Raw genomic sequence first — 136755 nt, 5'->3', positions numbered from 1 at the left:
TCTTCACTTTTATTTTCTTGTTATACTTAAAAGCACTATGGGATCCAGTTTCATAATTATATAAGTAGTTTTAATTTACATGTCTATTACTTTTATAGTTTTTTTTTTTTCATTTGGCTAATTACAGTTATATTTTCTCTTTTTAGTTTATTTAAGTAATCATTTTAATTTAGGAATGAATGTATCATAATCAGAAATTTTAAGCTTTTAAATTTGCAAAGAAAGCCCCTCTTTTTGGTGTTGGATTTGTAATGATATTTCGAGGACTAAAACTATTCTAAGCAAGAATTAAAGACTATTGCGTTTCCTGCACAACAGGGCATGCATATTATACCATTGCAGAGGATCCATTCCCATTTTTTTTTTTGTAATTTTAGGGTTTATTTTTTGAAAGTCTTGATCAAAATATTTCTACATATAAGAGGTCATATTATAATTCATCCCTGTATATTTGATTATATGCAATGAAAAAAGAGAGTTGCTTTTACTTATAAATCAAACCATGGTGTGTGGTTCGAGCTAATCCAAATAATTGAGATAATCAAACAGAAGATGCAAGATAATGATGTAGCAACACTATTTCATGAGTTATTTTTGTGGTTGAAGCAAAAAACAGCTTTCTACAGTCTACACCATGAACCCTGACATGTTTCAGTTGATGTAGTTATTATCATTTCAGCTATTTTAGTTTTCCTATTTTAAAACTCACAATCAGTAATTTCTTGATCTGCTTGAATTTCTTCTGATAATTAAAGGCAAGAACACGTAATTTAATATTACTATATAATTAAATAGGGTGGTTTAATAAATTAATATAGCCCTAATTATCTGCTGCAATTAGCTAGGGTTTTGAACTTCCATATTACTCTATAGTCAAATTTTTTGCAAACACCAATAACATTAATTGTCCTCCAACAAGCAATCAAGAAACAGAAACATGAAGGTGTGTGAGGTAGAGAGGTTAATGCATGATGCCAAAAGTCTCAGGTTCGAGTCCTCCGTGGCGTGGCCTATAAATTTAATTCATTCACCCATCCAAAAAGAGAAACAGAAACATGACAGTATAAAAAATTTACTCTACAGTTTGATGTTGTTATGTCCATATGCTAATAAATGGGGTAAGTGTAAAATATTACTATCATTTTATGCATCTAACTTTGAATTCTTTCACAATCTAACCTTAACTCATGCAAAGTTACAAGTTAATACTATCAATATTGCTAACAATCAGATTTTCGGCTGCTGGCATTTTCGATCAGCACTCCTTATAAGTACGTGTTCACGAACATTTATATCCCGCCTCAGGCATTCAGCTTCTTGAAATCGAATGATAAGATACAGTTGTAAATATTAGTAACCTGCAGTGATGTATGTATAAAATGGTAGTAGAAGGTGAGTTTATTTATAGAATACTGAAGGTTAAGATGAAGTAACCATTGCATTTGAGTTTTAAATTCTGCATTTTCATTATAAATATATTTGATGTGTGCAAGTGTAATAAACCTAAAATGGTTAAGTAGCTGTAAATAGTTATTCTTTTTTCTAGTCCCATTTTATGGATTTGTGACTTCCCATATTGGTTGAAACTTGAGAGAGATTAATTATTGAGACATGCAATGATTTATGCTGTATTTGTTTTTTAAAATAAGGCAAAAGCACATATGCTGGCTCTGGTTCATGTGCCGTATAACATGAAAGTTAATTTTCTTTTAAATTATGAATTATAGGTCTTGTTGCAAATCAAATACACATTTTGATTTAATTTTCAGTAAATTCTTTTATTCTAACCGTTTTTGCACTGAGTTTGGAGATGAAATTTAATTAGATATCTATCCACGTTGAAACTCCAAATTGATTGAAATATTTTGGAAACTCGTTGGTGATGCAGTTTTAGTAAAGGCTGCTGAAAACTTAGTGTTGGAATGATTTGAAATTTGTACAAGGTTTGCGACACAAGACGAATGATTTGAAATTTGTACAAGGCTTGCGACACAAGACGGGGAATCAAAATTATTGCTATACCATGATGTACTATGAGATTTGGCAATCAGGATATCTAATCTTTTTGTACAATGAAATTTGGCAATCAAATTATTGATATGTCATGATGTAAAATCAGGATTTTATAGTTTAAATAGCGAGTATTTTTATTGTTTTAATTTCCGGCTTGATTTCTAATTTCAGTAAATTCATTATATTCTCTTTTTAATTCCCTAGGATTTCCAAACCATTTATAAATAGCGAGTTTCATTGCTTTCTATGTTGGAATATTAAAATACAAACTTGATTTTGTAAATATCTAGATATTATGTAGAATTATCTAGAATTGGAAATGAAAATATCTAGATATTTTGGTAGAATTAACTAGAGAAAGAATTTTCTAGAATATAGATATTATTTAAAAATATCTAGATTTGTATAGAGAAAAATCGAGATATTTAGAATATAAATCGGATGTCGACAACTAAATTGACAACACCGGAGGCCAAACATGACAATGAGCTTTAAAAACCCTCAATAGATGGATTTACTACACAGTGTTGAGACATTATTGAAACATTTAAAAATTAGGTCTAATTTGCAGGTCATGCATATATATATATAAGTATTGAATATATAGTTTGTGTTGGAAGAACAAGAAACCTTGAAACCATATGCCAACAGATATACAAGAATTTTGATCCGAATATGATTTTTTTTTTTGAAAATTTACAAATTTCGTATTGGTTGTTTTTGAACTTATGGAGGAGGATGAATCAAGAAATTACTATGCCAAGATTAATTTGTATGCATATATGTGTTTTATCAGTTAATTTATGGATGATGATAATCATGTTGATGAAGTTCTAAAACTTATGATCCGTCTGTGCATAAACATGAATGTCATATCCAACAATGGAAAGTTTCTTTCCAATTATTAACACTATCCCATCTACCTTTTCTTTTTCTGTCTTACTTTACCCACTTTTTCTCATTCTCTATCTTACTTTACTGATCTATCATTAAATCGTTGACGTCCACCTATGAGACTATTTTTTTGGGACAGAGGGACTTATATTAACCGCCTTAGCTGGGTATAAAAATTTAGTAGTCTAGACATGTTGGCACATAGTGTCTCCGACCAATCATAATTGCAGTGAGAAGTGGTTTCAATTGTGAATAGTTTTACATACCACATGACAATATCTCCTTACCATGTTACTTAATATTGTAACTTAGGTTTACACTTGAATAATGAATGGTTTCATCTCGTCCGGACAAGTTATGGAAAGTTTCGATGGTATCAGAATATGGGCGAGGGCAACGAGCCCACACAGAAGATGACCACATTGTTGGGGGAGTGCTTGCTCCTTCTCTACACCTTGCTTGTTGTTTGCCTTAGCCTCGTCGACTCTTACTTGATGTTCCTGGTTGCTAGCTACGTGTGGTTTTACTGATTAGATTTTGTTTGTTTCTCTCTGGCGTAGACACTTATTGTTGCCTTCTTTTTTTGGGTTAGCTTTGCGATTGAGGTGATATTGTTTTTGCTTTACTTATTCTTGTTGTGGTTGGTCTTTGTTATTTTGCACTCTACCTCACCACTAACGATTTGAAATTTTTAGACAAAAGAGAACTAAAACCCTAGTTGTAGGTTTTTCATGATCAATTTGGCTAATCATTAATTATCGTCCAACCGTATATATCAATCACTTTTCAAGGACCACGAAGGCGACAGTATAGGTTGGCTTAATTGGTCAAATTAAGGCCAAAACGAGAGTCATACGAAAATGGATTGCTTGACTTTGATAGTAGATAGTATTTTTTAATTGGTAAGAGTAATAAAATCGAAGTCATTTTCGAGCTCCGTCCAAAAGTAACCTGAATTTCTACTAGTAAAGTCGTAAACATACCTAACTTATGTACACTTGAGGCGCCGCACGCCCACCCTTATACTTGCAAAATTCTTCTTCATTTGTTGTATATTTGGCCGGCACTACTCTAATTCACTAACACATTAACACATTAACCAATATTATCAAGTAATTGAGAATTGAGATGCATCAGAATTTGCCGCATGAAACATATTTTTAGATTAATTAATTATAAAAGGGCAGAATGGTAATTTCATGGTACATTTTATTTAATAAATACTTTTTTTAATTTAATTTTTTTAATTTAATTTTTTTGTCATCTACATATACAATTCATGTCAACTACATATACAATTCATGTCAACTACACACATATAATGTCAACTATGTGTACAATCCATGTAAACTACACACATATAATGTCAACTACATATACAATTCATGTCAACTATACACATATAATGTCAACTATAAGTTGACATTTGATGTGCAGGCTATTGACGATAATACCCCCGAGTTGACATATTCTACTTGCAGTTGACATTTCAAAAATGTTGTGGATGAGTGGCTGAAAATGCATCTCAATTCTCAATTAAACTAAAAAATCTCAACCTAACATAACCCTATATATATATATATATATATGGATGTATTCATTTCCTTTTTGTATCTTTTGTTCTTTGTTCTTTTTTAATCTCAGCCCCACATTTTATCATCCGACGGTTAGATTGGTGCCACGTGTCATTTAATAATGCAGATTTTCAGTTGAATAATGCACCATTATAGTGTAATAATGCAGATCATCTAGACCGTTGATGAATGAGATCTAACGGCCCATATTAAGAAGAATAAATGATCTAAGGGATGAATAGGAGAATAACGCTCCCATATATATATATATATATAATGCATTTTTGCATTCCCTTCGTCCTATAACAATATGCACTCTTTTCTTTTTAGTTCGTCTCAAAAGAATATGCAATTTTTAATTTTAGAAATTATCCTCCCTCTAATGAGGTGGGACCCATTTCCACTAACAATACTTTAAGGCCATGTTTGGTTGCCAGGATTCTGTCTGGGAAAGTAATCTGATTCCTTAAATTTTAAATTCCTGTGTTTGTTTCGATTTTTAATCAAACTGGGAAAGTAATCAGAATCCTGAGAACAAGGAAAGTTAGTACAACTTTCCAAGATTCTGAATCCTAACTTTTCTTAGGTATTCTTTTTCCCAATTTTAGGATTCTTACATATTTAATGCAATATATTATTATTATTATTATTATTATTATTATTATTATTATTATTATTATTATTATTATTAATTACAGTATTTTAAAAATAATTTAAAATTATAAATCATACCTAATTTCAATATAATAAATAACTATAATTAAAACTATCATAATTATAACCATGTTATTATAATATTTATATATAATTGTTATTATCATAAAAATAATAATTAATAATTTATTAAGTAATTAAAATATAATTATATAATATAAATTACTATATAATAGTAATAAATACTAATTACTATTTTATAAATTAATAATTAATTAATAAAATCGTAGTAAAATTTTATATTATAAAATTTATTTAATTATAATATCTGTAAGTATAATAATAATAACAATAATAATAATAATATAATATTTATTATTATAATACTCCATGTAACGATAATTATAATTGTATTATATATTGTGATGGATGATCCATATTTAAACTATACATCGTAATAATAAATATAATAATATAATAATTATTATTATTTGTAATTAATAGTTTATTAAAAATTTATTATTATTGTTCTTTATAAATAAAATATAATAAGTATATTTACAGTTTGATGTTTCAATCAAATATAAAATTAAAATCTTGATATTTTTCAAACACGGGAAAATAAAGTTATTGGGAATCATATTCCCGGGATTCATTTTCCCAGGTATCATTTTCCCTGCCAACTTACTTTCCCGCTAACCAAACATGGCCTAACTACTTTTTCTTTCAATCTCTTCCTTATTTTACCAACTGTGCATTAAAATTCGTGTTCAACCCAAAGTGCATACTTTTAATAGGACGGAGGGAGTAACTTTTACATTTTTTGCAATTGACCCATAGTAAATTTCGACACTAATGTGACGCAAAACCAAACTATTTCTGATAAATCAGTGTAGTAATCAACGCTGAAAATAGAATGATACTCCATTTTCCCAAAATACCATCGTTTTGGTCAAGAAAAGTTATTTTATTTTCATATTATATTTAATTTTATCATATTATTTTTATATTAACATAATGGATGATTGCAAAATTAAAAATTATACTCAATGTTTTAAAAATCGGACCGGTGAGCGAACCGACAAGGCTATCAGTTCACGATTCAACTGGACCGACCGGTTAGACCACTGGTCGAACCGGAATACTATAATAAATAGTTAAATATATATAATTAGTAATAGCATATTATATATAAAGTATAAAATATAATTAATCATAAATTAAAAAAAACCATGAATAAAACATTAAATGAATGATTAATACTAAAAAAAGATAAGCATAATTTAAATTTAGTAGATGATAAATATAATTAAATTATATATATATAAATGTTTAAATTTATTATATATAAAATTTAATTTTTATATAATATGATAAATATAATTAAACTTATATTTTATAAAGATAATAAAATCATATGCAACTATATATATATATATATATATATATATATATATATATATATATATAGGGTTTTAATCTATGCAAAACTGGATTTAAATACAGAAACGCAGAACAATATCATAATTAGGGCACTTTTAGGTCATAATTAGGTAATTTGTAGGTCATGCTAACAAAGCATGACCTAAAACGATCTTAGTATGACATTAAATCCAAATATTATAATATGACCTAAAATTGCTTAATTATGACCTTCCGTGTTTTTGGTTAATTATTGACCATTAGATCATCTAATCCTAGGGCTGAGATTTGGTCTGCATTTCTGGATTTAAACACATACTTATTTTGATCATCTCCCTATATATATATATATATATGGTTTTAATCTACCAAAAGAAGCCCTTATGTAAAGAAATACATACCAAATATGGACCGTGAGATCTGGAAATGAATGGCCACGATCTGGTGTTGTGAATGATTTTGTTGGGTCATAATAGGAGGGTGTTGTGTCATGAAAGGGTAATTTAGGTATAGAAAATATTAACAACTGCCTTCCGTTATTTACGAGCGGATTAATTGGGATCATTACTCCACACGTTATTAACATATTAAAAACTAATTATTAGTACAAACGAAGAATATTCTCGTGTTTTGAACATATTTAAAAACAAAAACGAGATTCTATGCAAGTTTTTAACATATTAAAAAAGTTAGAACGATTGAATCATGCAAAAACAATTGTTATGAACATTAATTATGCTTTTGGGTCATACTAAACAATTTTATATGTCATATCATTGCGTGGTTATATTGGGTCATATTTAGGCAACATTAGAGTCATCATATAAAACTAGTGTTTTATACGCCAAGATATTAATTTATTCACTTGGGTCATACTAGATGAATATATGGGTCATGCAAAGTTAATGTTAAACTGAGTCATAATAAACCACAATTCAAGACATGACATAAAACTATTGACAAACAGAATGCCAAATAAAATTAAGAATGAACTCAGTCATTTCTAACAACGTAACATTGCAAATAAAATGGTCTCCAAAAAAAGATTTAAACCGACGTATTACTTAAAAAAACAAAATACATTGTATCAAACATCAGAATTTCTTCTGGACCGCTGCTTTTCTTTCTCTTTGAATTTGTCGCAATTCCTTGAATCGTGGTGACCACACTCCTGACATTTCTTACATTGATGCAAAGGCTTGCTCTTAAGCTTCAAAGCCTTCTCCACTCTTGATGGGAGTCTACTACCACATCCCTTCGTGCTGACGACTTCAGGAGGTTGTACATCTACTTCCTGGGGTGCCTCAACACCATAAAATTCCTCCATTAGTTTCTTCTTCTGGGCTGTATAATGATAATAGGTCATAATAGGATGAAATCGCGGCATACAACTCATACCACTATCTTATTTGAAAATGGGTCATACTATACAAAAATCGAAACATAGCAGACAAATCGGTCATACTTAGTGCATATAAACGGTCATACAATAACATGTCATATTAGCAATACAAATAAGTCATACTTGCATCATTAATGATACTGATACAGAATCAAGAATAAAAATAATTGATGATAAAGTTATGTCATACTAAGTACGGACTGAGGTCATACGTAATCATGTAAAAAAAATGAGAATTCAGATACTTAAATTCTAGGTTAAATAAAATATGCCCGCAGAAATGAAAAATGAGAAGAAAAACTGAAGTACATTGTATTAATTTACAGTATATTGGATCGAGCAACAAGAAACAAAAAAAGTAACAAATCGATGCAAAACGTAATGTTAATCGAAAGTAGATAGTTTTCGAGAATGTATAATGCAAACTCAAAGGTGGGCTGTAAAGAATTCTATACCGCCCCAATCAAATTGTTAAAGGATATTAGCAAATCTTTAAATGTGGAAGATCGTCAGAATTTTCAATTAATATAGGAAGGAGATGAAATTATGGATTGTTAAATCACATAGGTAACGATAAGTTAGTGGAAAAATGAATATGCAAAATTATAGTAATGTCCATAACCAACGAAATCATGGATTGACATAATTAACCTTTTAATAATATTAGTGATTAAATTAATAATATCTGATAAATTAATCTATCCGTTAGATAATCTAATCTTAAGATGAGATTGGCTAATCCTATGGACAAAAAACGGTCTGTATTTCTTGGTTTAAGCCAATACTTGTTTTGATCAAATACCTATATATATATAGAGTAGTGATCTAGGGCAAGAGCCCCTTAAACCTATAACTAGAGAACAAATTATAGCCACAAGATCAAGAAAATCAAGGGCTAGTATTAATACATGTAATTTTCTAATTTAAGGTCAAATTAGTTCCCTCAATCACAAATTTACTCCACAATAACAAGGTGGGGTATAATGGTCATTGCATAGCCAAAATTCTGCTTCGTGAACTGCTTCAAATCCTCTGCATAGCCAAAATTATGCTTCGTGAACTGCTTTGAATCCTCTTAGGGTTGACTGCTTCTCTATCACCAAAACTGGCCTGCGATTTCAAAATCGGAATCAGAATCGGGCGCGACAGAGTCGTTTTGAAGGGATAAAGAGATCTCCCGCCGCCTGTGTTGATCGGAGATTGCAGCGCGTTTGAAGGGGCGGCGGCATAGTGGTTGCAGAAAGTTTTACATAAGAAAATTATGTTGATCCTCTCCCTCTGCACATTTGATTATGCATTCTGTTGAAATCAGTCGATGATAGCTCGAGAAGCAACATAGTGGTAGTGTTTGTATGGTTAAAACAAGTTGGTTGATTAGTTTGTTATGAGAGCTGGAGCTGATCCCATGTGATGAGTTTTGATATTTTATTCACACAGAGAAGACGACCTACTTATTTTGTGGAAGAACTCGAAATGAAGAATAAATTTGGAGCTGATGTTAGTAACCAAGGAGGATAGTTGGTTAATTGTTGTTGTTATAAAAATGTTTAGTCACTACTTAATCTATTGAATTTAATATCTTTCTAGAAAGTGTGCTATTTTTTCAATCTTAATTTAATTCTACGTTTATCTTTAATTACTCTAATGATGTGATTTTTTGATATAGTGCTGTATTTTATTAACAACAGTGAAGTAAAATCATGCTAAGAGTGATGTGTTTTGTAAACAAGAGTGAAGTAAAATCATGCTAAGAGTGATGTGTTTTGTGAACAAGAGTTAAGTAAAATCAGAATAAGAGTGATGTGTTTTGTGAACAAGAGTGAAGTAAAATCACAGTAAGAGTGATGTGTTTTGTGAATAAGAGTGAAGTAAAATCACAGTAAGAGTGATGTGTTTTGTGAACAAGAGTGAAGTAAAATCAGAGTAAGAGTAATGTGTTTTGTAAACATGAGTGAAGTAAAATCAGAGTAAGAGTGATTTGTTTTGTGAACAAGAGTGAAGTAAAATCAGAATAAGAGTGATGTGTTTTGTGAACAAGAGTGAAGTAAAATCAGAATAAGAGTGATGTGTTTTGTGAACAAGAGTGAAGTAAAATCAGAATAAGAGTGATGTGTTTTGTGAACAAGAGTGAAGTAAAATCACAGTAAGAGTGATGTGTTTTGTGAACAAGAGTGAAGTAAAATCATAGTAAGAGTAATGTGTTTTGTGAACAAGAGTGAAGTAAAATCACAGTAAGAGTGATGTGTTTTGTGAACAAGAGTGAAGTAAAATCAGAGTAAGAGTGATGTGTTTTGTGAACAAGAGTGAAGTAAAATCAGAGTAAGAGTGATGGGTTGTCAAAGCAAACCTCAATTCCAATTCAATCCAACAAATATTCTCCCAATTCAACAATCAATCCATGGCGGACTCCTCCACCGGAGCTCCCCCGCTGCCGGAGCTCTCCAATTTCACGGCGCTGCTGCTCCGCCACATGAGCAAGCGCCGCACCTGGGCCTGCCTCTTCGTCTCCGTCTATTTTCAAATTCAAAAGTGAATCCACCACATGTTTCCTTCTTCCTACGCATTACATCCAACAGCATCTGAGCATCAGAACCATCGATGTTTGCTTTCATGTCACGAGCACACTTTTCAACATCCAATATCATCCAATACAATAACAAATTGCATGTGATAATCCTCCAATAACTTATTCAATTTTGAGAAATTACTGAGAGATAATTCAAATTGCAGTTAATCATCCGCCTGTAATTGTTTGAATTTTAAGAAATTTTAGAGTGCGTGTGTGTGTGAGAGAGAGAGAGAGAGAGTTACGGAGAGATTCCGAGCACGGAGGCCTTGACGGCGGCGAAGAGATGATCTTACTCCAACCTCCGTCGCTGATTCCAATAATGTGCAACCCAAAATACAAGAATAGATGATATCTAATTTCAAATATGGAACAATGTATTTCCCAAAATACCCCATATGAATATTTAATTTAGTCATTAGATTAAGATAATGAGTGGCTGAGATTTGTTCTCTAGTTATACACTTAACATTAGTTATACTTTGATCATCTCCCTATATATATATATATATATATATATATGTATATATATATATATATGTATATATACTAGTAGTGGTCTAGGGAAACCACTATTTAAATGCATACGCATAACTAGAGAACACGAATTTAGTTAATAAGGGCGATTTAGTTCACTATAAGAGTGATTTAGTTCACTACACGAAAGAGTGAACCAAAATGTCATTACAGTGAACTAAATCCTTGACGGAGTAAATACTTCACTATAAAGGTATTTTGGTTCACTCCTTGTTTTTAAATTCATATTGTGAACTAAAACGCCCATATAGTGAACTAGATCGTTTTGATCTAATGACTGAGATTTATTCTCTTGTTATGCATTTAATATTAGTTATACTTTGATCATCTCTCCATGCATACATTCAAGATTTATATAATAAGAAATATTAAAATTTAGCTAATTTTATATATATATATATTTATATATATATATATATATATATATATATATATGCAAATTGTTAATATAATTGAATCGCCATGTAGGATAACTTTGTGCCGAAAATCTATTGGGTCGGGTCGGGTCAGATGTGAAATTTACACAGTACGGTAAAATTTATGACTTTTCATGTAACATTTAAAGGTCACGGGAAAAATCAAACTATTTTGAAGTTTTACGACTTTAAATGCCATATGCCCTAATTTTTGTTATTATAAAACTGACCAAAAGTTTAGGAAATTTTGTAATTTAAAGAAAATTATATATCCTCGATAGAATAAAAATGTGTTTTTTAATAATACGAAAGAATTTGTGTTGCAAGGCATACTTCTTATAGTACTACTATCATTCATCTTACATATATGATAATAATAAATAAAAAAGAGTCCGCAGGGGCGTAGCGCAGTTGGCAACGGAGGGGCAGATCTTGCTGCAATGAGTCTGGGTTCGAATCCCACTGCTGTCGTGTAGTTGCTTCCATCTCTCAGGAACCCAATCCCACTGCTGTCGTGTAGTTGCTTCCATCTCTCAGGCACAAGTGTGTGGCCTTGGGAGATGAGCTTCTGGCAGCCAGTGGGTTAAGGCCTCCCCCTTAACGGGCTACTGCGTACCCTGATTGAACCCCTCACATGATGTCGGGCCGGAGTGTGGGGGCTGCCAAGGCGACGGAATGCTTTTTTTTGCTGCAATAAATAAAAAAGAATCCGGGACCATTAATTGCAATCATATACGCACTTCCGAATATTCAAAATCTATTTAATGTTACCATCAACTTAAATGATCACTTGAGTAGACCATATGAAATTTTACTTTTACAATATTCTAAATACTGCAATCCAGATGGTGAAAGATTATATATGGACGGTGGGATGCACAAATATTCATATACGTGTTCCATCGCTTCTTTATTTGGTTGGGTCTCAGGAATTAATCCAACAAAATATAGAATTGACTTATAGCCAAATCAGGAACTTATTACAAAAAAGAACTTAAGTATTATTTTTATTAAATAAAAACTGTTAATATAAAATCAAGACAATCAACTTAGAAATTCATTCAACAGTAAAACACAAATTACTCCATTTCGGTTGTTCAATAAAAACTGTTAATATAAAACCAAGACAATCAACTTAGAAATTTATTCAACAGTAAAAAGCAAATTACTCCGTTTCGTTTTTGAGCAACAGATACGTTTTAATTTGAGACGAGTTTTAAGATACTATTTGACTTTATAAAGGATATGAGAGATAAGTGAAAAAGTTAATGAAATGTGAAAGTAATGAGTTAATTGAGTGTGAAGTTCATTTATCAAATATATAAAAAAAGTAAATGTATTTTATATTGTCAAACGTCTAAAATAACAAAATGTGTCTTTCATTCGCGGACAGTGGGGATAATAAACAATGTACATTAAGGGCCCGCTCAATTTGCAAGATTATATCTAATAATTGAATATGTATCATGTTTTGTTAATAAGATTGAATATCACAACTTAATACAACTTAATACCATGTGATATGAATTATAGAAACCTTCTCCAATTAAAATAATCTCATCCTAGATAAATAATAATATAATAATAAGTCATACCAACATTAGATCACCTTTGAAAATTACAATAATGAAAAAGCAATACATTTAATTTAAGTATTCAAAAATTTTGAAATGGCACAAATAGTCAATGCACAACATGCGAAAGACATGCACCATGGAATAGCAGTTGCAAGAATTTTGACTAAATTTCTTTTAAATACGTGATTTTAGCCTTTTCCTTTCAATAAAAAAATGGGCTCTAGCTTCCTATTTTATTTTCTATTACAAGTCAAATTTACCAAATAAGCTTTCTCGTTATTGTTCAGATTAATGAGACAAGAACTAGTTAGTTACTTATAACCTAGTCAAACATGTACAAAATTACCACAGTGAAATATTAAAAAAAAAATAGGCACAATTTACTTCCGCGGAGGCTCGTCGGTCAACGGTGGGCAGCGCAACCGTGGTGACTTGTTCCTTCCATCACTGACAAAACAAAGATTCTATTTTTCGTACGATGATGCCATAAAAGGGACACCGTGGATTCTTATCATTGGATACTTGATGGTGTGGCGAATTTTTGATGGTGATGAATGCAGGAAAATGCAGATCACGACACAGAGATTTACGTGGTTCGATTTACTGAGGTAAATCTACGTCCACGGGAAGAAAAGAGGGCAGAGTTGTATTGCTTGATCTGTTTTCTACAGCTTACAATACAGACTTGCTATTAGATCTTTTATCTCTAGAGAGCTTTTTTGAACTTAACCCTTTTCTATCTGATCTAAGTTCTATTTATACATTGAACCAAGATCGTGGCATGCAGCACCATTTACTAGGCAGTGGATGTCGTGGAGATCGTGGCGATCTTGCATGGGTCCACTATCCTGCATGAGTTAATGACTGCTTGACACCACTAAATAGATCGTGGGTGTAGTGGAGGTGGAAATCCTGCATGAGTCCACTATCTCCTAGTTCGGTCGAATACTGAGACCGAACTGCTGAATTATTGCCGAGCAGCTTTTGCCGATCTGAGAGTAGAGCTTGATGCCGACCTGAGAGCAGAGTTTGATTGGTTGGCTTTTACCGAGCTGTAGGCTGGGGCCGAACTCTTTGGTTGTGCCGAACTGAACTCTTTAGTCATGCCGGACTGATACTCTTTAGTCATGCCGAACTGATACTCTTTCTTGGGCTTTAGGCTGATGGGCTTTACTGCTGTTGGGCTTGTTTAGTACGTACTCCATCACTACCCCCCCCGAAAAGCGAAGTGAATCACTTCGGCATTCTGGATAAAGGTACGGGGTAAGTTGATGTTTGTCCTCGGTCTGATGAAGTGAACTCTTCTTTGACCGGACTTGGTTTGTGTCCTAATTTGGCGAGTTTTATCGCTCGGATCGGACTTTCCGTTGTCCTAATTTGGGGATCGGACTTTCCCTTGTCCTAATTCGGCGAGTTTTATCGCGTGGATCGGACTTTCCCTTGTCCTAATTCAGGCAAGTTTTATCGCGTGAATCGGACTTTTGTTGCAGTTCGTTTCAGACGAAGTGCTTGATTTTTAAGCCGAATTGTGGTCTTGTATCCTCTTTAGAAGCTTGGACTTCACAATCGTTGGCTTATTGCAGTTCGTTTCAGACGAAGTGCTTGTTTCTTAAGCGGAATTGTGGTCTTGTATCCTCTTTAGAAGCTTTGACTCACAATCGTTGGCTTATTGCAGCTCGTTTTAGACGAACTGCTTGTTTAAGCTGAATTGTGGTCTTGTATCCTCTTTAGAAGCTTTGACTCACAATTGTTGGCTTGTATATGTTCTAAGAAGGGGATCAGCCTTCGAAGAACAAGATACCTCAGTAACATTTGTAAGAGACGACACGCACAGAGAGACAAAACACACAGACAAAACGCACAGAGACAAACAAAGACCAAGCAAACCAAAGAAAGCACAAAGACCAAGCAAACCAAAGAAAGCACATTGACCGAACAGGACTCAAGACTGACTGACCGGACTGTCTCTTACAAATGGAACTTCTTGAGGTTGGAAATGTGCCATGTTCGGGGTACCTGTTCTCCTGACATGTGAGCCAATTTGTAAGACCCTTTGCCGAGGACTTCTGACACCCGATACGGACCTTCCCATGTGGGTTCGAGCTTGCCCAGCTTTTCTGCTCGGCTTACTTCGTTGTTTCTCAAGACGAGATCTCCCACTTGAAATTGCAGCTTCTTCACCCTTTGGTTGTAATACCGGGCTACTTGCTCCTTGTACTTGGCTGCTTTTATGCATGCCAATTCTCTTCTTTCTTCGGCAAGATCTAGCTCGGCTCTCAGTCCGTCGTCATTCATTTCTGCTGAGAAATTTAGAGTTCGGGGACTGGGTATGCCGATCTCCACCGGAATCACGGCTTCAGTGCCGTACACAAGACTGTACGGAGTTTCACCGTTGGAGGTTGTGGGTGTAGTTCGGTAGGACCATAGGACTTGAGGGAGATTTTCTACCCATTGTCCTTTGGCTTGTTCTAACCGAGCTTTTAACCCTTTCACCAGGATACGATTTGTTACCTCCGTTTGTCCGTTTGCTTGTGGATGAGAGACCGAAGTGAACCGCTGTTGAATATTCAGCTCTTGGCACCAATTCTTGAACGTCTTGTCGGTGAACTGAGTCCCGTTATCCGAGATGAGGATGTGGGGTATGCCAAATCGGCACACTATGTTCTTCCAGACGAAATCCAATGCCTTCGAGCTCGTTATCGTAGCTAATGGTTCAGCTTCCACCCACTTCGTAAAGTAGTCCACGGCAACGATTAGGAATTTTATTTGCCGAGGAGCTTGTGGTAGTGGTCCTACTATGTCTATACCCCATTGCATAAAAGGCCAAGGGCTTTGCATAGTGGATAGATCGGTCTGCGGCATCCTTGGGACATTTGCATGAATTTGGCACTTCGGGCATGTCTTGACGAGCTGCACTGCTTCTTGTACCAAGGTTGGCCAATAATATCCCCATCTCAGAACTTTTTTAGCTAAAGCTCTGGCTCCGATGTGGCTACCGCACGATCCTTCATGAACTTCTCTGAGGATGTAGTCCGTCTCTTCTGGTCCTACGCACCGCAATAACGGCTGGAGGTAAGACTTTCTAAAGAGGACTCCTTCATGAAGTTCGTACCGAAGTGCTCGGCACGTGATCTTCCGAGCTTCTCTCTTATCCTCGGGCAATTGTCCTTGATCCAGATACTGCAAGATCGGCGTCATCCAGTTCGGCGAGCTGGATACTGAATGTACCTCGGCTTCATCAATGCTTCGATGCATTAATTCTTCCGCCTTTGAGCTCGGATCTGAGGCCAACTTACTTAAGGTATCTGCTCGGCTATTTTCCGCTCTGGGAATGCGGATTATCCGAAAATAGGAGAAACTTCGGCTGATGCTTTGCGCTTTGTCCAAGTACTTCTTCATTCTCTCGTCACGAGCTTCACTTGTACCCAACATGTGATTCACTATGACTTGTGAATCACAATGGACTTTGAGAGATTTGACGAGCAGACTTTGCGCTAACTGGAGTCCGGCAAGGAGGGCTTCGTATTCGGCTTCGTTATTAGTGGTTGGGAATGAGAACCGAAGTGAATAGGTTACCTCGTGTCCATCGGGAGCGATAAGCAGAATACCAGCTCCACTTCCCGTTTTATTCGAAGCTCCATCTACGAATCCGCTCCAGCAGTCCGGCGGCTCTTCTTCGGATTCCAAGGGCTGTGCTAGTTCGGCATTGGCAGAATTTTTCTGTTCGGCAATGACAGGGATTGCTTGATCGAACTTGGCCTCTGCAAGAAAATCTGCCAAGGCTTGTCCCTTGATGGCTTTCCGAGGTAGGTACTCGATTGAGTGTTCTCCCAGCTCTATGGCCCATTTGGCGATTCTGCCTGATGCTTCTGGCTTGGTCAAAACTTGCCGAAGAGGCAGATCGGTTAAGACGCATACCTTGTGAGCATAGAAGTATGGCCGCAGTCTCCTTGCTGCATTTACTAACGCCAGAGCAATTTTTTCCAGAGGTTGATACCTTGTTTCTGGACCTCTTAATGCTCGGCTTGTAAAGTAGATGGGAAACTGCTTTAGGCCCTCTTCTCGTACAAGCACCGCGCTAATGGTTTGATCGGATGCCGCTAAGTATAAGAAAATCACTTCGGCATCTGTTGGAGCAGAGAGAATTGGAAGCTCGGCTAAATAACTTCTGAGCTCGTCAAAAGCCTTTTTCTGCTCGGCTCCCCACTCAAACTTTGGTGCCTTTTTTAACACTTTGAAGAACGGCAGTTGCTTTTCGGCTGCTTGGGAAAGGAATCTATTTAATGCGGCTAGACATCCAGTTAGTCTTTGCACATCGTGTATGGACTTCGGCATCGCCATGTTCTGAATAACTTGAACTTTTGAGGGATTTGCCTTGAGTCCGTCCTTTGAAACCCAACAACCCAGAAATTTTCCCGAATCTACCAAAAAGGTACATTTTTGGGGGTTGAGTTTGAGGTTGGCTTTTCGGAGTACGTCGAGAGTGGATTTGAGGTTGTCTTCGTACTCCGAAGTGCTTTTGCTTTTGACAACTATGTCGTCGACATACACTTCAACCTGTTTTCCGATTAGGTGCCGAAAAAGCTTGTCTACCATCCTTTGATAAGTGGCTCCGGCATTCTTTAAACCGAATGGCATCTTTTTATAAGCGAAAATGCCGAAATCGGTAATGAAAGCTGTTTTCGGAGCGTCACTCTCATCCATCAACACTTGGTGATATCCTTTGTATAAATCAAGAAAACAGAAAATTTCGAAGCCGATCAAAGCTTCTACTTTTTTATCTATATTCGGAAGGGGATAGCAATCTTTAGGACAGTGCTTGTTTAGATCGGTAAAATCTATGCACATCCGCCATCCTCCTTCTTTTTTCTTGATCATCACAGGATTGGCCACCCAAGAAGGATATTTCACCTCGAATAGTACATCCGCTTTTAGTAATTGGCGGACTTCGTCATGGATGACTTGGCTTCTTTCTGCCGCAAAGAGTCTTTGCTTCTGTTTTACTGGCCGGATTGCAGGATCAATATTTAACCGATGAGTGATTACCTCGGGGGGCACTCCGGTCATGTCCAACGGGGACCATGCAAAGACATCTTTGTACTCCTTGAGGAGCTGAATGGTCTTTTCCCGGAGTAGAGGCGTTCCTGCGAAGCCGATCTTGACCGTTCTGGATGGATCATCTTCGTATAACTGAACGGTCATTGAGTTCGGCTCTGAAGTGACTTCGGTCATCTCGCTTGCCTCTGACTCCGGTTGCTGTGATTGCTATGCTTGATGGTGCCGAACTGATTGCTCGGCACTTTTAAGCGCAATCTGCAGACATTCTTTTGCTCTCTTTTGATCACCTCGGATGACCGCTATCCCACCTTTAGTGGGGATCTTGATGGTGAGGTGATAAGTAGAGCAAACGGCCCGAACTGTGTTGAGCCAGTCTCTCCCCAGGATGATGTTGTACGGGGACCGAGCTTTCACCACAAAGAACTCGATCATCGTATTGGAGCTTGTAGGCGCTTTTCCCACCGTGATCGGAAGGCTGATAATACCTTCAGGGCGGGTGTCCTCCTGGGCGAAACTTTTCAGAGGAAGTGGAGCCGGACTGAGCCGAGCTGGATCCACTTCCATTTTATCGAAACATTCTTTAAAAAGAATGCTGACTGACGCTCCTGTATCCACAAATACTCTGTGGATCAGTTTGTTTGCCACTCCGGCTTGAATGACAATAGCGTCTTGGTGAGGAGAGATGGCTGGGACGGGATCGGCATTTGAAAATGTAATCACTTCGTCTTTCTTCAGCCTTTTATGTGTTGGCTCCTCTTGATTGGAACCTCTGCGTTCTGCTTTTAGGGACGACTTAGTCTTCCCGGCAGGGAGAGCATCAATAGTCTGGATTACTCCATCATATTGCGGCTCGTCGTCGTCTTCGGGATCCTCATGCCTTTTCGGATCCTGAGGATTGCAGTTCGCACCTCTCTGCCTTTTGTTCTTTTTCGGCTGCTTGCTTTGGTATTCTTTTAACGTTCCTGTTTTCACAAGAACATCAATACCTGCAGCCAAATTTCGGCACTCCTCGGTATCGTGACCGTGGGCTTGATGGAAGGAGCAATATTGATCCTGAGGTCGCCGCGCGGCTGATTTCGTCATCCGCTTTGGTTTTTCGAACATATCGGAATGTAGTTCGAAAATTTCCGCTCTTGACTTGTTTAATGGTACGAACTGAGCGGGCGGCTTCTCAGGATTGAGACGTGGCCCCAATCTGCCTTGTACCGGTGCCCTTTGAATTCTTTCAAAAGGAGTTCGGCGAGGAAGCACCTGGCCGCTTTGATCGGGCTTCTTTTTCTCTTCTCGGGATGAGCTGTCTAAAGACCGTTTTCGACGGTCTGCCTCATCCGCACGGGAAAACTGGTCCGCAATGTCCCACATTTCTTGAGCTGTTTGCGGACCGCACTCCACGAGCTTTCTGTAGAGAGCTCCGGGCAGGATTCCATTTTGGAATGCCGAAATGACAAGTAGATCGTTGAGATCATCTACTTGTAGGCATTCCTTGTGGAATCTCGTCATGAAGTCGCTGATCTTTTCGTCGCGACCTTGACGTATAGAAAGCAGCTGAGCCGAAGTGATCCGGGCTTCCGCTTTCTGAAAGAACCTCCTGTGGAAAGCATCCATTAGATCTCGGTAAGATCTAATGCTGCCTTGGGGGAGGCTATCGAACCACCTTCTCGCGTTCCCGATAAGCAGCTCGGGGAACAGCTTGCACATATGGACCTCATTGAGACCCTGGTTCGCCATATTATACTGATAGCGTCCCAAGAAGTCATGAGGATCCACTAGCCCGTCATAAGTCATTGACGGTGTCCGGTAGTTCCGCGGCAAAGGAGTTCGGGTGATATCGTCCGAGAACGGAGTCTTTAATGCTCCGTACATGGCGAACCCGATATTTCTTCGGTACGGAGGAGATGGAGTTCTCCTGTGGTTCCGGTACCGAGGAGGAACAGGAACATGTCGGGGTTGAGGATTCTTTCTCCTGGAAGACACGTCACTACTGCGGTAGTGACTTTCATGTCTGGATGAGGAGGGAGAATCCGCCGTTGTCTTCTCCGGCTGTTGGCTCTTCTGCAGGAAGGTTAAGAACTCCTCCTGCTTCTCGGCCAAGAACAGCTTGACAGCTTCATTTAAATCGGGCTGCTGGGAAGACTCGGTGCGATGACTCCTGGAGTGGCTTGTTCCTTCTTCGTGAGAACCGGAGGTAGATGTCTCCCGAGGCCGTTTTTCAGACCTGCGAGCTGGACTAGCTTCCTCACGGTTATCACGAACGGTATTATGGGTGTTATGTGATCTGGTATGCATTTTTTTGGGGTGGAAAAAGGGTCAAAAATTCGCTTTATCACAAATTTGGTTCTCTGTTTCCCACAGACGGCGCCAGTGATGGTGTGGCGAATTTTTGATGGTGATGAATGCAGGAAAATGCAGATCACGACACAGAGATTTACGTGGTTCGATTTACTGAGGTAAATCTACGTCCACGGGAAGAAAAGAGGGCAGAGTTGTATTGCTTGATCTGTTTTCTACAGCTTACAATACAGACTTGCTATTAGATCTTTTATCTCTAGAGAGCTTTTTTGAACTTAACCCTTTTCTATCTGATCTAAGTTCTATTTATACATTGAACCAAGATCGTGGCATGCAGCACCATTTACTAGGCAGTGGATGTCGTGGAGATCGTGGCGATCTTGCATGGGTCCACTATCCTGCATGAGTTAATGACTGCTTGACACCACTAAATAGATCGTGGGTGTAGTGGAGGTGGAAATCCTGCATGAGTCCACTATCTCCTAGTTCGGTCGAATACTGAGACCGAACTGCTGAATTATTGCCGAGCAGCTTTTGCCGATCTGAGAGTAGAGCTTGATGCCGACCTGAGAGCAGAGTTTGATTGGTTGGCTTTTACCGAGCTGTAGGCTGGGGCCGAACTCTTTGGTTGTGCCGAACTGAACTCTTTAGTCATGCCGGACTGATACTCTTTAGTCATGCCGAACTGATACTCTTTCTTGGGCTTTAGGCTGATGGGCTTTACTGCTGTTGGGCTTGTTTAGTACGTACTCCATCAATACTCATACAAAGTTAGGCCTAAAACAGCAAAAGTTGACATTTTCTTGTTGAAACCAATCAACCAATTGACAGAGACAACTAATATTATTTTAATAATTTTAATTAATTGAGCAAAACACAAGTTGGTTAGATAGGATAACAAAAATAACAACGTAGATTTTAACTAATTATATACATGTCTCAGTATTTTTTTACATTTTTTTTTTCAATGAAGTAGGATAACTATGCAGCACTTGGTGTTTATATGCGTTTGCTTAATACAAGAGTTGGGACACCATTGAATTCTGCGAATCTGGGCCGTGATTGTTCACGCTCGGGATGATGTTTGCAGGAGATATCAATTTTACAAACTCCTTCAGCTCCATGAAGCTGCTGTGTTCACTGTATGGTACCTCGTATCTGAACAAGTACAAAATCATCGTAACATAAGTTGAAACGCGCTTTTTATTGAGATGTTTTGTCTAACTGAATGGATTTGTAGGAAATTCTGACCTTATCATGGTGCCCTTCTGCCACCTCCTCCCAGTCGACTTTTTTCCTTTTCCGAACGACCAACCAGTAGGCGAAAATGCAACTATCAGACTAAATCGACCCTACAAGATTCAAGAAAATAATCATAACTGCAAGAATAAGCATGTGTTAAAACAGGCTGAGTATTTATGAGATCCATTTTGACTACCATGTAATGTTTAGCCATATGGTCTAGTCTCTTGAAACTAGCAATACTCCACATGGGAACGACGTGAACATGGCTCTCCTGTTCATTAGTGGTAAACCATTGCATATCTTCCTGTTTGAATCCAAGACATTCCAAGATTCGTAGTTTTGCAGCAGTGACATAGACTTTCTTGTGCAGTGCTTTAGCAACCTCTAGAAACACCCTTTCTTTTCCTGTCTCAAACCAAAGTATGGCACAATTTGGAGATTTGGATGAGCTGAGATCATAGGTTACAAATGGACAAAATAACTGTTCACTGAATTCGTATTATTGTAGACAGACACCTACCAATGGTATAGCTGCCAATCAGAAACAAGGTCTTTGGGTTGAAAGCTTCAGCTCGGATGGCATCAATGACAAACTGGATTATGGCCTCCTGTTTCGGAAAGTCATACTACAGCAGTGGGCAAGAAGCAATCATCAATTTAATAGGATAAAGAAGTAGCAAATGCTAGGACAATATAGGTACAATCCCCACATATCATTTTGCAAAAGAGTAGGTGGGTGGATCTATGTGCCACACAGAAAATTCATAGAGCTAAGGATCAATTTCTGAAACATATGGTATGTTTGACATATCGATACTTTTTAGATGATACTCGTCTTCGACAAGTACCAGAAGAGTTCAAGTAAATGTGATGCCACATTGACTCTTTACATATAATAAGGAACAAAAATAGTTCTTAGCTTTCAGAATCTATTACCTTGGGATTGCAGTAGGTTGTGTCAAGGATGAGAGTGTGGACTGGACAAGCTTGCAAATCGAACAGCTCTGTCATTTCCTCACAGAATCGAAAATCACCAGTGTGTAATACAGGCTGTAATATGAATAGAACCTAACTTAGAGAAACGCCAAAGCACTAAAACTAGAAAAGATGTTTTTCAATAGTTTTTGTACACACCTTACCATTAGGTGGTTCAAATAATATTATGATCGCACCAGGGCAGTGATTAGCATCAAAGCAAGTTACATTCGTGCCTGCAATATTTATCTTTTCGCGTATAGGCAAAACTTGAATATTAGCCCATGGAATTCCAAGTTTCAGATTGACTAGCTTTGCTGTAATTAGGGAGCAATATATCACTCCATGACTGAAGGACTTCGTAAGTCCTTGATAATCTGTAGATAGAAGGCAACATAATGTCTTAAGTAACTCCCCTTCTTCCAAATAATTACAAGTTTCAATAAAGTGGATGGGGTAAGGTTGTTTGAGTCCTTCAACTTTTTCAACAGACAAACATTCAATCATCTAAGCCTTGTCCATTTTATCAACCTTGCTTGCTTCAAGTTAAAGGTAATTCTGGCAGTTTATAGTACTAAATGCATCAGCATGAGTACTATGTTTCTCACCTATATGTATTTTTCGCATCTCTCCTTATTCATAGAACTTACAATTGGACATTTCTATTGTGCAGAAATTGACAAGCTAAATCAAGTCGAACAATGTCATATCCTACTAACATTTCTTTAACTTTACCCACTAGGACTTACGATCTAAATGGAAGTGAGTGAGAAAATAATGAGAACAATCCCTTCTTAGATACTTAAAGCCATCCTGCAAAATATATGAAACTTAGCATTAGGATGAATTTATAATATGAACTAAAAAGTAATATCTCACCTACACTATCAACTCACACTAACTATCAATAAAAGAAATGCAGAATAAATATGTCGAAAGCAAAACTTACCACACGAAATTGTGTACCAGGAATGCTACACCACGAAGGAACATCTTTCTGTTTCCCATTTCTTACATGATCTTTCTTTTCCGTTCTCCTATTGCTAGTATTTGCCTTACTTCTCGCAACACTATTATGTCCATTAGTACCAGTTTCAGCTCTTTTAACAGGGCGAGGACCCGAAAAAAAATCTGTTATTAACTTGTTCATCCCTAGTTTAGTTTCATCTGGTACACTTCTTGAGGGATTTGACTTTGGTTCCACCATCCTGGTCAACTCACTCCTTAGCTCGCTGAGAGCATGAAGAATTTTTTTCCTTGGACCAAGTGTTGTAATGCCAATGTTACACAGATCCTACAATAAGACAATTGATTCTTTAGTGTATAAATGATGAAGAAAGGATCTGTATAAGTACCAACTTTAAGCCTAAGCATCTAATGCATGGGGGATGGCATCAGCCCATGTTGCAAAAAGATGACTTGTCTATCAAAAACTAAAATTCCTAAGCATGCTTACACTACACAGAATTACATGTTCATATAGTACTATAATTTATCTATTCTTGCATATCGGAAGGCACATCCGCAGGTTCAAATATATACTACTTAAGAAACAAGGTTGTAAAATCATAAGTCATCAGATTGAGAATCAATTTCACTGATAAGTCAAATTGTCTCCAAAATATTAATGCAGCACTACATCACAGATTCACACATGAGTTTGAAGCTGAGGAGTTAAATTTCTGAAATCCCTTCGATGTTTTCGTTTGGCAGTTTGTTTCATGTTTTAGCAGGAACATTTATACTAACACTGATTGCACGATTCCGAACTATATTCCACCTTTTTCATAATGTTACAATTTTTGTGCAATAGCCATAATACAGTTTTACAATTTAGTATCATTGCATTATATAATTTGATCCATATAATGCCAAAGAAACAATTGTCCTACAGCAAATTTCTAGAGAATTCAGTTACAAAGGCCCTACCACAAAGCATAAAAAATGCCAGCAGCTACAATCAAGATTCAAGAAACAGTACAAACCTCTTCTTCCAGTGTTTGGAGTGCATCCCAGTCAATCTCTTGTCTTACAAAATTTTCTTCATATTTTCCAAGGCCCAAGTTGCGTAGCCACTCTACAACTGGAGAAACATCCACATCAGTTGTCACAGGTTTTAGAGGAGAACCATCGAATACTTGGCCAGGACACTGATAAGCTCCTGCATCATCATTACCAGCAGCCACCTGATACACATTATGTTAATCTCAGATAAAAACTACATCTATGGCAGTTATCAATTGAGGAACAGATCCAAATATGAACCCAACTTAGAACCCAATGAATCCAAAACATCTTTTTCCTGCAAAATGTTACAATGACAAGGCACCTAGTGACCTAATGACATATTAAACTCTATTTTGTGTAAGAATCCCTTTGATTTAGTGATTAGGCCTAAAGCCAAGCTTTCTACTCTTAGACCATCCAATTATAGTGGCAGCTTCAACCTCCACTACGAATTCTAAGAATTGCAAATGCAAGTTGATCTCTCTCTGACACATCTACAACATCATAAACTAAGTTTTCAGAGTCACAATAAATCACATTTTAGATTGGCACAGCCACACATTAGGATCAAATAAACCTAAATATAACACATCAAAACTGCATACTAAAACAGAACACAAATATAACAAAAGCTACACAAAATCAAAGAAAACAAGCAAAATTTCTCACATCAGCAGGGGCCTCTAAATTATCCAGGCACTCATTAGTGTGAGTCTGCCTCCCATCATCGCTCAACTCCGATAAATCAGCCCCACAGAGAGGGCATGAAATCACAACATCACATTTCAAATCATCGCCAGCATCATCGCTATCCGACTCATCCACATCAGCACACAGCTTGAGCAGCACATCGAGCCGCGAGCTTCCTTCCGAAGAGTCTTCGCGGCAGTTTCCTTCATCATCTTCTCTGATTGGCTCTGAATTTCTCGACTCATCTAGATTATCAGCGCGAGTGCAATCGCTAACCCTTTTATCATTCAACAAATCAAGTGTCGGTTCGATTGAGTCCAACCCACAACCCAAATCCGGATCTGCTTCAGCAAAGATACAATTTTCCTTTTCGAGATTCGCCGGTTTCCGTCTTTTCGGGGGTTTCGATGGGCGATGAGCAGTCAAATTGCTTGGTTTAAGCGGCAGGATTGGCCTAATTCTGGGAGCGGCGGAGGGAGAGGGGGAAGGGTAGTCTTGGAAATCGTCATCATCCAATGCGATATTGAGAAATTTTGAAGAGGATGGGGAAATGGTGTTGAATTTTGATTTGGAAGGGGGCGCCATTGATTATAGGTGTTCGAGCTCGAGGAAGGACTGCAGATTGTTTGTAGAACTCTTATTTTCAAATTTAAGTAGGAGATAAATGGAGGGAAATTGTTTAATTTTATAATTTAAAGTATTTTCTTGATATTCCCCACGCCTTTTCAGATTAACAGCGACATTATATACCAAATATTTATATTGATTGTGGGGGATAAACGGCCACGTTATGGTTTGAAGGTGCGTTTGGATACCATGGAATTAAAGGTTTGCAATTGGAATTACAGCCTCCAATTTCAAATCCGTTGTTCGTTAACCCAAAAATATTTGGATTTGGAATTGAATTGCAATTCCAAATTTTCCAATTTTACAATTTAAATTCCATATCAAAAGTAGAAAATTATAATTCCAAAATCCAAATAGTCATAAAATTTCACTATATATCCACAAAACGCACTTCACACACTACACACGCTACATGCACTTCACACATTTCACATTCTACACGCAATGTGAAGTGTGAAGTGTGTGTAATGTGTGTACAATGTGTATAGTGCATATAGTGTGTTTATTTTGTGTGTAATGTGTGAAATGTGTGTAGTGTGTGAAATATGTAAAGTGTGTATAGTGTGTGTATATTTACCAAACATGTCAATTCAAATTTCATGTCAATTATTCATTTTACGGATTTGAAATTGAATTATAATTCAATTCCTTCCAATTCAATTCTATAGAATTCCAATTCCAATTCCGGACCATGAGTCTTTAAAAATGTAATTTTTTATTCTGATAATCAAAAGACTAGTTTAATTTTGTGTTTTAATTTCATGATTCAATTCGTTAATCCAATCGATCGCATTGTCAGTTCGAAGATCCAGGTTAAATATCCAGCCATCAAAATTTCCATTTCAATTTAGTAGCAATGCAAATTTGATTGGTTCGATGATCAGCAATTGACTGATAATTCAGTTTACACATTTTTATTCCAGCGGTTTCCGGCTGATACGACGTCGCTTATACATCGTCTGAGGTACTCAGCGCCAGGAAATGGGCGGCGAAGAGAAGTGGTGCGTGGTGACCGGTGGCAGGGGATTTGCGGCGCGACATCTGGTGGTGATGCTCATCAGATACGGCATGTATTCGGTTCGCATTGCGGATTTGGAGCCCTCCATCGAGCTCGACGACGACGAGGAGAATGGGGTTCTCGGTGAAGCTATGAAGTCTGGCCGTGCGGACTACGTGTCTGCAGATCTTCGCCACAAAGCACAAGCGTTTAAGGGTTGGTTATTCCGGCATCAGCTTGTTAATTTAGAGTTTATATTGTGTAGTAGTTTATGTTTTTGTTGGAGTGGACTAGTGTAGTTTATCAGACTTCACATGATTTAGCTGAGTTGAAAAATATGCAACACTGGAGCTTGCTTCACTTGTTTATCTAGCTTATGATCATTATGGATGTTGTTGGATTGTCTTATGAACCGTTCGAGAACTAGAGCTGGTTGACAATTTCTATCTCCTTGTAATTGGTTGACACACCACGAGTCAAACTTCTCCTAATGGATGGCTTTCCTTTTCAGTTCCACGGCTGACCACCATCCGTTTACTTGGTTCACAATGGAATTCTTATCCTGCATTATATACTCCCGAATTTTTTTTATCAATGATGCATAGTGCACATCCAGCAGCATTCAGCTTTGGAAATAGAATGTGCTTGCTAAGAATCTGTGATGATGCAATTTTTTTTATAACTGGTGCATTTCTTCATTAACATAGGAAGTGATTCATTGACATTTGACACTGTTTACTTGTTGAGAAGTTGTTCGTAATGGGTAGTTGTGGTCATGCCCTTGTCCTACATCTTTTGGAAGACTTGTATTGCTGATTGTGTGAAACCATAGATGCCTGGAATTTGTGATGCACATCTAAGAATCTGTTATCATGTAGTGATTCATTTATATCCCTTGCACACTTCTTCGTTGACATACTGTGCTCAGTTTATTTATTTATTTTTAAGTTGAGTGTATAGTGTTGTTTGGAATAATTCCAGTCAGCTTCATCCCTATTGCAGCTTGCATAGGAGTTGTGGTTGTATTCCATATGGCTGCTCCAGATTCATCCATTAATAACCATCGGCTACATTATTCTGTCAACGTACAAGGTTAGTTTTCTGGGCATTGTGTACATTAGCAAAGTAAGTGTTTTTTGGGTATTCCTTGTATGCATCTAATTCTTCACTACAGCTGCCGCTTGTACTCTTTTACTTTTTCTGTATATGTGTCTGACAGGAACCCAGAACATTATTGATGCATGTTCTAAGCTGAAAATTAAAAGGCTTATATATACAAGTTCCCCAAGTGTTGTCTTTGATGGAGTCCATGGAATATCTAATGGAAATGAATCATTACCCTATCCTGCTAAGGTAATGGAAGAGTTATGCATTTTCGAAATGGTTTTCTATCTGTATGATATTTCTGAGCTAGACGCGATATTTGTATTATTGCTTACAAAATTTCTATATTTAAATAATTTGAATGCATCCTTTTTTATTTGAAGTATGAAGTATCTATTCCGTCCACTTTTTTCTTATTCTTTCTTCTCTCCCCCTCTCTGTCTGATTAGTCTTTTATACCTTATTCAAACCAATCTTGTGAATGCCGAAGTTTGACATTGCTTAGCTACTTCATGGGTCACACTCATCTAAACCGTATCTAAATCTCGAAATATTGTATTAATTTTCAGCACTATGATTCATACTCTGCCACAAAAGCTGAAGGAGAATCCCTAGTTATCAATTCAAATGGTTCAAATGGACTTCTAACATGCTCCATTCGACCTAGCAGTATTTTTGGCCCTGGTGATAGGTTGTTTGTTCCATCATTAGTCTCTGCAGTAAGGTCTGGGAAATTAAAGGTAACTGCAAGTATTGGCTTTTTCTATCCATATGTCGATTCTTTCTCCTCCATGATTAGATACCAGAAACTTTATTATGCATGAGACTAATAAAAGGAACCCTGTGGCTCATTTCTGTGCATTGGGTTTACACTTTGTAGTAATTGTGTTATACTGCCCGCTCTGCTTGAGCATTGGCACTGAGAAGTTTGTGGTCATGAATTCATTTTAACTCTTATATAAATTTTGTTATGGATTGCCTTTCTTTTATTCGTTTTTCAGTATTCCTCAGATCCTGAAACTTGATCTGATATTACATTGGTGTGCAATGACATTTAGTTCACAATGAATTATCAAAATCTCAAAATCAAAATCTACTAACTTCTTTGATGTGTGGAGTGTACAGTTCATCATTGGAGATGGTAAGAACATGTATGACTTTACCTATGTTGAGAATGTTGCACATGCTCACATTTGTGCCGAGCGAGCTTTGGCATCTGGAGGGGCAACAGCAGATAAAGCATCTGGACAGGTAGATTTTATTTTCATTTGTCATTTTATTGCAGGTCCCAGCTGACCAGAATATTTTAAGCCCTTAGTTCTAGTTCAAATGCTTAAGTTTGTTAAACCACTAAATTATTTTACTTACTGAGTCTGCTTACATGCATGCTTGAGGATGGTTATTCAGTCTCAAAGAAAGTAGGTGTTTATATAGACCAATTAATTGGTTTGTGGTGTTCAAAGTTTGCTATGATGTTATCATCTTCTACTTGGTATTAATTCAATATAGACTACAAAACCCGTGCTGCAATCTGCATCCTAGTTTTCTTGCCTCAAGTAAAAGCACGTATATAAATTTGGTTTAAATGTTTTCATGCAACATTATAAATAACTTCCCGGAGTTTGTCATATTTATGTTCTGATCCCACTGCAGCACAATGCATTTTCTTACACATTGGACCAAATTTCCTCCACTGTCTTTATATGCATTGGATACTGTAGTTTGTTAAATGTATAACAGTTCTGCTTGGGGGTATATATTTCAAATGCATAAGATTTTTGAGATTTTACTTTAGTGCTAGCTCATTTGATTTAACAACAAGATTTGCACATAAGGTTGTTTTATTGACTGAGGATGAAAACCATGGTGACATAGTTTTTAATTGCAAGGTCGTGCTTGCAGGCATATTTCATTACCAATGGGGAACCACTTCAATTTTGGGAGTTCGTCTCTATCATTCTGGAAGGTCTTGGCTATGAAAGGTACTTTTGTATCAAATATCGAGTCCTCCAAGCAGTTATCAAATATCTATCAGGGTGCAACCTGAACCTCGTGCTTACAGAATTTCTGAATATTTCCTACAATGGTCTATTATTACCAGTCAAACCAACAAATATTTTTGAGCAAGCTCTTTTGTTGTGGACTTTGCGCTTTTGCTATAGTCAGATATGTGTTTGGAGGCTAGCCGTAATCATGTTGACTTTATCATTGAAATTTGCTTTTTTATAAATATTTTTTTGCTCTGTTGTTTATTTAGAATTTTCTGTGCATGGTTCTACAACAAACCCTTCCCTGGGCTACTGCTTATTTATATGTTCTGCGAAGCAATACATGGTACCTTAATTTCTGATGTTGTCCATACAGGCCAAGAACCAAAGTTCCTGCCTTCCTTGTGCTGCCAATTGCACATATGGCGGAGCTAATATATAAAATAATTGCACCTTTTGGAATGAAGGTACCACAGTTGATACCTTCAAGAGTTCGACTTCTGTCTGTCAGCAGAACCTTTGATTGTTCTAAAGCAAATGACCTTCTTGGCTACACCCCTATTGTGCCTCTACAGGTCTGTTAGGCATCGACATTTGATGAGTTTACTCACTTTCTTTTGCCATAGAATAGTTTAATATAAGGGGTGGGTAGATAGCGTACATTTCAATCAGATTTTTTTTGTTAATTCATCGTAGAGTTTTCTTCAGCTAGATTAAATTTTGTGAAATGAATGCCAAAGGTGTTTGTATGCTAGTTTTTTCCTTTGGGAATTGTCAACCATCTCTATCCAGTAGAAAAGAAATGGACACCCACCTGACATGGGGACCACTTATAGTCCGTGATTTGTGTAAAATTTGTCATGCATTAGGATATTAACTAAATGAAAAAGTAATTATCTGAGTTGTACTCATATGAAGTCATCTCAGATTATGCGGCCCCATGGGATGCTAAATTGCATATTTGTTAATTTTTTCTGATGATCCTAAGTTGATATTTTCTCTGCAGGAGGGAATTAGAAGAACTATTGACTCATACCAACATTGGAGAGCTGGTGTTGAAATTGAAAGAAAGGGGCCTTCTAAAGCTGAATTACTTCTTGGCACTGGGAAAGGTGCCAATCTTTTGCTTTGTACTGAACTTCGTGTAATAGATCACCGACTATTGTTGAATCAGATTCATATACGACGAACCAGCCTTATCTTGCATAATATATTAACTTTGTGAGCATTTTTCGAATCAGGATGTGACAGTTATGTCTCCATGGATTTTTTTAGATTTAAGGAGCATAAGGCTAGAATGATAATTTGAATCACTTAAAAGGATAAAGGTGGACAAATTTTGTGGAGTTACCTGAGGGGAAAACAGTTTAATCTACTTGAGTATATTATAGTGAAACTGTCTGATTTCGATTAATATGTTAGCTCTAGGTTTTACTTGTGGAGTGGAGTGTCACTTTTCTGCTTCTTTTCTGTGGTTTTATTTTGAGTCCGGTAGTGCCGGTTCCTGCTCATGGCAATCCTCTTCTTTGTTATCATGTACTCTAAAAATTTCCTAAATTTATTTTGCACTTTCTGCATATTTTATCATGGTTCCTTTTGTTGGATTTTTTCATTTTTTTTTGTCATGTGGTCCAAATATAAAATGTCATTTGTATGTTTGCTTTTGATATTGCTATTCCTTATTGATTCATCTTGTGAGGTGCTAACCCGATAGTATATAACACGATCAACAACCTGATCAGAGTATTTGATATGGAACTAATACGCATTTCATAAACCTGATCTTGGTGACTTTTGCAGTTGCTGAAGCACTACTTTGGAGGGACATAAAGCTGACACTCACTGTACTGGCGTTCTTGGCTGCATTTTACTATAATTTTATAGCAACTGGTTTGACCTTCATAACATCACTTTCCAAGCTTCTATTGATGGGATCAGTCTTCCTCTTTGTCCATGGAAATCTACCCGAAAAAATGTAGACATATGCTTACTTTCTTTTTCGCTTATGCTTGTTAATTATCTTGCTAAACTTCATCGACTGTAGAGTAACTAGAAATATCTGAATCGCGAACTGTTGCTGTGGTTATGCGGATGTTTCATAAACTTTGGGTGGAGCGGGTTGCATATCAGCAGTGTTCTAAATTCTCACTTTTCATTATATTTGCTGCAGATTAGGATGTAAACTAGAAAAGATTTCCGGATCAAAATTTCATCTCTCTGCAGCTGCTTCCCACCATTTTGCTTTATCTGTGGTTTCGATATGGAATTCTACTGCTCGGGAATTCAAATCACTTTGTAAGGGAAACGACAATAGACTCTTCCTCAAGGTAAATTTCACTTTTTTGCTACAACTCATTATTTCATTTCCAAGGCACGAAAATTTAACTTGAAGCCATGACGCCGGCTTCACTTGTTATGGATCTATAATCCTGCATTTGAATGATTTGTGAGCTGACAGTTTTAAGATTTTTTTTTTGGCTCGTGAAACAGGTTGTTCTTTCATTATTGCTTCTCAGTATCCTAGGAGCAATTTCAGCACATAATGTTTTTGCTATAGGTATGTCCTGATTTCATGCGCTGATCTAATTATCGATTTACTTATCAGTTACCACGGTTCATCAGCTCATGTCACCTCTCGTTTGCTGCAGGACTGCCCGTCCTCTTTTTTTGTTTTGCTCTGTACGACAAAAAGGAGAAACAGATCGACAAAATAGGCCTAACAGCAATTGCATTTGCATACAAACTGAAGTCCCGCGCTAGGGCAAAGATTAACTTGAGGAAAAAGCAATAACTGGTTAAAGGCTTCCACGTTTCACGTTGTTGTGTTTTTTTGGCATGCGCTAGAGCAGCACAGGCTCTTTAGTGTGAGATTTTGCAAGTAGTATCGTTTTTGGCGATGCCATTCCGGTGGCCGTTTGCACGTGACGTGACTACTCCAGTCCAATGCAGCTGGATATATTCTTTTATGGCGTAGAATGTATGGTTTTGTGGTGTTAGTCTCATTGTTTGGATGGTAGTAGTGATTGAGTTGTTTAACCTGCCTTCTATTTTCTTTTTTATGCACAAGCAAGGAATACCCACCTCTCAAAATGCCTTTTTTGCTGTATATATACGTATTGTGTGGGCATTTTTATACATGTCTTATGTCTATATGTCTAAATCAATGTTTAACCCAATTTGCACTTTCATTTACACCAAAAATCTCCCAAATTTTATTTGAAAATGTGAGCCTTAGTTCTCTTTCTTGTATGCATTATAATCACCATACAACACTGGTTACAAAACACTAGACCAAAAGTTAGTGCATTTGAATAAAAGTGCAACACTCAATCTTTGATGTAGATAGAAATGCAAACACGAAATTGCAATACCAATAAAGGTTCACAAATTCAATCATTATAAATGAAAATATGGGGACCAATTCAAGATGTGAAAGTGTACCGACCTAGATTGAATTTTCCTTGGAAAATCAATTCCTTTTCTTTTTAATAGTACCCTTTCGTATCAATAAATATGAATCGTTTACTTTTTGACATGAGATTTTAAGAGATAGTAAAGTAAGAGAGAGAGAAAAGTAGAGGTAATGTTATTTTTATTTTAAAAAATATTTCATTTTTAATGGGACGACCCAAAAAGGAAAACGTTATTGAGACGGTTAATGGACCAACAATAGTAAAATCACGTAGCCAAGAGTTCGTTGAGGATTTAAGCAAACAGTTGAAATCAAAGGCAAAACGCCAATGGAGGCGCTCTGCAAATTTTTACAGGGAGAGAGAGAGAGAGGAATATAAAGTGGTTTTTACGGATCACGCCAATTCCCACTTTTTTGAACCTTCTGAAAAAGCTAAAGGAAGTAAAAGGAAAAGAGAAGTGGAGCTGAGCACATAATCACAATTTCATGTAAGTTTCTGCTTTAGATTCTTCTCCACTCTTTATTTCACTTCATATCATTCCATGCATATGTGAAAGTAAATGTTTCTCGTTTTCTATTCCCTCGTGCTTTGCCTTTCTCTCTTTTAATTGAAAAAAGATTGATTTTTGAAAGGATTTTTAAGCATCGCGTGCTCTCTCTGTGTGAAAATTATATGCATTGACCCTCTTTTTTGTATAAAACTTTGAATTTTCCCTCCTTTTAATGCACTAAGCTGAATTTGTGATTGAGCTTCATATGAAAAGAAAAATTGTGATTATAGAGGTGAATTGCATAGGTTGATTGAATGATTTAGAAAAAAATGGGTGGTGGAATTGGGGGAGGGAGGGTGGAGGTGATTGATGCTAAGGGGTGTTCAAGGATGTTCATGGATATTTCTTCCTCATTCAGAGGAATCCCCACATTTTGTTTGGAGCCTCCGTCTCCAGCTACCGCTGCTGTGTCTGAAACTCCGGTTAAAACTGTGAAAAGGAAAGGTCCTTTCTCCGGCCTTGTCATTTGCGTGCCGGGGCTCTCTAAGGGTATGCATACTGCTAAAAAATGTGTTGAATGCTGCATTTCATATGTTCATAATTGTGTCAGTATTGTGATTGTTGGTGCTTAGTTTTGTAGCATGTAATGTCTATGATGGTACATTTTATGTTTGCTCTTCTAGAAGTTTAGCTTTCTATAAAAGAAGAAGCAAGTGGCTAGCTCAATCCCTTTAGTTGAAAGTGATGGTTAGTTAATCAAGCTTAGTTTTGTTGTGGTTAGATGGCTATGTTTGCTGTGATGAATCATACTGATTCGTTATTCGGTGTTAATTGTTGTAAAACATTTATAATTACTCATGGATCTACAGAGTCCTCCCATTGTGAAGAATTACTTATGTTTTGTTAACAATTCACTACAGATTTGATCATCTCATTTATTGTTTTGATGTGTAGAAACACGGAAGCAGGTGAAGGAAGCAACGGAGGGATTGGGAGGTCAATATAGTCCTCATCTCCATCCTCACTGCACCCACTTGGTGGTTCAGATATCCTTTCTCAGTGCACGTTTTAGTATTTAAGCTCAGTAACGCTGTTATATCATCCGATTCATCTTCAATTGTAGTATTTGACTATTAATGAGATAGAAACAAGAGATTGATTTTTGTGAATCTCACATCAAACTACCTAAAATGTTACACTTAAAACATTTATTACAGCTTTCATGGACGTAAGTTTGAGAACGCTATGCAACACGGAACTCCCAAGGGCTTACTCCTGGTAACAATTGGGTGGTTTGTGGATAGTGTCAAGAGGAATGGTAATGTTTCCATTGATTTGTTTGATCAGCTACAATGGGAGATAACCACTGGTTTCATTTCAGTTAGGCTGAATGAAACACTGTACAGTGTTAATAGCATCGAAGATAATGGTTTAGCAATTAAAGACTTGAAACGGCTTGATCAGAACTCTGGTGCTGAAAATTCGTGTCTGCCTTCTGATTTGCTGAAGCATACTAAACAACCCGACTACTGTGGAGCTCCTGGCTCCCAGTTTCCAGAGAGGGAGAGAAAAAGACACTCTACTTCATCATCCTTTTCCGGTCAAACCTTTTACGTTGATGTTGATGTACCAGCAGAGCTTCACAGTAAGGTAGGCTCACATTTGGTTGAGTATATTGTCTCTGTTTCTTCTCCTTGTTTTAAGCTATTTTAGTAGAAAACTGTATCAAATGTATATTTGTAGGTTTCTGAGGCTCTCTGTGCTGAAGGTGCTATCTTACTAGATCAATGGTTTGTTGGCTGCAATGCTACTTATGTAGTATGCGAAGGACCTTCTGTGCAAAAATATATGCGACATTCGACCAATGCTGTAACAGTAAGTTCTCTATGTCTGTTTGTCACACAGAAATTGTGCGAATTCACTCGATTCTATCCAGTGAAATTTGATAGTATATCGCAGCACTCACGATGCCATCTTTTTCTCCCCCTCAGCCGCTATGGGTTCTAAAGTCTGCAAAAGAAAAATGTCTTCACAGACTCGTCCATTTATCGGCCGATCTAGCCAGGTATACTGGAGCTAGAGTTGATAACTCCAGGCATGGTGTTTCCCATGAGGTATTGAGCATTCTAAATGCCTCTACTTTATCTCTATTTTATGGAATACAATGTTCAAATTGTTTACTTTGAATATATGTTCGATCCTTCTGCATTGAGTCTTCACTTGGAATCTTTTCAGGGTGCGAGTATGGTGACTTGTTCTGCCGATAAAATCAGCTATGAAGAGAGGCGAATGAAGGTGAACCTAGCCAAAGATGGCGTAAGAAAGCGTCGCAACAATCAAATGCAGGTTGACATTCGTTCCTTAAATTCATATTGTTGTGATAGAAAAAGGATATGTTAATCTGGTGAGGACTTGCTGCTGGTATGATGATTGCAGACATGTCAAACTCCAATACGCCCGATAACACCAGCCAGTCTTTTGGATTCGATTAGCTGGTTGATATCTGAGCCAACCTCAACTGCTTCCATTAATACGGAGTCCTCAAATGTCGAGAATGGTGTTGAAGACCAGCCACCCGTGTTCTTTGATGCAAAAAAGGAGAGAAAAAAATCCGAGGCTTCGTTTGTGAACTTGTCTCGACCCCTCACAGAAAGGTTAGCTAAGACTCCTCTCTACTCCTCATATATGAACCTTGAAACTATGCATTACTACAACGAAGAATGTTTTCTTACACATGTCAATTGCAGCATGAAGTCCGAGTTAATACTAAAAGGACGTTTCCTCACGATCATGTTCCCTGTCGACCGGTTCTCTGAGATGGGCCCTTGTGCAAGAACATTCTTCAGCAACAAAGGGTTTACATGTATGCAGGTGTTGGATTATATCTATGCATTTTACCAGGTATGTTTTTCTGTTGGTACCTTATGATTCAGTAGTGTGGCAAAATGCAATGATTTGACTATGTATCACTTGATCCTTAGGAGAATATGTCTAGTGAGGAAATAGAACTTGCCATCTACACAGGCTCGAGACACGCTGACCGGCTCAGGTCCATCTACTCGAGCAAGGAAACTGCAAAGCGCGGCTATGTAGAATTTAGACGGATTGATTTTCTTGGCAGTCGGAGAAGTTTTGAAATGTTGAAACGCGTAAAAGGCGACAATAACAGTAACCTCTACGAGTTATTGATCCGAGCATGAGCTCCGTGTTCTTGGCATTCGTCTCCTCTGCTGAGGGATCCAACTAGTTTCTGCTAAAGTATTAACCAGTTTGAAACAAGGGACATACATATGTTGTGCATATGATTTAGAAGATACAACAATGCCACCCTTGTTGTATTTCACATTGTCAATATAGACATGTATTAATTTGATTACTGGCCTTAAATTTACTGTCAAATTTCTATTTTGAGAATGGTTATATGGCAGCTTGAGAGTTTGTTAATAGAGATTGATTTATAAATTTCTATATTACGTTTTATTTGTGTTTAATTTTGAAAATTTTGTAGTTTTTTTATGTGTAGATATTTTAAGACTACAATATTACAAATTCGTCATTAATTTCACTTGTTTCTTCTTCATAAACTTTTAATTTGTACTCCTACTCTATTCATTTAATTTTGTTTCTTCTTCATAACCTTATTACTTCATTCATATAAAAAAAATATCAAAATCTTAGTCCGTAACAAAATCTTTTATATTGTCAGTCTCACATTTCGTCCAACATTCAAGTTCTAATAGGAGTATTAATTTTTATTGACTTATCTCCCTATGAAAGATTTATAAATTAGACAAAATATCAAAAATAATTATGGAAAATAAAATAAGAATATTATAATTAGAGATAATATGTCAAAAAATCATTTTCCAAATAACTATTAACAGCTCATTTATAGATGAAATAATTCACATCTCTTAAAAACAAACTAATCTACCATTGTATATCTACACTAATAATTATTTTCGCCATTTAATGATCCAAGAAACCTTTTCACCAAATCATATTTAATAATTAATACTATAAATATCATTCAAGCCAAAGAAAATTATGACTCCTATATATTAATGTAAACGCATGATTAAAATATAAAGTATCACTTCATAAATGTTCGTAAATTAATATAAATACGTGAAAATAAGTACAATATGTAATAAAATTTGTATAGTATGTTTAACAGATTATTGAGAAAGTTAAATCTGTAACTACATCAACTAGTGTAACGCAAAATAGACTCCAAGCCAAAAAAATAATACAAAAAGTTTTAAAAAGTAACGAAATAGTGCAAAATTCTTTCCATCAATATTTCACTAAAGTTCGAAGACGTGTGAGGATATTTTTAAAATATGGGAATTGCAAATATGCAAGTGACAAAGTATAACTTTGTTACTATCTCAAAAATATAATGTGAAATCTGATTGTTCTTAATGTATGAAATTTCTAAACTCATATTTCAAGTATGTAGATGCAATTTTCATTTGACAATAGTATTAAATGTCATTTCAAAAAGAATAATTAAACATAATTAATAATATAAATTGCTATATAAATAATTTATTGTAATACTTTTTTTTATTTTGCAATGTTTTTTGTAGCGTTTAAATTTAATATATTGTTTATTTAATAAAACTTTATATTAATATAAGACATACATAACAAAATATTCACCCAAAACATCACTAACTTATACCGAAATGGGACCATAGAGCGCGGAATTTGCCATGCAGTCTGATCCCGATGTGTTGTTGGGTGAAGAGGGGGAGCAAGGCCGTTTCCTAGACAATAGTGGAGGTGGGAAACTGGGTGCGAGATGCGGTTCGGCCCTAGCAGCGGCTGCATTGGTGGGCACCAATGTTTTAAAAATCAGACCGGACCGGTCGGTTCGACCGGTTCAACCGCGAACCGGTAGGCAGTCCGGTCCGGTTCACCCCTAGAAACCGCCAACATGTTAAACCGCCGTGGACGGCGAAATCGGCCGGTCAAACCGGTTTAACCGTGAACCGAAAACCGGTTTTTTACTTTACAAAATAAATTTTCAAAATTTGTTGTTGGCAAGATTTGAACCCATGACCTCTTCTCTACATACCAACACTTTACCACTCCACCATATGACCATTTTGAAATAATATGAACATTAATATTTACCGCGGCTTTAATATTTACTGATTTTATTTTATCCTCTATAAATACAACACCAAGTATATTCCAAACAATCTCAATTCATCTTCATTTCTAAATTTAGAAATGTAGAGTATATTATTTAATTTCAGGAAGTTTAATTTATCATTAATAGATTAATTTAAAAATTTTAAATTATGTAATTTGTCGATATTTAATTCATGTAATTTTTTTATTTACTTATAATATGTAAATAATGAAAATTAAAATATATATGGAATTTGTGAAATTAAAAAATGTTAAAACAAAAATTAAATTGTAATATGATTTGAGATATAAGTTGAAGCTGAAGATGTTGTGATAAAATTTAGGATTTAAATGGAACGCCTAACTAAATAATTGAATCGTAGTAGTACGAAATAAGAATTGATATGAGACTGAATTGCAGCCGTTTTTATAGATAGGAATATTTCCACGTTATATCGAAATGCATAGGAATTAGGATGTAGTAGTACCCATTGCATCGCTATGATCGCTTTATATTAAATTAATTAGTGTATGTTATTGAATACACCCTTATTCGAGTACATAGCCGAATCAGTCATCAATGATTTTTATTTTTATTTTCTAATTTGGGTTAGAAAGTAAGCGCAACATGAGACGTGAAACAACATATGTATCTCCAAATCAAGACCTGACCTACCCCACTTAAAAAACAGAAGAAAACTATTGAAATACAAATATGTTTTTTTAGAAGCTGGAAATCATATGTACAAATAAATTGAAGCTTTGGAAGCCATTCACAATTAATCAAGTTTAATTTCATTAGGTTCTACTCCCTCCGTCCGTCATTAGGAGTCGCATTCCTTGATGGCACGAGTTTTAAGAAATGTTAAGAAGAGTGTGTGGAAAGAAGTTAGTGGAATAGAGGTCTCACTTGTATATATTAGTTTTAAATGAAATGTGAGTGGGGTGAGTTAGTGGAAGGTGAGACCCTGTTTCCATTTATGGTAAAAGTGAACCGGGACTCCTATTCGCGGACGGACTAAAATAGAAAAACATGACTCCTATTCGCGGACGGATAAAGTATTACATAACAAAATTTGGGGAACGGAGGGAGTAATATTTTTACCAAATGGGATCGAACAAGCTTTTACCAAATGTTAATAGAGACATTTCTTTTTGGCACGAAGTTTAATAATAGTGTGTTAAATAGATGATGGAAAAAGTAAGAGAGAAATAAAGTAAAAGAGATGAAGAGAGAATAAAGTAAAAGTGATAATTATTTTTTGCTAAAAATAAAAATGACTCAATAAACTTGGAATTTTTCAAAATAAAAAAATGACTCTATTAACATAGAACGGAAGGTGTAAGATTTTAGAGATTTTAACATGCTTCAGCATGCGTGGGCAATTGGACTTCCACATGCTAGGTAGACTATATATAGCTAGAGATTTTAAGAGCATCCATAACCGTGCTCTTGCCAGCGGCACGGTTGTGGGCCCCGGGCGGTACTATTCATGCCTGCTCTCTGGCAAGAGCACAACACCCACAACTGTGCTCTTCCGCAAGGACGAGCACAATTAATATAAAATTCAATTAAACAATAACATTTCCATAATATTAAATCCATTTAAAAACCATAATAAATATTACAAATTACAAATAAAATTAAAAAATACATAATTAAAATCCTAAAAATTAAAAATTACATAATTAAACTCCTTAAAATTAAAAATTACATAATTAAAATCCTAAAAATTAAAAATTACATAATTAAACTCCTAATAAGACTACGCATCCGGCGGGATCAACCCCAATTGTTTTTGGAGACCTTTTATCATGGTCTCGTGTGTTTCAAGTTGCGTGGGGGTCATAGATGACATATCGGCCATATTGAGTTGGCTTAAGAGCATCCACAACGAGTTGTTCGGGGTTGGAGGTGGCACATAGGGAGCGGGAGCGGCTTCGGGAGTGGCTTCGGGAGTCGAGCCGCGACGACGGTTGGCCGCCGCCTTCTTCCTTCCTTGGGGGCGGCGTTGGGAACCGCTCGGTCCGGCGTCGGGGCTACCCAAGTTAGCTCCGGCGAGTTGGCTAGCCACTTCTTCCGAGCCGGAGTCGGATAGGGCTACCGACCGTGAGCGTTTGGAGGAGCCGCTAGAGGAGGATGTTATGCCTCCCTTATACTTCGGGTGCGTCCAGGGGCGGAGGGAGGGTGGGGCTAGGGGTGCCCATGGTCCCCCCACTAATTCTTAAAAAACTTAGGGGTATTTTAGTAATTTCACAATAATTATAATTTATAATAAATATAATATTAGAGATAGATTTCAGCAAAATATATAGCGTATTCATTCTGCCGTTCCAATCCAAGTCTGAATTTAGCGTATTCATTCTGCCGTTCCAAGTCTGAAATCTGGTAAACTAGAACTAGGTATATTCAAAACTCAAATATAATTCAATTAATTTTTCTACATAGGTTGTTTTTTTGTTTGGCTGCAATAATAATTCAAAGGGGGAGAAAGAAGATAGCTTATGTAATTCAATGGCTACAGACTACGGTGGTTCTGTAGTTGGAATTTTATAACTCCAATTCTTTATTTGATGTGGGTTGAAGGGTGTGTGAGAGTAGTCTAGCGAGCTATGCGCTTGCAAAATTCGATCTAACCAATTGCTAGGTCGAGACACCACGCTTCTCCGAATTAACTGAATCACAGGGTCCAGTAACTCGAGGGATCGAATGGCGCTCCGGTCGTTGGGCACTCACGACTCTCCTTCAACAATTAAATTTCCTCAACCCGAATACTATGGATTAGTATAGGGAAGTGGAGTCGATCCCACAGAGATGGATTCGTAGGCTAATATTGAGAGAATTTGGACAAAATGGCTGCTGCCACGCAAAAGGGGTTGAGATTTTAACTACTACTAGACCTAGGCACAAAACGTAAATACTAGACCGAAGAACAAAGGACTCTTAAACCAAGTAACAGGCAGAAAAGTTTAAACAATTCCTAGACCGAGTACATAACTACCGACAACCACTAGATAAAGGAAATAAATAGTGGGGACCAAGAAATCCAAGCCTGACAACGTACGGTAAAGCTGCAGCTAACAATCTTCATGCACTTTTCTAACTAATTCAGATTCGCAAATGGAGAAAACAGAGGAAATGCCCAGATTCAAACATAATAAACAGATTTGGTCGACGGAAACTTACAATAACTCGAAGATACGACAGATCTACGTAAACTAGGCGAAATGAAATGTAAATACGTAAACTAGGCATGGAAATCAAGTACTCCTTCTCAGATTACGTCGGACGCTTAATCCACTCCGGATCCAAGCCATCCGAACCCAACAAACAGCAAAACCAACGCCATAACTCCGATTTTCACAGATCTACTCCAATCTCAATCAATCATGAACAATCTGCAAACAAATCACAAACTCCAGCAAAACCCAACCTCCGATTCATCCAAAAAGCAGAACCATTCTTCAGATCCAAACAACAAGTATCGGCAATAAATCAGAACCAACTGCAAAAATAACTAACTCCGACAATCCTAACTCGAAATCAATCGAACTCAACCAGCAAACCAGAAATGAACGCAATAGACATAAGCGAAAGTAAAATCTGGAATAAAACCGGAAATATTGGTTGTCAAAAGAAAACCGAGCTTCGAACAACGAAGCTCGGCGGAATCAGTGTAAATAGCAACGGAAATGTAAATTGTTTCTTCGCCCTTGAACTAGGACGGTGTTACAACCCTCGAATCATTGTCGGAAAGCTAAACGTGAACCACCAGCCAAGTGCTAACTGGAATCTCTCGCGAATTCAGAGTCAAGTGTGTGGAAAGGTGAATCGAGCAAGGAGCTGTTAGTGAGGCCTCCAGCCGAGAAGGTCCCTCCAGCCTGCATGCTTCTCCCTTTTATAGATGCGGACATAGCCTTCTAGAGTTTTCGTAGAAATCCCTATTCTACCCTTCAACTCCGAGGCTTCCTCCGTCTAGCAATTTTCTTCCAATTGTTCACCCTTTCGCCAGTTTCCTAGGACCATGCAAGCGTTCTCTTCTTTTCCTGGATCTGGCGAAAAACTTCACATACCTGACTTAATTCAATGCGTTAGACCCAGCAATTTCATGAAATGAACCCCTAGACCGATGCATGAAATTAACCTTATCATGGGTGTTAATAGTTTTGCATACAGAAAATATCAAATATTTTGAACTTAATCAGTGTTGACTATTTTTGTAGGTATATGGATCGTTATTTCAAGAAACTTTCTTCCGTTGATTCTTCATCAGTTGAACCTTCACTTCTTCAACCTCAAGAATTATCGAATGAAGATAAAAGTAAGGTTGATTTAGAGAATCTTCCAAGTGATCCAGGAGAACGACCTGTATAATGAGTTATCCACCAAATTTAATAGAACAAGTTCGCAGAGCTTACTTACTTAAAGGTCCGTGTCAACCACGTAATCATGATTTTCTTCCTACAGTAGATGTTCTTCTATTGTTGATGTTCTTGAGTATGTTGGGGAGAATGGTCATGACGATTCAATAAGGGTTGAAGCTGATGATGTGCTAGAAACTATAAATAGTTTTGAGTTTGTCTTTGTGTTACATCTTATGAAGCAAATCTTGGGAATCACACATGAACTTTATTTTCGATGTGCGCATAGATGAAAAGTTTTCACAAATATCAGGAATCAGTGGTCTTGCTCAAAAGATGGTTTCTACAAGGAAACATGAAGTTTTTCCAATGGTTTATTCATTAGTTAAGTTGTCATTGATCTTACCAGTTGCCACTGCATCAGTAGAAAGAGCCTTTTCAGCAATGAAGATCATCAAGACTTCTCTACGTAATAGCATTGGAGACCAACTATTGAATGATTGCTTAGTTCCTTACATCGAAAAGGATGTGTTTGTTAAAGTTACCAATGAAACTATTATGCAGCGGTTTCAGAAGATGAAGAATAGAAGACAAATGTTATGATGTGATTGCATTTGACTTTTACATTTTGAACCTTATAATTTAATTTATGTAATTTTTTTTGAAGTTTAATTTTGGACTCCCCATTATGAAATCTCTGGCTCCGCCACTGGGTGCGTCCGCGTCTCTTGCCAAACGTTAAGATATTTGAACGACTTACCGTTCATGGATTGGTAGGTGCTCAGCGCGGCGGTGATGATGTCGACCTCGCTTCGGCCGCTCCCGGCATTCCGGGACTCCTGGATGAAATAGCCGTTGAACTTGCCAATTTCTTCGTTGGCTCGGCCGATGCAGTTGCGCACCATACTCTCGTTGCGCTCGATCGTTCCGGGCGGCCGGTTTGCATTGTACCGGCTAGAGACGCGCCACCAAAAGTGATCACCGGATTGGTTCGTTCCAACCACCGCATCTTCGGAGATTTCCAAGTACGCCTTGAACAATCTTTCCATCTCCGCCGGTGAGTACGGTGTGCGGACACCGGCGCGAGATGGAGGAATCGGCATTTGGGAAGGGGCGCGAGGCCTAGGCTCCGGTGTCCACCCGTAGCGCCCTTCGGAGGCACCTTGGTCGTCGATTGGGTATGGACGTTAGCCACCCGGAACGGCCGAATCTTGGGTTTGAGGAGGGGCCGAATATTCCATTTCCGGACTAGGAAACGGTTGTGAACCGAACCATTCGGAGTTCCAACCGTGGGAGCACGAAGGGTTATCGTCTTGGCCGGACATAGTGATGTTGTAGGGTATGAGAGAATGAAGATGAAAATGGATATGAGAGAATGGAGATGAGAATGGATATTGGAGAATGATGATGGGAGTTGTGAATTTTTTGGGTGAAATTGGGGGTATTTATAGATGAAAGTGTGTATTTTTGGGGTAAAAAAAATGAAAAAAAAATTAAAAAGGTGTAAAAAACGGTTATAAACGGATATATTTTTTTGGGGAAGTGAAATTTTTTTTTTATTTTTTATCGGTTTTTTTAATAAAAAACCGATTTTTTAAAAAAAATAATAAAAAAATATTTAAATGCAACGGTCAAGCCGTTGATGAATGAGAGCGCGCCACGTGTGCGTCCGCTGGCACGGACGTGCTCGATACATCGAGCAGCGCCGTGCCAGCGACGCGAGCGCAGCGGCGGCGGATGGCGTCCGTGCCAGCGGCGCGGACGGCGGTGGCGACGGACGCCACCGCTGCGCATGCTCTAACATGCTTCAGCATGCGTGGGAAATTGGACTTCCACATGCTAGGTAGACTATATATAGCTAGGTAGATACTGCATATATTGATTTTATTGAGTTGCCAAGAATATCGAATAGCATAGACTAGACATTTTGACTAAAATCTTGTCTAAAGTTACACACTTGTTACTTTTGTGGTCGATTGAGAGTCTCCATAGTGGGAGAGCCGCGGTCCGTAGCTCGGGTGCGCGGCCCCCACTGTAGAGAGCCACGAACGGTGGCTGAGGGCCGGGAGCCTAGAGGGAGCTGCGGCCGCGGTCTTCACGCGGCTGAGCCGTTTGTTCCGCGGCCCACCACTGCAGCGGGCCGCGTTGCGTGGCCCAGCCACCGAATTTTTTTATTTTTTTTTGCTTCTTTTTTTATAAATACACACCATTTTTCCTCCATTTTTCTACCCCAATTCAAACCCCACTCTTTTCAATCTATTTTAATTCAACTTCTGAAATATAGATTCCGACGATGAACGGTACCAAGAAGCGGTAGATCTGGAGTTCCAAAACCTGGTTGCAGCGTGCAACATGAAGCTGACAAATTTTTAAACTAGAAAAATTTCATTGTATAATTTTCCCATTTTAATACTCTCTCTGTCCCATTAGAAATAAAACATTTTTCTTTTTGGTCTGTCCCATAAAAATGAAACGTTTCTAAAAATGGAAACAATACTCTCTCTACTTTTTCTTCTATCTTACTTTACACTCTCTTCATTAACTCACAAAACAACACTACATAAAATCCCGTGCCGAAAAGCAAATGTTGCATATTTAATGGGACGGAGGGAGTATAATACAACGAAGTTCTTGTTAAACTTTTTTTTGGTTAGGTTGTGAATTTTTTTTTATTTACAATCCAAATTATTTTATTTTAATTAAAATTATAAATATCATAAATTATAGTCTAATAAAATTTATTTTAGTTAAATTAAAAAATATCATTAAAAAAAAGTAAACAAATTAATTTTTATTTTAGAGAGGGCCACATTTCGTGGGCCTTGTTATTTTTGGATTTTACCATTGTGAAGGGCCATAGAGAGCCACATTTGATGGACGGGAAAATTTTGGTGGCCCACCATTGCGTGGACACTCTTATACTTAAAACCGGATTGGGCCACCATTGCGTGGACACTCTGATACTTAAAACCGGATTGAAAATACTTTCCTGTCCCATCTCACATCTAATAGAGCTCTATAGCCCATCACATTTCCATCCATAGCCATTTTCTTTTCTGACCAACATTTTGATTTTGATTTGATGGTAAAGATTTTCAATTCAAGAAACATGAAAACCCTAATTTCAAGAAACCTATTAACCCTATCTACAAAACTGAATAAAATGCTTAGTTTCATCACTTGAATCGCAAGGTCGTAGAGAGATCAATAGATAACAAGCTCCAACAAAGAGAATAAATGAATAATAACAATATCAAAATATTTACTCTTTTTGTCTCTTTCTTTTTAATTTATCACAGATTTCAACAGTTGGGTTGGCTTTATCAATTGACCACAATAATTCCTTAAACGGCTGTCTTTTGCTGAGATTTTCGAAAGCTTCTTGTCCTTTATTCCTACAAAGGGAAAACTCCATTACATCTTATCAATATCTCCTCTTCTTCTTCTAACAAGAGAGAGAAAGAGATGGGAAATTTAAAAAGTGATCTTTGCAGATGGGAAGAGGTAATAAGATTGAGATCAAGAGGATTGAAAACTCAAGCAACAGGCAGGTGACCTATTCCAAAAGAAGAAATGGGATCATGAAAAAAGCAAAGGAAATCAGCGTTTTGTGCGATGCTCATGTTTCTGTCATCATCTTCGCCAACTCCGGCAAGATGCACGAATTCTGCACCCCTTCTACCACGTATGTGTGTGTGTGTGTGTTTGTTTAGTTTCTTGATTTTTCATTACCTAATTCCAATGTTTTCTTTTTAAAGACTGGTTGACATGTTAGATCAGTACCACAAACTGTCCGGAAAGAGGCTCTGGGATGCAAAACATGAGGTATTCATTATGTGTGTGTGTGTGTGTGTGTGTGAAAAATCACAAAATTCAGCCCTAGAATTCAAGAATTTGCCAAAACAACATGGGTTTTTGCTGAAAGTTTGTAATATGTGTCAAAGATTGAATTTTGTGAAAGATTTTTATATAGTTTGAAGGTTTCCCTCTATGGATCTATCCTTGGCCCTTGCTCCTTCTCCTATAGCTACCATTTTAGCACTTTCCCATGTCAAGAACTCCAAAAACTGTGACATCTGTAAGCAGATCTGCTAAAAAATATCATTCTCTTTCTTTTTATTTGCAAAAAATATATGAATACTACTGCAGTTTCTTAGCACAAGAAAGGGAAATAAACTTATGTATTTGTGTACCCTTAAATAGATCCAGTTGTAGGGCTCCCCTTTTTGTACCTGATGACCTCCTTCTTGGCCTGTTGGTTCTAATCAAGATTTCATTGGTTTTTTGATTGATTAAATCATTAGCTTAATCTTCATACTTCATTGTAGGTTTATTTCTTTAATACTCCATATATCTTACAATAATTTCAACAAAAAAACAGCACTTGGACAATGAAATCAACCGAATCAAGAAAGAGAATGACAGCATGCAGATTCAGTTGAGGTTGTAAGAATTTGGGGGGGGGGGGGGGTCATTTCCTCCATTTTTCTCTCTTGACATTTACCATCTTCTCATTTATGTTTGTTAATATTTTGATTTTTTTAGGCACCTAAAAGGAGAAGATATATCTAATTTGAGTTACAAGGAGCTCATGGTGTTGGAGGAAGCCCTCGAAAACCGAATTACAACTCTCAAATCCAAACAGGTCCTTAATGATTATATGAGTGTAATTGTATTGAATATCATCTAAAATTCTAAATGATTATGAATCTAAATCTCCTCATTTTGTTTCTCATTTACCTTATTCTTTTTTTGTGGTGACAGATGGAGTTCGTGCGGATTATGAGGAAACATGTATAAAAATAATTGCTATTGGATGATTTTTCTTTCTACACGCACACATGTTATGCAATTGCTATTCAATCTACTAATGTTGGACTATTAAAAATAATTCCAGAATGAAATGGAGGAGGAGAATCAGAACCTTCTATTCAAGCTGGTAAGCTTATTACACTGAACATTTTTCATTCTATAACATATTTGAAATTGGCATTTAATTAATTGAGAAAATGTTCGATTATGTGATTGTCGACAGTGGCAGATGCATCTGGATCCGATGGACGATAACGTGATGGAGGCGCAGGGCGTGTACGATCATCAAGTTGCGGACTATGAAGCACAGCAGCAGATGCCATTCGCCTTCCGCATGCAGCCTAATCTGCAGGGCGTTTCTAAGGGCTTCCTACTTACCTACAAATTTACAAATAACTGCACAACTTTGGATTTAGTTGGTGTTAATTTGTGGAAGACTGTAATGTAATGTGTTATTTGTGGCCTAACTCAACAATTTTCTACTAGTATGTTATTGTAACTTGGAAGATGACTTAGTCATACTAGTAATGTGCTTTAGGATGTGTTTGCATAACTATATATCATCATCACTGTTTGTGTTTTTTCACTCCATCTACAATTTCAATATACAAGGGCCTTCATTTATTCATTTTATAGTGGCGTCATATTTTACAAAATTAATAATTATTCATTTTTAGTCCGTCCAATAAAAAGAGAATCTTTCTAAATTTTTAATTTTAGAAAGTGAACCTCATCATCTACTAATATTACATCTATTATTTTTTTTCTCTCTCTTAGTTTACCCATTATTTTTCTCTTTTATCTCTCTGACTTACCAATTTACTTCAAGTAACACACTATTATCCTACAAAAACATACACAAAATAGATATGGTTTATAGTTTGGGGGCCAAAAATGGTTTAGTGGAAACACTGAACTTCAAAGTTTTTTTGAATTTTAACCATGAGATATAATCTTGTCAACTGAATAATTTTTTTATAGATTACAATTATTTAAAACAATTTTTTAGAAAATTAAAAAGTACTAAAAAATCACTAAGGCGCTGCTCATAGGTCAATATAGGTTAGCATCCATGACCTTTTTCATGAGCAAACTGGCCTTCTCCCAGGCCCGGCCCGAACCTCCCACTGAAATCTCCGCCAGCGCCGACGAAAACTCCGGCAGTTCAGCAGCGGCCCTGAAGCACTTTTCGCTGTCGTCAAACAACCTGAGAAGAATCTCAGCCGCCCCTTCTTTACTAAGAAAGCAGCCGCTCTTCAAAATCCCCAGCATTCGGGCCACGATCCTATCGGTCCTCTTCAGCTCGCTCAGCCCTTCTTCAAAACGGGCCAGAAGCCCGAGAATTGCTAGAGCAGTTCCGGCTAGATCCTCCCCGTCTCCGCTCTCCGCCAGCTTCATCAGAGCCGGCACCGCCCCCTCCCGGACCGCGAGCGTGCAATTTCCGTGAAACTGCACCAGTTCCGCCAGAGAGCTAAGGAGGTGGTGGGTGGCCGGCCCGCACGGCCCGCATATCGCCTTCACTAGAACCTGTATCAGCCCGCAACCACCAAGTCTATCATTCTTGCATTGTTACTATATACACTATAATAAGAACACGTACAAGTTTGAAGAGTAAAATTGTAAAACACAGATTAGAGAAAACCCAAAAAAAAGACTAATTTAAAATATGAGTCAAATTCCAATTTGTGTGATCACATGTTTTTAAAATTTGAAAAACAAATCATGAAGATTGAGATGGCATGCACCTGTTTAATAGATGTGGATAAAAAGTCATTTCAAACTTAATTAGACTTTGTCGTTTTGTCTAACAACGCCTTATTCATGTGTTTTACATAGTCCGCATATCAACATGTAATTCACCGAAAAAGACAAGGCTGGAATAATTGGAAAAATCTCAAACTTTATCATTGACTCCGTATTTTTCTAATTTTGAAAAGTGTGAGACCGACAAAAATTTAACCATTGACAATTTTGGCTAAAAATATTCCTCTATTAAATATCTCGTGTGATTTTGAATGTCCTCACAACCCGAGTTATCAACTAGACCAGACTAACTCAGCCCACTACGACCTAGGCTCATCCCTTCGATGAAACAAAGCAAGCCTAGACTGAACTTAATTATTAGTTACTCCAATTAAGATCTTTTTCAAACTCCGATAAGAAACCTTGTCTAGGACCAACTCAACCCGGAACTACATATAGCCAAGCCAATTCTAACATAATTTTAAATTATTAAATTAACACAGTCTATTCACATTTTATCATGAAATTAATATATAAAAATCTGATTTACATTTCATAACTATCCAAATACAATCAAAACACCATGCAATAGTATTATTAATACAAACCTGAACGGTGCCGGCAACGCCGAATTTGGCTTTATTCTTGTTTAACATGGCAAGGCTACATAGGTACGCGGCGGCGAGTTTGGCGGACTCCGGCGTGTCGATGAGAGAAGTGAGGTGGAAAATGGTGTCCTTCTGAGCTAAAGAGTGCTTCAAGTTGGGATTAAGCGAGAGGTTGAAGAGCACCGAGAGCGCCAGTGTTTGGACATTTTGAGGCGAGGCGGCGGATTTCGAGAGGCCGATAAGCGAAGCAACGGCGCCGTTGATCTGAGCCACCAGGTTCCGATTTTGAGGGCTGATGTTGGTGATGGTGGCCAGGGTTTGCAGCGCCTGGCACCGATCCTCGTCGTCGGCGCCGGAGGATTGAGCTTCTCTCAGGCACTCCACGATGGTTTCGCGAACTCGGCTTGCCATCGCTAAATTTGATTAATTAGCTAATGTCATTGTTTTAATTTGTTGTGATTAATGTAATGAGATGACAAGAGTTTCGATTAATTCGATGGTTATGATGAGACGACAGGTTGCATTGGATTTTCGGCCGGATCGATCATGTACATGCATTGATTTTTCATGTTAGTACTACTATTGATTTATTTAAAGAAGTTGGTGAATTTCGAATTCTTGACAAGAAAATTTAATTTTAATAGCATCCGCAATGGCGGACTTCCGCGCGGATGTCAGACCGGCGTGCGCGACGTCCGCGCGGGACGTTCGCCATTGTGCAACTGTTCAACGGATACGGACACCGCATGTCTGCTCCTTTTTGCTGACGTCAATCGCGACGTCCGCCATTGGCGTTGACTTCCACGGACGTCGGCGCAGAATTCCCGCATTAGATTCTTTTTTTAAAAAATTATATAAATAGGTCTCGTTGCACTTCATTTCAATCGCACCACTTGTTTTAACAAGTTTCTCTCTCTCTAACACACTTTTCTTTCGAATAACAATGGAGGAGTGAGAAGACGGGTTTTTTATATTTATGTAATTTTTTTATGTATTTTTTTTAATTAAGTATGTTTTTTTTAAATAAAGTGTTCTCATTTTCTCCATATTTGTGTCGAAATTTTACTTCCGTAAATTGTTAAATTGGTGAATTTGTGAATTTTTTTAATATGGGAAGTCCATTGGGATATCCTTGGGGATATCCGCCACCGTGCAGTGGGATGTCCGTATGCATGGGCGGACACACATATGATTAGGGAGGGGCTTAAGCCCTTCCCCAATTATTATTTTTTAAATTTTAGTTATATAATATTATGATTTTATTGGTATTTTGTGTAAAATGAAGTGTAAAAGCCCCTATCAAAAAAATAAAATATAGGAAAATTATTATCTCATACAAAATTTAGAATATATAGCCCCTATTATAATAATTTTCTGCGTCTGCCCCTATCCGTATGACGTGGCATCTGCAGTGGGAAGTCCGTATAACGTGGCATGAGGTGTTTTTTGGATGTCCGCAGGGACATCCGCAACATTACGGATGCCCTAAAGGGAGCAAACAAATACTCCCTCCGTCCCGCACTACTCGCACCAGTGGCGGATCCAGGAACTAAATATCGTGGGGTCGAACGAAATAATAATAGTACTGTTTAAAATAATTATCTAAATTATTATTTTTATAAATATATTTTTTAATTTATATAATTATTCTGAGTACCGATAGTATGCAAACAACATGTATAATTTATTTGGGATATTGGCTCCTAATATTATAAAAAAATTCAAAAATTTATTTTTCCCACCAATTTTGAACTTGACATATTATAATATCACAAATTTAAATAGTTGTCGAATTTTTCTCACCGGCGACAAAATCTAATTACTCCTACATTAAAATGAGATGAATAACCAATCTGGCATCTAGAGATTTTGTAATCACACACCATTATTATTTTTAAGTGGTAATCATATCTTATGTGATGTAATAACAAATGAAATGTAGCCGGGTTTTTTAGTTGGTGGAAAAAATTCAACAACTATTTAAATTTGTGATATTATATGCCAAGTTTAATATTTGTAGAAAAAACAAATTTTTGGGAAATTTCAAAATACTTAGGTACCAATATCCCAATATTTAAGTTTTACAAATGTAAAAAAATTTGAATATGAATATGAATATTAATATTGAAAATTTTAATTATAAAATCAAAATTAGAAGAAATTAAGAAGTATTTATTTTATATTTATTGAAGTATGTGTTTAAGTTAAATAAAATGATATATTGATATATAAAAAATAAATTTAACCTTAAATGAAATTATTAGATGAGACATATTTTCTAAAGAACTAATACAAATAAAGAAAGAAAAATTCAAAGCCTATTTTACAATCAAATACACATAATTCAAGATATTTAATCTAGTAGTAGGAGTATTAATTTTAATCAAATACACGTAATTCTATATGCTATAGTATTCAATTATAGCTTGCTAGGAGTAAATAATAATACAGGGAATAGAAATCAATAATGAGCAGAAAGACTTTTTGTATTCACCATCTTCAACTTGTCTCCTCAACCACTGCGCAAAACCCATTTCCGTTTCACTTTCTCAAACCTCTCCATCTCTTCATTCTCGGCAACCGCCTCCCACTGCCTCACTTCTTTTCTCTATGCTAGTCTCCTCATAATCTCACTGCGTTGGGTCGGAGGCTGATGAAAGGAGCTTTCCAGCGGAACTCCGAGGCCGATGGTGGGGTCGGCCGACCCCGCCCGACCCCACCTGGATCCGCCGATGACTCGCACGTTTCCTTTTCGGCACGGAGATTAAGGAATGAGTGTATAGCAAAGTCAAATATTACGGCTGTAGGTGAAAATTTTTACTAAAAATGGAAAGAGTGCAAATAACTTGGGACGCCAAAAAAGGAAATAAGTGCAAGTAGTCCGGGACGGAGGGAGTATATTCGATGAAGGGTGAGAGAGGACTTTGGGGAGCAAACAAATATATTCGATGAAGGGTGAGAGAGGAATTTGGTGGCTCAATTTTCTCAAAACATGATTTTTATGTGATAAATTTTTTTATTAATCCAATTTAATGGAGTAGTTGAAAAAAAATTTAAAGTAATAGGAGTAATATACTAATCGACTACTATTTTTTACTTGGCACACAAATGACGGTTCTTTGGTGATATTTGACCGTGGCTGCCAAACTTTTTTGATAAAATTGAATTTCAAAAAATCACATAAAAATAAAATTTGTACTGTAATGACTAATGAGGGAAAATTGCACCATACATACAAAATGTTTTACCAATATTTCAATTTAGTACAAAATGTTTTAAGTTAGCATAAATCATACAAAATGTTTAATTAGAGTTTCAAGTTTATACATTCCATTGCATTTTGTTTAACACCGTTAGTTTTATCATTTATGCTCCAACTCTTTGGTAAATTGGAAAAAGAAATTAGGGATTTACAACACTTGATTACTTTGAAGAAGACATTAAGGGGGTCCACTATAAGGCGGACACGCCCAATAGCCCCGCCCCAATTTTTGTCCATAGCCCCAATTTTATTGTCCATAGCCCCAAAATTTTGTGTCCGCCACTATGGTGGACACCTCCAATAGCCCCAAATTTTATAATCAACTTTCATTTTATAATATTTCAAGTAATTATGAACAAATTTATCGGGCTCTTAGTGGATTAGAAGAAGCCGACTATACGAATTAAAAATAAAAATAAAAATAAAAATAAAATACAAATTAAAATTAAAATTAGAATTAGAATTAGAATTACACACTAAATTAAAATTAAAATCACACTCTACATTGAATCTAGTACAAATCACTACCAAGTTTACACAACGCCACTACCTCCCCTAAGTGCCCACACTTCTTCAATCAAATCTAATTTTAAAGGAACATAATCTATTTTAAGTCACTTGAATTTTTTATTCGATGCACCAAAATTTGCTATGACTTTAGTATTTGGTATTGGAATGTCCGAAAATCGTGCAAGTAATCTTTTTTTTTCTATTATTTTTCTGATATTCATTAATTTTATTCCCTTAGATGGTGTTCGGTTTGCAAGATAAAATAATATCAAGATACAATTTAGGATTGAGTTGTGAGATTATTTTAGTCATAGGGGGTTAGCTATGACTAATTATCCCATAATTATCCACCTAGGATTGAGTTGTGGGGTTGAATCTCATGAACCAAACACATAACAAATTTAATCTCGGATACAATCTTGCAAGCCGAGCACTCACTTATGATATTATTTTCTTAATTAATAATATTATAATTAGGGGTGAGTAGGTATGGTATACGGTGAAATTTGTATAGATGTTGTGTTTGAATGGTGTGAAAATAATGAATGGAGTGGGGTGTATTTATAGGTGAATTGAAGTGTAAAAAAAAATTAAAATTCACATGCAACCGCCGCGGCTATAATGTCCCCCACTATAGGCGCGGCTATAGCCCCCCCCGCCGCGTCCTCGCCCCGCACCCGGCGATTTCTCGTCCGCCGCCCCTCCCCCCACCCGCCGCGTCCACCCCCGCGGCGGACACCCTTCCCACTATAAGCCGCCCCGCTTCCTCCCCAAACGCGGCTATAGCCGCGTCCACATTATAGTGGACGATCTAAGAACGCCTATCACTCTGAAGAAGAAGAGACCGATACCAGTGAGCCATTCTAGAAGATCATCCCTTCGTCCATATGAAAAGCTAATCTAATTGACCAAAAAATCTACTACAAAATTTGTTTTTTACTTAGAAATTTTGGTGGGCTTAATCACTCTTCAAGAGACCTTGTAATTCATGGACAACATTGATAACTTGGTACCAAGAATTTTCATTCACTCAATGAATGAGATGATTTTTTCAGTTATTATTGCAGAAGCCGTGGCTTGAGTGTGTCTCTCAGTAGTAAAACAATAAAATATGTTGAAGTACATGGAAACAAAGTGGCGCGTGCATACCACTTCCATCTTCTTTGGGAATTAGAATTTACAGAGTTTCTCCTTCACAGAGATTTGGTGCAGCAAAAATTTTCTCTTTGGGGTTAATTCATATCAGGATCTCTTTCTCTTTGGAAGTAGAATCAACAACACATAGTCCCATGAAATTTCTAATTCGCGTTCCATCTTCACGCCTGCGCCTCTCTGCGATTCCTTCAAAATCATTATCATCCACATCTCTCACCACACCACTTCCCAACTGGGTCCAATCGAGCTCAATTTCAGAACCCCAAACCACAAGCAAAATTCAAACTTTTCCAAAATTCAGCGACAAAAATGCCGTTGACGCCCTCTTGTCTCACAAGAATGACCCTCAGAGAGGAGAAAAACGCGTTTATAGGCGATTTTGCCTTTAAAATAACGCAAATGTACCCATTTTGTTATCAATTCCATTTATGGGAAAAACGCCGATGAAGTTGGCGTGTTTATAAGTAAAAACGCCAGTGAGATTGGCGTGTCTATAGGCAAAAACGCCAACATAGTTGGCGTTTTACAATGCCACCGTATCTTGCTCGTATTTTTAACCAAAATACTTAAATTTGAACACGCCAATCTTGATGGCGTCTTTACTAAATAAAACGCCAAGGTCATTGGCGTGTTTAACGTAAAAAACGCCAACCTGATCGGCGTTTTTCGGTTGAACCATATATCTCAGATCTCCCCCAAAATCGCAGACCCTAATCACATTTCCTCCCTCCCCAAAACGCGAAAAACCTTCCCAAAGCTGAAAAACGCGAAAACGCTTGCCTTGGTCGGGTTAACCCGGTGGTGGATTGAAGCGTGTAGATTTCTATTTTGGCTCATTTCTTCCAAATATTAGTACTCGCAATTAGGGATGTCAATCGGGCTGGCCCATCGGGTTTCGGGCCGGCCCTACTCGGGTTGCGGGTCAATCGGGTGTGGGCTAATCGGGTTGTGAATTCTTTCGGGCTGTAAAAGTTCAACCCTAACCCTAAAAGCTCGGGTTTCGGGCTAGCCCAGCGGGTTAATCGGGTTGCTACCGATAAGATTAACATGCGATCAATCCAATAAATAATGATGAAAATTTGTTATATTCATAAAATGTAAAATATTTAATTATGATAAATTTGAGATATATGGTCAAACTCAATCATAAACATGATTAAATACTAATATTTGAGATATTTCGTGAAATTTTAATGCATGTTTTAATAATGTAATATATTAATAAAAATTCAACATATAATTTGTATATTATAAAATTGAAAGTTATTTTTTAGTTATCTATATTATAAAATTAATCAATGAAGTGTCGAATTAGGAGTAAAAAATAGAATAATAGAAATTTTATCAGGTTTTCGGGCCAGCCCATCGGGTTTCGGGTCTAGCCCTAACGGGTCGCGGGTTAATCGGGAGCGGGCTAATCGGGTTTTAATTTTATCGGGCTAGAAATTTCTAGCCCTAACCCTATAAATTTGGCGGGCTATTCGGGCCAGCCCACGGGTTACGGACTACATTGACATCTCTACTCGCAATCGGTTAGTATAACTAATTTTTAACTCATTCTTCCAAACATTAGTCTACCAATATCAATATTTGATGGATTATTATGATAGTATATATTGTAGTGTAATTTATATAATTATTTGATGGATTGTTATAGTATTATAAATTGTATTGTAATTAATAGAAATATTTTGACCAATTGTTATGGTATTATATGTTGTAGTATATCTAATTTTTTACCCATATTTGATAGGTTGTTATGATAGTATATATTGTAGTGTACTGTAAAGAAATATTTTTGACCAATATTTGTGTTTGACATTAATGCAGATAGTATGACGTGGTGTGTCCATTTATATTGGGGTGGAAATATAATTCCCGGAACAGTTATTTCATATGATCCTCCTTTTGCAAAAGGATTGATTATGTTGGATGAAAGTATTTCCTACGAAAAGCTTGTGGAAACAATTTGTGAAAGAATGGGGATAAACATATTTGAAAACAAACTTCAAATAGTATGGAAACGTCATATATTCTATGGATCTTCAATCACGTATATAGGTATTTTACTAGAAGAAGTATACATGCCACTAATGTTTAGTGAGAGTATGACTACAGGAGGTCAAATTGAATTGTATGTTGAGTATTCGTCAATTACTCAACAACATAGTCATCATCTCATGAGTAATGATGTAGGTACGTCTACGAGAGGCCGAGAACCATATTTCGCTGCAACACAAGATTTTGATGTTGGTACGTCTACGAGAGGCCAAGAACCATGCTTCGATACAACACAAGATTTTGATATTGGAGGCGTACATTTAGGGGACAGTGACAACCCAGCTGTGGTTGAGGACATAATTGGTCTTGATAAAGCCGACTTTCTTGATCCACAATCACCTTATGATTCTGAAGATGTCGATCCGGATAGTACAAATTCAGATGGTGCTTCGTCGGATGAGGACCAATTTGTTGCTCCAAGAACATCCATTCCGGTTGGAGAAACAGTGGTTGGCGAAACATCAATTGGAGGAAGAGCAGTACGAGAAAGAGTAGTTCCACAGTTCCCACAGCCTGGTATGAACTATTTTCGCACCTTACCAGGTCCATATGAAAGTTTTGATCCAAAAAACTTTGAGTCTGATGATCTCAATGTGCATTATTGGAGTGAAAAAGATCCGAGCAATGTCGGTTTGCATACTAAATTTAAAACCAAATTGGAATTGAAGTCAGCTGTGACTTTTTGGCATTTGGAAAAAATCCGACAATATACAGTTGTTGAAAGTAAAGGAAAGAGATGGCATGCAGTTTGTAAGTGGCCACAAGGAAATCCGAAAGATAAGTCCTTACCGCCATGTTTGTGGGAGTGCCGAGCAACATTGAGGAAGCATGATGAACACTGGCAAATTAGAGTGTTTAGCACTGCTCATACTTGCATGGGGGATCGTAATTATAATGGGCACGCTAATCTTTCGTCGGGTATGATAGCGTTGAGTGTTCGACATCAGATAGAAAACGATCCTTGCTACAAGGTAAAAGCAATTGTGGCGGATATTGAAAATAGATTTCATGTGAAAGTTAGTTACAAGAAAGCATGGTATGCTCGGAGGACAGCTATTGAGCTTGTGTATGGTTCGTGGGCGTGGAATTTCAAAGTTTTACCAGGTTATTTGAATGAGTTGCAAAGACAAAATCCTGGCACAATTGTCGAATGGTTACATGATGAAAGATTAAGCAACGGTATGAACAAGGTTTTCAAGTACGTATTTTGGGCTTTTGGTCCAGCTGTGGAGGCTTTTCAACTATGCAAACCAGTTTTAACCGTTGATGGAACTCATCTACGTGGACGATATCGAGGTAAAATTCTTATTGCCGTTGGATTTGATGCTAATAAGAAATGTTTGCCTATTGCATATGCCATTGTTGATGAGGAAACCATACAAAGTTGGCATGTGTGGCTCAACCATATTCCAGCAGATTAGTGTTGTCATCGACGTCCATATAGGACGACCGGCAACACAAACATCCGGCAGATTTCGCGATTCATACGGCCTCCAAATAAACTAAATATGAAACTTATTTAATCAAAACAAGTTCAATCAAAACAACACACTAGCAACAATTTAGTTTACGTAAATTACCTGATTGGCATGCATTGTTGAGAACTGATCTCTGAAAGTTTCAATGCAATGCCCCGGTGCTTTTACATAAGAGGCCCGACCAGTCCATCTACAAAAATTAAATTATGAGCGAACAACACAAAAATCAATAAAAATTATGCTTAAAAGAGTAATTAGTGGACAACTTACGCGACTGCACATGGTAAGTAGTCTACGGGCGTGGGGTTCAGCATCTGCGGTCTAATAATTGGGATTCTTTCCCAAGCCCACAGCTGTAACAATGTAAGAGCTCCCCCGACATCGGTCCTCTTACCAAGTGCAGCTTCACATAGATTGTGGTACAAGCAGGCAAGAGTCGCACCTCCCCAGCTATAGCTAGCACATTGTTCTATATCCATGAAAAACTGAAGGTAGAAGAAGGGAATTTTATTACCGGTAGCGTTCGGGATCAGTAGACCACCCAGTAACAGCAGACAATACACACGAGCACGTTGATTGTACATGTATTGCTCGTGGTCATCACTCAACTCAATCCGCAGTTGATTTGATAAGCTTGTCTGCTTCCAGTTCAATTCTTTTAGATCAACTGCATCTGGAATAAAGCCAAGAAAATCCAAACAAACATCCTTCCAATAGTTGACATCCTTAGTGGGGATGTAACCCGTCAGAGGCTCACCGTCAGTTTTGAGGCCCCATAAGACCTCCACGTCCTCTAAGCTCACAGTCGCTTCACCGACTGGAAAGTGAAACGTGTGAGTCTCTGGCCTCCAACGTTCAATCAAAGCGGTGATAAGATGGTGGTCAATGTCTTTCGGTTGACCACACCTCAACATCCCGCCGAACCCCATCTCATCTATAACCGCCAAAACACGAGGATTTATGGGAACATCCCATATGATTCCTTCGTATCTTCTACACCGTACGTCTTCCGATGGCACTCCTGCCCATATGTTATTAGAGACGTGTTGTCTCTGCAGATATAATACGGAGGGGTCCTCAGGACCACATAAGAGCCGACGACGAGAAGTTGAAGAAGATGCCATAAATCACCTACACAACATTCATATTCCAAATTAAACAACAAACAAACCTAAACAAATTCAATAATTACAAACAATTTAATACAATATCACAAAATGGAACACCTATATCAAACAATTCACAATACACAACTTCAACATCATAACACAATTCACCTACACAAAAGTAACAGTTCAAATAAACAATATACATCAATTTTCATCCAATTCAACTTACCCAATTTTAGTTTAACCAACCTAACAATTTCAATTTCAACCTAACAATGTACACAAAATTAACATTTCAAACTAAAAAAAGACATTAACCAAAACCCACATAAACCAAATCAATTTGCCCAATTTTTAAGCTATCAAACCCTACGATTTTGGTTTATAATCAAATTTATACACAAATTCACTTAACCCAAACAATCCAACATAATAATCAACACTAACGTCATACAAATAATCCATATGCACAATATTTCAACTCAAATCGCAACACATTACAAACCCTAGCTAAGTATCCAACAATTACTCTAATAATGTAAAAGATAAGCATACTAACCGAATAAATTGGACGAATTTGGGGAAAACTAGCACCGATTGATGAATGGAGGGCGAAATCACAAAGACACGGACGAATTTGCGAAGGATTTGGCCGCTGCTAGAAAAAATCGCGAAGTGGGTCTGTGGTGTTAATTTTTCGCGACTGTCTGCTGCTAGTATATGCTTCTGAACAAAGACGTCAATGGTGTTGGCGTCTTTTAGTAAAGACGCCGATCAGGTTGGCGTTTTTTACGTTAAACACGCCAATGACCTTGGCGTTTTATTTAGTAAAGACGCCATCAAGATTGGCGTGTTCAAATTTAAGTATTTTGGTTAAAAATACGAGCAAGATACGGTGCCATTGTAAAACGCCAACTATGTTGGCGTTTTACAGTATAGACACGCCAATCTCACTGGCGTTTTTACTTATAAACACGCCAACTTCATCGGCGTTTTTCCCATAAATGGAATTGATAACAAAATGGGTACATTTGCGTTATTTTAAAGGTCAAGTGGCCTATATACGCGATTTTCTCCTCAGAGAGCTCTTGACTACGCCAACTGGGCCGGAAAACAGCGCGGCTTCCAAGCTGGGGACTCGTTTTTCGTGCTGCTTCACATTCTTGTAAGATTCCCTAATTATCACAATGCAGCTCGGAGCTTGATTAATAATTATGTATGCCATGATTCTTCCCCTTCCTGTGTTGTGGCTGTCGATTGTTTGATTGATTGTGCAGAAAGATATGGTTTTTGGTTAAAGCCGCGGCTTTTTGATTATTTCTTGAATGGATATGTCAGAGCACAGAGATACAAGGATGCGGAAGATTGTTTCTATGCATTAATTTCGCGTAGGATATTGCCTTGTCATATTATTTTGAATAATTTCTTGAAATGTTTGATAAGGGCGAATATGATTGACAATGCTCGCTGCTTGTTTAAGGACGTAGTTTTGAAGGGTATTAGTTATGATTGTGATACCGTATACATGATGATGTGTGCAAGTCTGAGAGATGGTAGGGTGGAAGAGGCGGAGAAGTACTTTTTGGAGGCGAAGAACAGTGGGATTAAGATCTAACCTTGTGTATATGCTAGTGCAGTTCGTGCTGCTTGTATGAAGCTGGAAAGCCATGTTGCTGTTGGCTTGTTGAGTGAGATGAAGGATAGGGGTTGGGTTCCACCGGAGGGTACCTTTACACTTGCAATTTGTACTTGTGTTAAGCAAAGGAATATGACAGAGGCGTTGAGGCTGAAGGACGAGATGATTAACAGTGGACATTCGTTGAATTTGGTGGTTGCGACTAGCTTGATCAAGGGATATTATCAGCAGGGTGATCTGAATAGCTCGTTGGCGTTGTTTGATAAGATAGTTGAAGACGGACTTGCTCCAAATAAGGTCACCTACGCGGTCACCATAGAAGGATGCTGTGTTCATGGGAATATGGAGAAGGCAAAAGAGTTATACCATAGTATGAAATCTGCAGGTATACAACCAACTGTATACACTGTGAATTCTATAATTAGAGGTTATTTGCGAATTGAATTGCTAGATGAGGCGATGGGAATATTTGATGTTGCTGTGAAGGATTGCGTAGCAAATATTTTCACTTACAATGATATGCTATCCTGGTTCTGTGGAAATGGTAGATTAGATGATGCATACGAGATGTGGAATAAGATGATTGATCGGGGGGTTGAACCAACGGTTGTTTCCTACAATAATATGATTCTTGGGAACTGCAGAAAAGGGAATATTGATGTTGCATTGAACTTACTTTCTGAAGTGGCTGTAAAGAACTTAAAACCAAATGTAGTTACGTATAGTATATTGATTGATGGGCATTTCCGAAAGGGTGAAACTGGAAAGGCCATTGGACTGTTTGACCTTATGATAAACTCGGGGATTGTTCCAACTAATGTCACGTTCCATACGGTCATCAATGGGTTATGCAAAGCTGGCCAAACCGCTGTAGCAAAAGAGTCGATGGAAAAGTATGTGTCGATGGGTTTCAAGCCTGGTTGCATGACTTATAATTGCCTTATTAATGGCTTTATCAAGGAAGGTGCTATTGACTCAGCCTTAGCTGTCTATGATGAGATGTGTAGAGCCGGACTTGTGCCCAATGTTGTTACCTACACCACTCTGATTGATGGATTTTGTAGAGGACAGACTCTGGATCTTGTGCTAAACGTGTGGAATGAGATGCGTGCCAAAAAAATTACAATGGATGTAACTGCATATAATGCTCTGATCGATGCTTTTTGCAAGAGAAACGACATGAAATGTGCATCTCAACTTTTTGATGAACTTATAGAAGCTGGTTTATCTCCAACGACCGCTGTTTACAACACCATGATTGGTGGTTTCAGAAACCTATATGATATGGACTCAGCGCTTAACTTGTATAAAAGAATGAGGAGCGAAGGGACTCGGTGTGATTTGAAAACATACACCACTTTGATGGATGGGCTGTTGAAAGTTGGAAATATAGAGCTTGCAACAGTTTTCTACCAGAAGATGCTTGCAAAGAACATCATGCCTGATGTCATCACGTACTCTGTTTTAATACATGGTCTTTGCAATAAAGGACAGTTGGAAAATGCTCGTAAGGTCCTTGACGAGATGCTCAGTAAGAGCGTCACTCCTAATGCGCTTATTTATAATACACTTATTGGGCGAAACTTCAAGGAAGGTAATTTCCAAGAGGCTTTTCGGTTGCATGATGAAATGCTTGATAGTGGTCTTGCCACTGATGATACCACTTTCGACATTCTCCTGAATGATAAGCTTAAGAAGAAAACATCCCACCGGGAGTTCTTCTACGGTCGGGCTATGTGACGTTGCTGCAGATGTTCTCTGCGTTGTAGAACAATGGAGAAAGCAGAGTAAGGCGAGAAGATCGGCTTTAATTGGTGCAAGGTTTTCATTGCCTACATTGGGAGGTAACCAATCTCATGACTTTGATATTATTAATCACTTATATATTTATTTCATTGAATTTTTTTGCTTTGTTAAACAATGATGTTCTTCTCTATATCTATATAATGTTAGTATTTAATGAATATGCACATTTTCCGTCCTAACATTAATGTGTTATCTAAGTTTGTAGTTGAAGTAGGCATGCTAGCTTTGCCTAAGCCTAATCCCAAAAATTTGACTTTCAATAATTAATAATTTAGCATACAAGAACTATAACAATGCTAACAAGCTACAGAAACATAGAAAAAATTCTGTAAAGTGTATTACTCCATGTTGCATTCTATGATCTTGATCCATAGGCCATCTTTATCTCCGAGATCTAATGTAACTCAACGTTGCAGATATCCGATAACACTGGTTGCGTGTTGCTGCCCGTTCTCCGACTCAAACTCAAAGCAAGAGAAACAGATTTCCAAGCTAATAGAAAACAGAAGGTACACAAACTCAACACCAGAGAATTCAAAAGCTAATCTTTCAGAACAGACTTCACGCAACAGCAAGACTCCGCTATATTGTCTCTCTATTGTTCGGCCTGAAATGGAAACAGTAGTTCAGTTTGCGTTTAGTTTCCTCGCTTTTCTTCTTTCTTTTGGACTCTTTTCCTGGATAATCGAGGGAAGGAAGAAAGTGAAACCTACCAAGAGGCTGAGGCTACCACCAGGCCCACCGAAGCTGCCTGTGATTGACACCTGCACCACATCATAGGACCGCTCCCGCATCACCACCCTCTGAGGAATCTGGCGAGCAAGTACGGGCCGCTAATGCACCTCAAGTTCGGTGAAGTTACTACAGTCATCGTGTCTTCAGCCGAGGCTGCAAAGATGGTGCTCAAAGCTCATGACCCTGCATGTGCAGATAGGCCGAAAAGCGTGGCTACACAGATAATGTGGTACAACTATAGTGACATTGTGTTTAGCCCCTACGGCGATTACTGGAAGCAGATGCGCAAGATATGCATTTTGGAGCTGCTTAGCGCGAAGAATGTTCGTTCGTTCGAGTACATCAGGAAGGATGAGGCTTCACTTCTCATCAGGTCGATTCAGTCAACTCTCGGGGCACCGTTTGACCTGACTGAGAAAATTTTCTTGTTCATGAATTCCATGACGTGCAGAGCTGCGTTCGGGAATGCATCCATGGATAGAGCTGCGGCTATTAAGTTGATCAAGAAAGCGATCTGCTTGGCAGGACACTTTGACCTGGCTGATCTGTTTCCTTCGTTTAACTATTCGATTTCCTTACTTGGAATAAATTCGAGCTGCTTAAGCTACGGAGGAAACTGGACAAGATTCTGGATGATGTAATCAATGAGCACGAAAGGAATCTTGCTTCGACCAAGATGGGGTACGGGGAGCTAGGTACGGAAGATTTGGTTGATGTTCTTTTGCGGTTGAAGAAAAGTGGTGAACTCAACTTACCCATAACCAACGACAGCATCAAATCTGTTATCTTCGTGAGTATCTTTCGCCATCACCATCTCCAAAATGTTCTCTAAAACAGCTTTCGTTACGTTTGCACTTTGCAGGATATGTTTGCTGCTGGGACAGAATCTTCATCGTCAACAGTCGACTGGGCCATGGCAGAGCTAATGAAGAACCCACGCTCGATGGCAAAAGCACAAGACGAGATAAGGCAGGCTTTCAGAGGAAAGGAAGAGATCAAGGAGTCTGAAATCCGAACGCTCAAGTACCTCAAGATGGTCATAAACGAGACGCTTAGGCTGCACCCTCCGGTTTCTTTAATCCCGAGAGCGTGCAGGGTGGAGTTTGAGGTAGACGGATACGACATACCTCTCAACGCCAACGTGATTGTCAACATTTGGTCGATTGGGAGAGATCCGAAGTATTGGCGCGATGCAGAGAGCTTCGAGCCAGAGAGGTTTGAGGAAAATCCGATTGATTACTTGGGGAGTCACTTCGACTACATCCCATTTGGGTCAGGGATGAGGATCTGCCCCGGGATGACATTTGGCATAACCAACGTGGAGTTCGTTCTGGCGCAGCTGCTCTATCACTTCGATTGGGAGCTTCCTCCGGGAATGAGCCACGATGATCTGGATATGACCGAGGTCCACGGCATTGCTGTATCAAGAAAGAGTAGCCTTCGGTTGATTGCTCAACCGTATGATCCTGTCTTGAGCGAGTATAAGAATTGAGGGTCGATTATATATAGTTTGGCAATAGTATGATATATAAATTTGTAATAATAATAAGTTAATATATACTCCATAATTATTTTTTTCTTGACGTAGATGTGCCAAAATTTATGTAAAATCAACAATCTATACATGTTGCATCAATTAATTGAAGGGTTATTGGTTTGAAAATATATGAATTAGTTTTTCTTCTGAAACTTTATTTTAATCTAAAGACGTGAATTTTATAATTCTTTTATTATTCATTTCACAAACAATTCAGATTAAATTATAGTTTATGTGAATTACCTATACTATCATCTACATGGCTAAACTTGGCAAATTTACATGACTTGTTATTTATAGTAAATTAAAATAAGTATATGAACTAGGGTAAGGGAAAAATATCGAAATACTGGATTTATTGTACCGAAAATACTGAATTTTTGGTATACCGTAATTTTCGATACGGTATGATACCTTGCCGAAAGATTTCGGTAAGGTAACGGTATAAATTTTCATATACCGCGATATACCGCTGCATCCCAAAATTCGGTATATATCGTAAATTAAGGTATATACCGTAAAATATGAACATTAATTATATATAAATATAATTTTATATATTTTAAAATTATAAAATCTATTGTGAAATACAAATATAATTATGAATAAAATATATTTAATATATGCTTTTAAAGTATAAAATATAAATAATACTAAAAACTCAAATTATCTATTTTCATTGATGTTGAAAGTAAGGTATACCGCAAAAGTACGGTATACCGAAAATGAGGTACGGTATCGGTATGGTAATTCGTCATACCGAAAATATTGGTAAGGTAAAGGTATGACTTTTTCACATACCGATTTTACGGTAAGGTATACAGTATGTTGGTTTCGGTAAGGTATACCGTACCTACCCACCCCTAGGCCCTAATATGAACTATCGACCTTTTATAATTTTGCAACTTAACTATCTTTTTGGAAACGAACAATTTCAAGCAAACTTGCTCTAATTCAGCCCTTTTCAAAATGGTTTAGTTGTTTTAGACAATAACTCAATTTTTGAATTACACTGGATTATGCCTAAAGCTTTGAATGAATGCAAATTTTATGAGATATTGCATTGAGATATTTGTGAGTTGTCTTTCAAATAACATTTGATAGGGTGATGATTATTTTCATTTTTATATACTATTAACTATTTATACTCAAATTTTGTTATTTGGCACCACGATTTTTATATATACATGGTCGCGATCCCTTATGAGCCACTCTTAAGAGGAATTGAAAATTAGAAAATATTGAGAGTTTCAGTGAATACAACATATGCAAGTCTACTTACTGAATACACAAATTAAATGAAAGCCTTAGCCATTATAACCACAATAAAAAAAATTCGTGACGAATCAAATGTTTGCTAGTATATCCCAATATGAATATCAATGCAATGAGTCGACTAGCAATGCATTAATGATAGGCTTCAACACTTTCTCAGGGTGAGTATATCCATCTTCATTATTCTTGTAAACAACATCGATCAATCGAGATAGATTCACAATCCTCTTCAAAATCTCCATCGAAACTGCTTTCTCCATCCATATCTCCCCATTCATATCCTTCCATGCATCCTCTCCCATCTTCTTCAACTCCTCCATCGCCTCTCCCTCACTCACCCCATTATCTCTATTTCTTTCATATCCCACCTGATTTCTTTCATATCCCACCTGATTATACAATAAACACAACGAAACAAATATATTTAATTAAATATTTCAGAATAAATATATTAACTATAGGTAAAATTGCAAAATAAATCATAAAAGATGTCAAATTCTGGTCCGTTCAACACTTTCCAAAATTAGAAAATTAAATCTTAAAGGTGAAATATTTGCAATTATCCTATCCGCCTCATTTCCAGCATATATGCGATGATGTGGAAGTGTTAACTCACTTCATTAGGGTGATACATGTTTATGTGATGGGTGACAGTGTTTAAAATCGGCTGACACATCATCACATATTTCGCAGTAAGGAGGCGGATGGGATAGTAGCGAAATTTTCAGTCTTACTTAATTTATTCGGAAATATCCCGACTTTATAGATTAATTATGGGGTATGTATATATATATACCTTTGTACAGCATCAGTGAACATTTGAAGCTCATCAATGGTACCATATGAATCATATGTGTCATCAATGACTGAAATCATGGCAATGGTCTTGGCCAACATAATTCTAGCTCCAGAATAATGAGGCTCAAAATACACTCCCAATGTCCAAAAATAGCACTCCACCATTCTATCTCTTGCATAAGGAAGCTTCGAAACAAGATCCAAATCTTTCCACCACCTACAAGAGATAATTAATATAGGTGGATCCAAAATCACTCTAATAATTAATAAACTATACACACACATATTTATAAACATACCTCGACAATTCACCAAGTTCTTGTCTATGCAACATTTGTAGCAAATTGAAGTCCAATTTAGCCAGCTTCAACAAAGCATCGTTCCTCGATTCGAGCTTTTCATATAGAGATATGTAACATCGAGCCTCCACCCTTGGCACGCCCCGGTGCAGGCACTGCTCCAAGGCGTGGTCAACTTGTTCCTTGAGAGGAGACCTCAGAAACGGAGCAACGGACTCGAGATGAGCCTTCACGAACACGAGCGCCTCCTCGAGAACATCCTCACCGTGTGTCCTCACATTTGCAGCTTCATATAGGCTCAACATTCCCTCATCATCAAATTTCTTGAATTTTCCACCATTTCCTCTAAATTTTTCAAAAATACCTATGCATCCATAATAATATAAAGTTAGTCAATAACGCATGCAAAATTGCACTATTTAAATATGACCAATTTTAATTATTTAATTACCAGTGGAAATGTTGCAGCCATGTTGTCTAAGCAATCTAAAACACAGAGCTACAAAGTGCAAATCATCACTTTCCATTATTTCCAAATATGAATTGTGAAAAATCTGAATTTGCTCTTCAATTTCCTTTTCAAAGTGATATGAAATCCCAAGACGTTCGACACTATCAATCAAGTTCAACTTCTCCGTCATGCTTGTCTCCGTAGCAACGATCATCTTCCTCACTCTCATCTTCAATTCCTCAATTTCCTCACCGTGAATAATCTGTCATCAATAATTATGATTAATTAGGCAAGAAATTTGCATGCATGGTATCAACTATTTTTAATTAAAACTATAATAAAATAGGAAAAATATTGTACCTGATCATTGTGGTGGATGGAAACTGAAGTGAAGAGGTCGCCCCATATGCTCGGGGAGAAGTTGGGAGACGGCCGGAAAACGAGCTCCGGCTTGTTAGGTACGGAATTTTGAAGTGTAGCAGAGGCCATTAATCTAGGATTTGGTGTAATGAATTAATCTATAGTGCAAAAGGATTAAAGAAATTAATCACGTAAATTTCTTTGTAGAATGCATGCAATTAGGTGGAGGGGTTTCATCTTTTTATATAGAGATAAGCATGAAGAATTTTGAACATGTTTGTTGACTGGAATTAAATGTACCTCCATTTTCCTTGTTGCCAGAAGGAAAGTCAAGTCAGACCTAAGGAATTGCGTTGATGTTATGAAACTCAGAAATTAAATAATCTTACAACATACTTCATTTTCGAGATTTAATTTTCGCATGAATCGTCAAAGTATTTTTTATGCAAACGTACCATAAGAATGACTGAATTGATAGTGAAAATGCGAAAACTCTGGCATCTTGAATTTGAAATATATTATTGTGATCAAACTAAAATAGTAAAACTCGCTATTTATACGTAGTTAGGAAATCATAAGAGCTCGAGTAAATAAAACGACAAGTAGTAAATTAAATTTAATCTAGGAAAAACACTATTTTTCCATTTAAATTAAATCAGGTTATTTCGACACCGTTGATGTTTTCGATGGTGTCGACGTCATCTACTGGAACTGCATTAGTTTTCTTTTTAATCACGACAATACAAAATTTGAAATATCAGGTCAAAATTGAAAATTTGATTAAATGTTATTATAATCCTTTTATTGCTTTTTATGCTAGTTGACATTCATTTATAGCGTGTGAATTGGGGACTTTGTTGCAGTAGAAAATTTCCATTAATTTTCCAAATTACGCGTGGTCGTTACTATTAAGTACAGTATTATATGACATTTCTTTTTCAAAAATTTCATTTGATTCAATTCTACAAACTCTTTTGAAATGTTAGGCAATTCAATTGCGATAAATTTCAAACAACGTAGTACGTACCTAGGTGTTTTGGAATTGATTCTTATGTAGGTCAATTGTTGACTAAGACGGCAATTTCATAGATTTTGAATTACATAATTTAATAATGTTAAATCCTTTCTAATTAAAGTATAGCTGTAATAAACTTAAATTAAGAATGAATAATCTCTGTTAAATCTGTTAATTAATTAATTAATTAATTTATAATTATGACGGTCAAGCTGCACTCGAGTTTCTGCATTTGTGGTTTGTACTTACTGTAGAAATCGGTAATATTATTGCTTAATTATTCACATGGTATAGTACAGGATATATAGGCTAGAATATCACTATACAAGGTAAGATATTAACTCAATTAAATCTTCCTAATTATGCGGTAGATATACTCCGTAATCTTCTCATTCAATGCGTGATCTTCTCCTTAATTTTGTAGATGTTCCGGATCTCTTTCCAACACTCTTTCCAACACTCCCCCTCAAGTTAAGTGACGGGATCTCCAAAACTTAACTTGCCCAGTACTTCTTGGAAATTCTTTGCGGAGACAGCCTTAGTCAGGATGTCTGCTAGTTGATCTTCAGATTTCACATATGGGATCTCTACTATCTTCTCTTCGAGGTTTTCCTTTATGAAATGTCGATCAAGTTCGACGTGTTTCGTTCTGTCATGCTGCACTGGATTATCTGAAATGCTGATTGCAGCTTTATTATCGCATAGCAGCTTGCAAGTCTTCTATGACTCCAAGTCCAATTCTCTCATCAACCTTCTAAGCCACAGTATTTTGGTCATGCCACTTCGAATACCTCGGAACTCAGCTTCGGCACTTGAGAGTGTCACGACCTTCTGCTTTTTACTTCTCCAAGTTACCAAGTTCCCACCAACAAAGGTGAAGTATCCTCCAGTGGATCGTCTGTCCATCAGGTTCCCTGCCCAGTCTGCATCAGTATATCCGTGGATGTCTAGGTGCCCATTTTTCTGAAATAGCACTCCATGTCGGCAGTTCCTTTCAAGTATCGTACCACCCTAAGCGCTGCTTCCCAATGTTCTTCTTGAGGACTGTGCATAAATTGACTGAGGACTCCTACCGCATAGGCAATGTCTGGTCTCGTATGGGATAAGTAGATGAGTTTCCCAACGAGTCTCTGGTATCTTCCCCGATCAGTAGGGTTCGCTCCTTTTGTGATTTGAAGCCCATGATTCTGAACTATAGGAGTGTCTGCTGGCCTACAGTCCAACATTTCTATCTCTGCCAAGAGGTCCAGTATATACTTGCGTTGACTGATAAAGATCCCTTTTCCAGACCTAAGTACTTCGATCCAGAGAAAGTACTTGAGGTCACCCAGATTCTTCATTTCAAATTCCGCTGCAAGATGTCCCTTTAGTCGCTCTATCTCGGCGTCATCATCTCCAGTGATAATCATATCATCCACATAAATTATCAAACAAGTGATTTTCCCGCCTTCTCGTTTGATGAAGAGGGTGTGATCAGAGCTGCTTTGTTGATACCCATATTTCTTCATTACTTCTGTGAATCTCCCGAACCATGCTCTTGTGGATTGTTTTAACCCGTATAGGGTTTTGTTCAACTTACATACCTTCTCTCGCCCGAACTCCTCTGAAAAACCTGGTGGAGCTTCCATGTAAATCGGGTCTTTCAATTCTCCATGAAGGAAAGCGTTAGTGACATCATACTGATGGAGAGGCCAGTCTTTATTTGCCGCTATAGATAGAAGTACTCTTAAAGTGTTCATTTTTGCAACTGGAGAGAAAGTCTCAGAATAGTCAATACCTTGAGTTTGAGTGCATCCTTTCGCCACCAGTCGAGCTTTATACCGTTCAATACTTCCATCTGGTCTCCTCTTGATGGTGAAGACCCATCTGCACCCTACGGTATGCTTCCCTTCGGGTAGGGAACTGATCTCCCATGTGTGATTTCTCTGCAAGGCCTTCATCTCAACTAGCATTGCTTCCTTCCAATGTTTGATTTTCATGGCTTCTTCAAACGTTCTAGGTATCTCCTCCTCGTATAGTGCAGTCTGGAATGCCCTCGCCATTTTGGAGATATTAGCTTCAGCAAAGCTTGCTATTGAGTATCTACTTCTTCTTCCTATCCTCTCTGGTGAATATCTTTTGGGAGGGACTCCCCTTGTACTGCGCGGCGGAAGTACATACTGTCCTGTGTCTTGATCAATGGTGGTATCTTCCTCTGTATCAGGGGGGTTAGAAATAATAGTCGTATCCTCAGAAGGTGTGCAGAGATTACATCGGATTCCGGTACGGTTGGATCAGAGGGGCGCGGCGGAAGCGCTGGGCTCGTTTCTGTAGGCAAATTCGACTCATGGATGGTACCAACTTGCTCTGGTGGTCCCATATCAAAGTGACTTGGCACATGCCACCGAAGGGAGTCGCTTTCTTGGGTCTCCCCCTGTCTCTCACTCTCCCCCTAAGTCCCAAGGTGGTAAAAGAATTCTGTTTCGAGGAAGTTGCAATTCATGGTAGTGATAATTTTCTTAGTTTTAGGGTCATAGCATCGATAGCCCTTCTGAGTGATCCCATACCCCATAAATATACACTTAATTGCGCACGGAGAAAATTTGGTTCTTTCTTGTTTTGGGACGTGTACGTAGACAGTGCAACCGAAAATTTTGGGGGAAAGGGATAGGGCTGCAGGGATTTGCGTTAAGGTAGCCAGATGGTCCAAGGGTGTTTTCCGATGTAGTGTTTTTGTGGGAAGACGGTTAAGAAGGTAAATAGAAGTAGCAACTGCTTCAGGCCAAAAAAATTGGTGGGACTTTGGAATAAAAAAAAGTGCTCGAGTCATTTCAAGGATGATCCTATTCTTCTTCTCTGCTACCCCATTTTGTTATGGTGTGTGAGGGCATGAAGTTTGGTGGATTAACCCGTTAGCCTTAAAAAACTGAGACATCGAATTATTCACGAATTCTCCCCCTCCCCCCCCACCCCCCCCCCCATTATCCGACCGTAGGATTTTAATGGTTGTTTGAAATTTGGTTTGGACCATTTTATAGAATAAAACAAATTTTTCAACCACCTCTGACTTATGTTTCATAAAAATACACCCATGTAGCCCTACTGCAATCATCAATAAATATCACAAAGTATTTAAACCCTGAACTAGTACCAATAGGTGCTGGTCCCCACACATCAGAATGTATTAAAGAGAAAACAGTCTCAACACGTGTATCATTGGGTTTAAAGGAATTACGGTGGCTCTTGGCCAAAACACACGATTCACAAGAAAAGTCTTTAGGAACAAAAAGTTTGGGAAATAAAGATTTCAGATAACCCGGAGAAGTGTGACCCATTCTTCGGTGCCAGAGCCAAGTCTCCTGAGTGGTGGGTCCATGAGCAAGCATCGTCGTACCATCGTGTCGAGCGATTTCATCTACAAAATAGAGTCCACGGCGTTCAGTGCCACGTCCAATAATCTTCCCCGTCCGGATATCCTGTAAGAGGCAAAAGTTTGGTTGCATCAGCAAGGTACAGTTCAATTCTTTATTCACATGACTAATTGACATTAATTTCTGAGATAAGTTCGACACATAGAGACAATTCGTAATCTGCACATTAGGGAATATTTCTATAGTCCCTGCTCCTTCAACTGGAGTTAACCCCCCATTGGCTGTTTGGATATGCGACTTATGGGTTTTATAAAATTTCACAAAATCCCTTTTATCATAGGTCATGGTATCAGTGGCCACACAGTCGAAAATCCACCCTGTATCATCAAATTCATCACAATCCCGGGCCTCAAAAGCATATGACAAGGTTTCTAGGGGAGAAAACGAATTTTTACACAATATGGGGTCAGATTCGAGAAATCTCCTAGTATGTGGGTCATTTTTTAAGGCTTTCTTAGTCTGGGGTTTAATTTGGGACACAGGCATAATTCGGGAACTTAATTGCAATTTATGGAAATTATGAGGATTCAATAGCAACTTAGAGTTAGGGTTGGGTTTAATCTTCCCCAACCCTTTACCTCCTTCGTCCGAGCCGCCTTCCATTTTTAGCGAGGCCACCATTGCCTCGGCCGTCCTCCATCCTCCGCCGTCGCCACGTCGCCCTCCGCCGATCTGGAGACCGCCGGCTTCGGGCTTCCGTTCCTGGGCTAGCACCGTTTCTCGGTTCCCTTCCACCCCCGTTCCATCGCGATTTCGTCCACCATCTCCAATCGCCATTTTCACCTTTGCCGCCTTCTCATCTTCCCACCAGTCGGGATATCCGATCAATTGGAAGCATGTGTCTTTGGTGTGTTTTTGCATTCCACAGTGGGAGCACCAAAGCTTCGATTTGTCCGGTTTAGAGTTTCCCCGGCGGCTGGTGTTCGGTCGTGGTGGCGGTGGTTGGCTGCGGTGTTGGGGTTGTGGCTGGCGGTGTTCTCTGGCTCCAAAGCCAAACCCTACTCCCGATGATGAGTCGTTTCCAGTAGCAACGGTGGGCGATTCGGACACCGGTGACATGATTTTCAATCGAGCTGCCTCCCGTTTCACCCACCCGTACGCTTCATCGACTGAGGGATATGGATCCTCCTTGAGGATTTCACGTCTAACCCAATCGTATCTCTCGTGTAGTCCGGTGAGGAATTTGAATAATCTCAATTCTGACTTGATGCTTCGATATTGTGAGACTCCTTTATCGCAGCAATCAACTGTTTTGTGTGGGCATCGGTCGATATCCATCCATAATCCATGGAGTTTACTCCAATAGGCTTCTAAACTTGAGTCTCCCTGGATGACTCTGCTTGCTTTCTCTCGCAGGTCGTAAATCAGGTACGAATCGGCTGAGCTTGCGAAGGTCACGGCGAGCGTATCCCACAGGGACTTCGCCGTCTGATGATGCGCAAAGTCGGCTATGATATGCGTCTCCAGGTTGTCGATGATCCATGAGAAGACTATTAAGTCTATCTCCTCCCAATCAGTGTATCCCTTCTCTCCCGGTTTTGGTGGAGTCGGGATACCCGTGATGTGATGGTAGACTCCCCTACCGCCAATGGCTACTGATGCGAATCAAATTGTACATTTTTATTCCCCTAACTTTACAATTTATATAATTTGATGCTTGCAAAAGTATGTTTATGGTGTAGGAAGAGGAATGAAGCTCGGATGGTGAAAAGGTTGTGCAAATGGCGGCGAAAGTCCAGAAAGCTCACAAAATGAGGCACCCGGCCGGGTGAATATGTGGGGTTAAATTCCCACCCGACCGGGTGGATCAATTTTAAGTGCATGTCAGCAGTTTCTTGCGTCAGTGGATGAATAAAAAAAGGGAAAAGGGGCGGTACTGGAGTGAGAGGGGAACAAAAGATGATGAAATTGGGCAATTGAGGGAGCACATACGCGGCAGTTTTCACAGGAGTTGAGAGAAGTTTAATTGGAGATTATTTAAGGCCCAAAAGGAGAGTCAGCGAGGGTTTGGAAAGAAGAAGAGAAAAGGAAAGAAGGGAGATCCAATCTTCATCATCTCGGAGGAGATTTACTACCATCTACACATTGAGTTCTATGGTTCTTCTCTTTTGGTTGTGGATGTGTAACTAAACTCTTCCGTTGCTCCTAATTTGTGAAAGATGTGAATTACTTTAGGATTCTATGGATTAATATTATTCTATGATCTTTTCTACGGTGCTTTTTACGTTGAATTATAATTCCGGCCTAATTTATGATTTAGTCTTGTCTTTTAGCCAATGTCTCTTTAACTTGGTTAAAAGGTGGAAACGTAGATAAAGAGTTTAAGATTCGTATCGTGTTCAGCGTATGAATCTTGGATAAGTTAATTTACATGTCGTTACAATAATTGTTGGACATTTACTATGCGTTTGTAGGAATGTTCAATTGATTTTGTAAATGAATCATGTACGTTGGAACTTAGAAGTTGGGTTAGAGCTTACTATGCGTCTGTAGGAGTGATAATCTGATGAGTATGAATTTGATCTTAGTGTTCAGCAAGGTTAAATTCAAGCATCTACGAACATGTTCAGTGTGAGTAGAATGAACGAGTTTATTACAACTTTCATTAGATTAATCTTTAATCCTTAGGTTAATTGGTCCGTTAAGTTAATTCACATCTGGAGCATATTAGGAGCGACGTTTTCAATCTCTTGAGTTTCTCCATTTTCGCACTTTAGTTTGTAAATTTAGTTTATTAATCTTGTCAATTCTCGTTAAATAACCTACGCCTCCCTGTGGTTCGACACTCGAAATACTACAATCGACTCTGTACTCTTGCAGATAGATTGTAATATTAGAGCTATTTTATTAAACTTGTGTGTTCTAAATCCATTAATATAAAAGCTCGAAAATTACACATCAGCTACCTTCATCAGGCGTGCCCACAGTGAGTAATTCGATCCATTAAGCTTGAAGGCCACGGTAACGCTTTTGCTTGATCTGATTTTTTCGGCAATTGGTTCAATCCCATCTTTGTTTTCATCGGTCATATTGAATCTGGTTGATTCTCGCCGTTTCGGTCGAGAATTGTGTATTTGGGGCTAGGGCTATGATGATGTTTTTCTGAGCCAAACCTGCTCGGATGCCATGTAGAAATTGATAATATTATTGCTTAATTATTCACATGGTATAGTACAGGATATATAGGCTAGAATATCACTATACAAGGTAAGATATTAACTCAATTAAATCTTCCTAATTATGCGGTAGAGATACTCCGTAATCTTCTCATTCAATGCATGATCTTCTCCTTGATTTTGTAGATGTTCCGGATCTCTTTCCAACACTTACTACTTAGGATTATATGCGAATTCATGCACATGTTTTAATAAAGAAACGTGAGTGAGAAAAAAAATATTCAAACATCAAAGGTTAAAACGTTAGAGTACTAAAAGTCTTAACATTTGCAGAGATTTATTCTGGATTAGCTTGTACACGACATAACCTCTTCAACATTCAATTCCACATTTGCACTATTTTGTTTCCAAAAATAAATTCTTCACAACTTTATGTTCACATGATCACAGATTCACACATGAACAAAAATGAAAATTCCATACTACATAATTTACTCCCACTCATTTGTATGAAGAGGAAAGAGCAACATCACTTTGTTTACACAATTTAAGAACAAACTGCATCCCAATTCATTAATTAATATTTTGGAATTTACAGATATAAGTCAGACTGTCAGTTGTTTACTCTGAAGAAAGTAATACTCCTTGGTCCTTACTAGTAGTAAAAATATTGTTGCACCACACCATAGATTTACAAATATTTAATTACTTATATTACATAATTTTAAGATAACTAAACATGCCACAATATTTTAGAATCTGGTGTTGTCTTAAAGAGGCTTTTAATTAATTTGGAGATATAATGCCAACATGAAATTTTATTAAATCAGATTATCATACTGTATTTAGTTCTTTGTGTTGTGGGCCACGAACAATATTAGCGTTCCTGTTTAATCAAGATTGGGCTCGACCCACTAGCCCAATACTAATGGGCCCAATCTTGAACCTATCTTAGACAACTGCTTATTCAAAACAATTCGAATTGGAAATAAATTTGTGTCAATCTTAATTACCATATTTGGTGTAGTTCATAAAAAAAAATAGTAATCGTTAAGTTGAATTATAACATTTTATTTGATAAATCGAAAAAACTTCATATTAGTAGGTACTCCATTCGTTTCATGTTAATAGAGTCGTTTTTCTATTTTAAGAAATTATAAGATGATTGAGTCATTTTTATTTTTGGCAAAAAGTAACTATCTCTTTTATTTTATTCCCTTTGCTCTCTTACTTTATTCACCATCCATTTAACCCACTATTTTTAAATTCCATGCCAAAAAAAATACCTATATTAACAAGGAACAGAGGGAATATATGATTTACGGGTTGAAGACTGTTTGTGAATTTTGAGATCAGAATATTTAGTTATAAGATAATCATTGTACTAATTAGGTAACTAAAATACTAAATGGGGTTATCAATATGGTTGATCTTTCCAAGAAAGAAACCACTTATCATTATCACTATACTCTTCAATTCCATTCCATCGGTTAGAAATTAGTCATTCTATCCTTTTATAGAGTCTTAATTAGCAAGATCAACATTTTGTTGATGGAGGGAAGAATGGATTCCAACTTTTTATAGTTATTCTACTCCATCTCTTTTGATCAGTTTTATCTTTCAATTTGTTACTATTTCTCTTTTCATTTGTGATTGCTTTGCCATGCTATTGCATCCATCTCTGTTTTGCTAGCTTTATGAAAGAAAGTTATTTATATTAATTATATTGCCATACTAATCATGTGAAAATATTCGTATTTGTTCATCAACCTTTGCAAACGTTACACCAAACGATGAGCACTAGCCTTCCTATTAAAATCATACACTAAAAGCCTAGCAATATAATACATTGTCCCAACGCAAGCTCATAGATTCATGTCCATCCAAAAAAAACTTACTGTCCTTCCCAAAAATAATCTTTATATAGCCATATCATTATTGGTGCGTAGTACATTGGTATTTCCACACTTTTAATGATCATCATTCCATATAATTAAGGCATAACTTACCTATCAAATTTGATATTGAATCAAACAAATTATTTTAATTTATTAGAAAGGCTTTATGTGTTATAATTAATGACTCATGAGACTTATATAGTGATTCAGTTCTTTTTCTACATTGATGTTATACATTGTTATAGTTATTTTTCTAATTGGATGGACTAGTCTTTTTATCGATTTAGTCCAAATTTAAAGCTTTGATACAATATATTATTGGGTCAGTCATTTTTCAGGTTCAGTCCATGCATATTGTTGAGTCAGTTAAATTTAGCTCACAATTCGTCATTCACTCTAACAACACGATACAATAATCATGATTTTGGTTATATGAAGTGACGCATATGACTTGTATAGTGACTTCAATTATCTTTACAGCGATATGAGTATTAATGTTATTTGCCAACGATAATATCACGAGACAGAATCCAAATGAAAGGCGGTAGAACTATATAATGCTATGTAGTACTCCCTCCGTCCCGCTTTAGGAGTCTCGGTTGAGTCGGACACATGTTTTAAGAAAGTGTTTGGATTTGTAATAAATAAATATTGTAGTGGATGTTGAGATTCACTTTTAATTGAGTGTGTAATAAATAAATGTTGTAGTGGATGTTGAGACTCACTTTTAATACTTTTTTTACTTACTTTGTAAGTATTTTTATTAGTTTATCCCAACCGGGACTCCTAAAGTGGGACGGAGGGAGTAATATGATGACTTGTTTTAATCCTTTCGAAGATAAGTATAACTAAGCTATCGTTAGAAACTTATAATAGTACTATGATTAATGAGTAAACACACAACATTATGTTAGTTACACAATAAAGTTTGCGTGGTTTGGATGCTTTCTATTTAATTTTTGATAGGACAGCTATAACTTCCATGGGCGAAAAAGACAATTACAACGTGTAAATCGATATTAATAAGAAACTTGAGATCTTCGAATTTCATGCTATTTTTCATTTTTTCTGTGAGTAATAAATGTTCTCTCCGTACCATATGCATTTTATTTTGTTTAATAATCTTTTAGTCTTGGTGAAGAAATATAGGAATATATATTTACTGAAATTAAGTAACATAAAAGGCCAATCTACTCGAAGAAGAAAGAGAAATGGAGTGACAAAGACATTCCTATAAAGTAAATCTAGTTAAAGCTATAAAAAAATTCGTTTTACATTTAAGATCATATTTTTGAGTTACACGCAGGTAAAATTGTTGGGTGAAATAAATATTTTAATGAGAACAAAAGAGAACAAAGAAGATTTATTTATGAAAATGATTCATTTTAATTTGAAATAAACAAAAAATGAAAAGTGATCATATGCTATAAACAAGAATTTACTTGAAATCCAACTACGTAATCCAACTTATATTTTCAATCGTCCTAAATATCAAAATCATATCAGTTGATACAAGTAATATTATAGATCATCCAAACAATTCAACATTGAATCACTTAATCCGACTTATTTTGCTAATAATTCAAATTCGATGATGATAATTAACTAATACTCCATTTGTCCCATTGAAAATAACTCACTTTCCTTTTTGGTTTGTCTCAACTAAGATGATCCATTATTAAAAATAAAGTTGAATAAATTCTCGTGCCGCCCAAGGAAATGGTCATCTTCCTTGGGACGAATTGAGTACTTTGCTTGTCCATTTAAATTGACATTTTATTTTTTTAGAATATTCCATTTAAAGTAATACAGTGCATTATCATTCTCTATTATTCAATCTCAGTTTAACACATTAAACATCGATATATAAAATCTTAATACAGAAAAAAAAAAGAAAAACGTATAATTAATCATGTTAGGCTCATAATAAAAGAAGGTTTATCGTGCACGGCTGAAATGGGCGCGTGATGGCGTGCAATTCGCACCATGACCGTTTTTTAATGGTTTGGATTGAATTTTTAAATCAATATTCTTGATTTATTCGAAATAGTATCTGTCGCATATATACTGAATTTTAATAAATCAATTTTTTAGCTGAAACTAAATTTTCACCAAGAACAAGAGATACAAATTTTTGGTATCATACATTATTCAAAGAGAAGGAAACAAACCCTAGTGAAATCAGAGTTGTGTTTTGGAAGAAGTGATAAAATTCAGGGATCAATTTCACCTGATCACAACTTCTCACCTCCAGAATTGGCTTTAATTTTGAGGAAAAAGGTCAGTGGTTTTCTAATTTTAGGGTTTCATGTTCTTTGCTTTCAAATGCTAAATTGATCAATGTTGAGTAGTAGCTTTTGGGGGTTTTAACAAATTTTGACTCTTTTTTACGCTTTGGATCTATATTCTTGATTATTTCGTTGAATTTCCCTTTTTTTAACTTTTTTATTGACATTGACATTGTGGCAAGTCTAACAGGTTTCTGGAGGAGCTGTCTAAAGACCGTTTTCGACGGTCTGCCTCATCGGCACGAGAAAACTGGTCCGCAATGTCCCACATCTCTTGAGCTGTTTGCGGACTGCATTCAACGAGCTTTCTGTAAAGAGCTCCTGGCAGAATTCCATTTTGGAATGCCGAAATGACAAGTAGATCATTGAGATCATCTACTTGTAGGCATTCCTTGTGGAATCTTGTCATGAAGTCGCTAATCTTTTCATCGCGACCTTGACGTATAGAAAGCAGCTGAGCCGAAGTAATTCGGGCTTCCGCTTTCTGGAAGAACCTCCTATGAAAAGCATCCATTAGATCTCTGTAAGATCTAATGCTGCCTTGAGGGAGGCTATCAAACCACCTTCTTGCGTTCCCGATGAGCAGCTCGGGAAACAGCTTACACATATGAACCTCATTGAGACCTTGGTTCGCCATATTATACTGATAGCGTCCCAGGAAATCATGAGGATCCACTAACCCGTCATAAGTCACTGACGGAGTTCGGTAATTCTGTGGCAACGGAGTTCTGGTGATATCATCCGAAAATGGAGTCTTCAGCGCTCCATACATAGCGAATCCGACATCTCTACGGTATGGTGGAGATGGAGTTCTCCTGTGATTTCGGTAACAAGGAGGAGAAGGAACATATCGGTGGTGAGGATTCTTTCTCCTGGAAGATACGACACTACTGCGGTAGTGACTTTCATGTCTGGAGGGGGAGGGAGAATCCGCCGTTTTCTTCTCCGGCTTCTGGCTCTTTTGCAGGAATGTTAAGAACTCATCCTGCTTCTCAGCCAAGAACAACTTGACAGCCTCATTCAAAGCGAGCTGCTGGGGAGGCTCGGTGCGATGACTTTTTGAGTGGTTTGTTCTTTCACCGTGAGAACTGGAGGCAGATTTCTCCCGAGGCTGTTTTCCAGACCTACGGGCTGGACTAGCTTCCTCACGTTCATCACGGACGGAAGTATGGGTATTATGTGATCTGGTATGCATTTTTTGGTGGAAGAGGATCAAAAACTCGCTTTTATCACAGTTTTGGTTTTCTGTCGATTCCCACAGACGGCGCCAGTGATGATGTGGCGAATTTTTGATGGGAATAAATGCAAGTAATAAATGAAGATCACAACAATCAGAATTACGTGGTTCGATTTACTGAGGTAAATCTACTTCCACGGGAAGAATAGAGGGCAAATTTGTATTGCTTGGTCTCGCTTACAGATTACAATACTGATTTGCTATAAGATTCAGGATCTAGAGAGCTTAACCTGTCTATCTGATCTAAGTTCTATTTATACATTCGAACTAAGATCGTGGTTTGCAGCCCTGGTAGTGGGGTTGATAACTGCTTAATACCACTAAATAGATCGTGGGTGTAATGGAGGTCGTGGAGATCCTGCATGGGTCCACTATCTCCTTGTTCGGTCGAATACTGAGACCGAACTGCTGAACTTTGCCGATCAGCTTTTGCCGATCTGAGAGTTGAGCTCGATTGGTCGGCTTTTACCGAGCTATAGGCTGTGACCGAACTCTTTGGTTGTGCCGAACTGATACTACCGAGCTATAGGCTGTGACCGAACTCTTTGGTTGTGCCGAACTGATACTCTTTCTTGGGTTTTGGGCTGATGGGCCGTCACTGCTATTGGGCTCGCAATTATTGTTTAGTTGTTTAGTTCGTATCCCATCATATTCGTCACCCAATTTTTCGCGAATGCCCTTGCATAACCATTTCAATCATTCTTGCCCAATGTTATCGGCTACATGTAAGTATCAACTACTATTTCTCTTTCACGGTGCAAGTGTCACTTCCGTTGTCGGGTTTGATTGGTTTTATTGGCTTACATTGGGGCCATAATGCGTCATCAGCTCATCCGCAATGCGAGATATATTTCACAAAATAGTTCAAGTCGAGGGAATTTATTGTTTGTGGATGGAGATGTTATTGCCATCGCCAAGGAAAATTACTTGAAATGTCAATTAGATCAGCACTACTGAAATTTTGAGCTAATTAGATTGTAATTTTATCAGGTTAAAAACTCACAACTTTAATCATGAACATTCTTGTTTCGGACTAGCCGAGTAGGATAATCAGACAAAAACTAATACTCCCTCCGTCCACCATTAATTTAATTGTTCACTTTTGTCATTTCCGTCCGTCCCTCATCAATTGTCAATTTTCACTTTTTACTATAAATGGTAAGTGGACCTCAAATTCCACCAACTCATTCCACTCACATTTTATTATAAAACTAATATATATAAAAGTGGGACTCATATTACACTAACCTTTTCAACCTATTTTCCTTTACATTTCTTAAAATCAGTGTCGGAACCAAAGTGGACAATTATGTAGGGACGGAGGGAGCAATGAGCATTATCAGGTATATTTTTAAATTTAACGATCATATATTTATAAAGATTAAGCATATAATAAACATAGTATTCAATGTTTAAAATATTAAAAGTCCAAATATAACGTAAAATAAAACCATAATTGTTCTGCTATAACATTTCTTAAAGTCAATAATTTTTGGGTGAAATATTACTATTTAGCAACTACAAATCTACAACAATAACAGATTAAATTCCACATAAATCAAAGATGGAGATATAATAAAAAAGCAAAATTTGTAAGTGCTTAAGTCAGTTAATCTCAATTAATGATGTAACCGTGAAAGAGGCAAAAGCAAACAACTTATTACAAGTTACAATTACCACACAAACAAATAATTGTAAGCAGTTTTCCCAATCAGAAGAGAAAAATACGATATCAAGTTATCAACATGAGGTAGTCAATTGAAAAAAATGGCAAGGCTGTTTCAATATTAAATGCAAAAGTGAATATTCAACAAAATTAAACCTCAACTTTGTTTACATGACTAATAAATTTCAATGCAACACTAATCAAACAAATCTCAATGCTATCCAGAAATTTGTGCATCTTATAATAATAAATCTCGAGTGGAATTAATCTATTCGATGATTATAGTTTGATTCAAGCAGTAAAATACAAATTAACAAAGCTGATAAAGCAATTCCTAATGTAGCGCAGTTTTTTTTTCACCTTTTATTTTATTTGTTATTTTCCATCATTGGGTTTTAGGCAAGCACATGCATAGTTTCCATTGATCACAACACAAGTATCACATACCACTTAAGATTCTACAATTAAAAAAGATGTGCTCCAACGTCTTTGGCTCTTCTTTGCAAAAAATACACCTATCACCCTCAATTCGTGGTATTCCCTCATCTGATCAGTCTATCTTTATTTTTAAGCATGTCTTGCAAGATAAACCAAACAAACAATTGAGCTCGGGGCGGGGCAGAGTTCTTCCAAGCGAGGGAGTTTTAACTCATTGTGGTGTTAGTAATCTCGGAGCTCTTAGTAACTTGCAGAATAAAGTTAGAAACAAAGAATTGTTTTGAGTTATTAAAATACCACACCCTCTCAGCTCTCGTGTTAAACCATATAGTAATTGTGTAAAGATGCATTGATTCTGTCCACATTGAAAGATGCCCTTATAACCCATTCGCAGCAGCAGTGACCGTCTGTGGAAAAAATATTATTTTTTTATTAATTACAAAATGTCTACAATTGAGAGTTGTGTAGATAAAAAGTTGATTATTAATGAATTGAATGAGAATTACAGAGGAAATCGCGTATATAGGCCACTTGGCCTTTAAAATAACGCAAATGTACTCATTTTGTTATCAATTCCATTTATGGGAAAAACGCCGATGAAGTTGGCGTGTTTATAAGTAAAAACGCCATTGAGATTGGCGTGTCTATACTGTAAAACGCCAACATAGTTGGCGTTTTACAATGGCACCGTATTCTGCTCGTATTTTTAACCAAAATACTTAAATTTTAAGACGCCAATCGTGATGGCGTATTCACTTAATAAAACGCCAACTTCATTGGCGTGTTTGACGTTAAAAACGCCAACCTGGTCGGCGTTTTTCGGTTGAACCATATATCTCAGATCTCCCCCAAAATCGCAGACCCTAATCACATTTCCTCCCTCCCCAAAACGCGAAAAACCTTCCCAAAGCTGAAAAACGCGAAAACGCTTGCCTTGGTCGGGTTAACCCGGTGGTGGATTGAAGCGTGTAGATTTCTATTTTCGCTCATTTCTTCCAAATATTAGTACTCGCAATCGGTTAGTATATCTAATTTTTAACTCATTCTTCCAAATATTAGTCTACCAATATTTGATGGATTATTATGATAGTATATATTGTAGTGTAATTTAAATAATTATTTGATGGATTGTTATAGTATTATAAATTGTATTGTAATTAATAGAAATATTTTGACCAATTGTTATGGTATTATATGTTGTAGTATATCTAATTTTTTACTCATATTTGATAGGTTGTTATGATAGTATATATTGTAGTGTACTGTAAAGAAATATTTTTGACCAATATTTGTGTTTGACATTAATGCAGATAGTATGACGTGGTGTGTCCATTTATATTGGGGTGGAAATATAATTCCCGGAACAGTTATTTCATATGATCCTCCTTTTGCAAAAGGATTGATTATGTTGGATGAAAGTATTTCCTACGAAAAGCTTGTGGAAACAATTTGTGAAAGAATGGGGATAAACATATTTGAAAACAAACTTCAAATAGTATGGAAACGTCATATATTCTATGGATCTTCAATCACGTATATAGGTATTTTACTAGAAGAAGTATACATGCCACTAATGTTTAGTGAGAGTATGACTACAGGAGGTCAAATTGAATTGTATGTTGAGTATTCGTCAATTACTCAACAACATAGTCATCATCTCATGAGTAATGATGTTGGTACGTCTACGAGAGGCCGAGAACCATATTTCGCTGCAACACAAGATTTTGATGTTGGTACGTCTACGAGAGGCCAAGAACCATGCTTCGATACAACACAAGATTTTGATATTGGAGGCGTGCATTTAGGGGACAGTGACAACCCAGCTGTGGTTGAGGACATAATTGGTCTTGATAAAGCCGACTTTCTTGATCCACAATCACCTTATGATTCTGAAGATGTCGATCCGGATAGTACAGATTCAGATGGTGCTTCGTCGGATGAGGACCAATTTGTTGCTCCAAGTACATCCATTCCGGTTGGAGAAACAGTGGTTGGCGAAACATCAATTGGAGGAAGAGCAGTACGAGAAAGAGTAGTTCCACAGTTCCCACAGCCTGGTATGAACTATTTTCGCACCTTACTAGGTCCATATGATAGTTTTGATCCAAAAAACTTTGAGTCTGATGATCTCAATGTGCATTATTGGAGTGAAAAAGATCCGAGCAATGTCGGTTTGCATACTAAATTTAAAACCAAATTGGAATTGAAGTCAGCTGTGACTTTTTGGCATTTGGAAAAAATCCGACAATATACAGTTGTTGAAAGTAAAGGAAAGAGATGGCATGCAGTTTGTAAGTGGCCACAAGGAAATCCGAAAGATAAGTCCTTACCGCCATGTTTGTGGGAGTGCCGAGCAACATTGAGGAAGCATGATGAACACTGGCAAATTAGAGTGTTTAGCACTGCTCATACTTGCATGGGGGATCGTAATTATAATGGGCACGCTAATCTTTCGTCGGGTATGATAGCGTTGAGTGTTCGACATCAGATAGAAAACGATCCTTGCTACAAGGTAAAAGCAATTGTCGCGGATATTGAAAATAGATTTCATGTGAAAGTTAGTTACAAGAAAGCATGGTATGCTCGGAGGACAGCTATTGAGCTTGTGTATGGTTCGTGGGCGTGGAATTTCAAAGTTTTACCAGGTTATTTGAATGAGTTGCAAAGACAAAATCCTGGCACAATTGTCGAATGGTTACATGATGAAAGATTAAGCAACGGTATGAACAAGGTTTTCAAGTACGTATTTTGGGCTTTTGGTCCAGCTGTGGAGGCTTTTCAACTATGCAAACCAGTTTTAAACCGTTGATGGAACTCATCTACGTGGACGATATCGAGGTAAAATTCTTATTGCCGTTGGATTTGATGCTAATAAGAAATGTTTGCCTATTGCATATGCCATTGTTGATGAGGAAACCATACAAAGTTGGCATGTGTGGCTCAACCATATTCCAGCAGATTAGTGTTGTCATCGACGTCCATATAGGACGACCGGCAACACAAACATCCGGCAGATTTCGCGATTCATACGGCCTCCAAATAAACTAAATATGAAACTTATTTAATCAAAACAAGTTCAATCAAAACAACACACTAGCAACAATTTAGTTTACGTAAATTACCTGATTGGCATGCATTGTTGAGAACTGATCTCTGAAAGTTTCAATGCAATGCCCCGGTGCTTTTACATAAGAGGCCCGACCAGTCCATCTACAAAAATTAAATTATGAGCGAACAACACAAAAATCAATAAAAATTATGCTTAAAAGAGTAATTAGTGGACAACTTACGCGACTGCACATGGTAAGTAGTCTACGGGCGTGGGGTTCAGCATCTGCGGTCTAATAATTGGGATTCTTTCCCAAGCCCACAGCTGTAACAATGTAAGAGCTCCCCCGACATCGGTCCTCTTACCAAGTGCAGCTTCACATAGATTGTGGTACAAGCAGGCAAGAGTCGCACCTCCCCAGCTATAGCTAGCACATTGTTCTATATCCATGAAAAACTGAAGGTAGAAGAAGGGAATTTTATTACCGGTAGCGTTCGGGATCAGTAGACCACCCAGTAACAGCAGACAATACACACGAGCACGTTGATTGTACATGTATTGCTCGTGGTCATCACTCAACTCAATCCGCAGTTGATTTGATAAGCTTGTCTGCTTCCAGTTCAATTCTTTTAGATCAACTGCATCTGGAATAAAGCCAAGAAAATCCAAACAAACATCCTTCCAATAGTTGACATCCTTAGTGGGGATGTAACCCGTCAGAGGCTCACCGTCAGTTTTGAGGCCCCATAAGACCTCCACGTCCTCTAAGCTCACAGTCGCTTCACCGACTGGAAAGTGAAACGTGTGAGTCTCTGGCCTCCAACGTTCAATCAAAGCGGTGATAAGATGGTGGTCAATGTCTTTCGGTTGACCACACCTCAACATCCCGCCGAACCCCATCTCATCTATAACCGCCAAAACACGAGGATTTATGGGAACATCCCATATGATTCCTTCGTATCTTCTACACCGTACGTCTTCCGATGGCACTCCTGCCCATATGTTATTAGAGACGTGTTGTCTCTGCAGATATAATACGGAGGGGTCCTCAGGACCACATAAGAGCCGACGACGAGAAGTTGAAGAAGATGCCATAAATCACCTACACAACATTCATATTCCAAATTAAACAACAAACAAACCTAAACAAATTCAATAATTACAAACAATTTAATACAATATCACAAAATGGAACACCTATATCAAACAATTCACAATACACAACTTCAACATCATAACACAATTCACCTACACAAAAGTAACAGTTCAAATAAACAATATACATCAATTTTCATCCAATTCAACTTACCCAATTTTAGTTTAACCAACCTAACAATTTCAATTTCAACCTAACAATGTACACAAAATTAACATTTCAAACTAAAAAAAGACATTAACCAAAACCCACATAAACCAAATCAATTTGCCCAATTTTTAAGCTATCAAACCCTACGATTTTGGTTTATAATCAAATTTATACACAAATTCACTTAACCCAAACAATCCAACATAATAATCAACACTAACGTCATACAAATAATCCATATGCACAATATTTCAACTCAAATCGCAACACATTACAAACCCTAGCTAAGTATCCAACAATTACTCTAATAATGTAAAAGATAAGCATACTAACCGAATAAATTGGACGAATTTGGGGAAAACTAGCACCGATTGATGAATGGAGGGCGAAATCACAAAGACACGGACGAATTTGCGAAGGATTTGGCCGCTGCTAGAAAAAATCGCGAAGTGGGTCTGTGGTGTTAATTTTTCGCGACTGTCTGCTGCTAGTATATGCTTCTGAACAAAGACGTCAATGGTGTTGGCGTCTTTTAGTAAAGACGCCGATCAGGTTGGCGTTTTTTACGTTAAACACGCCAATGACCTTGGCGTTTTATTTAGTAAAGACGCCATCAAGATTGGCGTGTTCAAATTTAAGTATTTTGGTTAAAAATACGAGCAAGATACGGTGCCATTGTAAAACGCCAACTATGTTGGCGTTTTACAGTATAGACACGCCAATCTCACTGGCGTTTTTACTTATAAACACGCCAACTTCATCGGCGTTTTTCCCATAAATGGAATTGATAACAAAATGGGTACATTTGCGTTATTTTAAAGGTCAAGTGGCCTATATACGCGATTTTCTCCTCAGAGAGCTCTTGACTACGCCAACTGGGCCGGAAAACAGCGCGGCTTCCAAGCTGGGGACTCGTTTTTCGTGCTGCTTCACATTCTTGTAAGATTCCCTAATTATCACAATGCAGCTCGGAGCTTGATTAATAATTATGTATGCCATGATTCTTCCCCTTCCTGTGTTGTGGCTGTCGATTGTTTGATTGATTGTGCAGAAAGATATGGTTTTTGGTTAAAGCCGCGGCTTTTTGATTATTTCTTGAATGGATATGTCAGAGCACAGAGATACAAGGATGCGGAAGATTGTTTCTATGCATTAATTTCGCGTAGGATATTGCCTTGTCATATTATTTTGAATAATTTCTTGAAATGTTTGATAAGGGCGAATATGATTGACAATGCTCGCTGCTTGTTTAAGGACGTAGTTTTGAAGGGTATTAGTTATGATTGTGATACCGTATACATGATGATGTGTGCAAGTCTGAGAGATGGTAGGGTGGAAGAGGCGGAGAAGTACTTTTTGGAGGCGAAGAACAGTGGGATTAAGATCTAACCTTGTGTATATGCTAGTGCAGTTCGTGCTGCTTGTATGAAGCTGGAAAGCCATGTTGCTGTTGGCTTGTTGAGTGAGATGAAGGATAGGGGTTGGGTTCCACCGGAGGGTACCTTTACACTTGCAATTTGTACTTGTGTTAAGCAAAGGAATATGACAGAGGCGTTGAGGCTGAAGGACGAGATGATTAACAGTGGACATTCGTTGAATTTGGTGGTTGCGACTAGCTTGATCAAGGGATATTATCAGCAGGGTGATCTGAATAGCTCGTTGGCGTTGTTTGATAAGATAGTTGAAGACGGACTTGCTCCAAATAAGGTCACCTACGCGGTCACCATAGAAGGATGCTGTGTTCATGGGAATATGGAGAAGGCAAAAGAGTTATACCATAGTATGAAATCTGCAGGTATACAACCAACTGTATACACTGTGAATTCTATAATTAGAGGTTATTTGCGAATTGAATTGCTAGATGAGGCGATGGGAATATTTGATGTTGCTGTGAAGGATTGCGTAGCAAATATTTTCACTTACAATGATATGCTATCCTGGTTCTGTGGAAATGGTAGATTAGATGATGCATACGAGATGTGGAATAAGATGATTGATCGGGGGGTTGAACCAACGGTTGTTTCCTACAATAATATGATTCTTGGGAACTGCAGAAAAGGGAATATTGATGTTGCATTGAACTTACTTTCTGAAGTGGCTGTAAAGAACTTAAAACCAAATGTAGTTACGTATAGTATATTGATTGATGGGCATTTCCGAAAGGGTGAAACTGGAAAGGCCATTGGACTGTTTGACCTTATGATAAACTCGGGGATTGTTCCAACTAATGTCACGTTCCATACGGTCATCAATGGGTTATGCAAAGCTGGCCAAACCGCTGTAGCAAAAGAGTCGATGGAAAAGTATGTGTCGATGGGTTTCAAGCCTGGTTGCATGACTTATAATTGCCTTATTAATGGCTTTATCAAGGAAGGTGCTATTGACTCAGCCTTAGCTGTCTATGATGAGATGTGTAGAGCCGGACTTGTGCCCAATGTTGTTACCTACACCACTCTGATTGATGGATTTTGTAGAGGACAGACTCTGGATCTTGTGCTAAACGTGTGGAATGAGATGCGTGCCAAAAAAATTACAATGGATGTAACTGCATATAATGCTCTGATCGATGCTTTTTGCAAGAGAAACGACATGAAATGTGCATCTCAACTTTTTGATGAACTTATAGAAGCTGGTTTATCTCCAACGACCGCTGTTTACAACACCATGATTGGTGGTTTCAGAAACCTATATGATATGGACTCAGCGCTTAACTTGTATAAAAGAATGAGGAGCGAAGGGACTCGGTGTGATTTGAAAACATACACCACTTTGATGGATGGGCTGTTGAAAGTTGGAAATATAGAGCTTGCAACAGTTTTCTACCAGAAGATGCTTGCAAAGAACATCATGCCTGATGTCATCACGTACTCTGTTTTAATACATGGTCTTTGCAATAAAGGACAGTTGGAAAATGCTCGTAAGGTCCTTGACGAGATGCTCAGTAAGAGCGTCACTCCTAATGCGCTTATTTATAATACACTTATTGGGCGAAACTTCAAGGAAGGTAATTTCCAAGAGGCTTTCGGTTGCATGATGAAATGCTTGATAGTGGTCTTGCCACTGATGATACCACTTTCGACATTCTCCTGAATGATAAGCTTAAGAAGAAAACATCCCACCGGGAGTTCTTCTACGGTCGGGCTATGTGACGTTGCTGCAGATGTTCTCTGCGTTGTAGAACAATGGAGAAAGCAGAGTAAGGCGAGAAGATCGGCTTTAATTGGTGCAAGGTTTTCATTGCCTACATTGGGAGGTAACCAATCTCATGACTTTGATATTATTAATCACTTATATATTTATTTCATTGAATTTTTTTGCTTTGTTAAACAATGATGTTCTTCTCTATATCTATATAATGTTAGTATTTAATGAATATGCACATTTTCCGTCCTAACATTAATGTGTTATCTAAGTTTGTAGTTGAAGTAGGCATGCTAGCTTTGCCTAAGCCTAATCCCAAAAATTTGACTTTCAATAATTAATAATTTAGCATACAAGAACTATAACAATGCTAACAAGCTACAGAAACATAGAAAAAATTCTGTAAAGTGTATTACTCCATGTTGCATTCTATGATCTTGATCCATAGGCCATCTTTATCTCCGAGATCTAATGTAACTCAACGTTGCAGATATCCGATAACACTGGTTGCGTGTTGCTGCCCGTTCTCCGACTCAAACTCAAAGCAAGAGAAACAGATTTCCAAGCTAATAGAAAACAGAAGGTACACAAACTCAACACCAGAGAATTCAAAAGCTAATCTTTCAGAACAGACTTCACGCAACAGCAAGACTCCGCTATATTGTCTCTCTATTGTTCGGCCTGAAATGGAAACAGTAGTTCAGTTTGCGTTCAGTTTCCTCGCTTTTCTTCTTTCTTTTGGACTCTTTTCCTGGATAATCGAGGGAAGGAAGAAAGTGAAACCTACCAAGAGGCTGAGGCTACCACCAGGCCCGCCGAAGCTGCCTGTGATTGGACACCTGCACCACATCATAGGACCGCTCCCGCATCACCACCCTCTGAGGAATCTGGCGAGCAAGTACGGGCCGCTAATGCACCTCAAGTTCAGTGAAGTTACTACAGTCATCGTGTCTTCAGCCGAGGCTGCAAAGATGGTGCTCAAAGCTCATGACCCTGCATGTGCAGATAGGCCGAAAAGCGTGGCTACGCAGATAATGTGGTACAACTATAGTGACATTGTGTTTAGCCCCTACGGCGATTACTGGAAGCAGATGCGCAAGATATGCATTTTGGAGCTGCTTAGCGCGAAGAATGTTCATTCGTTCGAGTACATCAGGAAGGATGAGGCTTCACTTCTCATCAGGTCGATTCAGTCAACTCGCGGGGCACCATTTGACCTGACAGAGAAAATTTTCTTGTTCATGAATTCCATGACATGCGGAGCTGCGTTCGGGAATGCATCCATGGATAGAGCTGCGGCTATTAAGTTGATCAAGAAAGCGCTCTGCTTGGCAGGACACTTTGACCTGGCTGATCTGTTTCCTTCGTTTAAACTATTCGATTTCCTTACTTGGAATAAATTCGAGCTGCTTAAGCTACGGAGGAAACTGGACGAGATTCTGGACGATGTAATCAATGAGCACGAAAGGAATCTTGCTTCGACCAAGATGGGGTACGGGGAGCTAGGTACGGAAGATTTGGTTGATGTTCTTTTGCGGTTGAAGGAAAGTGGTGAACTCAACTTACCCATAACCAACGACAGCATCAAATCTGTTATCTTCGTGAGTATCTTTCGCCATCACCATCTCCAAAATGTTTATTCCACGCTTTAAAACAGCTTTCGTTACGTTTGCACTTTGCAGGATATGTTTGCTGCTGGGACAGAATCTTCATCGTCAACAGTCGACTGGGCCATGGCAGAGCTAATGAAGAACCCACGCTCGATGGCAAAAGCACAAGACGAGATAAGGCAGGCTTTCAGAGGAAAGGAAGAGATCAAGGAGTCTGAAATCTGAACGCTCAAGTACCTCAAGATGGTCATAAACGAGACGCTTAGGCTGCACCCTCCGGTTTCTTTAATCCCGAGAGCGTGCAGGGTGGGGTTTGAGGTAGACGGATACGACATACCTCTCAGCGCCAACGTGATTGTCAACATTTGGTCGATTGGGAGAGATCCGAAGTATTGGCACGTTGCAGAGAGCTTCTAAGATGGTCATAAACGAGACGCTTAGGCTGCACCCTCCGGTTTCTTTAATCCCGAGAGCGTGCAGGGTGGGGTTTGAGGTAGACGGATACGACATACCTCTCAGCGCCAACGTGATTGTCAACATTTGGTCGATTGGGAGAGATCCGAAGTATTGGCACGTTGCAGAGAGCTTCTAAGATGGTCATAAACGAGACGCTTAGGCTGCACCCTCCGGTTTCTTTAATCCCGAGAGCGTGCAGGGTGGGGTTTGAGGTAGACGGATACGACATACCTCTCAACGCCAACGTGATTGTCAACATTTGGTCGATTGGGAGAGATCCGAAGTATTGGGGCGATGCAGAGAGCTTCGAGCCAGAGAGGTTCGAGGAAAATCCGATTGATTACTTGGGGAGTCACTTCGACTACATCCCATTTGGGTCAGGGATGAGGATCTGCCCCGGGATGACATTTGGCATAACCAACGTGGAGTTCGTTCTGGCGCAGCTGCTCTATCACTTCGATTGGGAGCTTCCTCCGGGAATGAGCCACGATGATCTGGATATGACCGAGGTCGACGGCATTGCTGTATCAAGAAAGAGTAGCCTTCGGTTGATTGCTCAACCGTATGATCCTGTCTTGAGCGAGTATAAGAATTGAGGGTCGATTATATATAGTTTGGCAATAGTATGATATATAAATTTGTAATAATAATAAGTTAATATATACTCCATAATTATTTTTTTCTTGACGTAGTTGTGCCAAAATTTATGTAAAATCAACAATCTATACATGTTGAAAATATATAAATTAGTTTTTCTTCTGAAACTTTATTTTAATCTAAAGACGTGAATTTTATAATTCTTTTATTATTCATTTCACAAACAATTCAGATTAAATTATAGTTTATGTGAATTACCTATACTATCATCTACATGACTACTTGGCAAATTTACATGACTTGTTATTTATAGTAAATTAAAATAAGTATATGAACTAGGGTCGGGGAAAAATATCGAAATACAGGAGTTATTGTACCGAAAATACTGAATTTTTGGTATACCGTAATTTTCGGTGCGGTATGATACCTTACCGAAAGATTTCGGTAAGGTAACGGTATGAATTTTCATATACCGCGGTATACCGCTGCATACCAAAATTCGGTATATATCGTAAATTAAGGTATATACCGTAAAATATGAACATTAATTATATATAAATATAATTTTATATATTTTTAAATTATAAAATCTATTGTGAAATACAAATATAATTATGAATAAAATATATTTAATATATGTTTTTAAAGTATAAAATATAAATAATACTAAAAACTCAAATTATCTATTTTCATTGATGTTGAAAGTAAGGTATACCGCAAAAGTACGGTATACCGATATGAGGTACGGTATAGGTATGGAAATTCGTCATACCGAAAATAAGGCATACCGAAAATATTGGTAAGGTAAAGGTATGACTTTTTCACATACCGATTTTACGGTAAGGTATACGGTATGTTGGTTTCGGTAAGGTATACCGTACCTACCCACCCCTAGGCCCTAATATGAACTATCGACCTTTTATAATTTTGCAACTTAACTATCTTTTTGGAAACGAACAATTTCAAGCAAACTTGCTCTAATTTAGCTCTTTTCAAAATGGTTTAGTTGTTTTAGACAATAACTCAATTTTTGAATTACACTGGATTATGCCTAAAGTTTTGAACGAATGCAAATTTTATGAGATATTGCATTGAGATATTTGTGAGTTGTCTTTCAAATAACATTTGATAGGGTGATGATTATTTTCATTTTTATATATTATTAACTATTTATACTCAAATTTTGTTATTTGGCACCACGATTTTTATATATACATGGTCGCGATCCCTTATGAGCCACTCTTAAGAGGAAATGAAAATTAGAAAATATTGAGAGTTTCAGTGAATACAACATATGCAAGTCTACTTACTGAATACATAAATTAAATGAAAGCCTTAGTCATTATAACCACAATAAAAAAATTCGTGACGAATCAAACGTTTGCTAGTATATCCCAATATGAATATCAATGCAATGAGTCGACTAGCAATGCATTAATGATAGGCTTCAACACTTTCTCAGGGTGAGTATATCCATCTTCATTATTCTTGTAAACAACATCGATCAATCGAGATAGATTCACAATCCTCTTCAAAATCTCCATCGAAACTGCTTTCTCCATCCATATCTCCCCATTCATATCCTTCCATGCATCCTCTCCCATCTTCTTCAACTCCTCCATCGCCTCTCCCTCACTCACCCCATTATCCTTCATGTAGCACTCCATCCCCGTCGCGCTTTGCCCTCTTTTCTTCTCAATCTAACCAACCATTCCCCACATTATTAGCAGTCCACGGCACGAGTTTTAATGTAAAATAAAATGAGATTAAAAAAAATACTATAAATAGATAGACACTAATTAATATTGGTTGATGGTCGAAAAATGAAAAAAATAGGACTATTTTTTGTGGACTGATCAGGTAGAGTATTTGGTGTACCTCATAAGTTGCGACGTCATCAACAACTCTACATATGGTGGCGTTGGCAACTTGAATGTGCGGCTTCTTGATGAGCCAGTTGAAGGCCTCGTTGGTTGCAGAGGCCATGCCGAGGAAGGATGTGGTGGCGAGCAAGTAGTAGGTGCTTGTGATGAAGCCGTTGGCCATGTATTCACTAAATGGAGGCATGTAGCCTTCGATGAACCACTTTGCCTCTATGTTGTAGCTTCTTACAATCTCTTGCATCTGTTTCCAATGTCACATTTTCTTCATTACTACTATATTATCATAAAAATTTGATTTTTTTAGTATAGGGATGATGAATTGATTCGTACTGTGGCTTTTGCATAATTAACCGCGAATGATCTTCCTTGTAGCTTTAGTTCTTGCTCGTATTGATCATAGAGCTCTAAAAGAGCTTTGTAGGTTATCTTCATGTAGTCTGGTATTCTCTCTATTTCTTTCATATCCCACCTGATTATACAATAAACACAACGAAACAAATATATTTAACTAAATATTTAAGAATAAATATATTAACTATAGGTAAAATTGCAAAATAAATTATAAAAGATGTCAAATTCTGGTCAGTCCAACACTTTCCAAAATTAGAAAATTCATAAAAGGTGAAATCTTTGCAATTATCCTATCCGCCTCATTTCCAGCTAATATGCGATGATGTGGAAGTGTTAACTCACTTCATTAGGGTGATACATGTGTATGTGATGGGTGACGTGTTTAAAATCGGCTGACACATCATCACATATTTCGCAGTAAGGAGGCGGATGGGATAGTAGCGAAATTTTCTGTCTTATTTAATTTATTTGGAAATATCCCCACTTTATAGATTAATTATGGGGTATGTATATATACCTTTGTACAGCATCAGTGAACATTTGAAGCTCATCAATGGTACCATATGAATCATATGTGTCATCAATGACTGAAATCATGGCAATGGTCTTGGCCAACATAATTCTAGCTCCAGAATAATGAGGCTCAAAATACACTCCCAATGTCCAAAAATAGCACTCCACCATTCTATCTCTTGCATAGGGAAGCTTCGAAACAAGATCCAAATCTTTCCACCACCTACAATCAAACACATTATTAATAAAGACAAAATCACTCTAATAATTAATAAACTACACACACACATATTTATAAACATACCTCGACAATTCACCAAGTTCTTGTCTATGCAACATTTGTAGCAAATTGAAGTCCAATTTAGCCAGCTTCAACAAAGCATCGTTCCTCGATTCGAGCTTTTCATATAGAGATATGTAACGTCGAGCCTCCACCCTTGGCACGCCCCGGTGCAGGCACTGCTCCAAGGCGTGGTCAACTTGTTCCTTGAGAGGAGACCTCAGAAACGGAGCAACGGACTCGAGATGAGCCTTCACGAACACGAGCGCCTCCTCGAGAACATCCTCACCGTGTGTCCTCACATTTGCAGCTTCATATAGGCTCAACATTCCCTCATCATCAAATTTCTTGAATTTTCCACCATTTCCTCTAAATTTTTCAAAAATACCTATGCATCCATAATAATATAAAGTTAGTCAATAACGCATGCAAAATTGCACTATTTAAATATGACCAATTTTAATTATTTAATTACCAGTGGAAATGTTGCAGCCATGTTGTCTAAGCAATCTAAAACACAGAGCTACAAAGTGCAAATCATCACTTTCCATTATTTCCAAATATGAATTGTGAAAAATCTGAATTTGCTCTTCAATTTCCTTTTCAAAGTGGTATGAAATCCCAAGACGTTCGACACTATCAATCAAGTTCAACTTCTCCGTCATGCTTGTCTCCGTAGCAACGATCATCTTCCTCACTCTCATCTTCAATTCCTCAATTTCCTCACCGTGAATAATCTGTCATCAATAATTATGATTAATTAGGCAAGAAATTTGCATGCATGGTATCAACTATTTTTGATTAAAACTATAATAAAATAGGAAAAATATTGTACCTGATCATTGTGGTGGATGGAAACTGAAGTGAAGAGGTCGCCCCATATGCTCGGGGAGAAGTTGGGAGACGGCCGGAAAACGAGCTCCGGCTGGTTAGGTACGGAATTTTGAAGTGTAGCAGAGGCCATTAATCTGGGATTTGGTGTAATGAATTAATCTATAGTGCAAAAGGATTAAAGAAATTAATCACGTAAATTTCTTTGTAGAATGCATGCAATTAGGTGGAGGGGTTTCATCTTTTTATATAGAGATAAGCATGAAGAATTTTGAACATGTTTGTTGACTGGAATTAAATGTACCTCCATTTTCCTTGTTGCCAGAAGGAAAGTCAAGTCAGACCTAAGGAATTGCGTTGATGTTATGAAACTCAGAAATTAAATAATCTTACAACATACTTCATTTTCGAGATTTAATTTTCGCATGAATCGTCAAAGTATTTTTTATGCAAACGTACCATAAGAATGACTGAATTGATAGTGAAAATGCGAAAACTCTGGCATCTTGAATTTGAAATATATTATTGTGATCAAACTAAAATAGTAAAACTCGCTATTTATACGTAGTTAGGAAATCATAAGAGCTCGAGTAAATAAAACGACAAGTAGTAAATTAAATTTAATCTAGGAAAAACACTATTTTTCCATTTAAATTAAATCAGGTTATTTCGACACCGTTGATGTTTTCGATGGTGTCGACGTCATCTACTGGAACTGCATTAGTTTTCTTTTTAATCACGACAATACAAAATTTGAAATATCAGGTCAAAATTGAAAATTTGATTAAATGTTATTATAATCCTTTTATTGCTTTTTATGCTAGTTGACATTCATTTATAGCGTGTGAATTGGGGACTTTGTTGCAGTAGAAAATTTCCATTAATTTTCCAAATTACGCGTGGTCGTTACTATTAAGTACAGTATTATATGACATTTCTTTTTCAAAAATTTCATTTGATTCAATTCTACAAACTCTTTTGAAATGTTAGGCAATTCAATTGCGATAAATTTCAAACAACGTAGTACGTACCTAGGTGTTTTGGAATTGATTCTTATGTAGGTCAATTGTTGACTAAGACGGCAATTTCATAGATTTTGAATTACATAATTTAATAATGTTAAATCCTTTCTAATTAAAGTATAGCTGTAATAAACTTAAATTAAGAATGAATAATCTCTGTTAAATCTGTTAATTAATTAATTAATTAATTTATAATTATGACGGTCAAGCTGCACTCGAGTTTCTGCATTTGTGGTTTGTACTTACTGTAGAAATCGGTAATATTATTGCTTAATTATTCACATGGTATAATACAGGATATATAGGCTAGAATATCACTATACAAGGTAAGATATTAACTCAATTAAATCTTCCTAATTATGCGGTAGAGATACTCCGTAATCTTCTCATTCAATGCGTGATCTTCTCCTTGATTTTGTAGATGTTCCGGATCTCTTTCCAACACTCTTTCCAACACTCCCCCTCAAGTTAAGTGACGGGATCTCCAAAACTTAACTTGCCCAGTACTTCTTGGAAATTCTTTGCGGAGACAGCCTTAGTCAAGATGTCTGCTAGTTGATCTTCAGATTTCACATATGGGATCTCTACTATCTTCTCTTTGAGGTTTTCCTTTATGAAATGTCGATCAAGTTCGACGTGTTTCGTTCTGTCATGCTGCACTGGATTCTCTGAAATGCTGATTGCAGCTTTATTATCGCATAACAACTTGCAAGTCTTTTGTGACTCCAAGTCCAATTCTCTCATCAACCTTCTAAGCCACAGTATTTCGGTCATGCCACTTCGAATACCTCGGAACTCAGCTTCGGCACTTGAGAGTGTCACGACCTTCTGCTTTTTACTTCTCCAAGTTACCAAGTTCCCACCAACAAAGGTGAAGTATCCTCCAGTGGTCTGTCCATCAGGTTCCCTGCCCAGTCTGCATCAGTATATCCGTGGATGTCTAGGTGCCCATTTTTTTGAAATAGCACTCCATGTCGGCAGTTCCTTTCAAGTATCGTACCACCCTAAGCGCTGCTTCCCAATGTTATTCTTGAGGACTGTGCATAAATTGACTGAGGACTCCTACCGCATAGGCAATGTCTGGTCTCGTATGGGATAAGTAGATGAGTTTCCCAACGAGTCTCTGGTATCTTCCCCGATCAGTAGGGTTCGCTCCTTTTGTGATTTGAAGCCCATGATTCTGAACTATAGGAGTGTCTGCTGGCCTACAGTCCAACATTCCTATCTCTGCCAAGAGGTCCAGTATATACTTGCGTTGACTGATAAAGATCCCTTTTCCAGACCTAAGTACTTCGATCCCGAGAAAGTACTTGAGGTCATCCAGATTCTTCATTTCAAATTCCGCTGCAAGATGTCCCTTTAGTCGCTCTATCTCGGCGTCATCATCTCCAGTGATAATCATATCATCCACATAAATTATCAAACAAGTGATTTTCTCGCCTTCTCGTTTGATGAAGAGGGTGTGATCAGAGCTGCTTTGTTGATACCCATATTTCTTCATTACTTCTGTGAATCTCCCGAACCATGCTCTTGTGGATTGTTTTAACCCGTATAGGGTTTTGTTCAACTTACATACCTTCTCTCGCCCGAACTCCTCTGAAAAACCTGGTGGAGCTTCCATGTAAATCGGGTCTTTCAATTCTCCATGAAGGAAAGCGTTAGTGACATCATACTGATGGAGAGGCCAGTCTTTATTTGCCGCTATAGATAGAAGTACTCTTAAAGTGTTCATTTTTGCAACTGGAGAGAAAGTCTCAGAATAGTCAATACCTTGAGTTTGAGTGTATCCTTTCGCCACCAGTCGAGCTTTATACCGTTCAATACTTCCATCTGGTCTCCTCTTGATGGTGAAGACCCATCTGCACCCTACGGTATGCTTCCCTTCGGGTAGGGAACTGATCTCCCATGTGTGATTTCTCTGCAAGGCCTTCATCTCAACTAGCATCGCTTCCTTCCAATGTTTGATTTTCATGGCTTCTTCAAACGTTCTAGGTATCTCCTCCTCGTATAGTGCAGTCTGGAATGCCCTCGCCATTTTGGAGATATTAGCTTCAGCAAAGCTTGCTATTGAGTATCTACTTCTTTTTCATATCCTCTCTGGTGAATATCTTTTGGGAGGGACTCCCCTTGTACTGCGCGGCGGAAGTACATACTGTCCTGTGTCTTGATCAATGGTGGTATCTTCCTCTGTATCAGGGGGGTTAGAAATAATAGTCGTATCCTCAGAAGGTGTGCCAGAGATTACATCGGATTCCGGTACGGTTGGATCAGAGGGGCGCGGCGGAAGCGCTGAAGGGCTCGTTTCTGTAGGCAAATTCGACTCATGGATGGTACCAACTTGCTCTGGTGGTCCCATATCAAAGTGACTTGGCACATGCCACCGAAGGGAGTTGCTTTCTTGGGTCTCCCCATGTCTCTCACTCTCCCCCTGAGTCCCAAGGTGGTAAAAGAATTCTGTTTCGAGGAAGTTGCAATTCATGGTAGTGATAATTTTCTTAGTTTTAGGGTCATAGCATCGATAGCCCTTCTGAGTGATCCCATACCCCATAAATACACACTTAATTGCGCACAGAGAAAATTTGGTTCTTTCTTGTTTTGGGACGTGTACGTAGACAGTGCAACCGAAAATTTTGGGGGAAAGGGATAGGGCTGCAGGGATTTGTGTTAAGGTAGCCAGATGGTCCAAGGGTGTTTTTCGATGTAGTGTTTTTGTGGGAAGACGGTTAAGAAGGTAAATAGAAGTAGCAACTGCTTCAGGCCAAAAAATTGGTGGGACTTTGGAATAAAAAAAAAGTGCTCGAGTCATTTCAAGGATGATCCTATTCTTCTTCTCTGCTACCCCATTTTGTTCTAGTGTGTGAGGGCATGAAGTTTGGTGGATTAACCCATTAGCCTTAAAAAACTGAGACATCGAATTATTCACGAATTCTCCCCTTCCCCCGTTATCCGACTGTAGGATTTTAATGGTTGTTTGAAATTGGGTTTGGACCATTTTATAGAATAAAACAAATTTTTCAACCACCTCTGACTTATGTTTTATAAAAATACACCCATGTAGCCCTACTGCAATCATCAACAAATATCACAAAGTATTTAAACCCTGAACTAGTACCAATAGGTGCTGGTCCCCACACATCAGAATGTATTAAAGAGAAAACAGTCTCAACACGTGTATCATTGGGTTTAAAGGAATTACGGTGGCTCTTGGCCAAAACACACGATTCACAAGAAAAGTCTTTAGGAACAAAAAGTTTAGGAAATAAAGATTTCAGATAACCCGGAGAAGTGTGACCCATTCTTCGGTGCCAGAGCCAAGTCTCCTGAGTGGTGGGTCCATGAGCAAGCATCGTCGTACCATCGTGTCGAGCGATTTCATCTACAAAGTAGAGTCCACGGCGTTCAGTGCCACGTCCAATAATCTTCCCCGTCCGGATTTCCTGTAAGAGGCAAAAGTTTGGTTGCATCAACAAGGTACAGTTCAATTCTTTAGTCACATGACTAATTGACATTAATTTCTGAGATAAGTTCGGCACATAGACACAATTCGTAATCTGCACATTAGGGAATATTTCTATAGTCCCTGCTCCTTCAACTGGAGTTAACCCCCCATTGGCTGTTTGGATATGCGACTTATGGGTTTTATAAAATTTCACAAAATCCCTTTTATCATAGGTCATGGTATCAGTGGCCCCATAGTCGAAAATCCACCTTGTATCATCAAATTCATCACAATCCCGGGCCTCAAAAGCATATGACAAGGTTTCTAGGGGAGAAAACGAAATTTTACACAATATGGGGTCAGATTCGAGAAATCTCCTAGTATGGGGGTCATTTTTTAAGGCTTTCTTAGTCTGGGGTTTAATTTGGGACACAGGCATAATTCGGGAACTTAATTGCAATTTATGGAAATTATGAGGATTCAATAGCAACTTAGAGTTAGGGTTGGGTTTAATCTTCCCCAACCCTTTACCTCCTTCGTCCGAGCCGCCTTCCATTTTTAGCGAGGCCACCATTGCCTCGGTCGTCCTCCCTCCTCCGCCGTCGCCACGTCGCCCTCCGCCGGTCTGGAGACCGCCGGCTTCGGGCTTCCGTTCCTGGGCTAGCACCGTTTCTCGGTTCCCTTCCACCCCTGTTCCATCGCGATTTCGTCCACCGTCTCCAATCACCATTTTCACCTTTGCCGCCTTCTCCTCTTCCCACCAGTCGGGATATCCGATCAATTGGAAGCATGTGTCTTTGGTGTGTTTTTGCATTCCACAGTGGGAGCACCAAAGCTTCGATTTGTCTGGTTTAGAGTTTCCCCGGCGGCTGGTGTTCGGTCGTGGTGGCGGTGGTTGGCTGCGGTGTTGGGGTTGTGGCTGGCGGTGTTCTCTGGCTCCAAAGCCAAACCCTACTCCCGATGATGAGTCGTTTCCAGTAGCAACGGTGGGCGATTCGGACGCCGGTGACATGATTTTCAATCGAGCTGCCTCCCGTTTCACCCACCCGTACGCTTCATCGACTGAGGGATATGGATCCTCCTTGAGGATTTCGCGTCTAACCCAATCGTATCTCTCGTGTAGTCCGGTGAGGAATTTGAATAATCTCTATTCTGACTTGATGCTTCGATATTGTGAGACTCCTTTATCGCAGCAATCAACTGTTTTGTGTAGGCATCGGTCGATATCCATCCATAATCCATGGAGTTTACTCCAATAGGCTTCTAAACTTGAGTCTCCCTGGATGACTCTGCTTGCTTTCTCTCGCAGGTCGTAAATCAGGTACGAATCGGCTGAGCTTGCGAAGGTCACGGCGAGCGTATCCCACAGGGACTTCGCCGTCTGATGATGCGCAAAGTCGGCTATGATATGCGTCTCCATGTTGTCGATGATCCATGAGAAGACTATTAAGTCTATCTCCTCCCAATCGGTGTATCCCTTCTCTCCCGGTTTTGGTGGAGTCGGGATACCCGTGATGTGATGGTAGACTCCCCTACCGCCAATGGCTACTAATGCGAATCAAATTGTACATTTTTATTCCCCTAACTTTACAATTTATATAATTTGATGCTTGCAAAAGTATGTTTATGGTGTAGGAAGAGGAATGAAGCTCGGATGGTGAAAAGGTTGTGCAAATGGCGGCGGGAGTCCAGAAAGCTCACAAAATGAGGCACCGGGCCGGGTGAATATGTGGGGTTAAATTCCCACCCGGCCGGGTGGATCAATTTTAAGTGCATGTCAGCAGTTTCTTGCGTCAGTGGATGAATAAAAAAAGGGAAAAGGGGCGGTACTGGAGTGAGAGGGGAACAAAAGATGATGAAATTGGGCAATTGAGGGAGCACATACGCGGCAGTTTTCATAGGAGTTGAGAGAAGTTTAATTGGAGATTATTTAAGGCCCAAAAGGAGAGTCAGCGAGGGTTTGGAAAGAAGAAGAGAAGAGGAAAGAAGGGAGATCCAATCTTCATCATCTCGGAGGAGATTTACTACCATCTACACATTGAGTTCTATGGTTCTTCTCTTTTGGTTGTGGATGTGTAACTAAACTCTTCCGTTGCTCCTAATTTGTGAAAGATGTGAATTACTTTAGGATTCTATGGATTAATATTATTCTATGATCTTTTCTACGGTGCTTTTTACGTTGAATTATAATTCCGGCCTAATTTATGATTCAGTCTTGTCTTTTAGCCAATGTCTCTTTAACTTGGTTAAAAGGTGGAAACGTAGATAAAGAGTTTAAGATTCGTATCGTGTTCAGCGTATGAATATTGGATAAGTTAATTTACATGTCGTTACAATAATTGTTGGACATTTACTATGCGTTTGTAGGAATGTTCAATTGATTTTGTAAATGAATCATGTATGTTGGAACTTAGAAGTTGGGTTAGAGCTTACTATGCGTCTGTAGGAGTGATAATCTGATGAGTATGAATTTGATCTTAGTGTTCAGCAAGGTTAAATTCAAGCATCTACGAACATGTTCAGTGTGAGTAGAATGAACGAGTTTATTACAACTTTCATTAGATTAATCTTTAATCCTTAGGTTAATTGGTCCGTTAAGTTAATTCACATCTGGAGCATATTAGGAGCGACGTTTTCAATCTCTTGAGTTTCTCCATTTTCGCACTTTAGTTTGTAAATTTAGTTTATTAATCTTGTCAATTCTCGTTAAATAACCTACGTCTCCCTGTGGTTCGACACTCGAAATACTACAATCGACTCTGTACTCTTGCAGATAGATTGTAATATTAGAGCTATTTTATTAAACTTGTGTGTTCTAAATCCATTAATATAAAAGCTCGAAAATTACACATCAGCTACCTTCATTAGGCGTGCCCACAGTGAGTAATTCGATCCATTAAGCTTGAAGGCCACGGTAACGCTTTTGCTTGATCTGATTTTTTCGGCAATTGGTTCAATCCCATCTTTGTTTTCATCGGTCATATTGAATCTGGTTGATTCTCGCCGTTTCGGTCGAGAATTGTGTATTTGGGGCTAGGGCTATGATGATGTTTTTCTGAGCCAAACCTGCTCGGATGCCATGTAGAAATCGATAATATTATTGCTTAATTATTCACATGGTTTAGTACAGGATATATAGGCTAGAATATCACTATACAAGGTAAGATATTAACTCAATTACATCTTCCTAATTATGCGGTAGAGATACTCCGTAATCTTCTCATTCAATGCGTGATCTTCTCCTTGATTTTGTAGATGTTCCGAATCTCTTTCCAACACTCTTTCCAACACTTACTACTTAGGATTATATGCGAATTCATGCACATGTTTTAATAAAGAAACGTGAGTGAGAAAAAAAATATTCAAACATCAAAGGTTCAAACGTTAGAGTACTAAAAGTCTTAACATTTGCAGAGATTTATTCTGGATTAGCTTGTACACGACATAACCTCTTCAACATTCAATTCCACATTTGCACTATTTTGTTTCCAAAAATAAATTCTTCACAACTTTATGTTCACATGATCACAGATTCACACATGAACAAAAATGAAAATTCCATACTACATAATTTACTCCCACTCATTTGTATGAAGAGGAAAGAGCAACATCACTTTGTTTACACAATTTAAGAACAAACTGCATCCTAATTCATTAATTAATATTTTGGAATTTACAGATATAAGTCAGACTGTCAGTTGTTTACTCTGAAGAAAGTAATACTCCTTGGTCCTTACTAGTAGTAAAAATATTGTTGCACCACGCCATAGATTTACAAATATTTAATTACTTATATTACATAATTTTAAGATAACTAAACATGCCACAATATTTTAGAATCTGGTGTTGTCTTATAGAGGCTTTTAATTAATTTGGAGATATAATGCCAACATGAAATTTTATTAAATCAGATTATCATACTGTATTTAGTTCTTTGTGTTGTGGGCCACGAACAATATTAGCGTTCCTGTTTAATCAAGATTGGGCTCGACCCACTAGCCCAATACTAATGGGCCCAATCTTGAACCTATCTTAGACAACTGCTTATTCAAAACAATTCGAATTGGAAATAAATTTGTGTCAATCTTAATTACCATATTTGGTGTAGTTCATAATAAAAATAGTAATCGTTAAGTTGAATTATAACATTTTATTTGATAAATCGAAAAAACTTCATATTAGTAGGTACTCCCTTCGTTTCATGTTAATAGAGTCGTTTTTCTATTTTAAGAAATTATAAGATGATTGAGTCATTTTTATTTTTGGCAAAAAGTAACTATCTCTTTTATTTTATTCTCTTTCCATATCTCTTACTTTATTCACCATCCATTTAACCCACTATTTTTAAATTCCATGCCGAAAAAAATACCTATATTAACAAGGAACAGAGGGAATATATGATTTACGGGTTGAAGACTGTTTGTGAATTTTGAGATCAGAATATTTAGTTATAAGATAATCATTGTACTAATTAGGTAACTAAAATACTAAATGGGGTTATCAATATGGTTGAGAAACCACTTATCATTATCCCTATACTCTGCAATTCCATTCCATCGGTTAGAAATTAGTCATTCTATCCTTTTATAAAGTCTTAATTAGCAAGATCAACATTTTGTTGATGGAGGGAAGAATGGATTCCAACTTTTTATAGTTATTCTACTCATCTCTTTTGATCAGTTTTATCTTTCAATTTGTTACTATTTCTCTTTTCATTTGTGATTGCTTTGCCATGCTATTGCATCCATCTCTGTTTTGCTAGCTTTATGAAAGAAAGTTATTTATATTAATTATATTGCCATACTAATCATGTGAAAATATTCGTATTTGTTCATCAACCTTTGCAAACGTTACACCAAACGATGAGCACTAGCCTTCCTATTAAAATCATACACTAAAAGCCTAGCAATATAATACATTGTCCCAACGCAAGCTCATAGATTCATGTCCATCCAAAAAAAACTTACTGTCCTTCCCAAAAATAATCTTTATATAGCCATATCATTATTGGTGCGTAGTACATTGGTATTTCCACACTTTTAATGATCATCATTCCATATAATTAAGACATAACTTACCTATCAAATTTGATATTGAATCAAACAAATTATTTTAATTTATTAGAAAGGCTTTATGTGTTATAATTAATGGCTCATGAGACTTATATAGTGATTCAGTTCTTTTTCTACATTGATGTTATACATTGTTATAGTTATTTTTCTAATTGGATTGGACTAGTCTTTTTATCGATTTAGTCCAAATTTAAAGCTTTGATACAATATATTATTGGGTCAGTCATTTTTCAGGTTCAGTCCATGCATATTGTTGAGTCAGTTAAATTTAGCTCACAATTCGTCATTCACTCTAACAACACGATACAATAATCATGATTTTGGTTATATGAAGTGACGCATATGACTTGTATAGTGACTTCAATTATCTTTACAGCGATATGAGTATTAATGTTATTTGCCAACGATAATATCACGAGACAGAATCCAAATGAAAGGCGGTAGAACTATATAATGCTATGTAGTACTCCCTCCGTCCCGCTTTAGGAGTCTCGGTTGAGTCGGACACATGTTTTAAGAAAGTGTTTGGATTTGTAATAAATAAATATTGTAGTGGATGTTGAGACTCATTTTTAATACTTTTTTACTTACTTTGTAAGTATTTTTATTAGTTTATCCTAACCGGGACTCCTAAAGTGGGACGGAGGGAGTAATATGATGACTAGTTTTAATCCTTTCGAAGATAAGTATAACTAAGCTATCGTTAGAAACTTATAATAGTACTATGATTAATGAGTAAACACACAACATTATGTTAGTTACACAATAAAGTTTGCGTGGTTTGGATGCTTTCTATTTAATTTTTGATAGGACAGCTATGACTTCCATGGGCCAAAAAGACAATTACAACGTGTAAATCGATATTAATAAGAAACTTGAGATCTTCGAATTTCATGCTATTTTTCATTTTTTTTTGTGAGTAATAAATGTTCTCTCCGTACCATATGCATTTTATTTTGTTTAATAATCTTTTAGTCTTGGTGAAGAAATATAGGAATATATATTTACTGAAATTAAGTAACATAAAAGGCCAATCTACTCGAAGAAGAAAGAGAAATGGAGTGACAAAGACATTCCTATAAAGTAAATCTAGTTAAAGCTATAAAAAAATTCGTTTTACATTTAAGATCATATTTTTGAGTTACACGCAGGTAAAATTGTAGGGTGAAATAAATATTTTAATGAGAACAAAAGAGAACAAAGAAGATTTATTTATGAAAATGATTCATTTTAATTTGAAATAAACAAAAAATGAAAAGTGGTCATATGCTATAAACAAGAATTTACTTGAAATCCAACTACGTAATCCAACTTATATTTTCAATCGTCCTAAATATCAAAATCATATCAGTTGATACAAGTAATATTATAGATCATCCAAACAATTCAACATTGAATCACTTAATCCGACTTATTTTGCTAATAATTCAAATTCGATGATGATAATTAACTAATACTCCATTTGTCTCATTGAAAATAACTCACTTTCCTTTTTGGTTTGTCTCAACTAAGATGATCCATTATTAAAAATAAAGGGAGTACTTTGCTTGTCCATTTAAATTGACATGGTCAAGGAAATGGTCATCTTCCTTGAGATGGTCATCTTCCTTGAGATGGTCATCTTCTCGTGCCGCCCAAGGAAATGGTCATCTTCCTTGAGATGAAGGGAGTACTTTGCTTGTCCATTTAAATTGACATTTTATTTTTTTAGAATATTCCATTTAAAGTAATACAGTGCATTATCATTCTCTATTATTCAATCTCAGTTTAACACATTAAACATCGATATATAAAATCTTAATACAGAAAAAAAAAAAGAAAAACGTATAATTAATCATGTTAGGCTCATAATAAAAGAAGGTTTATCGTGCACGGCTGAAATGGGCGCGTGATGGCGTGCAATTCGCACCATGACCGTTTTTTAATGGTTTGGATTGAATTTTTAAATCAATATTCTTGATTTATTCGAAATACTCTCTGTCGCATATATACTGAATTTTAATAAATCAATTTTTTTAGCTGAAACTAAATTTTCACCAAGAACAAGAGATACAAATTTTTGGTATCATACATTATTCAAAGAGAAGGAAACAAACCCTAGTGAAATCAGAGTTGTGTTTTGGAAGAAGTGATAAAATTCAGGGATCAATTTCACCTGATCACAACTTCTCACCTCCAGAATTGGCTTTTATTTTGAGGAAAAAGGTCAGTGGTTTTCTAATTTTAGGGTTTCATGTTCTTTGCTTTCAAATGCTAAATTGATCAATGTTGAGTAGTAGCTTTTGGGGGTTTTAACAAATTTTGACTCTTTTTTACGCTTTGGATCTATATTCTTGATTATTTCGTTGAATTTCCCTTTTTTTATTGACATTGTGGCAAGTCTAACAGGTTTCTGTATATTTCAAACTTTTTTATAATTAGTTTAGTTTTCAAATGTTGAATTCTTGAAGATTATCATGATAAACTGTTTAAAGTTGTTATGAATTACTGATTTTTTTCTGGAAATTAAAATCACAAATCATTTTCATTTTACTAGCCAATTCTTTCCGATCAGCTTGATTTTCAGCAGAAATGAAAAATCGTGATTTTCATTGATTTCTCCTGGAAAATCTAATGCTGCACTTGTCCTTGGCGTTAAAAAAAAAACTTCATTTGTAATTAAATCTAGCGATGAATTGATTATCTTGTTTTCTGTGTAAAGGTTAGACTTTTGATGTGATTGAATATATGCTCTCTGTTTTTATTTTTGTTTTTCTGAATCTTGAATACAGTAAGATTGAAGTCAAATTTTACTCTAAATCTAATCACTCTGTCAGTTTTGAATTTTGATTCTCCATATTTATACGCTATTAAATGGCATTATGTCGTTTTCTTGTTGAACAGGCCTTTGCTATTTGGGATTCTGATGATGAAATTTAAGAAAGGGGATAAGGTGGAGCTTATGAACAATGAAGAGAATCCAGTTTCGTGGCATGTTGCTGAGGTTTTGTCTGGCAATCGAAATACTTATTGTTTGAAATATGATAGCTATCCAGGTATGTCGAGTGAACACAAAGTGGAGACAGTTTCAAGGATGTTTGTAAGGCCGTGTCAGCCATTGGTGCAAGGTGTCGAGGAATACGTAGCTGGAGATGTTGTGGAGATATTTTACGAATATGCCTGGAAGGCTGCTACTATCCTGAACGTATTGCAAGGCAAAAGAGGAACTATAAGCAAGAAGATTTCCTTTCGAGCAGCTGCAATCCAGAAACGGTATTTGGTAAGGTTGCTTGGGTGCTCCATGGAATCTGTTGTTGATGGATCAAACATTAGGACTAAGCAGACATGGCATGATGGCAAATGGGTTCTGTTTGGAAAGGTAGTTTCTGTTTTTCCATAGCTCTTGTGTTTCATTAACATCTCACCGTCATTGCTGTGCACATGCTACCTTTTTGGATTCTTCCCCGTTGCCTTGGGCAATTTTTGACATTTAATGACATTGATTTTTGCCTCGCCTGCATATTTTTAGCAATCAATTCAAGAAGTTAACTTGTAGTGTGCTCCAAGTCTCTGGTTTATTTGTTTTTTAAGTCATTTCTTACTAATGTATTCTTCTCTAATGCCTCTGATCTCCTGGTTTATATTGATTTCAGAGTTCTCGAGGAGCTGAGGATGTTACAACTAGCAAACCATCAACTTCGATTTGTCATCAGAATGTGAATTTCAAGATCCCTCTACCAAAAGCAAGGGCTAAGAAGACACCTCCAAATAATTGCATCAATATTTTGGATGAGTCTCGATTTATGGAATCTCATCATGATTCAAGGTCGCTAAAGAGGATGTCCCCTTATGGCTCTTCTACCAATGAAGCACTTGACAGGCCTAGCCAAAAGTTACGAGCAATTGAGAAAGACGGGAGGAAACAAAGACTGGCTGCTTCCCCAAAAAAGATTTTGGGTGAGAAAAACATACATGCTTCCCTCAAAATTATACCGAGTGCATACAGTCAAATGGTGAAGGTGAAAGTGAATGATGTTCCTGGAATCAGACATACGCAATCGAATAGTTCAGACAGGGATGCCTCCTCTGTGGGTAGTTGTAGTATTACTGATCAGAGTCCAAGCAACTTTGACATGCCTTCTATCTACCTAGTTTCTCGAGAAACAGACTCCGTAGATAGTGATGCTGAGTCTAGTAATGGTTCGGGATTCGAGAGGAAAAGTAGCTCTCATCCTCCAAGAGAGGAAGTAGGAACCAGTATCCGTAGGTTAGAGTTGCAAGCTTATCGCAGAACTCTAGAAGCTCTGTACGCTTCAGGTCCCTTAAGTTGGGAACAGGAATCGATGTTGACAAATCTTCGTATCATGCTCCATATTTCAAATGATGAACATTTGACAGAGCTGAAGTGCCTAATATCTGCTAAAACTTGTGTAAGTGTCAGATAACGATAGTTTTTTCCTTGTTAATCGGTACATTATTCTTGCATCTGGAATTTGTTATGTTTCAACAATGTAAGTTGATGTTTTGGTATTACATTTGATTCTGTTTAGGAGTTGGGTAGTTTGTTACTAAGAAAGATGTATCAAATTCTTCCCTTTGTCATCTAGTTTAGATGCTTCTTATAAATAAAATATTGTCGTCCCATTTATTCTGGATTCGTTAGCTGTTTTTCTTTTTACGGTGTATTATACAACATCAAACAGTTTTCCTGGCTACTAGTACTACAACCCGAACATGGTGAACTAATCTTGTTCAGTTTGTCTTGACGATATGAAGTAACTGTATCGATTCTATTCTTCGTTTCCACTTTCGATGGCATAAAGCATAATTTATGTGTGAAGATGGGTTATTGATCAATCTTGAAATCCCCAGGGCCAAGTTGGAGGCATGGTTGATTTGCTAAAAGCTGATTCTGTGATATGCACGACGATACAGTCGTCGAAACTGTTGTTCTCCTGGCCTTGGTACCCAGCAGTTAGTCTATATTACTATTGTTTCATTATAACTGTATGTATTTTGCTGAGGATATTTTTGCAGAATCCCAGGTACTACAATACAAGGTTACATTTAGTAGCTTGGAGTTTATCTTGGTTTTCACATCCTAATTTTGTGGCATGTACTTTTCATTTTCCTGGGTGCTTAATTCAACAAATATACACGGTCACAGTTTGATATCAGAAATGTATATAGGAATGGAAATCAGAAAATTTATGAAGGTGAAAGTAGTAGATTCCAAAAGTGGCTTTTCCCCCAAAATGAATACTGTATTTCTTGAATAGAAATTTGGAAAAACAAAAGAATAGTCTGTGCACAGAATGTGTTCAAACAAATATTCTGCTTAAAGAAAGTAGGAGAAGTATATATTACAATTACAAACGCGGGTTTCAGGAAAGTCGGATTAATACTTTGATTTTTCTTGACTCGGTTGACCTTTTAACTGGTCAAAGTTGGCCTTAATACTAATAAAGTTAATTAAATAATTAGTACAACTTCTTAATTCTGACTAATGTAATTATTTGGAAATAATATCTCTAAGCGATATTTGACAAAGAATTTATCATAGGAAACCTAGTTATTGTAGTAATTTATTATAGTAAAGCCTTTATTCTATGATAAATAAGACTTCCTAACTCTAGCACTATTAGACTTGATTAATTAATAATTATGTAATATCTTAAACTTTATAGATTTTCAAAAAATCTCTCTCTCCGTTTGCGATTTTCAAATTCTCCCGAGCGTTAGATAACATTAAAGCTAAGGTCCGTATATTATTGATGATGTGAAGGAAGTTGCAAGTCTTCTGTTATAAAAAAAATGAATTAAGGTTCGTGATTTAAAGGTTGTTAAGTTTGAGAAGTCATCCTGTGAAATTCAACGAAATGAGAGAGAGATCTTTACTATAAATCCTCGGCGTTTGATGATTGGACGAGATCGAAACTAAGAGTGTCCACTATAAGGTGGACACTCCAATAGCTCCGCCCTTTTTTGTCCACAGCCCCAATTTTTTATTTCCGCCACTCTAGTGGACACTTCCAATAGCCTCCAGATTCCACTGAAAAGGTTGGGGCGTGGGAGAAGACCTCCACGACTGAGATAGAGGAGGAGTTGGACTCGATGCCCACGGCTGGGACGGAGAGCCGCCATATCCCGACGGCTGAGAAGGATAGCCGCCATATTCCGACGGCTGTAAAGGATTGCTGCCATATCCCGATTCTTTCGAGCCGGGTGATTCGTCGTCTCCACCGTCATTTTTAGAGAGTGAAAGTGTATAGTGAATGAAGGGAGAGTGTATGAAAATGATGAAAAATGGATGGTGGAGGAGTGATAGGCGCACTATAGGCGCGGCGATAGGGCGACCGGCGCGTCCTCGCCCGGAAATCGCCGATGCCTCATCCGCCCCACATTTTTCGCCCGCCTCGGGGCGAAAGTCGCCTCGACTATATAGACCCCAAGACCGCCCCGAGATCGCCCCGGCCGGGGCTATAGCCGCGGCTATCCCATAGTGGATACCCTAAAAGCTCAGGAAATGAAATGAAATAGATGATGACGACAAAACCAAAAGTAAAGAATGTACCGAAAGCGGCTGATCTATGAGGCGATTACAACAACAATAACTAGATTCATAAATTAACTAAAGTTAAATAATGTACTATAATGTGGATTTTGATTTTGATCTAAGTATTTTTCAATGTTTAAAGTTTTTAAAGTATTTTCCTTATTTTTATAGATCCAATTTTGTAGTACTCCCTCTATCTTAGGCTAGTTGGTGCATTTCTTTTAATTACAAAATTAAAAAAAAATTGATGTTTAAAGCTTAAGTGAAGAGAGAATAAAGTTATAAAAAAAATTAGAGAGAAAAATAGAGAATAAATGAAGTGAAAGAATAATTTTTTTACCAAAAAAAATGAAGTAAATGTTTGAGACAATACAAAAAGAAATATAGAACAAGTAATTTGGAATGGCTGAAGTACAAGATAAAACTGCAAATTTTTGGATTGTGGGTTTGCTTATCAAAACTTGTAATTAGTAAACATTTCATTATTAAACAATGCACACACAAACGTTGTTGTTAAATTATTGTTTATTGTTCTATGTTTACTTTTAAAGTTCAATTCTGTATCACCGTGTCACTGGAATTGAAAAACATAAAAGACAGAAATTTGTTACTCTGGAACCGAGACCACTAAAATTTGCCCATTTCCATTCAAAGCCAGAACCAGTAAATACTGAAACTTATTTTTTTTAAAATAACTACAAATGTTTATAGCAAAATACAATTAAAAAAATGTTTTTGTAAAGCTCCATGACCGGAGGTATTACCTCCGTATTTGAAAAATACGGCACGAGTTTTAATGCACAATGGATAAAATAAGAGAGAAGAATTGGTAAAGTAAGAGAAGAAGAAAAAAGTAGTGGAAATAGAATTAGTGAATTATGAGGTCCACTTCCTAAAATAAAAAGTTTAGAAAGTTTCTATACAGTCCAAAATGGAAATAATTTCTAATTTTAAAATATGGAGGTTGTATGATTTAATGAGATACTCGGTTAAAATTAAAAACCATGAAGCCAACACGACATACGCATCAATCCACCAGTTTGAACATCCATGATAAAGAGTAACATGCAAATCATCAGAACTTAAATGTAAAATGGATTAAAAAAACACCAAATTAAACAACTAAAGAGCTCAACTGAAAATGTGAACTACATGCAAATCACATTGAATCAGAAGTAAATCATCTTTTCCCTCAACCTACTCAAATCGCAGTTCAAAGCCTAAGTATGTCATTTAATCCTCTTATATTCCCTAGAGCGGAAGGTTTTCTGGGACACCACCACAACTCACAAGACAACCACTTAGTCAAACGCATCATCATCATCATCCGGAAGGGGCTGATGAACTGCTTCTGCAAGCTCGGCTTCATGCCTGCAAAATATGTTTCAAGGTTTATCATATCATCAACAAAAAGCCATATATTGTAATACAACTATGGTAGGTAGGAGAGGAGGCAGAAATATACTGTTGCTGAGCAACCAAATCGATCTGAACTTCCGGTGGAGCTAGAGCAGGTGACTCAACAAAGTGCAAGTTAGGGTCACTGCAACCAGAGAAAGATGTTAACAAAGAGAAACCCATATATTTGCTTCCCACAAACTATGGGGTTGGATTTTAGCACAAATATTTGCAATTTAGAGGTAATTACCCAGCGAGCTTCCTAGCCAGATAAAGGAAGGGCTTCTCGAAGTTGTAATTGCTCTTGGCCGAAATTTCATAATACTGCAAGTTCTTTTTCCTGTGGAAAGTAACCTGCTTGGCCTTCACTTGCCTGTTCTTGACATCAACCTTGTTTCCACAGAGCACAATTGGGATGTTCTCACAGACACTGAAATTTTACAGCAGCAAAGCGTTCAAATATGATGTAGCAAAACTTCACTATCAGGATAACAGTCTAGTAAGCAACACATACCGGCAAAGATCACGATGCCATGTGGGGACGTTCTTGTAAGTTAACCGAGCAGTTACATCAAACATGATAATGGCACATTGTCCATGGATGCTGCATCATTTCAAATTCATCACCATCAACCAACCAAATTCTATCAGACACTCATGCATAGTGGATGATTACACAAATTACTTACTAGTATCCATCTCTCAAACCACCAAACTTCTCCTGACCAGCAGTGTCCCAGCAATAAAATCTGATCTTCCCACAGTTGGTGAAAAAATCAAGAGGATGGACCTCCACACCAATTGTAGCTGTTCAAAGAAGTCTCTTTGTCAATACGAAAGAAAAGGAAAACATAAAACGATAGTATACACTGAGATTATTGGTAAGGTTAAGTTTCTTACGTTCATATTTCTTCTCGAATTCCCCGGTGAGATGCCTCTTTACAAATGTAGTTTTCCCTGCCATCAAATTACAGTGATATACCATTGATTAGTAAGCTCTTTCTTCTACTCATTGATCTACTTACTAAACTAAACTAAATAGAACAACGTTTCTACAAACTGAACTTCGAATCACATTAATTCAAATAAGCAGTCACTGAGATCATCCTAAATCAAAACCAAAAAGAAAAACCTAAGGTTACTAAAAACTATACATACAAAAATAACAATTAACAATACATTGGAAATAACCGCAATTGCTTAAACATGAAATCAATGCTAATTGATCTGACGACACAGAGATGAAGAAGGCTCGGCTTTTCCAAAAACACATGTAAACAAAAAAACAATCGAATCCATTCATCCAAGCAATTAAGCAAACACATGAAAAAAACTCAGATCGAGATTTAAGTCGAATTAAATACCTGTACCGCCATCGCCAACAATTACAAGCTTGAAGCTTGGGTAGTCCACGGTCTGCTGATTCGGCAGAGCCTAAAATTTCACGAAAATGGTAAACAATCACAAACCGTAGAAAGAAAAAATCATCAAAACAGCAAATCGAGCTTGAATTTCGAAATAAGCTGGCTGATTACCATTTGTTATCGCTGTTAGAGTAGACACAAGCCACACAACACAGGAAGAGAGATATTGCTGTTAATTGTGAGCTTTGAGTGTATATATTCTGGAGCCCTAAAAAACGTAGCGTAGATTTTGCGTTGGAGTTTTTGAATTTACGCCAAGTGGAACTGCTTTAAGCTGACGCGATCATCTCAGCCGTCGGATCAAAGCTGGAGCACCATCACGTGCTCGCCACATGTTTATTGAATTAGTATTGTTAGTAATAGAAGGATCATTATTAGAATATGAGCATTCGCATCGGTGACACCACGCCGTCCGTCTATCCGAGCCAGTGGTGGAATAAGAGCATTCGCAGCGGTGACACCATGCCGTCCGTCCGTCTGAACCAGCGGCGCGGCGCACCGTTGTTCGCCGCTGCGCTCTTGCAGCTGACGCGGCGTTGCTCGATGCATCCAGTACGTCCGTGCCAGCGAGCAGCACACGTGTCAACGCCTGATTGGCCAATGGCAATGCCGTTGGAATTTTTTTTTAAATCAGATTTTAATTAAAAAATCCGATTAAAAATAAAAAAAATATTTTCCTACTTCCCAAAAAATTACTCCATATCCGTTTTCTCCCCACTTTTAATTTATTTTTTAAATTTTTTCCCCAAAAATTCACATTTTCATCTATAAATACCCCCACTTCCACACAAAAAAATTCACACCACACTACACAATTCTCATTTAAATTCTCTCATTTCCATTCTTACAATTCTCAATCTTTCTTTCACTCTTACAAAAAAAAAATATCCCGCTCCGGCGATCACCCCTCAGACTCCCGCGGTTGGAACCACGAATGGTTTGGCTCGCAACTATTTCCTAGTCCGGAAACAGAATTTTCGGCCCATCCTCAAACCCAAAGTTCGCAAGCTCCGGGTGGCTATCGGTCTTACCTGGTGGACGACCAAGATGCCCCCGATGGGCAATACGGGTGGGCACCCGAACCACCCGTACTTATAGCGGGAGGGAGCGACAGCTCTCAAACTCCTCATCTTCCTACTTGTGGTGTCTGCACCCCGTACACTCCGGGGGAGATGGATCAATTACTCAAAGCGTTTTTGTCTATCTCCGAAGATCCGGAGATTGGCACGAACCAATTCGGGGACAATTTTTGGTGGTGCGTCTGTCGCCGGTACCATCAAAACCGGCCGGCTGGAACAATCAAGCGCAACGAGAGTATGGTGCGCAATTCCATATACAGAGCCAACGAAGAAATCCAAAAGTTCCAGGGGTATTACCTCCAGGAAGAGCGGTCGGCGGGGAGCGGCAGAAGCGAGGTCGACATCATGAGTGCCGCGTTGGCGACCTACCAATCCCAACACTACAAACCGTTCAAGTACCTCAATGTTTGGCTGGAGGTCCGTGTGCATCCGAAGTATATGGGAGGCGTATCATCCTCCTTTAGCTCCTCCAGCAAACGGTCGAGGTCGGTATCCCTATCCGACGCCGGCTCCGATGAGGTGTCCACCCAGCTCGTCGGAGCTAACTTGGGTAGTCTCGACGCCGGCCTGAGTAGTTCCCAACGCCGACCGCAAGGAAGGAAGAAGTCGACGGCCAACCGTCGTCGCGCCGCGACTCCATCCGCCCCCGATCCCGCTCCTGCTCCCTTTGTACCACCTCAACCCCCCACCAACTCGTTGTGAGGGGGTTTTGGCCCAATTGAATTTGGCCGATAGGTTAATTATGACCCACGAGCAACTTCGATCTTATGTGGCAATGATACGGGGTCTCCAAAGAACATTGGGGGTGGAGCCGGATGAATAATCTTTCACGGGGTATTTTTAGCCTTTAATTATGTAATTTTTATATTTTAGGAGTTTAATTATGTAATTTTCAATTTTTAGGATTTTAATTATGTAATTTTTAATTTTTAGAATTTTAATTATGTAATTTTTATTTTTTTATAATTTGTAATAGTATTCCGAGTAATTTTAATGCATTTTAATATTGTGGAAATGTTTTTATTTAAATTGAATAATAGAATGGTGGGACCATTGAGCTTGTCCTTGCGGAAGAGCACGGATGTGGGTGTTGTGCTCTTGCCTAAGGACAGGGAGTAAAAGTGGGTTCGGACCCACATCCATGCTCGTTGGTAAGAGCACGGATGAGGATGCTCTAATTGGTTTGGGCCTCGAATTCATAATGTTTCAAATGATTTAAATTTATACTGAGATTGTACATGAGCTTTAATATATCATTAGTGAGTTTTAATATATAAATCGTAAAGTGAACTAGAGATAAATAGAAAAAGTTTTTAAAATATTATTAGTAGAGAATGAATTTTAATTTATTAGAGAAAATTTTTTATTTTAGAATATTTCATACTTTTCAAGTTTATAGGAACGGATTAAAATGAAAATAGTTTATATTTTTAGGAACGGAGAAAATATTAATAGTAATACGGTTCAATTTGTGTTGATACGAGACGACTTGATTTCGAATACTATTTTACGTTGCACGAAAGCCATACAAAGTTTTAGTTGTCAAAGTTAAAACCTAATAATTAAATAAATAGATGCTACTATAATAAGTAGTAATACTAATACTAATAATAACATGTTACTCCCCCAAATGAAATTATCACAATGACAATAAAAACATGAGCACTTAAGAACAGAAATATAATCGAGTCTTAAATTAGTGTGCACCAATGTTATGAAAGACGGCTGTTTGGCAGTGGGGTTTAAATAGAGCTAGACAACTATGCAATACTATCATATCCGATATTAATATAGACATAATGTACACTCTTAGAGCCTAGTTGTCATTGAAAAAGAAAGCCAATTAATAGATTACTCACCTTAAAATAATAGAGATAACATTTAAAAGTTAGCTAATCGTTTTATTTTACCTCTTACATTCCAATTTATTGAAATTAAGCTCACAATACAAAAGAAAATGATAGGAAGAACATGAGAGCATCCGCAACGCGTCTCGCGTGCGTCTCGATCTCGTCTCGGAGAGACGAGACGGCCGCGAGACAGCGTTGCAGCCTTCCGTCTCGGTCCCGTCTCGCCGAACGTCTCGTCCCGGAGGGACGGCTCGCGCGACAGCTCGCCACGCGCCAGCGCCACGTGACGCCCACTCGCCGGCCCGCGAGTGGGTGTCGTCACGCTGACGCAATAAATAGTTTTTTTTTAAAAAAATCGATTTTAATAAAAAAAATTAAAAAACGGTAATATTACCGTTGAATGGTAAATTTTTTTTATTTTTTATAATTTTTTACTCTATAAATACTTCTCTTTCATCCTCATTATACACACAAACACACATCTATTATTCTCAAATCATCTCCATTTCCTCTCCAATTTTCATCTCGCCTCTCCAATTTTCATCACAAAATGTCCGGCGACGGAAACTCTGGCGGCTCCGGCGGCTTTGACATAAACACGTTTGGCGACTAGGGGGCATGTACAATGTCTTGGGTGGTTCCGGTTCCGGCTCGTCGACGCCGGGTACCCAAGGCTCGCCGACGCCGGCGGCATACCAACCACCCCATTTTGATGTGTATGCATCGCTCGTCCCTTCGCCCCGAGGTATTCGCAGGGATTATCCCAAATTAGGGAGGATTATCCGAATGAACCCAATCCGAAAGGAGGACGAGGCGGTGGAAGCTCCAGGGGTCGTGCATTCGACGCCGTGGAGGAAGAAGAGGAGGCAGCCAAGGAGGAGGAGGAGGAGGATATAGGCCGGCATCCATACAGCCGGGTGGACATGATGACTTTGTTCAACGCTTGGGTCAGCGTCTCGTACGATCCCATCGTCGGGAATCAACAAACCCACAAGTGTTTTTGGGAAAAGGTCACCACCGCCTACAACGAGAACAAGCCGGCTCGGTCCCGCCGCCGCACCCTGAAGATGCTCCGCAGTCAGTTTGACCGCATCGACAGAGATGTCAAAAATTTTTGCGGCATCTACAAGAGTGAAGCGTCTCAATACCAAAGTGGAGCCAGTGGAGCCGACATTATGAGAGCGGCTTTGCGAGTCTTCTTTGACGACAACGGCAAAGAATTCAAACATGTCGATGTTTGGGAGGCCGTCAAAGACGTTGAAAGGTGGGTCAGCGGTGTCCAGTCCAGCCAGGGCTCGAGCTCAAAGCGCACGAAGCACACGGCGGGTGGCCAATACTCGTCTAGTGAGGGCGGGTGAGGCAGCGCCTCACAAGATGTTGAGGGCACGGCCACCGATGTAGGGGGCTCCTCCCGTGGGTGTTGTCGGCCGCAAGGGACCAAGGCAGCGAAGGCGGCTAGACGGAGGAGGGGCCGAGGCGAATCACGCGAGTCGGGCTCGGTCTCGGGCTCGAACACCCTATTGTCCATGTACTTGACCGCCACGATGGCGTACACTTCCCGCATGACGCCTCCACAATATCAAGCCCATCTTGCCGGAATTGAGTATATAGCAAGACAAATTTGTATTCCGCCTCCAGGTAGCTTGAGTGCACCGCCATCGCCTTCGGGGGATGATTCCCCGGCGGAGTAGTTTTTATAATTTCTATAAAATTGTATTTTAAATTATGTCTTTTTTTATATATTTTGCCACGAATTTAATTATGTATTTTTTTTAGGATTTTAAGTTGTAATTTTATTTTATTTAATGAAGTGTGATTTTATTAATTGAATTTGTTGGAAATAAAAATAAAAAATAAAATTGAATGAATAATTAAAGGATGAGATGATTAAGAGATGGATAAAAGACGGAGGGTTGCAGGTGTTGTCTCTTAGTTAAGAGATGGAGTGAAAAGTATAGTGGGGCCCATGAATAGATAAGATATGAGACGGATAAGATACAAAGTGGCGGATGGTCCGAATATCACTGAATAAGTATTGGCTATTTCATTTGATTCTCATTAACTCAACCTCTGCCACACACTTAAAATAGACATACTGAATGTAGATCAATCTCTGCCATTCAACCTCCATGGCAAAATGATAAAACCATACCACTCTCTTCCCACCAAATCCCTTTCCCATTTATTGGGCTTAATAGTACATCTGAAAATCAAATACCACTCCTCTATATATACTGTTACACCTTAAAAACTTGGGATCTGGCAGAGTATTGATAGGACCAGATCAAAATGCAAAACAAAACAAAATCATCATCCATTGTAGCAACAAGAAGTAGTACTATCCATCAGGCATGCCTCCTCGGGTGGCGGACGCTGAGCAGCTTCACGTCGTCCACCACGGGCCCACAGAGGGAGGCGTAGTCGTCGCTCCTCATGTGGTAGTAGGTGCTGAGGAACATGATCCTGGTGCGAGCACTGACTGCAACGAACCTCTGCATAGCGCGCTTGTATCCGCCCTTGCCCTTGGACTCGTAGGGGACCTTGAGGGTGTCCCTCCCGGCAAACGCCTCAACGATCATGGATCCCTCACAGGCGTTGCTAGCGTCCCCAACCGCGAATGTCAGTTGGTAGGTCTTGCCGATGATGGTCCTGGCCACCTGCGCGATGGCGCTCTCCTTTCCCCCCACGAGCTCTATAGCCCTCTGGCCGTGTGGGACTGAGAAGTGAGCCGCATCAATGTACTTCACGGCCTTGAGGGACTCGACCATCCAGGCCGGGAGGGGGGAGTTGTCGTCCTCTATGTTTGGTGGGATTAGGACTCCCCAGCTTGTGTTGGGAAATATGTAGGCACCTTCTTCAAAGTCACCATTTTTCAACAGGTTCTCTGTAAACAAGCATTGTTAGGTTATGATCTTACCCCTAAAAATCCAGCATGTTTTCATCAAACAAACAATCAAGAAAGTTGCAGGAATAAAGCAAAGGATGTATTAGGAATCAAAAACCTGAAAAAAAAAACTGAATCTTGCAACAAGACAGAGTTGAAAAGTAAACTCATTCGAGTAAAAATGGAATCTTGCAACAAGATAGAGTTGAAAAGTAAATTCATTCGAGTAAAAATTGAATCTTGCAAGAAGACAGAGTTGGAAAGTAAATTCATTTTGAGTAGTCAAAAAAGAGCAAATCCCATATCCTGTCTTCTTCCCCTCAACAAGTAGGACCAAAACATTTTTGGCAACTTGTCGATTGACAACGACAGATAATGTCCAGAGGCAGAGGAGATGGGGAGGAAGAGACATAAGCTTTGTAAGTTTGTAAGAAGCATACAGATAATGTCCAGTAATCATGGTTTTAAAGCACTAATTAATCTGCCTAATTCACATATGCAATTTATGTAACCAAGCATAATCCAAAACCATTGCAAATAGTTCCATAAGCTGATAAGCATTGGTGGAATGAGTGAACTTACGGTTTGTTGGCCTCGGAGGGTATAAAGCCCGAATTGCTATTGCATCAATGAGAGGTCCACAGGCGGGATCCTCCTCAACGCCCGGGTTGTGGATGAGGATCTCAGCCACGGTGCTACTTGTCTTGAACGCCCACGCATACGAGTCCCAGCCATTGCTGCTGTACAATGTCTGGATTGGCAGGACTCCAAAGTCGGGCGCTACAGAGACGTTCACCCTCTCCTCCTGAGCACAGGTCCGGGCAGCACTAAACGTTAGTGAATAGTACATCCCCTTTGTGACATTGATCAGTTGCTTGATCGAGGCCTCGTTCCCCAGCCTCACTGCAGCATATCCCTCTGGCACCACCAGTAGCATGTCGCCCTGCTGCTGCCCGGCCTTGATGTACTCAACAAAGCCGGAGATCTGCCATTTCGGGATGGCGTGGGGTTTGAGCACAATGGTGCCATTGAGGTCAGAGGCGGATGGAGCCATCTCAAAGTTGCCATTGTCTAACAACCCTGTGGTTTCAGATTAACCAAGCAAGCACTTAGCTTCAAAAAGTTTATGATTCAAGAATTGTAAAAAAGGAAAATGAATTAGCCTCATAACAACATCTCTATCACTTTTTGGTTTCTTGATAGGAATTTAGAATGTGGAGTAACATGCTAAGGAGACAACTGCACACATCAACTAGCAAGACCAGCTGTAGGTATTAGCCTCAATTCTCTCTCTCTCTCTCTATGTGTGTGGCATGTGCAATCCCATGTGATGGAAATAGGATTTTCATACTCAAAGAATAATCATCCTAAACAACAAAATATCAAATGGGAAAAGGCTAATTTGTAGAAATCTATGATTCTTGCTCTTATAATAAACTTTACAGTGAAGCATCCAAGAATGTTTGTCACACTAATAAACCAATAAGTAGCACATGGATTCACATATAATAGGGCTAAATCACAGAATTATGTATAGTTTCCTCAAATCCAAGAACGTGATGCTTTAATTCTGGATGCCTTGTGTCATTCTCAGGAGAGATGAAAATTAGTACTATTTATTTTCCCCAAATGTGATAAGGTTTATAAATGTGTGTTTGGTTTCTCGAGAAGTAAACCTTATTAATGTTGGTATGGTATGAAACATGAATAATTTAGTTGCATTTAACATATGATTAAATTGCCAGAGTAAGAATGTACTGGTATTTTGCAACATTATGGTGTAGTTATTCTTGCAAAACACACACAACACAGACTTAAAAGAGGCAAAAAAATAATGAAAAAAGATTAAAATCTTGAAAAATCCAATTTCCAGAGCTTAGTTCCCGAATCCAGAGAGTTCCCATGTATCAAGTTCAAATATTTAGAAAAGGGAAAAGGAGATGAAGCTGTACAGCTCAAGTAATGAGAAAATATAAGCAAACTAGAAATGTGTGTCTTTCTCTTACCATCTCTGAAGGCAAAAGCATTGTGGCAAGCAGCAGCCAAGAACAGCAGCACCGACAGAGCAGGGAAGCTCCCCATTTCTTGATTCACAACTATGCTCACTCTTTTGTGCAGAAACTACGACGAAAAATAGAATTATTGAGTTTAGGTGTCTGATTTCAAATTGAAGTCAGAGACTCCCTTTTTATGCATGCCAGCACTTCAAACTAGCCTCAACTTTTGTTTTAATTACGTTATTGCCGACATCTATACGTACAGTACATCTATTTTCTTTAGAGCATCTCCAGTGAGCGGATGTCCCACTCGGACATCCACTAGGACATCCCAAAAACACCTTCTGCCACGTCACTAGGACTTCCCATCCCACTGCCACGTCACTAGGACATCCCCTACACAATCCGCTCTTCCCATCGCCCTTCCCACTAGGACTTCCCGCAATAAAAAAAATCACAATAATGTAATTACGTAAAAACGAAATTATAATTACGTAAAAAATCACAGTAATGTAATTACGTAAAAGAAGAGAGAAACTTGTTAACACAAGTGGTGCGAATGAAATGAAGTTCAACGAGCCGTATATATAGAGTTTAAAAAAAAATTTAATTACCGGACGTCCGACCCACTCCACAATGGCGGACGTCCGCCCGCCCGTCGCCCGCACGTCCGAGGACACCCGACGTCCTCACAGGACGTCCGTATCCGACCTTCGACGCCACAATGGCGGACGTCCCGGTCGCCCGTAGCGGACGTCCGACCGGACGTCCGCCATTGGAGATGCTCTTAGGCTACATTAGCATTACTTTTTTTATACTCCATACATATTTATGTTAATTCTAATATTACATCAGAAAATATTATTAACGTCATTAGTTGCATTATAAATTATTGAAAAATTAAAATTTCATATGTTTATATTCTCTCATTTGTGGAGTAATATATTGTAGGAGCGTTTCAAAATATGTTGATAGTACTTCATCCGTCCCCTAATGATTGTCCACTTTGTTTCTGGCATAGATTTTTAAAAATGTAGAGGAAAGTGAATTGAAAAAACTAATGGAATATGAGTCACATTTTTATGTGTTTATTTTATAATAAAATAGGAGTAGAATGAGTTATAGTGAATTGTATGGCCTATTTATAATAAAATATAAGGTCCCGTTTGGTAGCTATGTTACGATTAGATAAGAGGATTAATCCGGGTTTATTTGTGCATTTGGTAGCTATGTTAATAAACTTAATAGCCCGTGTTCTGTATCCGGCCCGCACAAAGCCCATTAAAAAATCTATGTTTTGGCATGTTATGTAACCACCCATTTTGGCATGTTACATATCAAGGATACCTAGTTAATTTTGCAAAATACATTTATACCCATAATTTAAAACTTTCTAACCCTAATCCAAAACTAACACCACTTCCTCACTCCATCACTTCATTAAACATACGCCTACTTCACAAATTCTTCACTTCACAAAACATAACAACTCTTCCTCACTTCACAAAACATTCTACCTCCCTCCCTCCATTCTTTCCGGTGACTCAAACATCCGGCGACTCCATTACTTCCGGCGAGACTCCATTTCTCCCGCGACTCTATTTCTGAATCAAGGTTAGGTTTTTTGCAAGTATTCTTCAAGATTTATCTGAAATGTTTGGAAAAAAACCCCTCGAATGTCTTGGATTATTTCAACGCTAATTTCTCCAATTTCTAATTGTTATACTATTTCTCCAATCTCTAATTGTGTGACTTCATTATCTCTTGGACACATTGCAGCTCTGTCTGCGTTTTCCTATTTCCAGATTTTGGTAAAACTTGGGCCTCTTGAGCTTGTTCAAGTTTGGTACAGATATTCACAGTACGCTTGCAAAGGATTGAGTTTGTCCGACTCACCATTTCATACTTTTATCCCCAATAGCAACAAAGAATGAATTTTTATTGATGCATATGCTGTTATACCATATTCTGAACTTTATCATAAGCACATTCATTCATTAAGAAAATTGAAGAAAATTGTTTTTGGAAGACGTCATTTTTTATTAATAGATATACAAAGTTGTCCATTCCTCCTTGTACATATCCTTATTTTATCTTCCTTGAAAACTCCTTTATTTGGTATATAACCACTTTCAAGATGCCCTCTTAAACTGGATGCAATGCTCGAGTGCCCGATTATGTTACTGATGTATTTGTATCAGTAGAGATGGGCGGCGACTTGCTCCGGAGCTTGGGGTGCCTTAACGTATAGAACCCCGATACCAGCAGCACGATCTGCAACGAACGCAATACAGAAGCAAAGTCCCCCACCACACTCTGTATCCTCCCCCTATACTCCTCAACCTATCATACTTCATCCTTAATCAATGCTTATGCTCTGATTATTGTCCAAAATAAATCAAGATTCTGGATTCCTCAAGTGCTAAAACAGAAAGAAGTCATTCAAAAAAAAGGGGCAAGTAAGTGCATATGTAGTAGTAGAAGTATTATGCAAAGCAAAACATTTCGTAGATGATGAAAACGAAATGACAATATCCAAAGTGCTAAAACAGAAAGAAGTCATTCAAAAAAAAGGCGGCAAAACAATGGACAATGGACAACTACTGCATCAACAATGGACATTTGAACAAACGAAATACGCCTACTTGTTCAGACGGAAGTGAGTAAACTCACCGGATTCTTCGTGATATGGAAGCACTGCTCAGAAGTGAAGGTAGTGTGTTGATAATACAGAAAGAGCGGCTGTGGCTGTTATTAGGGTAACATAACCCATACTTATAGGAATTATTAGGGCAACATAAGGATAATTAAGTAATTAAATAAAATTAATGAGGATATTTTTGACAATTACAAATTTAATCCTTATTTGTGACTTGTTGAACCAAACACTTAAATAAGATAATTCACAATTATCTTAATCTACCAAACACCCAATATATATTTCTTAACTAATTGAAACTATGATAAGTATCATGAATTGTATCATGCCTAGTCGAAACATGACATAGCTACCAAACGGGCCCTTAGTGAATAATTAACTAGGACCGAGAAATTAGCTCCTTCCCAACTAAGTTGAGTCATATTTCTCTTTGAAATGTCCCAATTAAGTTGAGTCATTTTATTTTTTAATAAAAAAAATAAAACATTCAATCACTATTACGTTATTACAGCATCTACTTTACTCTTTATTTATCTTTCTTATTTTATTCATTTTTCCTACTTTTCAATATAATTTATTAATCTCCATGTCTAAAATTCACTTAGTTAGGATGAAGGGAGTATATATTTGTATAATAGTAGTACTATAAATGAAAAGTAAAAGGGCTAGTATGTTATGTCGAAGTGAAATTGAGATGAATACCAGTACCATGTTACTCTTCATATTCGAAACGTGAAAAAACTCTAATAAATATATTTACCGCACATTACATGATTATATAATACAATTTTCAACATAACTTATATACTTTTTTAATTATCTGTATTTTATTGTCACTCATGACTTAGACATGAGACTGCGGTCTTGTTACGTCTCAGGAAGTCGATTGTGTGGCCGAACCTTTTCCTTTTTTGATTTATTGTAATTGATTATATTTAATAATTGAACTTTAATAAAAAAAAATTATAACTTTAAAATAAATATTAATATATGCAATTAAAATTATAACTAGAAGTTCTTTTTTATTTATTCTAAACACTTTTAATATGGCATTGTAATTGAAAATATGATCTTCAATTTAGTTAATTTTACATGTAATTAACCATAAATTATTCGCATCTAATATCAAGGCCTTCAAGCTGCCTATTTGTATATAGTTTTATTTAACAATTTTAAATTAGAAGAATTATTTTTTGATCAATTGTGTTTTGTTCTTTAACTTGTTTAGAACAAAAATGACCAAATGTTTTGCATTATACAGTAAATGTTAATCGCATCAAAACCAAAAGATCTCTTACCCTGCTCTTTACAGAAATAAATTAATATAAACTAGATAGGAAATGGATTGTGTATCATGAAATGTTGCAGTATCAAATTTAAAGTATCATAATCATTGGATGATGAATGACATTGTGTGGTATAATACTAAAAGGACATTAGAAGAGCCCTATCTAAAATCGATGATCTTCATTGAAAATTCCATTAGGGGGAACTCGACTGCAATCCGGTACCACTCCAGTTCTACCGTTGTGGGTGCCCTTAGGTGTCTCGGAACTCAACTGATGTCTTTTGGGGTTTTTGGTTTTATATGTGCCGATGCCATTACTTGTCACTAGTTTTTCTTTTTGGTATGTCCGTCAATACTTGTCACACTTATTTTTTTATTATTTTTGATAGTGAACACTATAATTCACTAACTCATTTATTTTATTATAAAATTAATATATAAAAGTATAATTCAAATTTCATTAACTCTTTTCATTCATAATATTTTTTCATATTTCTAAAAATTCGGGTTAGAATCAATTCGTGACAATTAATGATAGAGTGGGTATACTATTTTCCATGGTCACCACTAGCATAATACTATTTGGGTACCACTTGGTGAATTGGATGTACAACTTTCCAAACCTATATCTTTAACAAGAGCCTAGAATTTCTACAACATACTATAAGAGTATCACTATAAGGCGGACGTCCCCAATAGCCCCGCCCCCTTATTTGTTCACAGCCCCAGTTTTTTGTACGTGTCCAAAGAAAAAGGTTTCCGCCACTATAGACGGACACTTTCAATAGCCTCGAAATTTTATAACCAATTAAATCAATAATAACAAAAAACGTGTATTCAAAAAAATTCCTCCTTCCCTCTTCCTTCTCCCATCCTCTCAAAAAATGTCGAAAATTTAAAAAAAAAAATAAAAATCAAGGGGGCTGTCGGCGTAGGCCGGCGCGCCTATCGCCTTGGAGGTTCCGGACCGGCGCGTCCTCGCACTAAACTCGCCGATGGGCGTTCCTCCCCGGGAACGGCGTCCGGCTCGGGGCGGCCTCTTGCTCCACTATAGCTCGGCGGGGCGGCAGTGGGAAGGGGGCGGCCGCCCCTATAGTGGATACCCTAATACACATTTGAAGTCATGAAAGATAGAAAGAAGCTCAAATAAAGTTGATCAAATCTTGCCCAATTCCCTAGCAATTTAGCCACTCGTCTCGTACAATTATTTGTGTTAGAATCATGAGGGCGACTCCTCGAATAGATAAAACAGGAGGTAGATAGAGAGATAAAAGGACAAAACTAGCCTTTTAATAGTTTGGCACTACAAAGACAAGCCACGAGACTTGCGGGGCCCGCAGCAAGTGGAATGGGCCCAGTGGATACTACAAAACCTTGAGACGTATCCCTATATTGGGCTTTCTTTGACAGGTTATAAATCGCAATTCCTGTGGGCCTCAATTTACTACCTTGAATTAAGATGTGGGCCGTCTATCATTTTTAGCCTCTTTTAACTTTTTTTTTTAATTTTGAAAAATATACATTTTCCCTTTAATTATGATAATAGTCCTAGACTTGGATTTTTCTTGGATGGGAAGAAATTAATCTTCCAATCGACTATTTACTCAATCTTCTCCCTATTTGAGATTCACTTGATTCGATTAAATTTTAGACTTTTTAGAGGCTTTTATGAATGACAATGTGACACCATATTTTTTAGACCTAAAGCCTCTCTTGGTATATTTATTAAGAGATTTGGGTTCAACTTAAACAATCCTCAATGGGGATTTGAATCAAAATTCTGCATCCATCTTAACCTTTAAAAATCAATTTTCTCAAATCTCTTATCTCTAAAAACGCTTCAATTGACTTGGGAATTGGGATGGAGGAGTTGTAGAGATAAATTGGCATCATAATTGAAGGTGGATTGTGACCAAACCAAGCCAAAAACTTTTAAGTCATGTCCTTTACCATCTTGACAGCTGATATTCCTGATGTCCTTCCCAACCTTTTTCGATTTTAACAAATCAATATGATTTTTTTTCATTATTGGAAATTGGATATAGTTCACATTCATTTGTGAAAAATAAAAAGATAAACAGTTTGGACAGTTCTTTAATTTGTAGTAATTTTTAATGTTGTTTATGAATATATAGTGTCGTTATCTCTTTCTCTGTGGTTGTGGTCCTGTTTGAGCTGCACATGAAAAGCACCATCATAAGGCTACATACAATTACAGCCGAAAAATCGAAATTAATTTTATAATTCCGCAGGCTTTGATATGCCTCATTTTGGGCATAATTAATAAATTTGCACATGTTGATGTCTCTATTGAAAATGATTTTTTAACCCAAATCATGTTAAACTGTTGACGACTAATTTTTCTTTTGAAACTGTTTTTCAATTCTGGAATTTTTGTCATTGATTTACTATTCATTAGTGTTGATTATATCATAATTACATTTTGTAATTTTTTTTATCATTTAAACTTTAGTTAATGAATAGAAACCATGACTGAGTATTTCATTATTTCATACTTTGTAGGTGCTTTATTTATGGGCAAAATGCTAAAACGGATATTAATGTTGGTCAATCGCGACTTTCACATCATTTAAATAGTAGTAGAACGTTTTATCCATATAGTATTTTTGGTTTGCCATGGTATTAGGTATACATAATTTCCCTCGAACTTGTCGATCTAGCTATCAAGAAATGTTAATGAATGAATGAGTTAATCCAAATTGACGCGAATTTATTGTCCCCACTTCACATTATATTTTTCTAGTTTATCGCATATATCTAATTGTCAAGAAATGGTTGACGAATGACCGAGGTAATCCCAATTGACGCTAATTTATATTGTTGTCATATTTAATCAAAATTTTTTTTCCCAAATGATCTTTTTTAGATGGGTGACAATGGCACCACGTCGATATCTACTATAATTATAGAGTGGAGAGAACTCTGCCGACGCAGAAATGAATGCATTAATTGAGAATATGCATAAATGCGGCAAAATTCGCAGTTTCTGCACATTCCATGCCCCTCAATCCTATTTATTTCTCACGTGGATATCTTTAATTGCTCTTGTCTTCAATTATACATCTATATTCCTATATATTTATTTCCTTTTTTTCATATTTCCTCATTTTTCCTTCTTGATCTTAGCCCCACGATTTTGTCATCCGACGGTTAGATTGATGTCATGTGTCATTTAATAATGCAGATTTTCAGTTGAATAATGCACACCGACTAATAATGCACCATTATAGTGTAATAATGCAGATCATCTGGAGCGTTGATGAATGAGATCTAATGGCCCATATTAAGAAGAATAAAGGATCTAAGGGATGAATAGGAGAATAACGCTCCCCTATATTATATATATATAGAGGCTTATGTTAAAATGACATCACCTCTTAAAGTGACGCTGTGACACTACGTATCCAGCAATATTATAAACACTACACAACAATAGTATAAACGCTAGACAACAATCTATAGATTAGATTGTTGTCTAGCGTATTGAATATTGATGGCCGAGAAAATTTACCCTTGAGCATTTTTTATGATTGCCACATGGCAGCTGATTATTCGTCCACGTGTACAAATGATTGGCTAAAAATAGTGGTATAGTATTACTTTAAGGGGTGTTGTCATTTTAACGCACGCATATATCAATATTAATAACTCATTACAATTGCTAGAATCCTACCTAGTACCCCATATGGCCTGTTTCTAATGCAAGTGATTTTTTATACTTTCTTTTCCCCATGCAAATTACTCCTTCCGTTCCATAATATGAGTCACTTTAGTTGTGGGCACAGATTTTAAGAAAAGAAAAGAATAGAGGGTTGAAAAAGTTAGTGGAATATGAGGTCCACTTTTTTTATATTGACTTTATAATAAAATGTGAGTGAAGTGAGTTAGTGGAATGTGAGACCTACTTACCATTTATGATAAAAAAGTGAAATGTGATTCTTATTATGGGATAGACTGAAATGCCAAAATGTGACTTTTATTGTGAGACGGATGGAATAATTAGTTTTAAAAAATGAAAACTAGGTGGCGGTTAACTTTAACACCATAATGCAAATTATGAGGAGTTAATATGGAGTATTATATAAATGAATAAAGCTATGTGGCCACATTATGGCCAGCCATAAATTAATTAAATAATAAAAAAATTGATTTTTTTTCAAATTTTTGGTTTAATACTACTTGATTTTACTTTTATATCATCTTCATTATATGTTGCTCAACATGTTAGTGTTGCTCTTTCGTAGTTTTTGCTCAACTTATTACTACTGTCATTTCTTGATTGTTGCTCAACGTATACAGTAATTCGTAATATTAATGTGTTTTACGTAATGAAATTCAAAGATAAGTATCAACTTACAAGTCCATTCACACACATACAAGTTTATACCGGTAATTCTAATTTTTTATACATGTAAATGGACTAAATTAACTCTTTATGACCGACCACATTATGACCATTTAGCATCACTCAATATAAATTCATGAAATTTTGTCAAATTCTAACCGTGGCACCTTTCAAAATTGATTTCAGCAAAATAATAAAAAAATAAGTGAAGAAAGTAACGGAAATAAAAATGAGTGAAAAAGTACATGTTATTAATGAATTTTAAAACTACCGAAGTAAATGCGATAACGAGTGCACACATATATATGCTCGTACACACATATATATGCTCGGATTGTTGTATATGCTTCCAATTTGTCCTAAGCCAAATTCCCCAATTAAATGTGGCCATAAATGAACTCATATTTCATTTCTGGTTCATTTATCCAGCAGAAACCGATTTGATGTTTTATACTACTTCTACCAAATTGCAACTCATCCGTGACTATAAATAAAAGATAAATCAATTTACTTTTTCATTTTTTCAAGTTTTTCTTTTCCATGTCGCCATTCATGTCCAACAATAATACTAATATATATTTTTTAAATTTTGGATAGTCCACTAAAATTAGTCCATATATATACGGTAAGTTTCTTGTAATTAATATTGAACTTTAAATTTATTATCGGTATTTAATGGGTTAAATAAGTTGTAACGCAAAGGGGGCTATTGCTTCTTGCTTTGTCATCGTAAAAGTTGAAATTTGTTTAGTGATCACAAGCAAAATCACAGCCATATATTACAATATTTGAGGGGACATCCTAACAACCAATAATTTAGAGACAGTAATGATCCCATGCTTTAAAAAAATTGTACATCTACAACTGACTACATTACCAACTATGGAGTATATTTTTATAGCGGTGAAAAAAGATAAGGCACAGCCATAGTTCAATAAAGATTAAAATTAAAAATTCACAATATATTTTGAAAAATATGATGTCTTCTTCGTGAAAATAACAATCTTTTTACATTGAAAACGTATGTGGTATTTTCCGGCTCGACCCTAACGGACATTTAGGCCCTATGGATGACCCTCCAGAGTCGGCCGCACCCTCCCATTCCCCCTAGCTACATCCATCGGGGTACGAAAGTTAGCTATATATATATATATATATATCCATGTATGGGAATAATGTAGGTAAACTATAAATTAGTAAATAGAAGCAATATATCAATCCTTGGCTCGTGTTGTGACCTTGTACAAGACTTGAATATTCGCATGCCACGATGTCTCATTTTATGAGCTGGACTTATCGCTTCCGAGCCAACCAATTCAGCCGCTCCATTGGCTGTCAACTCAGCTTCTAGTTTCTCTTGAACGAGGGTTTATTCATCTTGAGTAGCTCTTTCACCTATGGTTTGTGTAAAAATGAGTCACTCACCCCTTTAAAAGGCCTCATAAGGGAGAAGGGTTGATTCTAATGATTCATTCGTGAACTTAGGGGTTTTGTCGATGAATACAATTATGACATCTTTCAACCCAAGATCAAGAACAAGGACACTAGATCTTGTTTTCATTGCTGTCGTATTGTATGATTTTGATAGTTCTGCATGACCGTAGTGCAAAAAGATTGAATCTCGTTCATGAATGAAAACAATATGGACCAAAAATAGACAAGATATACAAGATGTATCGAGTTTTGGATCACAAATAAAATTGTAAGTATTCCATTAGAAAAGAAGAATACGTTACAAAATACATACTTTACAAATTTCAGACAAAGTAGGATATAACCTATAACTAACAAGAGCCTGTCTTTAAATTAAAGCATCGCCAGCCTCACATGGAATGTCCTTTAATAGGACATCAAGATTAATTTTATTTCTCATGTAGTATAGTTTCACCCACCCTACAATCTCTCCCTGATTTCCTTTTTTACTTCTCATGGACATTTCCAATTATTTTTGCTAATGCATCAAATAAACAAGCAATTGCAACTATGATAAACACCAGATAAGAGTAGCGTTAAATATCATACAACCATTATTTCATCATTTTTTTTCTTTTCAAATCCAAACAAAACTCTTCTCAATTCAAATTAAAATAAACAGAAGTCCATATAAGTATCGCAGTGTCGAGCAAAGATGAAATAAGTACATAGCAAGATATATAATCTCATACAACTACTCTGTATTAAGAGGCACAACCATCAGTATTTACGTGATGCAGTTAATAGAAAGTTACACAGCATTATTTGTTGATAACCAGTAGCTAGAAAAAAAAGAAAAAAAATGATTTTCTGATCATTAATATACACACATTACAGTTCTTAAAGAGGAAGAAGTTCGGGATCACATTTACTTGTTCAATTATACGTAATTCAGTTCAATGGCGCCTGGCAGCAAGAAATGTCCTCTCAGGGAATGGTGAGCTGATAAAGGGGCAAAGCTCCAAGTGCTTCACGTTCAGCTTGCTCTCTCTTGACCTACTACCATTAATGACACAAATGAAGAGTTTAGAAGGAAACCGGACATAAAAGGGAAGAGATTGTATAAAATGCTTAAATTACATTTGAAACTACTTAATAGGAACGAACCCCTCAACTGGATTCAATTTCAGAAAAAGTTGTGACTTGTCCTTTACTGCTTACGCACAATGTACATTGCACCTTCAACGACTTGTCCTTTAATGCTTTAGAGATGAGAGCACATAAAATTCTTCAAAACCGTTTTGTAGAAGGCTAAGCACTACAGAGATTAATGATTTGAGATACAGAAGTTGATACAGAAGTTAGAAACTTACAAAAGCTAGCATCTCTTGCAGATAGCTCCGAAATGGTGTCTGCATAGCCTGTGAAAGAAAATAAATCAACTATAATGATGGCAACTGAACTGACTACTACTAAGAAAAGAAAAGAAAGCATATGACTCTTTAAGTAAAAAATTAGTTAGCTTTCAGTAAAGCCACAACATTGGTAGAAGAGATATTCAACAAGAATCAGAAAAAACTTCAAAGCAAGAGAAATAACAAATACTAGTAATGTTGATACAAGATAGAATTCAACTGCAACAAAAATTAAAATAAATACTAGTAGCAACTTAAAATTAGTAACAACCAAGCCAACATATGAAGCGAAGGGGTTAATTAACATTGCATTTTAAGAACAAATGCAATTAATATGGGTATTTTCTTCATATCTCCCAATAGTTACTCAAGAATAAGTTTGATTTTAGATTTACAAGGAATAGACATCTAGTACTTCACATGCTTTGCACATTTAGTTAGACAAAATACAAATGTAGCAACAAATGTGGAGCACGACACCGACACTCAGACAAGTAGAAGAGGTTAGCATGAGTTGAAGGACACCACCACAAGAATCACTACCAAAGATGGGAAGGACAAGATTTATGATGTTTGGCACACTATCCATTAATGGCACAATCTACATCAACATAAGCTAGCTAAAACAATTGCACTTGACATTATCTCCATTTCAAATAAAAACTCACACATTAAAAGCCTACATTCATTACTATTATTATTTTAATAAGTTTCTGAGATTTTTATATATAATCAGTCAAGCTCAATTGTCA

The 136755-nt window shown here is 37.5% G+C and overlaps 12 protein-coding genes, 1 long non-coding RNA gene and 2 pseudogenes across 17 annotated transcripts; 9 read left to right on the top strand and 6 right to left on the bottom strand.

Moving 5' to 3' along the window:
- Nucleotides 1–21245: 21245 nt before the first annotated feature.
- On the bottom strand, nucleotides 21246–25948 carry LOC121780891 (DNA cross-link repair protein SNM1-like). The gene is made up of 10 exons (XM_042178543.1): nucleotides 25299–25948; nucleotides 24608–24808; nucleotides 23572–23916; nucleotides 23372–23435; nucleotides 22782–22999; nucleotides 22584–22697; nucleotides 22168–22273; nucleotides 21841–22052; nucleotides 21654–21754; nucleotides 21246–21560 (listed from the first exon to the last, which is right to left on the bottom strand). The coding sequence occupies exons 1-10, from the start codon at nucleotides 25902–25904 to the stop codon at nucleotides 21416–21418; spliced, it is 2112 nt and encodes a 703-aa protein (XP_042034477.1). The 5' UTR covers nucleotides 25905–25948; the 3' UTR covers nucleotides 21246–21415.
- A 654-nt stretch (nucleotides 25949–26602) lies between these two features.
- Nucleotides 26603–33211, top strand: LOC121780910 (3beta-hydroxysteroid-dehydrogenase/decarboxylase-like). 2 transcript variants are annotated; one of them, XM_042178566.1, is made up of 13 exons: nucleotides 26603–26758; nucleotides 26850–27159; nucleotides 27946–28035; nucleotides 28163–28296; nucleotides 28617–28787; nucleotides 29173–29298; nucleotides 29950–30029; nucleotides 30412–30610; nucleotides 31042–31147; nucleotides 31836–32010; nucleotides 32206–32362; nucleotides 32526–32592; nucleotides 32684–33211. In XM_042178566.1, exons 2-13 carry the CDS (start codon nucleotides 26928–26930, stop codon nucleotides 32824–32826), a joined length of 1680 nt encoding a protein of 559 aa, XP_042034500.1. In that variant the 5' UTR covers nucleotides 26603–26758; nucleotides 26850–26927; the 3' UTR covers nucleotides 32827–33211. The 2 variants fall into 2 exon arrangements, with proteins under 2 accessions (XP_042034500.1, XP_042034499.1); XM_042178565.1 differs by having other exon boundaries at nucleotides 26604–26758; nucleotides 26870–27159.
- A 753-nt stretch (nucleotides 33212–33964) lies between these two features.
- Nucleotides 33965–37429, top strand: LOC121782636. Its single transcript, XM_042180567.1, has 10 exons — nucleotides 33965–34487; nucleotides 34893–34984; nucleotides 35154–35256; nucleotides 35320–35588; nucleotides 35682–35813; nucleotides 35930–36052; nucleotides 36174–36284; nucleotides 36375–36592; nucleotides 36686–36839; nucleotides 36920–37429. The coding sequence occupies exons 1-10, from the start codon at nucleotides 34268–34270 to the stop codon at nucleotides 37136–37138; spliced, it is 1641 nt and encodes a 546-aa protein (XP_042036501.1). The 5' UTR covers nucleotides 33965–34267; the 3' UTR covers nucleotides 37139–37429.
- Nucleotides 37430–46829: 9400 nt separating this feature from the next.
- Nucleotides 46830–48882, top strand: LOC121780819 (floral homeotic protein GLOBOSA-like). 2 transcript variants are annotated; one of them, XM_042178455.1, is made up of 7 exons: nucleotides 46830–47127; nucleotides 47201–47267; nucleotides 47824–47885; nucleotides 47988–48087; nucleotides 48207–48236; nucleotides 48340–48381; nucleotides 48484–48882. In XM_042178455.1, the coding sequence occupies exons 1-7, from the start codon at nucleotides 46937–46939 to the stop codon at nucleotides 48700–48702; spliced, it is 711 nt and encodes a 236-aa protein (XP_042034389.1). In that variant the 5' UTR covers nucleotides 46830–46936; the 3' UTR covers nucleotides 48703–48882. The 2 variants fall into 2 exon arrangements, with proteins under 2 accessions (XP_042034389.1, XP_042034388.1); XM_042178454.1 differs by having other exon boundaries at nucleotides 46850–47127; nucleotides 48478–48882.
- Nucleotides 48883–61242: 12360 nt separating this feature from the next.
- On the top strand, nucleotides 61243–65993 carry LOC121782744 (annotated as a pseudogene).
- LOC121781659 (pentatricopeptide repeat-containing protein At3g54980, mitochondrial-like) lies at nucleotides 61631–63556 on the top strand. The gene is made up of 2 exons (XM_042179375.1): nucleotides 61631–61733; nucleotides 61818–63556. Exons 1-2 carry the CDS (start codon nucleotides 61631–61633, stop codon nucleotides 63554–63556), a joined length of 1842 nt encoding a protein of 613 aa, XP_042035309.1.
- A 1448-nt stretch (nucleotides 65994–67441) lies between the features above and the next one.
- Nucleotides 67442–69206, bottom strand: LOC121781268 (probable 5-epi-aristolochene synthase 4). Its single transcript, XM_042179008.1, has 5 exons — nucleotides 69078–69206; nucleotides 68718–68979; nucleotides 68267–68630; nucleotides 67966–68184; nucleotides 67442–67558 (listed from the first exon to the last, which is right to left on the bottom strand). Exons 1-5 carry the CDS (start codon nucleotides 69204–69206, stop codon nucleotides 67504–67506), a joined length of 1029 nt encoding a protein of 342 aa, XP_042034942.1. The 3' UTR covers nucleotides 67442–67503.
- Nucleotides 69207–80595: 11389 nt separating this feature from the next.
- Nucleotides 80596–112863, top strand: LOC121781830. 3 transcript variants are annotated; one of them, XM_042179531.1, is made up of 4 exons: nucleotides 80596–80796; nucleotides 110579–111053; nucleotides 111328–112104; nucleotides 112547–112863. In XM_042179531.1, the coding sequence occupies exons 2-4, from the start codon at nucleotides 110601–110603 to the stop codon at nucleotides 112844–112846; spliced, it is 1530 nt and encodes a 509-aa protein (XP_042035465.1). In that variant the 5' UTR covers nucleotides 80596–80796; nucleotides 110579–110600; the 3' UTR covers nucleotides 112847–112863. The 3 variants fall into 3 exon arrangements, with proteins under 3 accessions (XP_042035465.1, XP_042035464.1, XP_042035466.1); XM_042179530.1 differs by lacking the exon at nucleotides 80596–80796 and adding an exon at nucleotides 109669–109900; XM_042179532.1 differs by lacking the exons at nucleotides 80596–80796; nucleotides 112547–112863 and adding an exon at nucleotides 109669–109900 and having other exon boundaries at nucleotides 111328–112322.
- On the top strand, nucleotides 89017–89909 carry LOC121781658 (pentatricopeptide repeat-containing protein At2g39230, mitochondrial-like). Its single transcript, XM_042179374.1, has 2 exons — nucleotides 89017–89138; nucleotides 89322–89909. The coding sequence occupies exons 1-2, from the start codon at nucleotides 89017–89019 to the stop codon at nucleotides 89887–89889; spliced, it is 690 nt and encodes a 229-aa protein (XP_042035308.1). The 3' UTR covers nucleotides 89890–89909.
- LOC121781657 (pentatricopeptide repeat-containing protein At3g54980, mitochondrial-like) lies at nucleotides 89909–91590 on the top strand. The gene has a single exon (XM_042179373.1). The coding sequence runs from the start codon at nucleotides 89926–89928 to the stop codon at nucleotides 91588–91590; it is 1665 nt and encodes a 554-aa protein (XP_042035307.1). The 5' UTR covers nucleotides 89909–89925.
- LOC121781831 lies at nucleotides 91541–94467 on the top strand (annotated as a pseudogene).
- LOC121781655 (vetispiradiene synthase 2-like) lies at nucleotides 95711–98295 on the bottom strand. The gene is made up of 7 exons (XM_042179372.1): nucleotides 98167–98295; nucleotides 97807–98068; nucleotides 97356–97719; nucleotides 97056–97274; nucleotides 96518–96656; nucleotides 96183–96428; nucleotides 95711–96004 (listed from the first exon to the last, which is right to left on the bottom strand). Exons 1-7 carry the CDS (start codon nucleotides 98293–98295, stop codon nucleotides 95711–95713), a joined length of 1653 nt encoding a protein of 550 aa, XP_042035306.1.
- Nucleotides 112864–115308: 2445 nt separating the features above from the next.
- On the bottom strand, nucleotides 115309–117284 carry LOC121782725 (GTP-binding nuclear protein Ran1A-like). Its single transcript, XM_042180675.1, has 8 exons — nucleotides 117164–117284; nucleotides 116993–117062; nucleotides 116529–116585; nucleotides 116318–116435; nucleotides 116143–116232; nucleotides 115879–116058; nucleotides 115696–115773; nucleotides 115309–115601 (listed from the first exon to the last, which is right to left on the bottom strand). Exons 1-8 carry the CDS (start codon nucleotides 117164–117166, stop codon nucleotides 115532–115534), a joined length of 666 nt encoding a protein of 221 aa, XP_042036609.1. The 5' UTR covers nucleotides 117167–117284; the 3' UTR covers nucleotides 115309–115531.
- Nucleotides 117285–122002: 4718 nt separating this feature from the next.
- Nucleotides 122003–125029, bottom strand: LOC121780722. The gene is made up of 3 exons (XM_042178354.1): nucleotides 124872–125029; nucleotides 123448–123945; nucleotides 122003–122865 (listed from the first exon to the last, which is right to left on the bottom strand). Exons 1-3 carry the CDS (start codon nucleotides 124945–124947, stop codon nucleotides 122327–122329), a joined length of 1113 nt encoding a protein of 370 aa, XP_042034288.1. The 5' UTR covers nucleotides 124948–125029; the 3' UTR covers nucleotides 122003–122326.
- Nucleotides 125030–135329: 10300 nt separating this feature from the next.
- LOC121781112 lies at nucleotides 135330–136455 on the bottom strand. Its single transcript, XR_006046145.1, has 2 exons — nucleotides 135962–136455; nucleotides 135330–135850 (listed from the first exon to the last, which is right to left on the bottom strand). It is a non-coding gene; the product is annotated as an uncharacterized LOC121781112 (long non-coding RNA).
- Nucleotides 136456–136755: the final 300 nt, after the last annotated feature.

Source organism: Salvia splendens, chromosome 20 (genome assembly GCF_004379255.2).
Source record: "Salvia splendens isolate huo1 chromosome 20, SspV2, whole genome shotgun sequence".
In the NCBI taxonomy this organism is placed as follows: domain Eukaryota; kingdom Viridiplantae; phylum Streptophyta; class Magnoliopsida; order Lamiales; family Lamiaceae; genus Salvia; species Salvia splendens.
The sequence above is the reverse complement of the archived record's forward strand: the minus strand, read 5'-3'. Positions and strand labels throughout refer to the sequence as shown.

Coding starts and splice junctions, on each gene's coding strand:
- LOC121780891 (XM_042178543.1), bottom strand. CDS start 25,904: ATGGCGCCCCCTTCCAAATCAAAATTCAACACCATTTCCCCATCCTCT. Junction 22,274..22,583: donor CAACCTACTGCAATCCCAAG/GTAATAGATTCT, acceptor CCACTGCTGTAG/TATGACTTTCCGAAACAGGA. Junction 21,755..21,840: donor ATATGGCTAAACATTACATG/GTAGTCAAAATG, acceptor TGAATCTTGTAG/GGTCGATTTAGTCTGATAGT.
- LOC121780910 (XM_042178566.1), top strand. CDS start 26,928: ATGGGCGGCGAAGAGAAGTGGTGCGTGGTGACCGGTGGCAGGGGATTT. Junction 29,299..29,949: donor CAGATAAAGCATCTGGACAG/GTAGATTTTATT, acceptor TCGTGCTTGCAG/GCATATTTCATTACCAATGG. Junction 30,611..31,041: donor CCCCTATTGTGCCTCTACAG/GTCTGTTAGGCA, acceptor TTTTCTCTGCAG/GAGGGAATTAGAAGAACTAT.
- LOC121782636 (XM_042180567.1), top strand. CDS start 34,268: ATGGGTGGTGGAATTGGGGGAGGGAGGGTGGAGGTGATTGATGCTAAG. Junction 34,985..35,153: donor GCACCCACTTGGTGGTTCAG/ATATCCTTTCTC, acceptor AACATTTATTAC/AGCTTTCATGGACGTAAGTT. Junction 35,814..35,929: donor ATTCGACCAATGCTGTAACA/GTAAGTTCTCTA, acceptor TCTCCCCCTCAG/CCGCTATGGGTTCTAAAGTC.
- LOC121780819 (XM_042178454.1), top strand. CDS start 46,937: ATGGGAAGAGGTAATAAGATTGAGATCAAGAGGATTGAAAACTCAAGC. Junction 47,128..47,200: donor TTCTGCACCCCTTCTACCAC/GTATGTGTGTGT, acceptor TTCTTTTTAAAG/ACTGGTTGACATGTTAGATC. Junction 47,268..47,823: donor TCTGGGATGCAAAACATGAG/GTATTCATTATG, acceptor ACAAAAAAACAG/CACTTGGACAATGAAATCAA.
- LOC121781659 (XM_042179375.1), top strand. CDS start 61,631: ATGATTGACAATGCTCGCTGCTTGTTTAAGGACGTAGTTTTGAAGGGT. Junction 61,734..61,817: donor GTGTGCAAGTCTGAGAGATG/GTAGGGTGGAAG, acceptor ATGCTAGTGCAG/TTCGTGCTGCTTGTATGAAG.
- LOC121781268 (XM_042179008.1), bottom strand. CDS start 69,206: ATGGCCTCTGCTACACTTCAAAATTCCGTACCTAACAAGCCGGAGCTC. Junction 68,185..68,266: donor GAACTTGGTGAATTGTCGAG/GTATGTTTATAA, acceptor TATCTCTTGTAG/GTGGTGGAAAGATTTGGATC. Junction 67,559..67,965: donor TTCACTGATGCTGTACAAAG/GTATATATATAT, acceptor TTGTATAATCAG/GTGGGATATGAAAGAAATCA.
- LOC121781658 (XM_042179374.1), top strand. CDS start 89,017: ATGGTGTTGGCGTCTTTTAGTAAAGACGCCGATCAGGTTGGCGTTTTT. Junction 89,139..89,321: donor ATTGGCGTGTTCAAATTTAA/GTATTTTGGTTA, acceptor GTTATTTTAAAG/GTCAAGTGGCCTATATACGC.
- LOC121781657 (XM_042179373.1), top strand. CDS start 89,926: ATGAAGCTGGAAAGCCATGTTGCTGTTGGCTTGTTGAGTGAGATGAAG.
- LOC121781655 (XM_042179372.1), bottom strand. CDS start 98,295: ATGGCCTCTGCTACACTTCAAAATTCCGTACCTAACCAGCCGGAGCTC. Junction 98,069..98,166: donor CCATCCACCACAATGATCAG/GTACAATATTTT, acceptor TATTGATGACAG/ATTATTCACGGTGAGGAAAT. Junction 96,429..96,517: donor TTAATTATGCAAAAGCCACA/GTACGAATCAAT, acceptor CATTGGAAACAG/ATGCAAGAGATTGTAAGAAG.
- LOC121781830 (XM_042179531.1), top strand. CDS start 110,601: ATGATGAAATTTAAGAAAGGGGATAAGGTGGAGCTTATGAACAATGAA. Junction 111,054..111,327: donor AATGGGTTCTGTTTGGAAAG/GTAGTTTCTGTT, acceptor TATTGATTTCAG/AGTTCTCGAGGAGCTGAGGA. Junction 112,105..112,546: donor TAATATCTGCTAAAACTTGT/GTAAGTGTCAGA, acceptor TGAAATCCCCAG/GGCCAAGTTGGAGGCATGGT.
- LOC121782725 (XM_042180675.1), bottom strand. Junction 116,586..116,992: donor TGTTGGCGATGGCGGTACAG/GTATTTAATTCG, acceptor ATTTGATGGCAG/GGAAAACTACATTTGTAAAG. Junction 115,774..115,878: donor CTGGCTAGGAAGCTCGCTGG/GTAATTACCTCT, acceptor CTCTGGTTGCAG/TGACCCTAACTTGCACTTTG.
- LOC121780722 (XM_042178354.1), bottom strand. CDS start 124,947: ATGGGGAGCTTCCCTGCTCTGTCGGTGCTGCTGTTCTTGGCTGCTGCT. Junction 123,946..124,871: donor TGCTTTTGCCTTCAGAGATG/GTAAGAGAAAGA, acceptor CTGAAACCACAG/GGTTGTTAGACAATGGCAAC. Junction 122,866..123,447: donor CCCTCCGAGGCCAACAAACC/GTAAGTTCACTC, acceptor GCTTGTTTACAG/AGAACCTGTTGAAAAATGGT.